The sequence below is a fragment of the Oncorhynchus keta genome, unplaced genomic scaffold (genome assembly GCF_023373465.1).
Source record: "Oncorhynchus keta strain PuntledgeMale-10-30-2019 unplaced genomic scaffold, Oket_V2 Un_scaffold_1378_pilon_pilon, whole genome shotgun sequence".
Taxonomy (NCBI): domain Eukaryota; kingdom Metazoa; phylum Chordata; class Actinopteri; order Salmoniformes; family Salmonidae; genus Oncorhynchus; species Oncorhynchus keta.
Window position 1 is genome coordinate 1,724 of NW_026290776.1, and position 101,520 is coordinate 103,243.

Below are 101,520 nucleotides of genomic sequence, written 5' to 3' on the forward strand. Positions count from 1 at the left end.
TTGTGGTTTCCGTATTTTCCAGAGGCAGGCTCTGTATTTTCCAGAGGCAGTGTTGTGGTTTCATATTTTCCAGAGGCAGTGTTGTGGCTCCGATTTTCCAGAGGCAGTGGGCTGTCAGGTTTCACTATTTTCCAGAGGCAGTGTTGTGGTTTCCATATTTTCCAGAGGCAGTGTTGTGGTTTCCATATTTTCCAGAGGCAGTGTTGTGGTTTCACATTTTCAGAGGCAGTATTGTGGTTTCTGTATTTTTCCAGAGGCAGTTTGTTTTCTGCATATTTTCCAGAGGCAGTGTTGTGGTTTCTGTATTTTCCAGAGGCAGTGTTGTGGTTTCTGTATTTTCCAGAGGCAGTGTTGTGGTTTCCGATTTTCCAGAGGCAGTGTTGTGGTTTCTGTATTTTCCAGAGGCAGTATTGGGTTTCTGTATTTTCCAGAGGCAGTGTTGTGGTTTCTGTATTTTTCCAGGATTGTGGTTTCTGTATTTTCCAGAGGGCTTTCTATATTTTCCAGAGGCAGTGTTGTGGTTTCTGTATTTCCAGAGGCAGGTTCCATATTTTCCAGAGGCAGTGTTGTGGTTTCTGTATTTTCCAGAGGCAGTGTTGTGGTTTCTGTATTTTCCAGAGGCAGTGTTGTGGTTTCCTTATTTCCAGAGGCAGTGTTGTAGTTTCCGTATTCTTCCAGGAGTGGCAGTGTTGTGGTTTCTGCATTTTCCAGAGGCAGTGTTGTGGTTTCTGTATTTTCCAGAGGCAGTGTTGTGGTTTCTGTATTTCTTCCAGAGGCAGTGTTGTGGTTTCTGTATTTTCCAGAGGCAGTGTTGTGGTTTCTGTATTTTCCAGAGGCAGTGTTGTGGTTTCTGTATTTTCCAGAGGCAGTGTTGTGGTTTCTGTATTTTCCAGAGGTAGTGTTGTGGTTTCTGTATTTTCCAGAGGCAGTGTTGTGGTTTCTGTATTTTCCAGAGGCATGTTGTCATTTCAGGTTTCTCTGTTATTTTCCAGAGGCAGTGTTGTGGTTTCCATATTTTCCAGAGGCAGTGTTGTGGTTTCTGTATTTTCCCAGAGGCAGTGTTGTGGTTTCCGTATTTTCCAGAGGCAGTGTTGTGGTTTCCGTATTTTCCAGAGGCAGTGTTGTGGTTTCCATATTTTCCAGAGGCAGTGTTGTGGTTTCTTTTCCAGAGGCAGTGTTTTCCTATTTTCCAGAGGCAGTGTTGTGGTTCTGGGCCCCAGAGGCAGTGGTGGCTTCTGTATTTTCCAGAGGCAGTGTTGTATTTCCGCGTATTTCCAGAGGCAGTGTTGTGGTTTCCGTATTTTCCAGAGGCAGTGTTGTGGTTTCCATATTTTCCAGAGGCAGTGTTGTGGTTTCTGTATTTTCCAGAGGCAGTGTTTTTCCATATTTCCAGAGGCAGTGTTGTGGTTTCTGTATTTTCCAGAGGCAGTGTTGTGGCTTCCGTATTTTCCAGAGGCAGTGTTTTCCATATTTTCCAGAGGCAGTGTTGTGGTTTCTGTATTTTCCAGAGGCAGTGTTGTGGTTTCTGTATTTTCCAGAGGCAGTGTGGTTTCTGTATTTTCCAGAGGCAGTGTTGTGGTTTCTGTATTTTCCAGAGCAGTGGTTTCCGTATTTTTCCAGAGGCAGTGTGTGGTTTCTGTATTTTCCAGAGGCAGTGTTCCGTATTTTCCAGAGGCAGTGTTGTGGTTTCTGTATTTCCAGAGGCAGTGTTGTGGTTTCTGTATTTTCCAGAGGCAGTGTTGTGGTTTCTGTATTTTCCAGAGGCAGTGTTGTGGTTTCTGTATTTTCCAGAGGCAGTGTTGTGGTTTCTGTATTTTCCAGAGGCAGTGTTGTGGTTTCTGTATTTTCCAGAGGCAGTGTTGTGGTTTCTGTATTTTCCAGAGGCAGTGTTGTGGTTTCTGTATTTTCCAGAGGCAGTGTTGTGGTTTCTGTATTTTCCAGAGGCAGTGTTGTGGTTTCCGTATTTTCCAGAGGCAGTGTTGTGGTTTCTGTATTTTCCAGAGGCAGTGTTGTGGTTTCCGTATTTTCCAGAGGCAGTGGTTTCTGTATTTTCCAGAGGCAGTGTTGTGGTTTCTGTATTTTCCAGAGGCAGTGGTTTCTGTATTTTCCAGAGGCAGTGTTTTCCGTATTTTCCAGAGGCAGTGTTTTCCGTATTTTCCAGAGGCAGTGTTTTCCGTATTTTCCAGAGGCAGTGTTTTCCGTATTTTCCAGAGGCAGTGTTTTCCGTATTTTCCAGAGGCAGTGTTGTGGTTTCCATTGTAGACTGTGTTGTATTCACACATCCAGAGAGACTGTGGATGTTTCATTATTAAACTCATTCTGCTTTAGTGGAAACCACATCACCGTCATCATGCCGACGGTGGTCCTGGTGGACACGCCTCTGTCCATGACGCGGCCGGGGTCTCTCTGGGACCAGTGTTCCGAGGAGTTGCAGAGGAAGAACCTAGCTGTGGCCGGACTCACCATGCTGTTTGAGCACATGGCTAACAACTACAGACTGGAATTCACTCTCTAGTGGCCTCTCTTCCCTGTGGGAGCTACTGGTACCTTTCACCAGGGACTACAACACCCTACAGGTACACAGGTCTGGCTAACTACCAGGGACTACAACACCCTACAGGTACACAGGTCTGGCTAACACCAGGGACTACAACACCCTACAGGTACACAGGTCTGACTAACACCAGGGACTACAACACCCTACAGGTACACAGGTCTGACTAACACCAGGGACTACAACACCCTACAGGTATTACAGGCCTGGCTAACACCAGGGACTACAACACCCTACAGGTACACAGGTCTGGCTAACACCAGGGACTACAACACCCTACAGGTACACAGGTCTGGCTAACACCAGGGATTACAACACCCTACAGGTACACAGGTCTGGCTAATACCAGGGACTACAACACCCTACAGGTACACAGGTCTGGCTAACACCAGGGACTACAACACCCTACAGGTACACAGGTCTGGCTAACACCAGGGACTACAACACCCGACAGGTACACAGGTCTGGCTAATACCAGGGACTACAACACCCTACAGGTACACAGGTCTGGCTAACACCAGGGACTACAACACCCTACAGGTACACAGGTCTGGCTAACACCAGGGACTACAACACCCTACAGGTACACAGGTCTGGCTAACACCAGGGACTACAACACCCGACAGGTACACAGGTCTGGCTAACACCAGGCACTACAACACCCTACAGGTACACAGGTCTGGCTAACACCAGGACTACAACACCCTACAGGTACACAGGTCTGGCTAACACCAGGGACTACAACACCTACAGATACACAGGTCTGGCTAACACCAGGGATTACAACACCCTACAGGTACACAGGTCTGGCTAACACCAGGGACTACATCACCCTACAGGTACACAGGTCTGGCTAACACCAGGGACTACAACACCCGACAGGTACACAGGTCTGGCTAACACCAGGGACTACAACACCCTGCAGGTCTGGCTAACACCAGGGACTACAACACCCTACAGGTACACAGGTCTGGCTAACACCAGGGACTACAACACCCTGCAGGTCTGGCTAACACCAGGGACTACAACACCCTACAGGTACACAGGTCTGACTAACACCAGGGACTACATCACCCTACAGGTACACAGGTCTGACTAACACCAGGGACTACAACACCCTACAGGTACACAGGTCTGACTAACACCAGGGACTACAACACCCTACAGGTACACAGGTCTGACTAACACCAGGGACTACAACACCCTGCAGGTACACAGGTCTGACTAACACCAGGGACTACAACACCCTACAGGTACACAGGTCTGACTAACACCAGGGACTACAACACCCTGCAGGTCTGGCTAACACCAGGGACTACAACACCCTGCAGGTACACAGGTCTGACTAACACCAGGGACTACAACACCCTGCAGGTACACAGGTCTGACTAACACCAGGGACTACAACACCCTACAGGTACACAGGTCTGACTAACACCAGGGACTACAACACCCTACAGGTACACAGGTCTGACTAACACCAGGGACTACAACACCCTGCAGGTCTGGCTAACACCAGGGACTACAACACCCTGCAGGTACACAGGTCTGACTAACACCAGGGACTACAACACCCTGCAGGTACACAGGTCTGACTAACACCAGGGACTACAACACCCTACAGGTACACAGGTCTGACTAACACCAGGGACTACAACACCCTGCAGGTACACAGGTCTGACTAACACCAGGGACTACAACACCCTACAGGTACACAGGTCTGGCTAACACCAGGGACTACAACACCCTACAGGTACACAGGTATGACTAACACCAGGGCTTGGAGGCAATATGGTAGTAGCTCTACTTGTTCTCTGATTGGCTAGATATATTTTAGACATTGGTTATGCCTGTCCAATGTTTCAGATCTGATGAAGTGTGCAGCCAGGGTAATGTTCTGTGCAGCCAGGGTAATGCAGCCAGGGTAATGCAGCCAGGGTAATGCAGACAGGGTAATGTTCTGTGCAGCCAGGGTAATGTTCTGTGCAGCCAGGGTAATGTTCTGTGCAGCCAGGGTAATGTTCTGTGCAGGCAGGGTAATGTTCTGTGCAGACAGGGTAATGTTCTGTGCAGCCAGGGTAATGCAGCCAGGGTAATGTTCTGTGCAGCCAGGGTAATGCTCTGTGCAGCCAGGGTAATGCTCTGTGCAGGCAGGGTAATGTTCTGTGCAGCCAGGGTAATGCAGCCAGAGTAATGTTCTGTGCAGCCAGGGTAATGTTCTGTGCAGACAGGGTAATGTTCTGTGCAGCCAGGGTAATGTTCTGTGCAGACAGGGTAATGTTCTGTGCAGACAGGGTAATGTTCTGTGCAGCCAGGGTAATGTTCTGTGCAGGCAGGGTAATGCAGCCAGGGTAATGTTCTGTGCAGCCAGGGTAATGTTCTGTGCAGGCAGGGTAATGTTCTGTGCAGCCAGGGTAATGTTCTGTGCAGCCAGGGTAATGTTCTGTGCAGCCAGGTAATGTTCTGTGCAGCCAGGGTAATGTTCTGTGCAGCCAGGGTAATGTTCTGTGCAGCCAGGGTAATGCAGCCAGTGTAATGTTATGTGCAGCCAGGGTAATGCAGCCAGGGTAATGTTCTGTGCAGACAGGGTAATGCAGACAGGGTAATGTTCTGTGCAGGCTGGGTAATGTTCTGTGTGGACAGGGTAATGTTCTGTGCAGACAGGGTAATGCAGCCAGGGTAATGTTCTGTGCAGACAGGGTAATGCAGACAGGGTAATGTTCTGTGCAGACAGGGTAATGTTCTGTGCAGACAGGGTAATGTTCTGTGCAGGCAGGGTAATGTTCTGTGCAGACAGGGTAATGTTCTGTGCAGCCAGGGTAATGTTCTGTGCAGGCAGGGTAATGTTCTGTGCAGCCAGGGTAATGTTCTGTGCAGACAGGGTGATGTTCTGTGCAGCCAGGGTAATGCAGCCAGGGTAATGTTCTGTGCAGCCAGGGTAATGTTCTGTGCAGCCAGGGTAATGTTCTGTGCAGCCAGGGTAATGTTCTGTGCAGACAGGGTAATGTTCTGTGCAGACAGGGTAATGTTCTGTGCAGACAGGGTAATGTTCTGTGCAGACAGGGTAATGCAGCCAGGGTAATGTTCTGTGCAGCCAGGGTAATGTTCTGTGCAGCCAGGGTAATGCCAGGGTAATGTTCTGTGCAGCCAGGGTAATGCAGACAGGGTAATGCAGCCAGGGTAATGTTCTGTGCAGCCAGGGTAATGCAGCCAGGGTAATGTTCTGTGCAGCCAGGGTAATGCAGCCAAGGTAACACTCCTCTGCTCTGCTGTGCAGGAAGCCCTGAACAACCTGGAGGACTATGACAAGACGTGTCTGGAGTCAGCTTTACATGGAGTCAGCAACGTGGTGCAGCAGGAGTGGGGCCACGCCTGTCCCACACAGGTACTATATCAAACCATGATGGTACCACACAGGTACTATATCAAACCACACCTGTCCCACACAGGTACTATAACAAACCATGCCTGTCCCACACAGGTACTATATCAAACCACGCCTGTCCCACACAGGTACTATAACAAACCACGCCTGTCCCACACAGGTACTATATCAAACCACGCCTGTCCCACACAGGTACTATATCAAACCACGCCTGTCCCACACAGGTACTATATCAAACCACGCCTGTCCCACACAGGTACTATATCAAACCATGCCTGTCCCACACAGGTACTATATCAAACCACGCCTGTCCCACACAGGTACTATATCAAACCACGCCTGTCCCACACAGGTACTATATCAAACCATGACTATGACTGGTCCACCTAGCTATCTGTAGATGAATGTTCTGACTATGACTGGTCCACCTAGCTATCTGGAGATGAATGTACTGACTATGACTGGTCCACCTAGCTATCTGGAGATTAATGTACTGACTATGACTGGTCCACCTAGCTATCTGAAGATGAATGTACTGACTATGACTGGTCCACCTAGCTATCTGGAGATGAATGTACTGACTATGACTGGTCCACCTAGCTATCTGGAGATGAATGTACTGACTATGACTGGTCCACCTAGCTATCTGAAGATGAATGTAGTGACTATGACTGGTCCACCTAGCTATCTGAAGATGAATGTACTGACTATGACTGGTCCACCTAGCTATCTGAAGATGAATGTACTGACTATGACTGGTCCACCTAGCTATCTGGAGATGAATGTACTGAATGTCCTGACTATGACTGGTCCACCTAGCTATCTGGAGATGAATGTACTGACTATGACTGGTCCACCTAGCTATCTGAAGATGAATGTACTGACTATGACTGGTCCACCTAGCTATCTGATGAATGTACTGACTATGACTGGTCCACCTAGCTATCTGGAGATGAATGTACTGACTATGACTGGTCCACCTAGCTATCTGGAGATGAATGTACTGACTATGACTGGTCCACCTAGCTATCTGGAGATGAATGTACTGACTATGACTGGTCCACCTAGCTATCTGAAGATGAATGTAGTGACTATGACTGGTCCACCTAGCTATCTGAAGATGAATGTACTGACTATGACTGGTCCACCTAGCTATCTGAAGATGAATGTACTGACTATGACTGGTCCACCTAGCTATCTGGAGATGAATGTACTGACTATGACTGGTCCACCTAGCTATCTGGAGATGAATGTACTGACTATGACTGGTCCACCTAGCTATCTGAAGATGAATGTAGTGACTATGACTGGTCCACCTAGCTATCTGAAGATGAATGTACTGACTATGACTGGTCCACCTAGCTATCTGAAGATGAATGTACTGACTATGACTGGTCCACCTAGCTATCTGGAGATGAATGTACTGAATGTCCTGACTATGACTGGTCCACCTAGCTATCTGGAGATGAATGTACTGACTATGACTGGTCCACCTAGCTATCTGGAGATTAATGTACTGACTATGACTGGTCCACCTAGCTATCTGAAGATGAATGTACTGACTATGACTGGTCCACCTAGCTATCTGATGAATGTACTGACTATGACTGGTCCACCTAGCTATCTGGAGATGAATGTACTGACTATGACTGGTCCACCTAGCTATCTGGAGATGAATGTACTGACTATGACTGGTCCACCTAGCTATCTGGAGATGAATGTACTGACTATGACTGGTCCACCTAGCTATCTGAAGATGAATGTAGTGACTATGACTGGTCCACCTAGCTATCTGAAGATGAATGTACTGACTATGACTGGTCCACCTAGCTATCTGAAGATGAATGTACTGACTATGACTGGTCCACCTAGCTATCTGGAGATGAATGTACTGAATGTCCTGACTATGACTGGTCCACCTAGCTATCTGGAGATGAATGTACTGACTATGACTGGTCCACCTAGCTATCTGGAGATTAATGTACTGACTATGACTGGTCCACCTAGCTATCTGAAGATGAATGTACTGACTATGACTGGTCCACCTAGCTATCTGATGAATGTACTGACTATGACTGGTCCACCTAGCTATCTGGAGATGAATGTACTGACTATGACTGGTCCACCTAGCTATCTGGAGATGAATGTACTGACTATGACTGGTCCACCTAGCTATCTGGAGATGAATGTACTGACTATGACTGGTCCACCTAGCTATCTGGAGATGAATGTTCTGACTATGACTGGTCCACCTAGCTATCTGGAGATGAATGTACTGACTATGACTGGTCCACCTAGCTATCTGAAGATGAATGTTCTGACTATGACTGGTCCACCTAGCTATCTGAAGATGAATGTTCTGACTATGACTGGTCCACCTAGCTATCTGAAGATGAATGTACTGACTATGACTGGTCCACCTAGCTATCTGATGAATGTACTGACTATGACTGGTCCACCTAGCTATCTGGAGATGAATGTACTGACTATGACTGGTCCACCTAGCTATCTGGAGATGAATGTACTGACTATGACTGGTCCACCTAGCTATCTGAAGATGAATGTTCTGACTATGACTGGTCCACCTAGCTATCTGAAGATGAATGTACTGACTGTGACTGGTCCACCTAGCTATCTGGAGATGAATGTACTGACTATGACTGGTCCACCTAGCTATCTGGAGATGAATGTACTGACTGTGACTGGTCCACCTAGCTATCTGGAGATGAATGTACTGACTATGACTGGTCCACCTAGCTATCTGGAGATGAATGTACTGACTGTGACTGGTCCACCTAGCTATCTGGAGATGAATGTACTGACTGTGACTGGTCCACCTAGCTATCTGGAGATGAATGTACTGACTATGACTGGTCCACCTAGCTATCTGGAGATGAATGTACTGACTATGACTGGTCCACCTAGCTATCTGGAGATGAATGTACTGACTATGACTGGTCCACCTAGCTATCTGAAGATGAATGTACTGACTATGACTGGTCCACCTAGCTATCTGGAGATGAATGTTCTGACTATGACTGGTCCACCTAGCTATCTGGAGATGAATGTACTGACTGTGACTGGTCCACCTAGCTATCTGGAGATGAATGTACTGACTATGACTGGTCCACCTAGCTATCTGAAGATGAATGTACTGACTATGACTGGTCCACCTAGCTATCTGGAGATGAATGTACTGACTATGACTGGTCCACCTAGCTATCTGAAGATGAATGTACTGACTATGACTGATCCACCTAGCTATCTGGAGATGAATGTACTGACTATGACTGGTCCACCTAGCTATCTGGAGATGAATGTACTGACTATGACTGGTCCACCTAGCTATCTGAAGATGAATGTACTGACTATGACTGGTCCACCTAGCTATCTGGAGATGAATGTACTGACTGTGACTGGTCCACCTAGCTATCTGGAGATGAATGTACTGACTGTGACTGGTCCACCTAGCTATCTGGAGATGAATGTACTGACTATGACTGGTCCACCTAGCTATCTGGAGATGAATGTACTGACTATGACTGGTCCACCTAGCTATCTGGAGATGAATGTACTGACTATGACTGGTCCACCTAGCTATCTGGAGATGAATGTACTGACTATGACTGGTCCACCTAGCTATCTGGAGATGAATGTACTGACTGTGACTGGTCCACCTAGCTATCTGGAGATGAATGTACTGACTATGACTGGTCCACCTAGCTATCTGAAGATGAATGTACTGACTATGACTGGTCCACCTAGCTATCTGGAGATGAATGTACTGACTATGACTGGTCCACCTAGCTATCTGAAGATGAATGTACTGACTATGACTGGTCCACCTAGCTATCTGGAGATGAATGTACTGACTATGACTGGTCCACCTAGCTATCTGAAGATGAATGTACTGACTGTAAGTCACTCTGGATAAGAGCGTCTGATAAATTGCTAAAATGTTCAATGCAGGTGAATGTTGGTGAATATGGCTGCAGTTTTCCTCATGGCCACCAGGTGGTGCTCTCTGAGACACTCCCTACACATTATTACATTGATTATTGATCTGGTGGCCACCAGGTGGTGCTCTCTGAGACACTCCCTACAGACTATTACATTGATTATTGATCTGGTGGCCACCAGGTGGTGCTCGTTGAGACACTCCCTACCCACTATTACATTGATTATTGATCTGGTGGCCACCAGGTGGTGCTCGTTGAGACACTCCCTACAGACTATTACATTGATTGTATATTATTGATCTGGTGGCCTACAGGTGGTGTTGGTAACAGACGGGTCTCTGGGGATCGGTAAAGGCTCTCTGAGACACTCCCTACAGACTCTGAAAGGACGACCGGAGGATAAGAAGTTCCCTTGCCCTTCCCTTTCCCTGCCAAGCTGTTCATCATGTGCATCGCTAACGCAGAGGAGGTAGGACAGCACTACTCTGAATAGCTACTGATTGTCCTTATAGACCTGATCATAGCTGGTTGTTTAATTGTAAGGTTAGTAAAGGGCAGTAGCTAGATATAGGGGCTAGTGTTGCGCCTGGTTGTTTAATTGTAAGGTTAGTTAAGGGCAGTAGCTAGATATAGGGGCCGGTGTTGCGCCTGGTTGTTTATTTGTAAGGTTAGTTAAGGGCAGTAGCTAGATATAGGGGCCGGTGTTGCACCTGTACATCTTAGACAACAAGCAGATGCACTATGAAACAACTATCTGCTACTGTGTGTTGACAAGGTGACTGATAGGGCTGCACGGTTAATTCGATTTTTATCAAAATTGAGAACTTGATATGGCCAATATCCATATCGCTGTCTGTAACGCTACTTTAGAAAATTAAAAAAATTAAAAACATTTAGGTTGATTGGTCAAGTTGAGGGAGTTCTCTCTCCATCTCTTTTGGCCAATCCCAATCCCACACACAGCAAGCCCCGCCCCCTCTCACTCAACCAGGCAGTTCCTCTAGATTCACTCTGCACCTATTGACCAATCAGCACGCAGTCAACAGATTGTTTCAAACAAGAATGACGCAGCTTTCCACATTGCATCTTAATATAAATCTATTTTTTCTATATTATTTGTGTAGTTAGTGGGTGTAGTTAGTGGGTGTAGTTAGTGGGTGTAGTTAGTGGGTGTAGTTAGTGGGTGTAGTTAGTGGGTGTAGTTGGTGGGTGTAGTTGGTGGGTGTAGTTGGTGGGTGTAGTTAGTTGGTGTTAGTGGGTGTAGTTAGTGGGTGTAGTTAGTGGGTGTAGTTAGTGGGTGTAGTTAGTAGGTGTAGTTGGTGGGTGTAGTTGGTGGGTGTAGTTGGTGGGTGTAGTTAGTTGGTGTAGTTAGTGGGTGTAGTTAGTTGGTGTAGTTAGTTGTAGTTAGTGGGTGTAGTTAGTGGGTGTAGTTAGTGGGTGTAGTTAGTTGGTCTTAGCAAGCTGCAAATGTGTCTCTAAAAAAAAAAATGGTGTTAGCCTCTAATGCTAATGCTAATGCTTGCTAGCTGATTCTACCTGATGTTCTGTTCGCTACCAGAGACCACTGGACTCTCCACTGATATCCCCTGTTGTTCTATAGTTACAGATGACAGACACGATGCATAACCTGGAGCGGCTGCTCCAGCTGAACGGAGGAGACGGACAGATCTTCACTATGGAAGGACAGCTCTGTCTGAAGAGTGTCCAGTCCATGTTCGGGTGCGTATGTCAAAACTCTGCATGTTACGTCTCAGGGTGGAAGCTAAATCTGAACTAGTGGAAACGACACAAGCGCCTGGCCCTTTCTCTGGGACCGAGCTCGGTCTTTGGTCGGGACGATTACCGTGTAACTGCGTAACCGACTGTTATAGATGAAGGTCGTCATGAAATAACAGTCCAAACAGAAAGGGTTTGTGGTAACGTACAGCTGACTGAAGACGTCTCATTCGATTGAGTCAGTTTCTGTGGTAACGTGGATTCTTAACTCGAGTCGATGTCCGTGATGGAGAGAGAGATCTATCCACCACATCCCCATTAATAATCTGTCAGGTTAAGATAGAGAGAGAGAGATCTATCCACCACATCCCCATTAATAATCTGTCAGATTAAGGTGGAGAGAGAGATCTATCCACCACATCCCCATTAATAATCTGTCAGGTTAAGATAGAGAGAGAGAGATCTATCCACCACATCCCCATTAATAATGTGTCAGGTTAAGATGGAGAGAGAGAGATCTATCCACCACATCCCCATTAATAATCTGTCAGGTTAAGATGGAGAGAGAGATCTATCCACCACATCCCCATTAATAATCTGTCAGATTAAGATGGAGAGAGAGATCTATCCACCACATCCCCATTAATAATCTGTCAGATTAAGATGGAGAGAGAGATCTATCCACCACATCCCCATTAATAATCTGTCAGATTAAGATGGAGAGAGAGATCTATCCACCACATCCCCATTAATAATCTGTCAGGTTAAGATGGAGAGAGAGATCTATCCACCACATCCCCATTAATAATCTGTCAGGTTAAGATGGAGAGAGAGATCTATCCACCACATCCCCATTAATAATCTGTCAGATTAAGATGGAGAGAGAGATCTATCCACCACATCCCCATTAATAATCTGTCAGATTAAAATGGAGAGAGAGATCTATCCACCACATCCCCATTAATAATCTGTCAGGTTAAGATGGAGAGAGAGATCTATCCACCACATCCCCATTAATAATCTGTCAGGTTAAGATGGAGAGAGAGATCTATCCACCACATCCCCATTAATAATCTGTCAGGTTAAGATGGAGAGAGAGATCTATCCACCACATCCCCATTAATAATCTGTCAGATTAAGATGGAGAGAGAGATCTATCCACCACATCCCCATTAATAATCTGTCAGATTAAGATGGAGAGAGAGATCTATCCACCACATCCCCATTAATAATCTGTCAGATTAAGATGGAGAGAGAGATCTATCCACCACATCCCCATTAATAATCTGTCAGGTTAAGATGGAGAGAGAGAGATCTATCCACCACATCCCCATTAATAATCTGTCAGGTTAAGATGGAGAGAGAGATCTATCCACCACATCCCCATTAATAATCTGTCAGGTTAAGATGGAGAGAGAGATCTATCCACCACATCCCCATTAATAATCTGTCAGGTTAAGATGGAGAGAGAGATCTATCCACCACATCCCCATTAATAATCTGTCAGGTTAAGATGGAGAGAGAGAGATCTATCCACCACATCCCCATTAATAATCTGTCAGGTTAAGATGGAGAGAGAGATCTATCCACCACGTCCCCATTAATAATCTGTCAGATTAAGATGTATATGGAGACTGTTTAGTGCCAAAAGCAAGAGGTTAAATACATGTAAGTCTGTCCTAGATCTCTGGTGTTGGACAGACGCTTCAAAAAAACTTCCTTTAGATTTTTGGGGAGGGGGACCATTGTTCCATGTAGTGAATCTGTTATTCAATGTGTTTCTATTGGCTAATAGCAGTAAGGACTCTCTGTTATTCAATGTGTTTCTATTGGCTAATAGCAGTAAGGACTCTCTGTTATTCAATGTGTTTCTATTGGCTAATAGCAGTAAGGACTCTCTGTTATTCAATGTGTTTCTATGGGCTAATAGCAGTAAGGACTGTCTGTTATTCAATGTGTTTCTATGGGCTAATAGCAGTAAGGACTATCTGTTATTCAATGTGTTTCTATTGGCTAATAGCAGTAAGGACTATCTGTTATTCAATGTGTTTCTATGGGCTAATAGCAGTAAGGACTATCTGTTATTCAATGTGTTTCTAATAGCAGTAAGGACTGTCTGTTATTCAATGTGTTTCTAATGGCTAATAGCAGTAAGGACTATCTGTTATTCAATGTGTTTCTATGGGCTAATAGCAGTAAGGACTATCTGTTATTCAATGTGTTTCTATGGGCTAATAGCAGTAAGGACTGTCTGTTATTCAATGTGTTTCTAATGGCTAATAGCAGTAAGGACTATCTGTTATTCAATGTGTTTCTATTGGCTAATAGCAGTAAGGACTATCTGTTATTCAATGTGTTTCTATTGGCTAATAGCAGTAAGGACTCTCTGTTATTCAATGTGTTTCTATTGGCTAATAGCAGTAAGGACTCTCTGTTATTCAATGTGTTTCTATTGGCTAATAGCAGTAAGGACTCTCTGTTATTCAATGTGTTTCTATGGGCTAATAGCAGTAAGGACTATCTGTTATTCAATGTGTTTCTAATGGCTAATAGCAGTAAGGACTATCTGTTATTCAATGTGTTTCTATTGGCTAATAGCAGTAAGGACTATCTGTTATTCAATGTGTTTCTATGGGCTAATAGCAGTAAGGACTATCTGTTATTCAATGTGTTTCTATGGGCTAATAGCAGTAAGGACTATCTGTTATTCAATGTGTTTCTATGGGCTAATAGCAGTAAGGACTATCTGTTATTCAATGTGTTTCTATGGGCTAATAGCAGTAAGGACTATCTGTTATTCAATGTGTTTCTATTGGCTAATAGCAGTAAGGACTATCTGTTATTCAATGTGTTTCTAATAGCAGTAAGGACTATCTGTTATTCAATGTGTTTCTATTGGCTAATAGCAGTAAGGACTATCTGTTATTCAATGTGTTTCTATTGGCTAATAGCAGTAAGGACTATCTGTTATTCAATGTGTTTCTATTGGCTAATAGCAGTAAGGACTATCTGTTATTCAATGTGTTTCTAATAGCAGTAAGGACTATCTGTTATTCAATGTGTTTCTATGGGCTAATAGCAGTAAGGGCTATCTGTTATTCAATGTGTTTCTATGGGCTAATAGCAGTAAGGACTCTCTGTTATTCAATGTGTTTCTAATAGCAGTAAGGACTATCTGTTATTCAATGTGTTTCTATGGGCTAATAGCAGTAAGGACTATCTGTTATTCAATGTGTTTCTATTGGCTAATAGCAGTAAGGACTATCTGTTATTCAATGTGTTTCTATTGGCTAATAGCAGTAAGGACTATCTGTTATTCAATGTGTTTCTATTAGCTAATAGCAGTAAGGACTATCTGTTATTCAATGTGTTTCTATTGGCTAATAGCAGTAAGGACTATCTGTTATTCAATGTGTTTCTATGGGCTAATAGCAGTAAGGACTATCTGTTATTCAATGTGTTTCTATTGGCTAATAGCAGTAAGGACTATCTGTTATTCAATGTGTTTCTAATAGCAGTAAGGACTATCTGTTATTCAATGTGTTTCTATTGGCTAATAGCAGTAAGGACTATCTGTTATTCAATGTGTTTCTATGGGCTAATAGCAGTAAGGACTATCTGTTATTCTATGTGTTTCTATGGGCTAATAGCAGTAAGGACTATCTGTTATTCAATGTGTTTCTAATGGCTAATAGCAGTAAGGACTATCTGTTATTCAATGTGTTTCTATTGGCTAATAACAGTAAGGACTATCTGTTATTCAATGTGTTTCTATGGGCTAATAGCAGTAAGGGCTATCTGTTATTCAATGTGTTTCTATTGGCTAATAGCAGTAAGGACTATCTGTTATTCAATGTGTTTCTATTGGCTAATAACAGTAAGGACTATCTGTTATTCAATGTGTTTCTATGGGCTAATAGCAGTAAGGACTATCTGTTATTCAATGTGTTTCTATGGGCTAATAGCAGTAAGGACTATCTGTTATTCAATGTGTTTCTATTGGCTAATAGCAGTAAGGACTATCTGTTATTCAATGTGTTTCCTAATAGCAGTAAGGACTATCTGTTATTCAATGTGTTTTCTAATAGCAGTAAGGACTATCTGTTATTCAATGTGTTTCTAATAGCAGTAAGGACTATCTGTTATTCAATGTGTCTCTATGAGCTAATAGCAGTAAGGACTATCTGTTATTCAATGTGTTTCTAATAGCAGTAAGGACTATCTGTTATTCAATGTGTTTCTATGAGCTAATAGCAGTAAGGACTATCTGTTATTCAATGTGGTTCTATTGGCTAATAGCAGTAAGGACTATCTGTTATTCAATGTGTTTCTATTGGCTAATAGCAGTAAGGACTATCTGTTATTCAATGTGTTTTCTAATAGCAGTAAGGACTATCTGTTATTCAATGTGTTTCTAATAGCAGTAAGGACTATCTGTTATTCAATGTGTTTCTATTGGCTAATAGCAGTAAGGACTGTCTGTTATTCAATGTGTCTCTATGAGCTAATAGCAGTAAGGACTATCTGTTATTCAATGTGTTTCTATGGGCTAATAGCAGTAAGGACTATCTGTTATTCAATGTGTTTCTATTGGCTAATAGCAGTAAGGACTATCTGTTATTCAATGTGTTTCTATGGGCTAATAGCAGTAAGGACTATCTGTTATTCTATGTGTTTCTATGGGCTAATAGCAGTAAGGACTATCTGTTATTCAATGTGTTTCTAATGGCTAATAGCAGTAAGGACTATCTGTTATTCAATGTGTTTCTATTGGCTAATAACAGTAAGGACTATCTGTTATTCAATGTGTTTCTATGGGCTAATAGCAGTAAGGGCTATCTGTTATTCAATGTGTTTCTATTGGCTAATAGCAGTAAGGACTATCTGTTATTCAATGTGTTTCTATTGGCTAATAACAGTAAGGACTATCTGTTATTCAATGTGTTTCTATGGGCTAATAGCAGTAAGGACTATCTGTTATTCAATGTGTTTCTATGGGCTAATAGCAGTAAGGACTATCTGTTATTCAATGTGTTTCTATTGGCTAATAGCAGTAAGGACTATCTGTTATTCAATGTGTTTCTATTGGCTAATAGCAGTAAGGACTATCTGTTATTCAATGTGTTTTCTAATAGCAGTAAGGACTATCTGTTATTCAATGTGTTTCTAATAGCAGTAAGGACTATCTGTTATTCAATGTGTCTCTATGAGCTAATAGCAGTAAGGACTATCTGTTATTCAATGTGTTTCTAATAGCAGTAAGGACTATCTGTTATTCAATGTGTTTCTATGAGCTAATAGCAGTAAGGACTATCTGTTATTCAATGTGGTTCTATTGGCTAATAGCAGTAAGGACTATCTGTTATTCAATGTGTTTTCTAATAGCAGTAAGGACTATCTGTTATTCAATGTGTTTCTAATAGCAGTAAGGACTATCTGTTATTCAATGTGTTTCTATTGGCTAATAGCAGTAAGGACTGTCTGTTATTCAATGTGTCTCTATGAGCTAATAGCAGTAAGGACTATCTGTTATTCAATGTGTTTCTATGGGCTAATAGCAGTAAGGACTCTCTGTTATTCAATGTGTTTCTATGAGCTAATAGCAGTAAGGACTATATGTTATTCAATGTGTTTCTATGGGCTAATAGCAGTAAGGACTCTCTGTTATTCAATGTGTTTCTAATAGCAGTAAGGACTCTCTGTTATTCAATGTGTTTCTAATAGCAGTAAGGACTCTCTGTTATTCAATGTGTTTCTATTGGCTAATAGCAGTAAGGCCTATCTGTTATTCAGTGTGTTTCTATGGGCTAATAGCAGTAAGGACTATCTGTTATTCAATGTGTTGCTATTGGCTAATAGCAGTAAGGCCTATCTGTTATTCAGTGTGTTTCTAATGGCAGTAAGGACTCTCTGTTATTCAATGTGTTTCTATGGGCTAATAGCAGTAAGGACTATCTGTTATTCAATGTGTTGCTATTGGCTAATAGCAGTAAGGACTATCTGTTATTCAATGTGTTTCTATGGGCTAATAGCAGTAAGGACTATCTGTTATTCAATGTGTTTCTATTGGCTAATAGCAGTAAGGACTATCTGTTATTCAATGTGTTTCTATTAGCTAATAGCAGTAAGGACTATCTGTTATTCAATGTGTTTCTATTGGCTAATAGCAGTAAGGACTATCTGTTATTCAATGTGTTTCTATGGGCTAATAGCAGTAAGGACTATCTGTTATTCAATGTGTTTCTATTAGCTAATAGCAGTAAGGACTATCTGTTATTCAATGTGTTTCTAATAGCAGTAAGGACTATCTGTTATTCAATGTGTTTCTATGGGCTAATAGCAGTAAGGACTATCTGTTATTCAATGTGTTTCTATGGGCTAATAGCAGTAAGGACTATCTGTTATTCAATGTGTTTCTATGGGCTAATAGCAGTAAGGACTCTCTGTTATTCAATGTGTTTCTAATAGCAGTAAGGACTCTCTGTTATTCAATGTGTTTCTATTGGCTAATAGCAGTAAGGACTCTCTGTTATTCAATGTGTTTCTAATAGCAGTAAGGACTCTCTGTTATTCAATGTGTTTCTATGGGCTAATAGCAGTAAGGACTCTCTGTTATTCAATGTGTTTCTAATAGCAGTAAGGACTCTCTGTTATTCAATGTGTTTCTATTGGCTAATAGCAGTAAGGGAATACCCCCTGTATTGGACAAAAATGAATGGCATGTCATTGGCATCGGACAAACCATATACACATTGGCCAATACCACCCAATTCGGCGTTGATTCATCCAAAGTGTATTGCAAATGCCATATGGTAATTGCCAGTTGTAACACTTTAAAAATTCAACAGGGGGCAAATGCGCTCCACCGGGGTTGTTCATATTGGATATGTAACCCAAATTAATGTCCAAAAGTAAAATTTTGAAAAAATGAAATTTTTTCAAAACTTAGCACCCCTTAAAAAGTGCTTTCTGGACCGTTTTTGAAATTCTTTCGATTTTTTGTCAATTACACATGTGTAAGAACTGTATGAATATACTTTTGTCCAATTTTATTATCATAATTTTTTAAATTTTTTTATATGCGCATAAGGAATATGTTTTGTCCAATTCCAATATGATTTCATAGGAAGTCAAAAGTCAAAAGTCAAAAATGTCAAAATTTTGTAAAAACTTCACACACCCATAAAAAGTGCTTTCTGGACCGTTTTCGAAATTCTTTCGATTTTTTTGTCAATTACACATGTGTAAGAACTGTATGAATATACTTTTGTCCAATTTTATTATCATAATTTTTTTTTTTTTTTTTTTTTTTTTTTTTACATGCGCATAAGGAATATGTTTTGTCCAATTCCAATATGATTTCATAGGAAGTCAAAAGTCAAAAGTCAAAAATGTCAAAATTTTGTAAAAACTTCACACACCCTTAAAAAGTGCTTTCTGGACCGTTTTTGAAATTCTTTCAATTTTTTGTCAATTACACATGTGTAAGAACTGTTTGAATATACTTTTGTCCAATTTTATTATCATATTTTTTATATATTTTTTTAAATTGTGCATAAGGATTTTTTTGTGGGCCAAATGACGTAAGAAATTTGACATGCTCAAAATCCTGCAGAAATGCAAAATTGACTGGCCTGATGAACTCGGGATGGCCGGGCAGTGATAGTTGTTCCTTTCCATCACTCGTTGTGTTGACTTCATCATGTCCATTTTGTGATGTTTTTTCACTATATAATCATATTGCAAGTGCACGTGCATTTGCAATATGTTTCAATGTGCATTTACCATATGAAATTTGACCTTGCTCAAAAATGCAAAATTGACTGGTCTGATGAACACAGGATGGCCGAGCAGTGATAGTTGTACATTTCCATCACTCGTTGTGTTGATTTCATCATCTCCGTTAGGTGATGTTTTTACACTATAGAATCATATTGCAAATGCACGTGCATTGTTGTGCAACTGGTAACCCAAAAATAAAAATATGGTTGTAAATGCATTTACCGGGACTCCTATTATCCATGCCCGCTATGGGAGTACCCTACTACGGCCCTCTATCTATGGGGGCAGTCCTGAGTGCTTTATGGACTGTTTAAAATATTCTGATGGATACGCATGTTGTGCAACTGGTGATTGAAAATAGGCACCTGGTAACCCAAAAATGAAAATATGGTTGTGAATGCATTTACCGGTCATTCTGATATTAATGCCCGCTATGGGAACACAGGATGGCCGAGCAGTGATAGTTGTACATTTCCATCACTCGTTGTGTTGATTTCATCATGTCCATTAGGTGATGTTTTACACTATAGAATCATATTGCAAGTGCGCGCATTTGCAATATGTTTCAATGTGCATTTACCATATGAAATTTGAAATGCTCAAAAATGCAAAATTGACTGGTCTGATGGACACAGGATGGCCGAGCAGTGATAGTTGTACATTTCCATCACTCGTTGTGTTGATTTCATCATGTCCATTAGGTGATGTTTTTTCACTATAGAATCATATTGCAAGTGCACGCGCATTTGCAATATGTTTCAATGTGCATTACCATATGAAATTTGACATGCTCAAAAATGCAAAATTGACTGGTCTGATGAACACAGGATGGCTGAGCAGTGATAGTTGTACATTTCCATCACCTGTTGTGTTGATTTCATCATGTCCATTTGTTTATGTTTTCTCACTTTTGCAAAAGTCACTGTGCATTTGCAATATGGTTCAATGGGCAGGTACCATCACGAATTTGTCATGCTATAAAAATCCTGCAGGAATGTGAAATTGACTGGTCTGATGAACACAGGATGGCCGAGCAGTGATAGTTGTACATTTCCATCACTTGTTGTGTTGATTTCATCATGTCCATTAGGTGATGTTTTTTCACTATAGAATCATATTGCAAATGCACGTGCATTGTTGTGCAACTGGTAACCCAAAAATTAAAATATGGTTGTAAATGCATTTACCGGTCATTCTGATATTAATGCTCGCTATGGGAACACAGGATGGCCGGGCAGTGATAGTTGTACATTTCCATCACTCGTTGTGTTGATTTCATCATGTCCATTAGGTGATGTTTTTACACTATAGAATCATATTGCAAGTGCGCATTTGCAATATGTTTCAATGTGCATTTACCATATGAAATTTGAAATGCTCAAAAATGCAAAATTGACTGGTCTGATGGACACAGGATGGCCGAGCAGTGATAGTTGTACATTTCCATCACTCGTTGTGTTGATTTCATCATGTCCATTTGTTTATGTTTTCTCACTTTTGCAAAGTCACTGTGCATTTGCAATATGGTTCAATGGGCAGGTACCATCACGAATTTGTCATGCTATAAAAATCCTGCAGGAATGTGAAATTGACTGGCCCGATGAACTCGGGATAGCTGGGCAGTGATTCTGGTTCATCTCCATGGCTCGTTAGGGTTGATTTCAGAATGTCACTTTTGGTGATGGTCCCTCTCCGTTTAAACATATTGCTAATGTACAAAAGTCAACTAGCAAGTCAGTGTCCATCAGTCAATTAGATGTCATTTTGACACCAAACTGATACCAATTGACACCAAACCCACTTTTTCCAACTCATTTAGAAGCCAACTATCATATATGTCAGAGCAGGCCCATAATTCACAGCGCCTTTAGTTTAAAACATAATAAAAACGTAAAACACATAGTTACGTTCTAGCTGCGGGTCCAGGTCAGACATTATGTGAAGGCCTATGTGAGGCGACCCCGAATCCCGAGAGTTTCGGCTCGATAGGTCCTTCGGTGCCCGAGTAAAACCCTAATTGGTGCTGAAAATCCACTTTTTTCCATGCCTTGCTATGGGGTCCTTGAATGAGCTATCGGACCGAAACGTTGGGGTCCGTCTCTATGGGCCGAGCCGGTTCCAATGCACCTAGTCTTGTGTCTCTGAGACTTTTCTAAATGTCGCCATTTTCGTAATGGTCAAAATGAATTGAAATCATTGCAAATGTACGAGGCTATTTCTCGGTCCGAGAACCTTCTAGAGCCACCTAACTCACCACGCACTATCGACCCGAGGTCTAGAACAGGTTTCTAAAGTTTCGGAACTCTAGGTCTGACGGTTCTTTTTAGCTCGAACAAAGCTAACTATTGGAGGCACTGTCTGTCTCTACAACCCCCAATACGTCCCTCCTTCCAAGTTGTGTGTCTGTGTGATTTAGTTTTCCTTTGAAATTTTATGGGAAAAATGACTGATTTACAGTTCATGGGGGTTGCCTAATCACACATATGAAGTTTTGGACAGATCTGACTTTTAACCCCTCGAAACAGCCCCTGAGACACCAATTAAGGCACTTCCGGTTGGCACAGGAAGCTATAAGTCAACACATATCCTCACTGGGCTATGCTTTTACAGAATCCTGTGTTTTAAGTCCTTACGTTAAGAATTGACTGATTTACACAGGGTTGAATGCACTATGTCTATCAAACTGCAGGCAGGTAATGGAAAAACACTTTTAGGGTGATTTTAACCACTTCCGGTTGGTCCAGGAAGCCTAGAATCAACACAGGTAGACCTCATACTGGCCTGATGGACTGTTATCAAAGACAGGTTCATACGGCATTCATAACCCATATAGACTTCAGGTTGAATTTAGGGGTGCAGGCAATGTATTCCTATGGGGAGAGAAATCAATGCAAACTTTTGAAGTAAACACCATCTTTTAACTATTAAGGGTTAATGCCACACTGTCAACGTTAGGCTTGCACGGATCGGAAGGACCTTAGGAACATACCTGAGGTCGAATTGTGCTTCTCACCCTAACGGTTCTCTCACTGTCACCCAAAAGCAAATGACGTTGTGGGGCAGGCTTCATTTTGGGCCTACTTTTCTAATGGTCGCTGCGCTCAGACCGAGCGAGCTACGGTCAAGCGGGATATCTCGTTGAACTCGGCACGGCCTAGAGATTATGTTTATGCCATTGCCTGCTCTCTGTGTCTTTGAGAACCGCACTTTTCACTCCATCCTTGCTGTGTGTGCGTGTGAGAGCTTTTCTTTGACATCTGTTGGGAGAAATGACTGATTTACAGTTCATGAGGGTTACCTAGTCACACATATGAAGTTTTGAAAAGATCTGACCTTTTTAACCCTTGGAAACTGCCACTGTGACATCATTAAAGGCACTTCCGGTTGGCACAGGAAGCTATAAGTAAACCCATGTCTTGATTGACATAGAAACTTACAGAATCCTGAGTTTTAAGTCCTTACGTTAAGAATTGACTGATTTACACAGGGTTGAATGCACTATGTCTATCAAACTGCAGGCAGGTAATGGAAAAACACTTTTAGGGTGATTTTAACCACTTCCGGTTGGTCCAGGAAGCTTAGAATCAACACAGGTAGACCTCATACTGGCCTGATGGACTGTTACCAAAGACAGGTTCATACGGCATTCATAACCCATATAGACTTCAGGTTGAATTTAGGGGTAAAGGCAATGTATTCCTATGGGGAGAGAAATCAATGCAAACTTTTTGAAGTAAACACCATCTTTTAACTATTAAGGGTTAATGCCACACTGTCAACGTTAGGCTTGCACGGATCGGAAGGACCTTAGGAACATACCTGAGGTCGAATTGTGCTTCTCACCCTAACGGTTCTCTCACTGTCACCCAAAAGCAAATGACGTTGTGGGGCAGGCTTCATTTTGGGCCTACTTTTCTAATGGTCGCTGCGCTCAGACCGAGCGAGCTACGGTCAAGCGGGATATCTCGTTGAACTCGGCACGGCCTAGACATTATGTTTATGCCATTGCCTGCTCTCTGTGTCTTTAAGAACCACACTTTTTCACTCCATCCTTGCTGTGTGTGCGTGTGAGAGCTTTTCTTTGACATCTGCTGGGAGAAATGACTGATTTACAGTTCACGAGGGTTACCTAGTCACACATATGAAGTTTTGAAAAGATCTGACCTTTTTTAACCCATGGAAACTGCCACTGTGACACCATTAAAGGCACTTCCGGTTGGCACAGGAAGCTATAAATAAACTCATATCATGATTGGGGTATGCCTTTACAGAATCCCGAGTTTTAAGTCTTTACGTTAAGAACTGAGTTATTTACGGAGGGTTTAGTGAGTGTGTGTTATTTCAGAAAATCATAGAAAATCACAGAAATCTCGCAGAGCTCCGCAGCACACTTTAAAAAAGATTCGTAAGAACAACCTGCAACTGGATCTGTAACCGTTGAAAAAAAAAAACACCTATCCGTGAACATCACCAAGGTGTCGTTGTACGATTTCTCTTAAATGACGATAGATAAATGGCTGGTTCTTTTTTATTGACACCGGAGGCTCCTTGACTTTGACGTGAAGTGGAAAAATAATTTCTCTATTTTCATTTTGGACCTTTAATCCCAGATAAATGGCCATAACTCAAAAACCGTTGAGGCCTAGACGCCATCTTGTTCGGGGCCAACTGCCCATTATGCCGCCCCTACGCTCACCGAGTTTCGGCTTCTAAATATTTTCAGTTTTCGAGATAAGGCCCCGTCGTGAATCGTGATGTTTTGTAGCAATAGCCATATGATTGCTTATGCCCTCTTGTGGGAATTTCCGGGACATGGGAAAAATGACATAAATCTTATTATTTTTGTAAACGGAAACCGAATGTCCGACAACGTTCATTTGATGACTTCCTGGTAGGTCCGGCCCTGCCGCTCGGCCCGACGCCGTCCGCGAATTTTACAAACGATTTCGGACGTCTAGTAAGGGACCGTACATTTGCAATATGGACTTTCTCACTAACCATACAGGTACTGCCGAATTCTTCCCTTAAGGTATGTAAGGACTGTCTGTTATTCAATGTGTTTCTATGGGTTAATAGCAGTAAGGACTGTCTGTTATTCAATGTGTTTCTATGGGCTAATAGCAGTAAGGACTGTCTGTTATTCAATGTGTTTCTATGGGTTAATAGCAGTAAGGACTATCTGTTATTCAATGTGTTTCTATTGGCTAATAGCAGTAAGGACTGTCTGTTATTCAATGTGTTTCTATGGGTTAATAGCAGTAAGGACTGTCTGTTATTCAATGTGTTTCTATGGGTTAATAGCAGTAAGGACTATCTGTTATTCAATGTGTTTCTATGGGCTAATAGCAGTAAGGACTGTCTGTTATTCAATGTGTTTCTATGGGCTAATAGCAGTAAGGACTCTCTGTTATTCAATGTGTTTCTAATAGCAGTAAGGACTCTCTGTTATTCAATGTGTTTCTATGGGCTAATAGCAGTAAGGACTCTCTGTTATTCAATGTGTTTCTAATAGCAGTAAGGACTCTCTGTTATTCAATGTGTTTCTATTGGCTAATAGCAGTAAGGACTGTCTGTTATTCAATGTGTTTCTATGGGTTAATAGCAGTAAGGACTATCTGTTATTCAATGTGTTTCTATGGGCTAATAGCAGTAAGGACTGTCTGTTATTCAATGTGTTTCTATGGGCTAATAGCAGTAAGGACTATCTGTTATTCAATGTGTTTCTATTGGCTAATAGCAGTAAGGACTATCTGTTATTCAATGTGTTTCTATGGGCTAATAGCAGTAAGGGCAAAAATATTTTTCATCAAATACTTTTTTTGATACTTCAAGTGGACCTTAAAATTCAACATCAAATAGCTAAATGATTCTTGGTTTGTCCTTAAAATAATTCAATATAGCTCAGTAGAACCCTTTCCCCAGACCGTTAATGGGTTAACAACGTGATTTCCTCTTGTTGCTCCTCGTTGAAACAAGCAAGGTGTTGTAGCAAACTAATCTTTACAGCAGCAACACAGCAGAAATAGAATGAATAGAACAGGCTTGGAACCTCGAACCCTGGGGATTTGTCATGGTTACACTCGACAATGGCTGCCTGGTATTGTGATGCAATCATTTCCATGGTAATGTAGAATGTTCACTCAAATTATGTTAATTGCTTTGTCTCATGCAAATGGAATGGTTTTTTGTTTGTATTGTCAGTTGAGTTGAATCAACAAATCACAGCACATTTTGATGGGTTCACTTCCTGCTTTACTTCCTGCTTTGCTTCTATGGGTACTTCTATAGGTGAAGAGAAAATGTGTGTAAATCAAAATATATATATTTTGCTATTCAAAAGGTTATTACGGTGACTGCAGTCAGTTGGCTGGCCAATAACTATCATCCCAAATTCCATGAACGTCACAGCCGCAGCTCGTTCTTTCTCTCAGCTTGTGGCTTGTTTCTCCTTAATGGTCAAACTGATCTGTCTGTCCAGGAGTCTGATAGATGAGGTCTACTGCCCCTTCCATGCTGCGCTGTGTGTTGTTGTTTTACACACTGTCTGTGTGTGTGTGTGTGTGTGTGTGTGTGTGTGTGTGTGTGTGTGTGTGTGTGTGTGTGATACAGACGTCTGATAGATGAGGTCTACTCCCCGTTCCCTGCTGTACTGCGTTGTGGGAACCTGGCATCCGATGTCCAGGTGTTCCCCAGACCTGAGCCTGTGTTCCTGGATGAAGAAATCGACCCTATGCCCCGACACATCCTCACAGGTACCTAACAGACTCTCTAAATCGACCCTATGCCCGACACATCCTCACAGGTACCAAACAGACTCTAAATCGACCCTATGCCCCGACACATCCTCACAGGTACCTAACAGACTCTCTAAATCGACCCTATGCCCCGACACATCCTCACAGGTACCTAACAGACTCTAAATCGACCCTATGCCCCGACACATCCTCACAGGTACCTAACAGACTCTCTAAATCGACCCTATGCCCCGACACATCCTCACAGGTACCTAACAGACTCTCTAAATCGACCCTATGCCCCGACACATCCTCACAGGTACCTAACAGACTCTCTAAACCGACCTTATGCCCCGACACTTCCTCACAGGTACCTAACAGACTCTCTAAATCGACCCTATGCCCCGACACATCCTCACAGGTACCTAACAGACTCTCTAAATCGACCCTATGCCCCGACACATCCTCACAGGTATCTAACAGACTCTCTAAATCGACCTTATGCCCCGACACATCCTCACAGGTACCTAACAGACTCTCTAAATCGACCCTATGCCCCGACACATCCTCACAGGTACCTAACAGACTCTAAATGATGGAGTAGCCCAATCAGAGCTCTGACCTCAATCCAGTCAGTGGAGTGACCCAATCAGAGCTCTGACCTCAATCCAGTCAGTGGAGTGACCCAATCAGAGCTCTGACCCCAATCCAGTCAGTGGAGTGACCCAATCAGAGCTCTGACCCCAATCCAGTCAGTGGAGTGACCCAATCAGAGCTCTGACCCCAATCCAGTCAGTGGAGTGACCCAATCAGAGCTCTGACCCCAATCCAGTCAGTGGAGTGACCCAATCAGAGCTCTGACCCCAATCCAGTCAGTGGAGTGACCCAATCAGAGCTCTGACCCCAATCCAGTCAGTGGAGTGACCCAATCAGAGCTCTGACCCCAATCCAGTCAGTGGAGTGACCCAATCAGAGCTCTGACCCCAATCCAGTCAGTGGAGTGACCCAATCAGAGCTCTCACCTCAATCCAGTCAGTGGAGTGACCCAATCAGAGCTCTGACCCCAATCCAGTCAGTGGAGTGACCCAATCAGAGCTCTGACCCCAATCCAGTCAGTGGAGTGACCCAATCAGAGCTCTGACCCCAATCCAGTCAGTGGAGTGACCCAATCAGAGCTCTGACCCCAATCCAGTCAGTGGAGTGACCCAATCAGAGCTCTGACCCCAATCCAGTCAAACATTTGTGCCATGACTTAAAGTTTGCTGTCCATCAATGCTTCCCAAGAAACTTGCCAGAGCTTTGAACAGTTTTGTAGAAAATGACGGTCAAATATAATACAAATATAATCTAGGTGTGCAAAGTTGGTAGCGACCTATCCCAGCAGGCTCACAGCTAATGGCTTCCACCAAGTGTCATCTAAGGGGAGGTTGAGAATGATCCAATTATGACATTTCAGTTTTGTGTTTTTGGTGTGTAGATTAGTGGCAAAAGTCCTTATTTAAATGCATAAAACTCTTGAGTCACTGTCACAACAAAATATAAACAGAAGTTCAAGAGGTTTGCAGACTCTAGGCGCTGTATGTTCTCTACCATCCCAGTCACCTGACTTCGTCATCTTCACTTCAACTGTGTTCAACTCTCTCTTACGGACTTTCCCACGTTCTTGATAAACTATCACAGTTCATTGATTTAGATGTGTTATTGCACGTTGTGTATACTGCCATTCCACTTCAAGCTGCCAATAACTAGGTGCCAAACTGTGTTCCAGATCTGGAGATAGTTGGTTTCATAGAGATAGGAGACATCTCCAGTCCTCCTGTCATGTCCAGACACCTGGTCCTGCCTATCGCTGTCAATAAAGGTTAGTTACCGCTTCTAACTAATACCACACATGGTGTTCTAACCTTCTAGAATATCCTTCTAAATTACTGTTGTCATGTTCTAAAATAGTTTTATATTATAAAAGACTGTTCTAATGTTCTAAATGAGTGTTCTAAAAGACTGTTCTAATGGTCTAAAAGAGTGTTCTAAAATGAGTGTTCTAATGTTCTAAAAGAGTGTTCTAAAATGAGTGTTCTAATGAGTTTTATTGTTGTGTTCTTGGTTCCAGAGGTGGATGACGTGGGTCCAGGAACCACAGAGGAGCCAGAGGAGGAGACATCAGCCAACCAGCAGGCAGGGAAGGTCCCCAACTTCTGTGTCCTACTCCATGGCAGTCTGAAGGTGGAGGGCATGGTGGCGCTGGTGCAGCTGGGGTAAGATAGTACTATGTTCTGTTATAACACATTATAGAGGTTCATAACGTGCTTATAGCAGGTTATAGAGGGCATGGTGTCTCTGGGTAAGATATTAATGTTTTACTCTTTTCTCTCTCAATTCAATTTGTTTTATTGGAGATTTACAATATTAACAATTACAATATTGATTATTATTATTTTAAACGGGACAATAGGAACAAAGATAACTCAGGATTAAAATAACCAACTCGTTGAACGATAACAATAAGCATACAGTAGAGGACATGTGCAGGTTGATTGGTCTGTCAGACACTGTCTCTCATCTTATGGCAGGCAGCAATGTAGTGCGCTGCCAACCCACAGCTCTCTGCGACCTCCCCCAACAGGACGGGTAGCCTATCCACATCAGAGAGGTCTTCAATGTAGTGCGCTGCCAACCCACAGCTCTCTGTGTCCTCCCCCAACAGGACTGGTAGCCCTATCCTCATCAGAGAGGTCTTTGATGTAGCGCGCTGCCAACCCACAGCTCTCTGCGTCCTCCCCCAACAGGACGGGTAGCCCTATCCTCATCAGAGAGGTCTTTGATGTAGTGCGCTGCCAACCCACAGCTCTCTGCGTCCTCCCCCAACAGGACTGGTAGCCCTATCCTCATCAGAGAGCTCTTTGATGTAGTGGTCTGCCAACCCACAGCTCTCTGCCAACCCACAGCTCTCTGCCAACCCACAGCTCTCTGCGTCCTCCCCCAACAGGACGGGTAGCCCTATCCTCATCAGAGAGGTCTTTGATGTAGTGCGCTGCCAACCCACAGCTCTCTGCGTCCTCCCCCAACAGGACTGGTAGCCCTATCCTCATCAGAGAGGTCTTTGATGTAGTGGTCTGCCAACCCACAGCTCTCTGCGTCCTCCCCCAACAGGACTGGTAGCCCTATCCTCATCAGAGAGGTCTTTGATGTAGTGGTCTGCCAACCCACAGCTCTCTGCGTCCTCCCCCAACAGGACTGGTAGCCCTATCCTCATCAGAGAGGTCTTTGATGTAGTGGTCTGCCAACCCACAGCTCTCTGCGTCCTCCCCAACAGGACGGGTAGCCCTATCCTCATCAGAGAGGTCTTTGATGTAGTGCGCTGCCAACCCACAGCTCTCTGCGTCCTCCCCCAACAGAACGGGTAGCCCTATCCTCATCAGAGAGGTCTTTGATGTAGTGGTCTGCCAACCCACAGCTCTCTGCGTCCTCCCCCAACAGGACGGGTAGCCCTATCCTCATCAGAGAGGTCTTTGATGTAGTGGTCTGCCAACCCACAGCTCTCTGCGTCCTCCCCCAACAGGACTGGTAGCCCTATCCTCATCAGAGAGGTCTTTGATGTAGTGCGCTGCCAACCCACAGCTCTCTGCGTCCTCCCCAACAGGACTGGTAGCCCTATCCTCATCAGAGAGGTCTTTGATGTAGTGGTCTGCCAACCCACAGCTCTCTGCGTCCTCCCCCAACAGGACTGGTAGCCCTATCCTCATCAGAGAGGTCTTTGATGTAGTGCGCTGCCAACCCACAGCTCTCTGCGTCCTCCCCAACAGAACGGGTAGCCCTATCCTCATCAGAGAGGTCTTTGATGTAGTGCGCTGCCAACCCACAGCTCTCTGCGTCCTCCCCCAACAGGACGGGTAGCCCTATCCTCATCAGAGAGGTCTTTAATGTAGTGGTCTGCCAACCCACAGCTCTCTGCGTCCTCCCCCAACAGAACGGGTAGCCCTATCCTCATCAGAGAGGTCTTTGATGTAGTGGTCTGCCAACCCACAGCTCTCTGCGTCCTCCCCCAACAGGACGGGTAGCCCTATCCTCATCAGAGAGGTCTTTGATGTAGTGGTCTGCCAACCCACAGCTCTCTGCCAACCCACAGCTCTCTGCGTCCTCCCCCAACAGGACGGGTAGCCCTATCCTCATCAGAGAGGTCTTTGAAACGTGGAATAAGGGTTTCAGATCTGGGGAAATGACACTCTGTAACTGAAATATTTGTAACATTTTCTCTCTGTAGCCCAGAGTGGTATGGTATGCTGTACTCCCAGGCAGACAGCAAGAAGAAGTCTAATCTGATGATGTCTCTGTTTGAGCCTGGACCTGAGCCTTTACCCTGGCTGGGCAAGGTGTCTCAGCTAGGACCTATATCAGGTAGCTAATCAAACGGTTAATTAACCCCCCGAACCTGTCCAGAGATCTACCAGCTGACAATGGTAGCTTGATTTTCTGACCTTTTAACCTCTCTCTCTTTCAGATGCAGCTGAGAAACGGGGAGGATGACAGTAAGAGTCCTTTCCCACTGCAGCCTAAGATCAAACGCAGCTACGCTCAGAACGTCACTGTCTGGATCAAAGCTAGCGGACTGCAGGTACAGATAACGGGCTGTAGAAATAGAAGCTAGTGGACTGCAGGTACAGATAACGGGCTGTAGAAATAGAAGCTAGCCGACTGCAGGTACAGATAACGGGCTGTAGAAATAGAAGCTAGCCGACTGCTGGTACAGATAACGGGCTGTAGAAATAGAAGCTAGCGGACTGCAGGTACAGATAACGGGCTGTAGAAATAGAAGCTAGCGGACTGCAGGTACAGATAACGGGCTGTAGAAATAGAAGCTAGCGGACTGCAGGTACAGATAACGGGCTGTAGAAATAGAAGCTAGTGGACTGCAGGTACAGATAACGGGCTGTAGAAATAGAAGCTAGCCGACTGCAGGTACAGATAACAGGCTGTAGAAATAGAAGCTAGCCGACTGCGGGTACAGATAAAGGGCTGTAGAAATAGAAGCTCGCGGACTGCAGGTACAGATAACGGGCTGTAGAATTAGAAGCTAGCCGACTGCTGGTACAGATAACGGGCTGTAGAAATAGAAGCTAGCGGACTGCAGGTACAGATAACGGGCTGTAGAAATAGAAGCTACGGACTGCGGGTACAGATAACGGGCTGTAGAAATGGAAGCTAGCGGACTGCAGGTACAGATAACGGGCTGTAGAAATAGAAGCTAGCGGACTGCAGGTACAGATAACGGGCTCCTGATAGCCGAGTGGAATTACGAAAGACCATGATTGGAGATGTGTTAAGGCCTCACTGTAAGGATTATGTTGATTGGTGCTTGACTTCCTGTGTGTCAACCAATCAACAGACTGATGTGCAGAAGATCCTGAGGAACGCCAGGAAACTGCCAGAGAAGACTCAGACATTCTACAAGGTAGTCACTGTCTGAGACATACAAACAATCACCCATAGAAGGTCATATTTGGGGCCTCCCGGGTGGTGCCGTGGTCTAGGTCACTGCATCGCAGTGCTAGCTGTGCCACCAGAGACTCTGGGTTCGAGCCCAGGCTCTGTTGCAGCCGGCCGCGACCGGGAGGTCCGTGAAAAGGGGGTAAAATTCTAAATGAAAAATAATACATAAAAATAATAAATAAGGTAATATTCAACAGTGAGAAAGTTCTGGGATGGATACCTAAGGTTTCCTGATTTAACCTGGGTCATGTTCAATGGTCGCAAACATGGAGGTAGAATCATTTTCCGTTGCAAAACGTTTTACAACGTTTTGATGTTGTGCCCTAATGAACACAATCCTGGTTCTGACTGCCTATTATTATGTTCACTCGATAATGGAGGTAAACTGATCTATTCATTCTATAATAGAGGTAAACTGATCTATTCATTCTATAATGGAGGTAAACTGATCTATTCATTCTATAATAGAGGTAAACTGATCTATTCATTCTATAATAGAGGTAAACTGATCTATTCATTCTATAATGGAGGTAAACTGATCTATTCACTCTATAATGGAGGTAAACTGATCTATTCATTCTATAATGGAGGTAAACTGATCTATTCACTCTATAATGGAGGTAAACTGATCTATTCACTCTATAATGGAGGTAAACTGATCTATTCACTCTATAATGGAGGTAAACTGATCTATTCATTCTATAATAGAGGTAAACTGATCTATTCACTCTAATGGGTGTGAACTGATCTATTCACTCGATAATAGAGGTAAACTGATCTATTCACTCTAATGGGTGTGAACTGATCTATTCACTCGATAATAGAGGTAAACTGATCTATTCATTTTATAATAGAGGTAAACTGATCTATTCATTCTATAATAGAGGTAAACTGATCTATTCACTCTATAATAGAGGTAAACTGATCTATTCATTCTATAATGGAGGTAAACTGATCTATTCACTCTATAATGGAGGTAAACTGATCTATTCATTCTATAATGGAGGTAAACTGATCTATTCATTCTATAATGGAGGTAAACTGATCTATTCACTCTATAATGGAGGTAAACTGATCTATTCATTCTATAATGGAGGTAAACTGATCTATTCACTCTATAATGGAGGTAAACTGATCTATTCATTCTATAATGGAGGTAAACTGATCTATTCACTCTATAATGGAGGTAAACTGATCTATTCATTCTATAATGGAGGTAAACTGATCTATTCACTCTATAATGTGTGTAAATTAATTCCTCTATATGTTGTCTATTGCTAGCAGCACCATTTCACATTCTGGGTCTGTAAATATACAGTTGAAGTCGGAAGTTTACATACATCTTAGCCTAAATATATTTAAACTCAGTTTTTCACTATTCCTGACATTTAATCTTAGTAAAAATTCCCTGTCTTTGGTCAGTTAGGATCACCACTTTATTTTAAGAATGTGAAATGTCAGAATAATACTAGTGTGATTTATTTCAGCTTTTATTTCTTTCTTCACATTCCCAGTGGGTCAGAAGTTTACATACACTCAATTAGTATTTGGTAGAATTGCCTTTAAATTGTTTAACTTGGGTCAAACGTTTCGAGTAGCCTTCCACAAGCTTCCCAGAATAAGTTGGGTGAATTTTGTCCCATTCCTCCTGACAGAGCTGGTGTAACTGAGTCAGGTTTGTTGGCCTCCTTGCTCGCACACGCTTTTTCAGTTCTGCCCACAAATGTTCTAGCGGATTGATGTCAGGGCTTTGTGATGGCCACTCCAATACCTTGACTTTGGAAGTGTGCTTGGGGTCATTGTCCATGTGGAAGACCCATTTGCGACCAAGCTTTAACTTCCTGACTGATGTCTTGAGATGTTGCTTTAATATATCAACATAATTGTCCATCCTCATGATGTCATCTATTTTGTGAAGTGCACCAGACCCTCCTGCAGCAAAGCACCCGCACAACATGATGTTGGGATGGTGTTCTTCGGCTTGCAAAGCATCCCCCATTTTTTATTTTTGTTTCATCAGACCAGAAGACATTTCTCCAAAAAGTACAATCTTTGTCCCCATGTGCAGTTGCAAACTGTCTTTTTTTTATGGCGGTTTTGGAGCAGTGGCTTCCACCATGCTGAGCGGCCTTTCAGGTTATGTCGATATAGGACTCATTTTACTGTGGATATAGATACTTTTGTACCTGTTTCCTCCAGCATCTTCACAAGGTCCTTTGCTGTTGCTCTGGGATTGATTTGCACTTTTCGCACCAAAGTACGTTCATCTCTAGGAGACAGAACGCGTCTCCTTCCTGAGCGTTATGACGACTGCGTGGTCCCATGGTGTTTATACATGCGTACTGTTGTTTATACATGCGTACTGTTGTTTGGACAGATGAACATGGTACCTTCAGGCGTTTGGAAATTGCTCCTGAGGTCTTGTCTGATTTCTTTTGATTTTCCCGTTATGTCAAGCAAAGAGACACTGAGTTTGAAGGTTGGTCTGGAAATACATCCACACCAACTGACGTCAATTAGCCTATCAGAAGCTTCTAAAGCCATGACATCATTTTCTGGAATTTTCCAAGCTGTTTAAAGGCACAGTAAACTTCTGACCCACTGGAATTGTGATACTGTAAATGAATCTGTCGGAAAAATGACTTAGATGTGGTTGAAAAACAAGTTTTAATGTCTCCAACTGTACTTGGTGAATAAAAGTGATGTTTATTTAGTTGCGTGTCTCCATCTGCCCACCAGGAGCTGAACCGTCTGCGGAAGGCAGCGCTGGCGTTTGGTTTCTGGGAGCTGCTGAAGGGCGTGGCAGAGCTGTTAGAGAGGGAGTGTACCCTGCTGCCAGACACGGCACACCCCGACGCAGCCTTCCAGCTATCACACGCTGCCAAGCAGCTTAAACTGGCCTCCACAGGAGACTCCCAGTACGCTGCCTTCGACCAGAACATCAACCCCATGCACACCGACTTCTCTGGGGGAGGAGCTGGCATGTAGAGGAAGGAAGACTGCTTCTGCCCGTTGTGTCCTCTCTAATGCCCAGGAAGCCGAGTCCTCTCTAATGTCCAGGAAGCCCCGAGTCCTAGTAGATGTTGGCCTGTGTCCTCTCTAATGCCCAGGAAGCTCAGATTCAAGTAGAGATGTTGGCCTGTGTCCTCTAATGCCCAGGAAGCTCCGATTCAAGTAGAGATGTTGGCCTGTGTCCTCTAATGCCCAGGAAGCTCCGATTCAAGTAGAGATGTTGGCCTGTGTCCTCTCTCACGCCCAGGAAGCTCCCAATACAGCTTTGTAAGTGTTAGTTGCTCAGTGAAACTCCATATTTGGTGAGTAACTATCTTCATTTACTCCCGTTACAGCCAGTATGTCATTTCAGAAAATATCGAAAAACCCCTTTGGCACCTCCAATGAGGCTTTTTCCCCCTCGATTCCTTGTACATTTGTATTTAGACCTAATAATGAATGAAATAATGTATTTTGACAATTTGAATCTGAGCTTCCTGGGTTGTTAGAGAGGAGCCCCGTCATGCTCAACATCTCTAAATCCTATAGGCTCTGGTCTAAAGTAGTGCACTATATAGGGAATAGGGAATAGGGCTCTGGTCTAAATTAGTGCACTATATAGGGAATAGGGTGCTGTTTCAGACTACTAGAATGGCACACCAACTGTTTAAAGTTAAGGCTTCACATGTGTTTTTGACCATATCGTTTTTATAACTTTCCTAATGAATAAATGAAAAAAAAAAAGGTTTATTTTTTTCCAACGATGAGTATTTTTTTTATTAATCTTTACACAATTTACCCAGGAAGTGGAGCTGCTCATATTGATTGACGTGACAAAAACATACATCTTATGTGACTTTCCCCTGAGGATGTTTGTTAGCAGGAAAACGTCTTACTACAACGGAAAATTCCAAGGTTCTCCTAACTGGGACTTCTGGAAATGTTGAGGAAAAATACTGGAATTTAGTCAACCTAGATGAGATGATGGGAAGCAGAGGTTGTTGGAGGTCAAATATAAAAAAAAAAAGTCAGTTAGACTTCCTCTTCTTGGTCCGGAACCTCTTCAGCCTCTGTTTGTACAGGTGGCGGAAATTGATGAGAAGCCCTGCAAACACAACAGACGAATATTGTTAAGTCATAAGTTGATGAACTCTTTATATATGAGGGTGTGGCCGATGTTACATGTACACAGCCTTTAAAGATGGACACCTCAATATTGTCACAAAGAGTAATTACCCTATAACTGCAAAGGTGGACAGTATGTATATTGATCCATTTTTTCACAACTCACCGATGACCATGAGAGGTAGGTAGATATAGAGGACACAGGAGAAGCTGGCAGAGGAGCCCAGGGCCTCAGGTAGAGGGATACTGAACAGTCTGCTCTGGTCAAACACTGAGATGGACTGGACCACTGCAACCGCTGGAGAGGGGGGAAAGAGAACTGCTGAGTAAATGGACTGGACCACTGGAGAGGTAGGGGGGGAGAGGGAACTGTTGAGTAATATGTTACCCAGGTATTCTGTCCATTCTTCAGGCTTCCCATTGCCTCTTAGTATTACTGTACACCCGTAAACTAACTCACCTTCAGCCAGCACCCCAGAGGGTACAGGACTATCCCAACGGTGTCCCTATAAACTAACGCACCCCCAGAGGGTACAGGACTATCTGACGGTGTCCCTATAAACTAACGCACCCCAGAGGGTACAGGACTATCTGACGGTGTCCCTATAAACTAACGCACCCCAGAGGGTACAGGACTATCTGACGGTGTCCCTGTAAACTAACGCACCCCCATCTGACGGTGTCCCTGTAAACTAACGCACCCCAGAGGGTACAGGACTATCTGACGGTGTCCCTGTAAACTAACGCACCCCTAGAGGATACAGGGGTAACCAGACGGTGTACCCGTAAACTCACCTTCAGCCAGCACCCCAGAGGGTACAGGGGTATCCAGACGGTGTACCTCAGCCAGGTGATCGTCTTCCACTCTGTGTCGATACAACCCAGCATGTAGAATGGATACCTGGGGGAGGAATGGATTTTCATTGGGGGAAAAATGGCATCCTGAAAACAAGAAGTAAAGCATACATTTTCTTTGCTGTTATTCATGAGCTACACACAGAGATCTGTGTCAGTGTTGTGGAATAAAAGAGGGTAACATCTACAGAGGAAACTGGACAGATAACTCTACCATTGAATCTTACGCATGGCTGAGGAAGGTTCTTGACGATCGGCCATTTTGCTTCCACAGCCATACAACACACACACAGAGAGCATGAATGACCCCTTTATGTACAGTAGGCTTATAATCCCACCTAAACATCTCTATAGCACTCCAGAGGTAGAAGACAGTATATACCACCTAAACATCTCTAAAACCACTCCAGAGGTAGAAGACAGTATATACCACCTAAACATCTCTAAAACCACTCCAGAGGTAGAAGACAGTATATACCACCTAAACATCTCTATACCCACCTAAACATCTCTATACCACCTAAACATCTCTATACCCACCTAAAGATCTCTATACCCACCTAAACATCTCTAAAACCACTCCAGAGGTAGAAGACAGTATATACCACCTAAACATCTCTATACCCACCTAAACATCTCTATACCCACCTAAACATCTCTAAAACCACTCCAGAGGTAGAAGACAGTATATACCACCTAAACATCTCTATACCCACCTAGACATCTCTATACCACCTAAACATCTCTATACCCACCTAAAGATCTCTATACCCACCTAAACATCTCTATACCCACCTAAAGATCTCTATAGCGCTCCAGAGGTAGAAGACAGTATATACCACCTAAACATCTCTATACCCACCTAAACATCTCTATACCCACCTAAACATCTCTATACCCACCTAAACATCTCTATACCACTCCAGAGGTAGAAGACAGTATATACCACCTAAACATCTCTATACCCACCTAAACATCTCTATACCCACCTAAACATCTCTATACCCACCTAAACATCTCTATACCCACCTAAACATCTCTATACCCACCTAAACATCTCTATAGCGCTCCAGAGGTAGAAGACAGTATATACCACCTAAACATCTCTATACCCACCTAAAGATCTCTATACCCACCTAAACATCTCTATACCCACCTAAACATCTCTATACCACTCCAGAGGTAGAAGACAGTATATACCACCTAAACATCTCTATACCCACCTAAACATCTCTATACCCACCTAAACATCTCTATACCCACCTAAACATCTCTATACCCACCTAAAGATCTCTATACCCACCTAAAGATCTCTATACCCACCTAAACATCTCTATACCCACCTAAACATCTCTATACCCACCTAAAGATCTCTATACCCACCTAAAGATCTCTATAGCGCCAGAGGTAGAAGACAAAGAAGACCACTGGTTTGTTGTGCATCTCCTGCAGGCTGCCGAGGATGATGAAGAGGATGAAGTTCCTACCAATCACCTGGAGATGAAGAGCACCACAGTACAGAGTCACAAACACCAGAGAGACTGATAGAAAGATGTCAACTCCACAGTACAGAGTCAAACACCAGAGAGACTGACAGAAAGATGTCAACTCCACAGTACATAGAGTCACAAACACCAGAGAGACTGATAGAAAGATGTCAACTCCACAGTACAGAGTCACAAACACCAGAGAGACTGGTGACTGACTCCACTTTGAACGTTAGAAAAATCATTAAAACCGTTAACACCTAATAACAAGTAAACTACCCGTGTTGTAGAGTATGATGAACGACCACAGTAAACTACCTGTGTTGTAGAGTGATGAACGACCACAGTAAACTACCTGTGTTGTAGAGTGATAAACGACCACAGTAAACTACCTGTGTTGTAGAGTGATGAACGACCACAGTAAACTACCTGTGTTGTAGAGTATGATGAACGACCACAGTAAACTACCTGTGTTGTAGAGTGATAAACGACCACAGTAAACTACCTGTGTTGTAGAGTGATGAACGACCACAGTAAACTACCTGTGTTGTAGAGTATGATAAACGACCACAGTAAACTACCCGTGTTGTAGAGTGATGAACGACCACAGTAAACTACCTGTGTTGTAGAGTATGATGAACGACCACAGTAAACTACCTGTGTTGTAGAGTGATAAACGACCACAGTAAACTACCTGTGTTGTAGAGTGATGAACGACCACAGTAAACTACCTGTGTTGTAGAGTGATAAACGACCACAGTAAACTACCTGTGTTGTAGAGTGATGAACGACCACAGTAAACTACCTGTGTTGTAGAGTATGATGAACGACCACAGTAAACTACCTGTGTTGTAGAGTGATGAACGACCACAGTAAACTACCTGTGTTGTAGAGTATGATGAACGACCACAGTAAACTACCCGTGTTGTAGAGTATGATGAACGACCACAGTAAACTACCTGTGTTGTAGAGTGATGAACGACCACAGTAAACTACCTGTGTTGTAGAGTATGATGAACGACCACAGTAAACTACCTGTGTTGTAGAGTATGATGAACGACCACAGTAAACTACCTGTGTTGTAGAGTATGATAAACGACCACAGTAAACTACCTGTGTTGTAGAGTGATGAACGACCACAGTAAACTGCCCGTGTTGTAGAGTATGATGAACGACCACAGTAAACTACCTGTGTTGTAGAGTGATGAACGACCACAGTAAACTACCTGTGTTGTAGAGTATGATAAACGACCACAGTAAACTACCTGTGTTGTAGAGTATGATGAACGACCACAGTAAACTACCTGTGTTGTAGAGTCTGATAAACGACCACAGTAAACTACCCCTGTGTTGTAGAGTGATGAACGACCACAGTAAACTACCCGTGTTGTAGAGTATGATAAACGACCACAGTAAACTACCTGTGTTGTAGAGTGATGAACGACCACAGTAAACTACCTGTGTTGTAGAGTATGATAAACGACCACAGTAAACTACCTGTGTTGTAGAGTATGATGAACGACCACAGTAAACTACCTGTGTTGTAGAGTCTGATAAACGACCACAGTAAACTACCCCTGTGTTGTAGAGTGATGAACGACCACAGTAAACTACCTGTGTTGTAGAGTATGATAAACGACCACAGTAAACTACCTGTGTTGTAGAGTATGATAAACGACCACAGTAAACTACCCGTGTTGTAGAGTGATGAACGACCACAGTAAACTACCTGTGTTGTAGAGTGATGAACGACCACAGTAAACTACCTGTGTTGTAGAGTATGATAAACGACCACAGTAAACTACCTGTGTTGTAGAGTATGATAAACGACCACAGTAAACTACCTGTGTTGTAGAGTATGATAAACGACCACAGTAAACTACCTGTGTTGTAGAGTCTGATAAACGACCACAGTAAACTACCCCTGTGTTGTAGAGTATGATGAACGACCACAGTAAACTACCCCTGTGTTGTAGAGTATGATGAACGACCACAGTAAACTACCCCTGTGTTGTAGAGTATGATGAACGACCACAGTAAACTACCTGTGTTGTAGAGTGATGAACGACCACAGTAAACTACCCCTGTGTTGTAGAGTATGATTGATAAACGACCACAGTAAACTACCTGTGTTGTAGAGTGATGAACGACCACAGTAAACTACCTGTGTTGTAGAGTATGATAAACGACCACAGTAAACTACCTGTGTTGTAGAGTATGATAAACGACCACAGTAAACTACCTGTGTTGTAGAGTATGATAAACGACCACAGTAAACTACCTGTGTTGTAGAGTCTGATAAACGACCACAGTAAACTACCCGTGTTGTAGAGTATGATTGATAAACGACCACAGTAAACTACCCGTGTTGTAGAGTATGATTGATAAACGACCACAGTAAACTACCCGTGTTGTAGAGTATGATGAACGACCACAGTAAACTACCTGTGTTGTAGAGTGATAAACGACCACAGTAAACTACCTGTGTTGTAGAGTGATGAACGACCACAGTAAACTACCCGTGTTGTAGAGTGATGAACGACCACAGTAAACTACCTGTGTTGTAGAGTATGATAAACGACCACAGTAAACTACCCGTGTTGTAGAGTGATAAACGACCACAGTAAACTACCTGTGTTGTAGAGTATGATAAACGACCACAGTAAACTACCTGTGTTGTAGAGTATGATAAACGACCACAGTAAACTACCTGTGTTGTAGAGTCTGATAAACGACCACAGTAAACTACCCCTGTGTTGTAGAGTGATGAACGACCACAGTAAACTACCTGTGTTGTAGAGTGATGAACGACCACAGTAAACTACCTGTGTTGTAGAGTATGATAAACGACCACAGTAAACTACCTGTGTTGTAGAGTATGATAAACGACCACAGTAAACTACCCGTGTTGTAGAGTGATGAACGACCACAGTAAACTACCTGTGTTGTAGAGTGATGAACGACCACAGTAAACTACCTGTGTTGTAGAGTATGATAAACGACCACAGTAAACTACCTGTGTTGTAGAGTATGATAAACGACCACAGTAAACTACCTGTGTTGTAGAGTCTGATAAACGACCACAGTAAACTACCCCTGTGTTGTAGAGTATGATGAACGACCACAGTAAACTACCCCTGTGTTGTAGAGTGATGAACGACCACAGTAAACTACCCCTGTGTTGTAGAGTATGATGAACGACCACAGTAAACTACCTGTGTTGTAGAGTGATGAACGACCACAGTAAACTACCCCTGTGTTGTAGAGTATGATAAACGACCACAGTAAACTACCTGTGTTGTAGAGTGATGAACGACCACAGTAAACTACCTGTGTTGTAGAGTATGATTGATAAACGACCACAGTAAACTACCTGTGTTGTAGAGTGATGAACGACCACAGTAAACTACCTGTGTTGTAGAGTATGATGAACGACCACAGTAAACTACCTGTGTTGTAGAGTATGATAAACGACCACAGTAAACTACCTGTGTTGTAGAGTATGATGAACGACCACAGTAAACTACCTGTGTTGTAGAGTATGATAAACGACCACAGTAAACTACCTGTGTTGTAGAGTCTGATAAACGACCACAGTAAACTACCCGTGTTGTAGAGTATGATTGATAAACGACCACAGTAAACTACCCGTGTTGTAGAGTATGATAAACGACCACAGTAAACTACCCGTGTTGTAGAGTATGATGAACGACCACAGTAAACTACCTGTGTTGTAGAGTATGATGAACGACCACAGTAAACTACCTGTGTTGTAGAGTATGATAAACGACCACAGTAAACTACCTGTGTTGTAGAGTATGATAAACGACCACAGTAAACTACCTGTGTTGTAGAGTATGATAAACGACCACAGTAAACTACCTGTGTTGTAGAGTATGATGAACGACCACAGTAAACTACCTGTGTTGTAGAGTATGATAAACGACCACAGTAAACTACCTGTGTTGTAGAGTCTGATAAACGACCACAGTAAACTACCCGTGTTGTAGAGTATGATTGATAAACGACCACAGTAAACTACCCGTGTTGTAGAGTATGATTGATAAACGACCACAGTAAACTACCTGTGTTGTAGAGTATGATAAACGACCACAGTAAACTACCCGTGTTGTAGAGTATGATGAACGACCACAGTAAACTACCCGTGTTGTAGAGTATGATGAACGACCACAGTAAACTACCCCTGTGTTGTAGAGTATGATGAACGACCACAGTAAACTACCCGTGTTGTAGAGTATGATGAACGACCACAGTAAACTACCCCTGTGTTGTAGAGTATGATGAACGACCACAGTAAACTACCTGTGTTGTAGAGTATGATAAACGACCACAGTAAACTACCCGTGTTGTAGAGTATGATTGATAAACGACCACAGTAAACTACCCGTGTTGTAGAGTATGATGAACGACCACAGTAAACTACCCGTGTTGTAGAGTCTGATGAACGACCACAGTAAACTACCTGTGTTGTAGAGTGATGAACGACCACAGTAAACTACCCGTGTTGTAGAGTATGATGAACGACCACAGTAAACTACCCGTGTTGTAGAGTCTGATGAACGACCACAGTAAACTACCCGTGTTGTAGAGTCTGATGAACGACCACAGTAAACTACCCGTGTTGTAGAGTGATGAACGACCACAGTAAACTACCTGTGTTGTAGAGTCTGATAAACGACCACAGTAAACTACCTGTGTTGTAGAGTGATGAGCGACCACAGTAAACTACCTGTGTTGTAGAGTATGATGAACGACCACAGTAAACTACCTGTGTTGTAGAGTATGATGAACGACCACAGTAAACTACCTGTGTTGTAGAGTATGATAAACGACCACAGTAAACTACCTGTGTTGTAGAGTATGATGAACGACCACAGTAAACTACCTGTGTTGTAGAGTATGATAAACGACCACAGTAAACTACCTGTGTTGTAGAGTATGATAAACGACCACAGTAAACTACCTGTGTTGTAGAGTATGATAAACGACCACAGTAAACTACCCCTGTGTTGTAGAGTATGATAAACGACCACAGTAAACTACCTGTGTTGTAGAGTATGATAAACGACCACAGTAAACTACCTGTGTTGTAGAGTATGATAAACGACCACAGTAAACTACCTGTGTTGTAGAGTATGATAAACGACCACAGTAAACTACCTGTGTTGTAGAGTATGATAAACGACCACAGTAAACTACCTGTGTTGTAGAGTGATGAACGACCACAGTAAACTACCCGTGTTGTAGAGTATGATAAACGACCACAGTAAACTACCTGTGTTGTAGAGTATGATGAACGACCACAGTAAACTACCTGTGTTGTAGAGTATGATGAACGACCACAGTAAACTACCTGTGTTGTAGAGTATGATGAACGACCACAGTAAACTACCTGTGTTGTAGAGTATGATGAACGACCACAGTAAACTACCTGTGTTGTAGAGTGATGAACGACCACAGTAAACTACCTGTGTTGTAGAGTATGATGAACGACCACAGTAAACTACCTGTGTTGTAGAGTATGATAAACGACCACAGTAAACTACCTGTGTTGTAGAGTATGATAAACGACCACAGTAAACTACCTGTGTTGTAGAGTCTGATAAACGACCACAGTAAACTACCTGTGTTGTAGAGTCTGATAAACGACCACAGTAAACTACCTGTGTTGTAGAGTATGATAAACGACCACAGTAAACTACCCCTGTGTTGTAGAGTCTGATAAACGACCACAGTAAACTACCTGTGTTGTAGAGTATGATAAACGACCACAGTAAACTACCTGTGTTGTAGAGTATGATAAACGACCACAGTAAACTACCTGTGTTGTAGAGTCTGATAAACGACCACAGTAAACTACCTGTGTTGTAGAGTATGATAAACGACCACAGTAAACTACCCCTGTGTTGTAGAGTATGATGAACGACCACAGTAAACTACCTGTGTTGTAGAGTATGATAAACGACCACAGTAAACTACCCGTGTTGTAGAGTATGATAAACGACCACAGTAAACTACCTGTGTTGTAGAGTATGATAAACGACCACAGTAAACTACCTGTGTTGTAGAGTATGATAAACGACCACAGTAAACTACCTGTGTTGTAGAGTGATGAACGACCACAGTAAACTACCCGTGTTGTAGAGTGATGAACGACCACAGTAAACTACCTGTGTTGTAGAGTGATGAACGACCACAGTAAACTACCCGTGTTGTAGAGTATGATAAACGACCACAGTAAACTACCTGTGTTGTAGAGTATGATGAAGCGACCACAGTAAACTACCTGTGTTGTAGAGTGATGAACGACCACAGTAAACTACCTGTGTTGTAGAGTATGATAAACGACCACAGTAAACTACCTGTGTTGTAGAGTATGATAAACGACCACAGTAAACTACCCGTGTTGTAGAGTGATGAACGACCACAGTAAACTACCCGTGTTGTAGAGTATGATAAACGACCACAGTAAACTACCTGTGTTGTAGAGTGATAAACGACCACAGTAAACTACCTGTGTTGTAGAGTGATAAACGACCACAGTAAACTACCTGTGTTGTAGAGTGATGAACGACCACAGTAAACTACCTGTGTTGTAGAGTATGATGAACGACCACAGTAAACTACCTGTGTTGTAGAGTATGATGAACGACCACAGTAAACTACCTGTGTTGTAGAGTCTGATGAACGACCACAGTAAACTACCCGTGTTGTAGAGTATGATGAACGACCACAGTAAACTACCCGTGTTGTAGAGTATGATGAACGACCACAGTAAACTACCCGTGTTGTAGAGTATGATAAACGACCACAGTAAACTACCCGTGTTGTAGAGTATGATAAACGACCACAGTAAACTACCCGTGTTGTAGAGTATGATAAACGACCACAGTAAACTACCCGTGTTGTAGAGTATGATAAACGACCACAGTAAACTACCCGTGTTGTAGAGTATGATAAACGACCACAGTAAACTACCCGTGTTGTAGAGTATGATAAACGACCACAGTAAACTACCCGTGTTGTAGAGTATGATAAACGACCACAGTAAACTACCCGTGTTGTAGAGTATGATAAACGACCACAGTAAACTACCCGTGTTGTAGAGTATGATAAACGACCACAGTAAACTACCCGTGTTGTAGAGTATGATGAACGACCACAGTAAACTACCCGTGTTGTAGAGTATGATAAACGACCACAGTAAACTACCCGTGTTGTAGAGTATGATAAACGACCACAGTAAACTACCCGTGTTGTAGAGTATGATAAACGACCACAGTAAACTACCCGTGTTGTAGAGTATGATGGACGACCACAGTAAACTACCCGTGTTGTAGAGTATGATAAACGACCACAGTAAACTACCCGTGTTGTAGAGTATGATAAACGACCACAGTAAACTACCCCTGTGTTGTAGAGTATGATAAACGACCACAGTAAACTACCCCTGTGTTGTAGAGTATGATAAACGACCACAGTAAACTACCCTGTGTTGTAGAGTATGATAAACGACCACAGTAAACTACCCGTGTTGTAGAGTATGATAAACGACCACAGTAAACTACCCCTGTGTTGTAGAGTATGATAAACGACCACAGTAAACTACCCCTGTGTTGTAGAGTATGATGAACGACCACAGTAAACTACCTGTGTTGTAGAGTATGATGAACGACCACAGTAAACTACCTGTGTTGTAGAGTATGATGAACGACCACAGTAAACTACCTGTGTTGTAGAGTATGATAAACGACCACAGTAAACTACCCCTGTGTTGTAGAGTATGATAAACGACCACAGTAAACTACCCCTGTTGTAGAGTATGATGAACGACCACAGTAAACTACCCCTGTGTTGTAGAGTATGATGAACGACCACAGTAAACTACCCGTGTTGTAGAGTATGATAAACGACCACAGTAAACTACCCGTGTTGTAGAGTCCCAATTTGTAAGTCGCTCTGGATAAGAGCGTCTGCTAAATGACTTAAATGTAATGTAAATGTAATGATAAACGACCACAGTAAACTACCCGTGTTGTAGAGTATGATGAACGACCACAGTAAACTACCCGTGTTGTAGAGTATGATGAACGACCACAGTAAACTACCCGTGTTGTAGAGTATGATAAACGACCACAGTAAACTACCCCTGTGTTGTAGAGTATGATAAACGACCACAGTAAACTACCCCTGTGTTGTAGAGTATGATAAACGACCACAGTAAACTACCCCTGTGTTGTAGAGTATGATAAACGACCACAGTAAACTACCCGTGTTGTAGAGTATGATAAACGACCACAGTAAACTACCCGTGTTGTAGAGTATGATAAACGACCACAGTAAACTACCCGTGTTGTAGAGTATGATAAACGACCACAGTAAACTACCCGTGTTGTAGAGTATGATAAACGACCACAGTAAACTACCCGTGTTGTAGAGTATGATAAACGACCACAGTAAACTACCCGTGTTGTAGAGTGTGATAAACGACCACAGTAAACTACCTGTGTTGTAGAGTGATGAACGACCACAGTAAACTACCCCTGTGTTGTAGAGTATGATGAACGACCACAGTAAACTACCCGTGTTGTAGAGTATGATGAACGACCACAGTAAACTACCCGTGTTGTAGAGTGTGATAAACGACCACAGTAAACTACCCGTGTTGTAGAGTATGATAAACGACCACAGTAAACTACCCGTGTTGTCGAGTCTGATGAACGACCACAGTAAACTACCCGTGTTGTAGAGTATGATAAACGACCACAGTAAACTACCCGTGTTGTAGAGTATGATAAACGACCACAGTAAACTACCCGTGTTGTAGAGTATGATAAACGACCACAGTAAACTACCCGTGTTGTAGAGTATGATAAACGACCACAGTAAACTACCCGTGTTGTAGAGTATGATGAACGACCACAGTAAACTACCTGTGTTGTAGAGTATGATGAACGACCACAGTAAACTACCCCTGTGTTGTAGAGTATGATAAACGACCACAGTAAACTACCCCTGTGTTGTAGAGTATGATAAACGACCACAGTAAACTACCCCTGTGTTGTAGAGTATGATGAACGACCACAGTAAACTACCCGTGTTGTAGAGTATGATGAACGACCACAGTAAACTACCCGTGTTGTAGAGTATGATAAACGACCACAGTAAACTACCTGTGTTGTAGAGTATGATAAACGACCACAGTAAACTACCCGTGTTGTAGAGTATGATAAACGACCACAGTAAACTACCCGTGTTGTAGAGTATGATGAACGACCACAGTAAACTACCCGTGTTGTAGAGTATGATAAACGACCACAGTAAACTACCCCTGTGTTGTAGAGTATGATAAACGACCACAGTAAACTACCCGTGTTGTAGAGTATGATAAACGACCACAGTAAACTACCCGTGTTGTAGAGTATGATAAACGACCACAGTAAACTACCCGTGTTGTAGAGTATGATAAACGACCACAGTAAACTACCCGTGTTGTAGAGTATGATAAACGACCACAGTAAACTACCCGTGTTGTAGAGTATGATAAACGACCACAGTAAACTACCCGTGTTGTAGAGTATGATAAACGACCACAGTAAACTACCCGAGTTGTAGAGTGTGATGAACGACCACAGTAAACTACCCGTGTTGTAGAGTATGATAAACGACCACAGTAAACTACCCCTGTGTTCCCTGATGCTGTCCGTGTTGAAGTGGCGTTTGTGCCAACAGCGAATGCTCAGATTGAAAGTAGAGTACCTGAAAACAAAGACAGTACCATACCTGTATAAAGGCAGGAACCACCGCAGCCTTGACCACTCCAAACATAGCATTGAGGACTTCTACACTGGCTAATATTTGGCAGAAAAACATCACGTCGGAGATGGTGTAGAATGTGTCATAGAGAGAATCTGAAAGGGGGGGGGGGGACAGTTGAAAATATATGGTCATGCCATGTCCTTCACTGCCAGAGTTGACCATTTACACTGTTTTCTGAACAAATGCAAACTCAGCCAGACTGGCTCAAACAAGCTCATGTCTAACTGAAGTGATTCACCTTGTCTAACTGAAGTGATTCACCTTGTCATGTCTAACTGAAGTGATTCACCTTGTCATGTCTCACTGAAGTGATTCACCTTGTCATGTCTCACTGAAGTGATTCACCTTGTCATGTCTCACTGAAGTGATTCACCTTGTCATGTCTCACTGAAGTGATTCACCTTGTCATGTCTAACGGAAGTGATTCACCTTGTCATGTCTAACTGAAGTGATTCACCTTGTCCCAGTATAAAGAGTCGGATGGTCATTTCTAACTGAAGTGATTCACCTTGTCATGTCTAACTGAAGTGATTCACCTTGTCATGTCTAACTGAAGTGATTCACCTTGTCCCAGTATAAAGAGTCATATGGTCATGTCTAACTGAAGTGATTCACCTTGTCCCAGTATAAAGAGCCGGATGGTCATGTTGACGAAGATCCAGGAGAAGCCCAAGAACTGAACCAGGTTGTAGGTGAACAGAAAAGCTTTCTTCAGAGTGATGTATGCTGGGAAGAAATTCACAATATAGGTCACATGTCACATTCTCTGCCTGTATTTCTTACACATAAAAATACAGTGTGTTATACTCACAGTCCTCCGACAGCCTTGACTCCATGTTCAGTCGATTCTTTTTCTCCTCCTGGAAAGTTACAACAGACGAACGCAACGAATATATATACAGTAAGTGTTCTATATTATTATATTGTTATGAATCAATTATAGCATATAAATATGAAGTAGTCACTGTCACAATGTGCTGATGATGCTCTTCCCTCACCGCAGAGACAGACAGACAGACACACAGACAGACAGACAGGCAGGCAGGCAGGCAGGCAGACAGACAGGCAGACAGGCAGGCAGACAGACAGACACAGGCAGGCAGGCAGGCAGACACAGACAGACAGACAGACAGACACACAGACAGACAGACAGACACACAGACAGGCAGACAGACACACTGACAGGCAGACAGACAGACAGGCAGACACAGGCAGGCAGGCAGGCAGACACTCTCATTAATGAGCCTTATCTGCTGTAACACCAAATGTATCCTGACATCCTGAATTAGCATTACAGGACGTTACCTTCTCCCGTAGCTCCATCTCAGCGTCAGACTCGTCCATCCAGCGGTCGAAGTCAGGAGCCAGGAACAGAGGTTTCTTCTCCTGTAGGGTGAGTCTGTGCCACCAGCCACTCAGCTGCTTACGCACTGTGATGTTAACCTGGCGTTGTGTCGACCTGTGGCTCATCTGGAGAACACATGATATCTATTAGATTAGAATAACCAACCAACCACACACACACACACACACACACACACACAATCTAGTAAAAACAGTCTATTATTCAGAATAGTCTAGTTAACAGTATATTATTATTCAGAATAGTCTAGTTAACAGTATATTATTATTCAGAATAGTCTAGTAAAAACAGTCTATTATTCAGAATAGTCTAGTTAACAGTATATTATTATTCAGAATAGTCTAGTTAACAGTATTATTATTCAGAATAGTCTAGTTAACAGTATATTATTATTCAGAATAGTCTAGTAAACACAGTATATTATTATTCAGAATAGTCTAGTAAACACAGTATATTATTATTCAGAATAGTCTAGTTAACAGTATATTATTATTCAGAATAGTCTAGAAAACACAGTATATTATTATTCAGAATAGTCTAGTAAACACAGTATATTATTATTCAGAATAGTCTAGTAAACACAGTATATTATTATTCAGAATAGTCTAGTTAACAGTATATTATTATTCAGAATAGTCTAGTAAACACAGTATATTATTATTCAGAATAGTCTAGTTAACAGTATATTATTATTCAGAATAGTCTAGTTAACAGTATATTATTATTCAGAATAGTCTAGTAAACACAGTATATTATTATTCAGAATAGTCTAGTTAACAGTATATTATTATTCAGAATAGTCTAGTAAACACAGTATATTATTATTCAGAATAGTCTAGTAAACAGTATATTATTATTCAGAATAGTCTAGTTAACAGTATGTTATTATTCAGAATAGTCTAGTTAACAGTATATTATTATTCAGAATAGTCTAGTTAACAGTATATTATTATTCAGAATAGTCTAGTAAACAGTATGTTATTATTCAGAATAGTCTAGTTAACACAGTATATTATTATTCAGAATAGTCTAGTAAAAAGTATATTATTATTCAGAATAGTCTAGTTAACAGTATATTATTCAGAATAGTCTAGTTAACAGTATATTATTATTCAGAATAGTCTAGTCAACAGTATATTATTATTCAGAATAGTCTAGTTAACACAGTATATTATTATTCAGAATAGTCTAGTTAACACAGTATATTATTATTCAGAATAGTCTAGTTAACACAGTATATTATTATTCAGAATAGTCTAGTTAACACAGTATATTATTCAGAATAGTCTAGTTAACAGTATAGTATTATTCAGAATAGTCTAGAAAACACAGTATATTATTATTCAGAATAGTCTAGTTAACAGTATATTATTATTCAGAATAGTCTAGTTAACAGTATATTATTATTCAGAATAGTCTAGTAAACAGTATATTATTATTCAGAATAGTCTAGTTAACAGTATATTATTATTCAGAATAGTCTAGTTAACACAGTATATTATTATTCAGAATAGTCTAGTAAACACAGTATATTATTATTCAGAATAGTCTAGTTAACAGTATATTATTATTCAGAATAGTCTAGTTAACACAGTATATTATTCAGAATAGTCTAGTTAACACAGTATATTATTCAGAATAGTCTAGTTAACACAGTATATTATTCAGAATAGTCTAGTTAACAGTATATTATTATTCAGAATAGTCTAGTTAACAGTATATTATTATTCAGAATAGTCTAGTTAACAGTATATTATTATTCAGAATAGTCTAGTTAACAGTATATTATTATTCAGAATAGTCTAGTAAACACAGTATATTATTATTCAGAATAGTCTAGTTAACAGTATATTATTATTCAGAATAGTCTAGTTAACAGTATATTATTATTCAGAATATTCCATCTAGTTAACAGTACCTCTGTCTTCACAGCATTAAGAAACGGCAGACTAAACTCATAATCATTCTGTCCTCTTGCTCCATGGCCCTGGGCTGGAAACAAAGAAACAAAATGATCATTTGTTTCTTCAAAGCCATGCTCTAATGGTAGGTGAATGAGTCTTCAAAGCCATGCTCTAATGGTAGGTGAATGAGTCTTCAAAGCCATGCTCTAATGGTAGGTGAATGAGTCTTCAAAGCCATGCTCTCATGGTAGGTAGGTGAATGAGTCTTCAAAGCCATGCTCTCATGGTAGGTGAATGAGTCTTCAAAACCATGCTCTCATGGTAGGTGTCTTCTAGTTGATAATACTGTAATAAAGAATACGTACCCCTGAATTGGAGGACATTATCATGCACGCTGATGTCAATATTCTGCAAGAGAAGAGAAGACAGTACAGACTACATTATGAGTTGCTCCTCTTTAGACTCTACCAAAGAGGATACAGACTACATCATGAGTTAAAGTTGCTCCTCTTTAGACTCTACCAACGAGGATACAGACTACATCATGAGTTAAAGTTGCTCCTCTTTAGACTCTACCAATGAGGATACAGACTACATCATGAGTTAAAGTTGCTCCTCTTTAGACTCTACCAACGAGGATACAGACTACATCATGAGTTAAAGTTGCTCCTCTTTAGACTCTACCAAAGAGGATACAGACAACTGGTTTGTGTTGTCGATGCAAATGAAAGCAGTCAGGACTCGTTATCAGCGAAGAGGAAGTCTCGCTGTGTCAAAACACTATCTTCAAACACCATCTCCATGCACTTAACATGTAGACCACACTGATGTTATTATGGACACATCACAGTGACTCAGTTATTATGGACACATCACAGTGACTCAGTTATTATGGACACATCACAGTGACTCAGTTATTATGGACACATCACAGTGACTCAGTTATTATGGACACATCAGTGACTCAGTTATTATGGACACATCACAGTGACTCAGTTATTATGGACACATCACAGTGACTCAGTTATTATGGACACATCACAGTGACTCAGTTATTATGGACACATCACAGTGACTCAGTTATTATGGACACATCACAGTGACTCAGTTATTATGGACACATCACAGTGACTCAGTTATTATGGACACATCACAGTGACTCAGTTATTATGGACACATCACAGTGACTCAGTTATTATGGACACATCACAGTGACTCAGTTATTATGGACACATCACAGTGACTCAGTTATTATGGACACATCATTCTCAGAAACACAAGCATACAATTGTATTTATATTCTATTCTGGGGCGGTAGGGTAGCCTAGTGGTTAGAGCGTTGGGTCAGTAACCAGCAGGTAGCCTAGTGGTTAGAGCGTTGGGCCAGTAACCAGCAGGTAGCCTAGTGGTTAGAGCGTTGGGCCAGTAACCAGCAGGTAGCCTAGTGGTTAGAGCGTTGGGTCAGCAAACCAGCAGGTAGCCTAGTGGTTAGAGCGTTGGGCCAGTAACCAGCAGGTAGCCTAGTGGTTAGAGCGTTGGGTCAGTGACCAGCAGGTAGCCTAGTGGTTAGAGCGTTGGGTCAGTAACCAGCAGGTAGCCTAGTGGTTAGAGCGTTGGGCCAGTAACCAGCAGGTAGCCTAGTGGTTAGAGCGTTGGGCCAGGAACCAGCAGGTAGCCTAGTGGTTAGAGTGTTGGGCCAGTAACCAGCAGGTAGCCTAGTGGTTAGAGCGTTGGACTAGTAACCAGCAGGTAGCCTAGTGGTTAGAGCGTTGGGCCAATAACCAGCAGGTAGCCTAGTGGTTAGAGCGTTGGGCCAGTGACCAGCAGGTAGCCTAGTGGTTAGAGCGTTGGGCCAGTAACCAGCAGGTAGCCTAGTGGTTAGAGCGTTGGGCCAGTAACCAGCAGGTAGCCTAGTGGTTAGAGTGTTGGGCCAGTAACCAGCAGGTAGCCTAGTGGTTAGAGCGTTGGACTAGTAACCAGCAGGTAGCCTAGTGGTTAGAGCGTTGGGCCAGTAACCAGCAGGTAGACTAGTGGTTAGAGCGTTGGGCCAGTAACCAGCAGGTAGCCTAGTGGTTAGAGCGTTGGACTAGTAACCAGCAGGTAGCCTAGTGGTTAGAGCGTTGGGCCAGTAACCAGCAGGTAGCCTAGTGGTTAGTGTTGGGCCAGTAACCAGCAGGTAGCCTAGTGGTTAGAGCATTGGACCAGTAAACAGCAGGTAGCCTAGTGGTTAGAGTGTTGGGCCAGTAACCAGCAGGTAGCCTAGTGGTTAGAGCGTTGGGCCAGTAACCAGCAGGTAGCTTAGTGGTTAGTGTTGGGCCAGTAACCAGCAGGTAGCCTAGTGGTTAGTGTTGGGCCAGTAACCAGCAGGTAGCCTAGTGGTTAGAGCGTTGGACTAGTAACCAGCAGGTAGCCTAGTGGTTAGAGCGTTGGGCCAGTAACCAGCAGGTAGCCTAGTGGTTAGAGCGTTGGGCCAGTAACCAGCAGGTAGCCTAGTGGTTAGAGCGTTGGGCCAGTAACCAGCAGGTAGCCTAGTGGTTAGAGCGTTGGGCCAGTAACCAGCAGGTAGACTAGTGGTTAGAGCGTTGGGCCAGTAACCAGCAGGTAGCCTAGTGGTTAGAGCGTTGGACTAGTAACCAGCAGGTAGCCTAGTGGTTAGAGCGTTGGGCCAGTAACCAGCAGGTAGCCTAGTGGTTAGAGTGTTGGGCCAGTAACCAGCAGGTAGCCTAGTGGTTAGAGCATTGGACCAGTAAACAGCAGGTAGCCTAGTGGTTAGAGTGTTGGGCCAGTAACCAGCAGGTAGCCTAGTGGTTAGAGCGTTGGGCCAGTAACCAGCAGGTAGCTTAGTGGTTAGTGTTGGGCCAGTAACCAGCAGGTAGCCTAGTGGTTAGTGTTGGGCCAGTAACCAGCAGGTAGCCTAGTGGTTAGAGTGTTGGGCCAGTAACCAGCAGGTAGCCTAGTGGTTAGAGCGTTGGGCTAGTAACCAGCAGGTAGCCTAGTGGTTAGAGCGTTGGGCCAGTAACCAGCAGGTAGCCTAGTGGTTAGAGTGTTGGGTCAGTGACCAGCAGGTAGCCTAGTGGTTAGAGCGTTGGGTCAGTAACCAGCAGGTAGCCTAGTGGTTAGAGCGTTGGGTCAGTAACCAGCAGGTAGCCTAGTGGTTAGAGCGTTGGGTCAGTAACCAGCAGGTAGCCTAGTGGTTAGAGCGTTGGGTCAGTAACCAGCAGGTAGCCTAATGGTTAGAGCGTTGGGCCAGTAACCAGCAGGTAGCCAAGTGGTTAGAGCGTTGGGCCGGTAACCAGCAGGTAGCCTAGTGGTTAGAGCGTTGGGCCGGTAACCAGCAGGTAGCCTAGTGGTTAGAGCGTTGGACTAGTAACCGAAAGGTTGCAAGATCAAATCCCTGAGCTGACAAGGTACAAATCTGTCGTTCTGCCCCTGAACAGGCAGTTAACCCACTGTTCCTAGGCCGTCATTGAAAATAAGAATTTGTTCTTAACTGACTTGCCTAGTTAAATAAATCAAAATGATTTTCTATAATGCAATGATAGCCTACTCAGTCACATTAGGGCTACATCCTCATGCTAAGGGTCGATTCTCAACCCAATGTGAACTTCGGAGTACAGTGTTTGTGAGCGGTGTATTTATTGCCTCTGGGTGACAGGTCATCTCTCTACTCACCTGCGCGTCAATCAGCTCCACTCGCAGGTAGATGTCCTCATGCCGCTGAGCCCAGTAGACGTGAGGAGTCAGCGTCTGCTGCATCGCACCTGTTGAGAATATCAGCGCAATTCACGAAAGCATAAAAAAAAAACTAAAATAACATGCCGGACGATGTGTCTCTCTTGCGGAAGCCGTCGAGGAGCCAGAATATTCTATGGACCTAGCGTGCACGCTCACGAAAGGTCGTTGCGATACGTGCTCGTTCACCAGTCACTGTTGGTCACGTGGTGTCAATGTTTACGGAAGCTGCATCATGCGAAGTTTATAGAGGCTAAAAGTTGGCGATATTTTGCGTATTCTTGGCAATCAGCATGCTCCTAATAACGTGTTGAAGTTTTTTTTTTTTTTGTAGTGATCGTTTTCCAGCTAACATGCAGGCGGAATCACCCGTAACGTCTCCGACATTTGATTTGTTAGACTCGTGTGGTAAATTTCGTGTGCTGGTTGGGGTCACGGGTAGTGTGGCAGCGCTCAAAGTGCCTCTGTTGGTCTCCCAACTTCTAGAGTTGCCCGGGGTAAGTAGATAGGCATCTAACTGGGATGTATTTCCTGCTAGCTATATTTGGATTCATTTTTTTAAATAATTTTTTACAATTAACTATTAATTATATATATAGTTATGTATATATATATTTGTATTTATTTTGATTTATTTATTAGAGAAAGAAGAAACAAATGCAATATATATATAACCCACTGTTATATATATATAAAAATGCTATATTTTTTATATATATAATAAATAATATTGCATATTTTTATATAATATATTTGGATTCATGAGTCAGCGTTACTCAAACAGGTCAACCGTTGCTCTCTGTGACCTGCACATTATACCGCTGGAGGACGATGTGCACCTTGTATCAAACCAAATCTATCGCTGTATTGTCAAGAGGGGTTATTGTGCCATTTAATGGAAACTGACGGGGAAATTCCATACGCAAATAATGATTTACATATCCTAGAGGCGCAGTCACGACGTTACACTTGTAATATCAGGTAATATCAGCATTAACGTAACAGGTTAATGCTACCACATCCGGTTTTCAGCAGAAAAGGAAGCTAGGTTGAATTAGCTCTATCCCCGAAAATCTGTTATGTAGATAGGCCTAGATAATCAACACTTCTAATAGCAGGTCATATTGAGGCCGAGCTAAATTATCAAACCCCTTTACCGGCCCAATAAACTTATCAACTTCAGTTTACCTTGAAGAATATCAGAATGTCAAATTATGGACGTTTGTAGAGGCACAAACAGAGGTAAATCATAGATAAGGTTCGGACATCAGCCACAAAAAAAAATAATCCTCATATCTGGACTGTAAACACTGCAATATAATTCATAATTCATCTATTTGTTCATGCTTTCATGTGATGGTTCTATTTTGGGGAGTGCCACTGTATAAGACAATATAAAACATGTATTCCCCTACCTGAGAATAGTAAACCCCCCTTTACTGGCTCAAATAGCTGACCAATCAGCCTGTTACCAACCCTTAGTAAACTTTTGAAAAAAAATGGTGTTTGACCAGAAACAATGCTATTTCACAGTAAACAAATTGACAACAGACTTTCAGCTTATAGGGAAGAACACTCAACAAGCACAGCACTTACACAGATGACTGATGATTGGCTGAGAGAAATTGATGATCAAATGATTGTGGGGGCTGTTTTGTTAGACTTCAGTACAGCTGTTTACATTATTGATCATAGTCTACTGCTGGAAAAAACGTCTGTGCTATGGCTTTACACCCCCTGCTATAATGTTGTTAAAGAGATACCTACCAAGGAATAAGTCGAAACTAAAAGCATTGTATTTGGGACAAATCAAACACTAAATCCTAAACCTCAACTCAATTGTGTAATGAATAATGTGGAAATTGAGCAAGTTGAGGTGACAACTGCTAGGAGGAACCCTGGATTGTAAACTGTCATGGTCAGAACGTAGCTACAACAGTAGCTAAGATGGGGAGAAGTCTGTCCATAATAAAGCGCTGCTCTGCCTTATCAACACTATCAACAAGGAAGGTCCTACAGGCCCTAGTTTCTACCTTCTTAACAGCACTATCAACAAGGCAGGTCCTACAGTCCCTAGTTTCTACCTTCTTAACAACACTATCAACAAGGAAGGTCCTACAGGCCCTAGTTTCTACCTTCTTAACAGCACTATCAACAAGGCAGGTCCTACAGGCCCTAGTTTCTACCTTCTTAACAACACTATCAACAAGGCAGGTCCTACAGGCCCTAGTTTCTACCTTCTTAACAACACTATCAACAAGGCAGGTCCTACAGGCCCTAGTTTCTACCTTCTTAACAACACTATCAACAAGGCAGGTCCTACAGGCCCTAGGTTCTACCTTCTTAACAACACTATCAACAAGGCAGGTCCTACAGGCCCTAGTTTCTACCTTCTTAACAACACTATCAACAAGGCAGGTCCTATAGGCCCTAGTTTCTACCTTCTTAACAACACTATCAACAAGGCAGGTCCTACAGGCCCTAGTTTCTACCTTCTTAACAACACTATCAACAAGGCAGGTCCTATAGGCCCTAGTTTCTACCTTCTTAACAACACTATCAACAAGGCAGGTCCTACAGGCCCTAGTTTCTACCTTCTTAACAACACTATCAACAAGGCAGGTCCTACAGGCCCTAGTTTCTACCTTCTTAACAACACTATCAACAAGGCAGGTCCTATAGGCCCTAGTTTCTACCTTCTTAACAACACTATCAACAAGGCAGGTCCTACAGGCCCTAGTTTCTACCTTCTTAACAACACTATCAACAAGGCAGGTCCTACAGGCCCTAGTTTCTACCTTCTTAACAACACTATCAACAAGGCAGGTCCTACAGGCCCTAGTTTCTACCTTCTTAACAGCACTATCAACAAGGCAGGTCCTACAGGCCCTAGTTTCTACCTTCTTAACAGCACTATCAACAAGGCAGGTCCGACAGGCCCTAGTTTCTACCTTCTTAACAACAGTATCAACAAGGCAGGTCCTACAGGCCCTAGTTTCTACCTTCTTAACAACACTATCAACAAGGCAGGTCCAACAGGCCCTAGTTTTGTGTCACCTGGACTACTGTTCAGTCGTGTGGTCAGGTGCCACAAAGAGGGACTTAGGAAAATTGCAATTGGCTCAGAACAGGGCAGCATGGCTGGCCCTTGGATGTACACAGAGAGCTAATATGAATAATATGCATGTCAATCTCTCCTGGCTGAAAGTGGAGGAGAGATTGACTTCATCACTACTTTATTTATGAGAGGTATTGACATGTTGAATACACCGTAACTGATGCAGCAGTAGAATCAGATTATTTTTTAATAGATAAAAATACACCTTATGGAACAGTGGGGACTGTGAAGAGACACACACAGGCACAGACACATGCACACACAAACACGATAACACACACACACACATAGGCACAGACACATGCACACACACACACGATAACACACACACACACAGGCACAGACACATGCACACACAAACACGATAACACACACACACACAGGCACAGACACATGCACACACACACACGATAACACACACACACATAGGCACAGACACATGCACACACAAACACGATAACACACACACACATAGGCACAGACACATGCACACACAAACACGATAACACACACACTATACGTACAGATACACATACACATGACAAGACACGCACTACACACACATACATGTTGTATTGTAGATATGTGGTAGTAGAGTAGTGGTCTGAGGGAACACACTTAATGTATTGTAGAGTAGTGGTCTGAGGGAACACACTTAATGTATTGTAGAGTAGTGGTCTGAGGGAACACACTTAATGTATTGTAGAGTAGTGGTCTGAGGGAACACACTTAATGTATTGTAGAGTAGTGGTCTGAGGGAACACACTTAATGTATTGTAGAGTAGTGGTCTGAGGGAACACACTTAATGTATTGTAGAGTAGTGGTCTGAGGGAACACACTTAATGTATTGTAGAGTAGTGGTCTGAGGGAACACACTTAATGTATTGTAGAGTAGTGATCACACCCTTATTTAGAAAGGTAGGGTATAGGGGCTAGGGGTTGATCCTAGGGTATAGGGGTGAGGGGTTGATTCTAGGGTATAGGGGCAAGGGGTTGATCCTAGGGTATAGGGGCTAGGGGTTGATCCTAGGGTATAGGGGCTAGGGGTTGATCCTAGGGTATAGGGGCGAGGGGTTGATTCTAGGGTATAGGGGCAAGGGGTTGATCCTAGGGTATAGGGGCTAGGGGTTGATCCTAGGGTATAGGGGCAAGGGGTTGATCCTAGGGTATAGGGGCTAGGGGTTGATCCTAGGGTATAGGGGCTAGGGGTTGATCCTAGGGTATAGGGGCTAGGGGTTGATCCTAGGGTATAGGGGCTAGGGGTTGATCCCAGGGGAGAGGTGGTAGGGATTAGGGGTTGATCCTAGGGGAGAGGTGGTAGGGATTAGGGGTTGATCCCAGGGGAGAGGTGGTTGGGATTAGGGGTTGATCCCAGGGGAGAGGTGGTAGGGATTAGGGGTTGATCCTAGGGGAGAGGTGGTTGGGATTAGGGGTTGATCCCAGGGGAGAGGTGGTTGGGATTAGGGGTTGATCCCAGGGGAGAGGTGGTAGGGATTAGGGGTTGATCCTAGGGGAGAGGTGGTAGGGATTAGGGGTTGATCCCAGGGGAGAGGTGGTTGGGATTAGGGTTTGATCCCAGGGGAGAGGTGGTAGGGATTAGGGGTTGATCCTAGGGGAGAGGTGGTTGGGATTAGGGGTTGATCCCAGGGGAGAGGTGGTAGGGATTAGGGGTTGATCCTAGGGGAGAGGTGGTTGGGATTAGGGGTCGATCCCAGGGAGAGGTGGTAGGGATTAGGGGTTGATCCTAGGGGAGAGGTGGTAGGGATTAGGGGTTGATCCCAGGGGAGAGGTGGTAGGGATTAGGGGTTGATCCTAGGGAGAGGTGGTTGGGATTAGGGGTCGATCCCAGGGGAGAGGTGGTAGGGATTAGGGGTTGATCCTAGGGGAGAGGTGGTAGGGATTAGGGGTTGATCCCAGGGGAGAGGTGGTTGGGATTAGGGTTTGATCCCAGGGAGAGGTGGTTGGGATTAGGGTTTGATCCCAGGGGAGAGGTGGTTGGGATTAGGGGTTGATCCTAGGGGAGAGGTGGTAGGGATTAGGGGTTGATCCCAGGGGAGAGGTGGTTGGGATTAGGGTTTGATCCCAGGGGAGAGGTGGTAGGGATTAGGGGTTGATCCTAGGGGAGAGGTGGTTGGGATTAGGGGTTGGTTTGTGTTTCAAAGTTGGAATAACACCCTTATTGTGTGTGTCTTCCCGTTTGCAGGTGGATGTGCGTGTTGTCACTACAGAACACGCCAAGCACTTCTACAACCCTGCTGATGTGGCTGTCAGAGTCTACAGTGACACACATGAGTGGGAGGTTGGTTATCAAACAGAGGTCCTGTCTAGATAAGATGGAGTTTAGGTCAAATTGACATCCCAAAGTTTTTTGTTGTTGTTGCATTTTTAGCTAATCCTAACCCTTATCCTAACCCTTTTCCTAATTATCCTAATCTGCTGCGAAAATTCTCAGAACCTGCTATGAAAAGTCCATTCTGACATAAGCAGTATACCATCTAGTGAAAACCTCAGACACAGGGTTTAGTCGTGAAGAGTTATAATTGATTTGTAGTTGACTGGCCGGCAGGTAGCCTAGCGGTTATTGGGGCCGGTAGCTTAGGGGTTATTGGGGCAGGTAGCCTAGGGGTTATTGGGGCAGGTAGCCTAGGGGTTATTGGGGCAGGTAGCCTAGGGGTTATTGGGGCAGGTAGCCTAGGGGTTATTGGGGCAGGTAGCCTTGGGGTTATTGGGGCAGGTAGCTTAGGGGTTATTGGGGCAGGTAGCTTAGGGGTTATTGGGGCAGGTAGCCTAGGGGTTATTGGGGGGTAGCCTTGGGGGCAGGTAGCCTAGGGGTTATTGGGGCAGGTAGCCTAGGGGTTATTGGGGCAGGTAGCTTAGGGGTTATTGGGGCAGGTAGCCTTAGGGGGGGCAGGTAGCCTAGGGGTTATTGGGGCAGGTAGCCTTAGGGGTTATTGGGGCAGGTAGCCTAGGGGTTATTGGGGCAGGTAGCCTAGGGGGTTATTGGGGCAGGTAGCCTAGGGGTTATTGGGGCAGGTAGCCTAGGGGTTATTGGGGCAGGTAGCCTAGCCTAGGGGTTATTGGGGCAGGTAGCCTAGGGGTTATTGGGGCAGGTAGCCTAGGGGTTATTGGGGCAGGTAGCCTAGGGGTTATTGGGGCAGGTAGCCTAGGGGTTATTGGGGGGTAGCCTATTGGGGCAGGTAGCCTAGGGGTTATTGGGGCAGGTAGCCTAGGGGTTATTGGGGCAGGTAGCCTAGGGGTTATTGGGGCAGGTAGCCTAGGGGTTATTGGGGCAGGTAGCCTAGGGGTTATTGGGGCAGGTAGCCTAGGGGTTATTGGGGCAGGTAGCCTAGGGGTTATTGGGGCAGGTAGCCTAGGGGTTATTGGGGCAGGTAGCCTAGGGGTTATTGGGGCAGGTAGCCTAGGGGTTATTGGGGCAGGTAGCCTTGGGGTTATTGGGGCAGGTAGCCTAGGGGTTATTGGGGCAGGTAGCCTTGGGGTTATTGGGGCAGGTAGCCTAGGGGTTATTGGGGCAGGTAGCCTAGGGGTTATTGGGGCAGGTAGCCTAGGGGTTATTGGGGCAGGTAGCCTAGGGGTTATTGGGGCAGGTAGCCTGGGGTTATTGGGGCAGGTAGCCTTGGGGTTATTGGGGCAGGTAGCCTAGGGGTTATTAGGGGGCAGGTAGCCTAGGGGTTATTGGGGCAGGTAGCCTAGGGGTTATTGGGGCAGGTAGCCTAGGGGTTATTGGGGCAGGTAGCCTAGGGGTTATTGGGGCAGGTAGCCTAGGGGTTATTGGGGCAGGTAGCTTAGGGTTATTGGGGCAGGTAGCTAGGGGTTATTGGGGCAGGTAGCCTAGGGGTTATTGGGGCAGGTAGCCTAGGGGTTATTGGGGCAGGTAGCCTAGGGGTTATTGGGGCAGGTAGCCTAGGGGTTATTGGGGCAGGTAGCCTAGGGGTTATTGGGGCAGGTAGCCTAGGGTTATTGGGGCAGGTAGCATAGGGGTTATTGGGGCAGGTAGCCTAGCGGTTATTGGGGCAGGTAGCCTAGGGGTTATTGGGGCAGGTAGCCTAGGGGTTATTGGGGCAGGTAGCATAGCGGTTATTGGGGCAGGTAGCATAGGGTTATTAGGGCGGTTATTGGGGCAGGTAGCATAGCGGTTATTGGGGCAGGTAGCATAGCGGTTATTGGGGCAGGTAGCATAGCGGTTATTGGGGCAGGTAGCCTAGGGGTTATTGGGGCAGGTAGCATAGCGGTTATTGGGGCAGGTAGCATAGCGGTTATTGGGGCAGGTAGCCTAGGTGTTATTGGGGCAGGTAGCCTAGGGGTTATTGGGGCAGGTAGCATAGCGGTTATTGGGGCAGGTAGCATAGCGGTTATTGGGGCAGGTAGCCTAGGGGTTATTAGGGGGGCAGGTAGCATAGCGGTTATTGGGTTATTAGGGGCAGGTAGCATAGCGGTTATTGGGGCAGGTAGCATAGCGGTTATTGGGGCAGGTAGCATAGCGGTTATTGGGGCAGGTAGCATAGCGGTTATTGGGGCAGGTAGCATAGCGGTTATGGGGCAGGTAGCATAGCGGTTATTGGGGCAGGTAGCATAGCGGTTATTGGGGCAGGTAGCATAGCGGTTATTGGGGCAGGTAGCATAGCGGTTATTGGGGCAGGTAGCATAGCGGTTATTGGGGCAGGTAGCATAGCGGTTATTGGGGCAGGTAGCAGGTAGCATAGCGGTTATTGGGGCAGGTAGCATAGCGGTTATTGGGGCAGGTAGCATAGCGGTTATTGGGGCAGGTAGCCTAGGGGTTATTGGGGCAGGTAGCCTAGGGGTTATTGGGGCAGGTAGCTTAGGGGTTATTGGGGCAGGTAGCATAGCGGTTATTGGGGCAGGTAGCATAGCGGTTATTGGGGCAGGTAGCCTAGGGGTTATTGGGGCAGGTAGCCTAGGGGTTATTGGGGCAGGTAGCATAGCGGTTATTGGGGCAGGTAGCCTAGGGGTTATTGGGGCAGGTAGCCTAGGGGTTATTGGGGCAGGTAGCCTAGGGGTTATTGGGGCAGGTAGCATAGCGGTTATTGGGGCAGGTAGCCTAGGGGTTATTGGGGCAGGTAGCCTAGGGGTTATTGGGGCAGGTAGCCTAGGGGTTATTGGGGCAGGTAGCATAGCGGTTATTGGGGCAGGTAGCCTAGGGGTTATTGGGGCAGGTAGCTTAGGGGTTATTGGGGCAGGTAGCCTAGGGGTTATTGGGGCAGGTAGCCTAGGGGTTATTGGGGCAGGTAGCCTTGGGGTTAAAGCGTTAACCGAAAGGTCGCTGGTTCGAATACTTTAGCCGACAAGGTGAAAAATCTGTCAATGTGCCCTTGAGCAAGACACTCAATCCAAATTGCTCCAGTTGCGACGTACTACTATGGCTGACCCTGTAAAACAACACATGTACCTATCCGGTAACGGTATATGTGACAATTAAATATATATATATATATATGTATATGTATATATATATAGTATTATTTACTGGTCTGATATTTCCATATCTAATTGCGGTTAAAACACAGTTTGGAAATCAAATGTCTTCTCAGACGAATCTGTCTGTAGTTGTGGCTACCAAAATATTTTCTCAACTCTTCATATTGAGCGACTAGAGGAGCACATCTGCCATCCCGGTAAGAGATGTGTATTTATCCTCTTTCAGATGTCAGACAGCCATGGTTCCAGTCTCACACCAAGGTAAAGTGTTTGGTAAATGTTGACTGGACTCTATTGGACCCCTGTAGGTTTGGCAGGTAGGAATCTGAGCTTGGCAGGTAGGAATCTGGGTTTGGCAGGTAGGAATCTGGGTTTGGCAGGTAGGAATCTGGGTTTGGCAGGTAGGAATCTGGGTTTGGCAGGTAGGAATCTGGGTTTGGCAGGTAGGAATCTAGGAAGACTGTCTCATCTGTCTGACTGAGTCTCCAATCATGTACATTATTACATCATTATATATATATATATATATATATATATATTATTATCATTATACATTATGTCGTGTTGCATTGCCGTGCCTTTATAACAAGGACGCATTCATCATTCACCGAAGGATCCAGAAATGATCTTCACCACGTGTGTAAATCCTAGAAAACACCTGTAGACCTCGAGGTGATAACTGGTCTGAATACTACTCATCTGTCTCAACTGTGGACCTAGAGGTGATAATGTATCTGATAATGTCTTGATAATGTTCCCATTGTCCCATAGCTGTGGAGCCAGCGTTCTGACCCTGTCCTGCACATAGAGCTGAGACGCTGGGCTGACCTCCTCGTTATAGCCCCTCTGGACGCTAACACACTGGGGAAGATCGCCAGCGGCATCTGTGACAACTTACTGGTGAGATCTTGTACTGGTAGACTGACAGGACGTGGTTAGGATCCTCTAACTAGACAGACAGGACATGGTTAGGATCCTCTAACTAGACTGACAGGACATGGTTAGGATCCTCTAACTAGACAGACAGGACATGGTTAGGATCCTCTAACTAGACTGACAGGACATGGTTAGGATCCTCTAACTAGACAGACTGCCTGTCAACAGGACGTGGTTAGGATCCTCTAACTAGACTGACAGGACATGGTTAGGATCCTCTAACTAGACTGACAGGACATGGTTAGGATCCTCTAACTAGACTGACAGGACGTGGTTAGGATCCTCTAACTAGACTGACAGGACATGGTTAGGATCCTCTAACTAGACTGACAGGACGTGGTTAGGATCCTCTAACTAGACAGACTGCCTGTCAACAGGACATGGTTAGGATCCTCTAACTAGACTGACAGGACATGGTTAGGATCCTCTAACTAGACAGACTGCCTGTCAACAGGACATGGTTAGGATCCTCTAACTAGACAGACTGCCTGCCTGTCAACAGGACATGGTTAGGATCCTCTAACTAGACAGACTGCCTGCCTGTCAACAGGACATGGTTAGGATCCTCTAACTAGACAGACTGCCTGTCAACAGGACATGGTTAGGATCCTCTAACTAGACAGACTGCCTGTCAACAGGACATGGTTAGGATCCTCTAACTAGACTGACAGGACATGGTTAGGATCCTCTAACTAGACAGACTGCCTGCCTGTCAACAGGACATGGTTAGGATCCTCTAACTAGACAGACTGCCTGTCAACAGGACATGGTTAGGATCCTCTAACTAGACAGACTGCCTGTCAACAGGACATGGTTAGGATCCTCTAACTAGACAGACTGCCTGTCAACAGGACATGGTTAGGATCCTCTAACTAGACTGACAGGACATGGTTAGGATCCTCTAACTAGACAGACTGCCTGCCTGTCAACAGGACGTGGTTAGGATCCTCTAACTAGACAGACTGCCTGTCAACAGGACATGGTTAGGATCCTCTAACTAGACAGACTGCCTGTCAACAGGACATGGTTAGGATCCTCTAACTAGACAGACTGCCTGTCAACAGGACATGGTTAGGATCCTCTAACTAGACAGACTGCCTGTCAACAGGACATGGTTAGGATCCTCTAACTAGACTGACAGGACATGGTTAGGATCCTCTAACTAGACAGACTGCCTGTCAACAGGACGTGGTTAGGATCCTCTAACTAGACAGACTGCCTGTCAACAGGACGTGGTTAGGATCCTCTAACTAGACAGACTGCCTGTCAACAGGACATGGTTAGGATCCTCTAACTAGACAGACTGCCTGTCAACAGGACATGGTTAGGATCCTCTAACTAGACAGACTGCCTGTCAACAGGACATGGTTAGGATCCTCTAACTAGACAGACTGCCTGTCAACAGGACATGGTTAGGATCCTCTAACTAGACAGACTGCCTGCCTGTCAACAGGACATGGTTAGGATCCTCTAACTAGACTGACAGGACGTGGTTAGGATCCTCTAACGAGACAGACTGCCTGTCAACAGGACATGGTTAGGATCCTCTAACTAGACAGACTGCCTGTCAACAGGACGTGGTTAGGATCCTCTAACGAGACAGACTGCCTGTCAACAGGACGTGGTTAGGATCCTCTAACTAGACAGACTGCCTGCCTGTCAACAGGACATGGTTAGGATCCTCTAACTAGACAGACTGCCTGTCAACAGGACATGGTTAGGATCCTCTAACTAGACAGACTGCCTGTTAACAGGACATGGTTAGGATCCCTAACTAGACAGACTGCCTGTCAACAGGACATGGTTAGGATCCTCTAACTAGACTGCCTGCCTGTCAACAGGACATGGTTAGGATCCTCTAACGAGACAGACTGCCTGTCAACAGGACGTGGTTAGGATCCTCTAACTAGACTGACAGGACATGGTTAGGATCCTCTAACTAGACTGACAGGACATGGTTAGGATCCTCTAACTAGACTGACAGGACGTGGTTAGGATCCTCTAACTAGACTGACAGGACGTGGTTAGGATCCTCTAACTAGACTGACAGGACGTGGTTAGGATCCTCTAACTAGACAGACTGCCTGTCAACAGGACATGGTTAGGATCCTCTAACTAGACTGACAGGACGTGGTTAGGATCCTCTAACTAGACAGACTGCCTGTCAACAGGACATGGTTAGGATCCTCTAACTAGACTGACAGGACGTGGTTAGGATCCTCTAACTAGACAGACTGCCTGTCAACAGGACATGGTTAGGATCCTCTAACTAGACAGACTGCCTGTCAACAGGACATGGTTAGGATCCTCTAACTAAACAGACTGCCTGTCTACAGGACATGGTTAGGATCCTCTAACTAAACAGACTGCCTGTCTACAGGACGTGGTTAGGATCCTCTAACTAAACAGACTGCCTGTCAACAGGACGTGGTTAGGATCCTCTAACTAGACTGACAGGACATGGTTAGGATCCTCTAACGAGACAGACTGCCTGTCAACAGGACATGGTTAGGATCCTCTAACTAGACTGACAGGACATGGTTAGGATCCTCTAACTAGACAGACAGGACATGGTTAGGATCCTCTAACTAGACAGACTGCCTGTCAACAGGACATGGTTAGGATCCTCTAACTAAACAGACTGCCTGTCAACAGGACATGGTTAGGATCCTCTAACTAGACAGACAGGACATGGTTAGGATCCTCTAACTAGACAGACAGGACATGGTTAGGATCCTCTAACTAGACTGACTGACTGTCAACAGGACATGGTTAGGATCCTCTAACTAGACAGACTGCCTGCCTGTCAACAGGACATGGTTAGGATCCTCTAACTAGACAGACTGCCTGTTAACAGGACGTGGTTAGGATCCTCTAACTAGACTGACAGGACGTGGTTAGGATCCTCTAACTAGACAGACTGCCTGTTAACAGGACATGGTTAGGATCCTCTAACTAGACAGACTGCCTGTCAACAGGACATGGTTAGGATCCTCTAACTAGACAGACTGCCTGTCAACAGGACGTGGTTAGGATCCTCTAACGAGACAGACTGCCTGTCAACAGGACATGGTTAGGATCCTCTAACTAGACTGCCTGCCTGTCAACAGGACATGGTTAGGATCCTCTAACTAGACAGACTGCCTGTCAACAGGACATGGTTAGGATCCTCTAACTAGACAGACTGCCTGTCAACAGGACGTGGTTAGGATCCTCTAACTAGACAGACTGCCTGCCTGTCAACAGGACATGGTTAGGATCCTCTAACTAGACAGACTGCCTGTCAACAGGACGTGGTTAGGATCCTCTAACTAGACAGACTGCCTGTCAACAGGACATGGTTAGGATCCTCTAACTAGACAGACTGCCTGTCAACAGGACGTGGTTAGGATCCTCTAACTAGACAGACTGCCTGTCAACAGGACATGGTTAGGATCCTCTAACTAGACTGACAGGACATGGTTAGGATCCTCTAACTAGACAGACTGCCTGTCAACAGGACATGGTTAGGATCCTCTAACTAGACAGACTGCCTGTCAACAGGACATGGTTAGGATCCTCTAACTAGACAGACTGCCTGCCTGTCAACAGGACATGGTTAGGATCCTCTAACTAGACAGACTGCCTGTCAACAGGACATGGTTAGGATCCTCTAACTAGACTGACAGGACATGGTTAGGATCCTCTAACTAGACAGACAGGACATGGTTAGGATCCTCTAACTAGACAGACTGCCTGTCAACAGGACATGGTTAGGATCCTCTAACTAGACAGACTGCCTGTCAACAGGACATGGTTAGGATCCTCTAACTAGACAGACTGCCTGCCTGTCAACAGGACGTGGTTAGGATCCTCTAACTAGACAGACTGCCTGCCTGTCAACAGGACATGGTTAGGATCCTCTAACTAGACAGACTGCCTGTCAACAGGACATGGTTAGGATCCTCTAACTAGACAGACTGCCTGTCAACAGGACGTGGTTAGGATCCTCTAACTAGACTGCCTGCCTGTTAACAGGACATGGTTAGGATCCTCTAACTAGACTGACAGGACATGGTTAGGATCCTCTAACTAGACAGACTGCCTGTCAACAGGACATGGTTAGGATCCTCTAACTAGACAGACTGCCTGTCAACAGGACATGGTTAGGATCCTCTAACTAGACAGACTGCCTGTCAACAGGACATGGTTAGGATCCTCTAACTAGACAGACTGCCTGTCAACAGGACGTGGTTAGGATCCTCTAACTAGACAGACTGCCTGTCAACAGGACATGGTTAGGATCCTCTAACTAGACAGACTGCCTGTCAACAGGACATGGTTAGGATCCTCTAACTAGACAGACTGCCTGTCAACAGGACATGGTTAGGATCCTCTAACTAGACAGACTGCCTGTTAACAGGACATGGTTAGGATCCTCTAACTAGACTGACAGGACATGGTTAGGATCCTCTAACTAGACAGACTGCCTGTCAACAGGACATGGTTAGGATCCTCTAACTAGACTGACAGGACATGGTTAGGATCCTCTAACGAGACAGACTGCCTGTCAACAGGACATGGTTAGGATCCTCTAACTAGACAGACTGCCTGTCAACAGGACATGGTTAGGATCCTCTAACTAGACAGACTGCCTGTCAACAGGACATGGTTAGGATCCTCTAACTAGACAGACTGCCTGTCAACAGGACATGGTTAGGATCCTCTAACTAGACTGACAGGACATGGTTAGGATCCTCTAACTAGACAGACTGCCTGCCTGTCAACAGGACATGGTTAGGATCCTCTAACTAGACAGACTGCCTGTCAACAGGACATGGTTAGGATCCTCTAACTAGACAGACTGCCTGTCAACAGGACATGGTTAGGATCCTCTAACTAGACTGACAGGACATGGTTAGGATCCTCTAACTAGACAGACTGCCTGTCAACAGGACGTGGTTAGGATCCTCTAACTAGACAGACTGCCTGTCAACAGGACGTGGTTAGGATCCTCTAACTAGACAGACTGCCTGTCAACAGGACATGGTTAGGATCCTCTAACTAGACAGACTGCCTGTCAACAGGACATGGTTAGGATCCTCTAACTAGACAGACTGCCTGTCAACAGGACATGGTTAGGATCCTCTAACTAGACAGACTGCCTGTCAACAGGACATGGTTAGGATCCTCTAACTAAACAGACTGCCTGTTAACAGGACATGGTTAGGATCCTCTAACTAGACTGACAGGACGTGGTTAGGATCCTCTAACGAGACAGACTGCCTGTTAACAGGACATGGTTAGGATCCTCTAACTAGACAGACTGCCTGTCAACAGGACGTGGTTAGGATCCTCTAACTAGACAGACTGCCTGTCAACAGGACGTGGTTAGGATCCTCTAACTAGACAGACTGCCTGCCTGTCAACAGGACATGGTTAGGATCCTCTAACTAGACAGACTGCCTGTCAACAGGACATGGTTAGGATCCTCTAACTAGACAGACTGCCTGTTAACAGGACATGGTTAGGATCCTCTAACTAGACAGACTGCCTGTCAACAGGACATGGTTAGGATCCTCTAACTAGACTGCCTGCCTGTCAACAGGACATGGTTAGGATCCTCTAACTAGACAGACTGCCTGTCAACAGGACGTGGTTAGGATCCTCTAACTAGACTGACAGGACATGGTTAGGATCCTCTAACTAGACTGACAGGACATGGTTAGGATCCTCTAACGAGACTGACAGGACATGGTTAGGATCCTCTAACTAGACTGACAGGACATGGTTAGGATCCTCTAACTAGACTGACAGGACGTGGTTAGGATCCTCTAACGAGACAGACTGCCTGTCAACAGGACATGGTTAGGATCCTCTAACTAGACTGACAGGACGTGGTTAGGATCCTCTAACTAGACAGACTGCCTGTCAACAGGACATGGTTAGGATCCTCTAACTAGACTGACAGGACGTGGTTAGGATCCTCTAACTAGACAGACTGCCTGTCAACAGGACATGGTTAGGATCCTCTAACTAGACAGACTGCCTGTCAACAGGACATGGTTAGGATCCTCTAACTAGACAGACTGCCTGTCAACAGGACGTGGTTAGGATCCTCTAACTAGACTGACAGGACGTGGTTAGGATCCTCTAACTAAACAGACTGCCTGTCAACAGGACATGGTTAGGATCCTCTAACTAGACTGACAGGACGTGGTTAGGATCCTCTAACGAGACAGACTGCCTGTCAACAGGACATGGTTAGGATCCTCTAACTAGACTGACAGGACGTGGTTAGGATCCTCTAACTAGACAGACTGCCTGTCAACAGGACATGGTTAGGATCCTCTAACTAGACAGACTGCCTGTCAACAGGACATGGTTAGGATCCTCTAACTAGACAGACTGCCTGTCAACAGGACATGGTTAGGATCCTCTAACTAGACTGACAGGACGTGGTTAGGATCCTCTAACGAGACAGACAGGACATGGTTAGGATCCTCTAACTAGACAGACTGACTGTCAACAGGACATGGTTAGGATCCTCTAACTAGACAGACTGCCTGCCTGTCAACAGGACATGGTTAGGATCCTCTAACTAGACAGACTGCCTGTTAACAGGACGTGGTTAGGATCCTCTAACTAGACTGACAGGACGTGGTTAGGATCCTCTAACTAGACAGACTGCCTGTCAACAGGACATGGTTAGGATCCTCTAACTAGACAGACTGCCTGTCAACAGGACATGGTTAGGATCCTCTAACTAGACAGACTGCCTGTCAACAGGACGTGGTTAGGATCCTCTAACTAGACAGACTGCCTGTCAACAGGACGTGGTTAGGATCCTCTAACTAGACAGACTGCCTGCCTGTCAACAGGACATGGTTAGGATCCTCTAACTAGACAGACTGCCTGTCAACAGGACATGGTTAGGATCCTCTAACTAGACAGACTGCCTGTCAACAGGACGTGGTTAGGATCCTCTAACTAGACAGACTGCCTGCCTGTCAACAGGACATGGTTAGGATCCTCTAACTAGACAGACTGCCTGTCAACAGGACGTGGTTAGGATCCTCTAACTAGACAGACTGCCTGTCAACAGGACATGGTTAGGATCCTCTAACTAGACAGACTGCCTGTCAACAGGACGTGGTTAGGATCCTCTAACTAGACAGACTGCCTGTCAACAGGACATGGTTAGGATCCTCTAACTAGACTGACAGGACATGGTTAGGATCCTCTAACTAGACAGACTGCCTGTTAACAGGACGTGGTTAGGATCCTCTAACTAGACAGACTGCCTGTCAACAGGACGTGGTTAGGATCCTCTAACTAGACAGACTGCCTGCCTGTCAACAGGACATGGTTAGGATCCTCTAACTAAACAGACTGCCTGTCAACAGGACATGGTTAGGATCCTCTAACTAGACAGACAGGACATGGTTAGGATCCTCTAACTAGACAGACAGGACATGGTTAGGATCCTCTAACTAGACAGACTGCCTGTCAACAGGACATGGTTAGGATCCTCTAACTAAACAGACTGCCTGTCAACAGGACATGGTTAGGATCCTCTAACTAGACAGACAGGACATGGTTAGGATCCTCTAACTAGACAGACAGGACATGGTTAGGATCCTCTAACGAGACAGACTGCCTGTCAACAGGACATGGTTAGGATCCTCTAACTAGACAGACTGCCTGTTAACAGGACGTGGTTAGGATCCTCTAACTAGACAGACTGCCTGCCTGTCAACAGGACATGGTTAGGATCCTCTAACTAGACTGACAGGACATGGTTAGGATCCTCTAACGAGACAGACTGCCTGTCAACAGGACATGGTTAGGATCCTCTAACTAGACAGACTGCCTGCCTGTCAACAGGACATGGTTAGGATCCTCTAACTAGACAGACTGCCTGTCAACAGGACATGGTTAGGATCCTCTAACTAGACAGACTGCCTGTCAACAGGACATGGTTAGGATCCTCTAACTAGACAGACTGCCTGTCAACAGGACATGGTTAGGATCCTCTAACTAGACAGACTGCCTGTCAACAGGACATGGTTAGGATCCTCTAACTAGACAGACTGCCTGTCAACAGGACATGGTTAGGATCCTCTAACGAGACAGACTGCCTGTTAACAGGACATGGTTAGGATCCTCTAACTAGACTGACAGGACATGGTTAGGATCCTCTAACTAGACAGACTGCCTGTCAACAGGACATGGTTAGGATCCTCTAACTAGACTGACAGGACATGGTTAGGATCCTCTAACTAGACAGACTGCCTGTCAACAGGACATGGTTAGGATCCTCTAACTAGACAGACTGCCTGTCAACAGGACATGGTTAGGATCCTCTAACTAGACAGACTGCCTGTCAACAGGACGTGGTTAGGATCCTCTAACTAGACTGACTGCCTGTCAACAGGACGTGGTTAGGATCCTCTAACTAGACTGACAGGACATGGTTAGGATCCTCTAACTAGACTGACAGGACATGGTTAGGATCCTCTAACTAGACTGACAGGACGTGGTTAGGATCCTCTAACTAGACAGACTGCCTGTCAACAGGACATGGTTAGGATCCTCTAACTAGACAGACTGCCTGTCAACAGGACATGGTTAGGATCCTCTAACTAAACAGACTGCCTGTCAACAGGACATGGTTAGGATCCTCTAACTAGACAGACTGCCTGCCTGTCAACAGGACATGGTTAGGATCCTCTAACGAGACAGACTGCCTGTTAACAGGACATGGTTAGGATCCTCTAACTAGACTGACAGGACATGGTTAGGATCCTCTAACTAGACAGACTGCCTGTCAACAGGACGTGGTTAGGATCCTCTAACTAGACAGACTGCCTGTCAACAGGACGTGGTTAGGATCCTCTAACTAGACTGACAGGACATGGTTAGGATCCTCTAACTAGACTGACAGGACATGGTTAGGATCCTCTAACGAGACTGACAGGACATGGTTAGGATCCTCTAACTAGACTGACAGGACATGGTTAGGATCCTCTAACTAGACAGACTGCCTGTTAACAGGACATGGTTAGGATCCTCTAACTAGACAGACTGCCTGCCTGTCAACAGGACATGGTTAGGATCCTCTAACTAGACAGACAGGACATGGTTAGGATCCTCTAACGAGACAGACTGCCTGTCAACAGGACATGGTTAGGATCCTCTAACTAGACTGCCTGCCTGTCAACAGGACATGGTTAGGATCCTCTAACGAGACAGACTGCCTGTCAACAGGACATGGTTAGGATCCTCTAACTAGACAGACTGCCTGTCAACAGGACATGGTTAGGATCCTCTAACTAGACAGACTGCCTGTCAACAGGACGTGGTTAGGATCCTCTAACTAGACAGACTGCCTGTCAACAGGACGTGGTTAGGATCCTCTAACTAGACAGACTGCCTGCCTGTCAACAGGACATGGTTAGGATCCTCTAACGAGACAGACTGCCTGTCAACAGGACATGGTTAGGATCCTCTAACTAGACAGACTGCCTGTCAACAGGACGTGGTTAGGATCCTCTAACTAGACAGACTGCCTGCCTGTTAACAGGACATGGTTAGGATCCTCTAACTAGACTGACAGGACGTGGTTAGGATCCTCTAACTAGACAGACTGCCTGTCAACAGGACATGGTTAGGATCCTCTAACGAGACAGACTGCCTGTCAACAGGACATGGTTAGTATCCTCTAACTAGACAGACTGCCTGCCTGTCAACAGGACATGGTTAGGATCCTCTAACGAGACAGACTGCCTGTCAACAGGACATGGTTAGGATCCTCTAACGAGACAGACTGCCTGTCAACAGGACATGGTTAGGATCCTCTAACTAGACAGACTGCCTGTCAACAGGACATGGTTAGGATCCTCTAACTAGACAGACTGCCTGTCAACAGGACATGGTTAGGATCCTCTAACTAGACTGACAGGACATGGTTAGGATCCTCTAACTAGACTGACAGGACATGGTTAGGATCCTCTAACTAGACTGACAGGACATGGTTAGGATCCTCTAACTAGACAGACTGCCTGTCAACAGGACGTGGTTAGGATCCTCTAACTAGACAGACTGCCTGTCAACAGGACATGGTTAGGATCCTCTAACTAGACAGACTGCCTGTCAACAGGACATGGTTAGGATCCTCTAACTAGACAGACTGCCTGTCAACAGGACATGGTTAGGATCCTCTAACTAGACAGACTGCCTGTCAACAGGACATGGTTAGGATCCTCTAACTAGACAGACTGCCTGTCAACAGGACATGGTTAGGATCCTCTAACTAGACTGACAGGACATGGTTAGGATCCTCTAACTAGACTGACAGGACATGGTTAGGATCCTCTAACTAGACTGACAGGACATGGTTAGGATCCTCTAACTAGACAGACTGCCTGTCAACAGGACATGGTTAGGATCCTCTAACTAGACTGACAGGACATGGTTAGGATCCTCTAACGAGACAGACTGCCTGTCAACAGGACATGGTTAGGATCCTCTAACTAGACAGACTGCCTGTCAACAGGACATGGTTAGGATCCTCTAACGAGACAGACTGCCTGTCAACAGGACGTGGTTAGGATCCTCTAACTAGACAGACTGCCTGCCTGTCAACAGGACATGGTTAGGATCCTCTAACGAGACAGACTGCCTGTCAACAGGACATGGTTAGGATCCTCTAACGAGACAGACTGCCTGTCAACAGGACATGGTTAGGATCCTCTAACTAGACTGACAGGACGTGGTTAGGATCCTCTAACGAGACAGACTGCCTGCCTGTCAACAGGACATGGTTAGGATCCTCTAACGAGACAGACTGCCTGTCAACAGGACATGGTTAGGATCCTCTAACTAGACAGACTGCCTGCCTGTCAACAGGACATGGTTAGGATCCTCTAACGAGACAGTCTGCCTGTCAACAGGACATGGTTAGGATCCTCTAACTAGACAGACTGCCTGCCTGTCAACAGGACATGGTTAGGATCCTCTAACTAGACAGACTGCCTGTTAACAGGACATGGTTAGGATCCTCTAACTAGACAGACTGCCTGTCAACAGGACGTGGTTAGGATCCTCTAACTAGACAGACTGCCTGTCAACAGGACATGGTTAGGATCCTCTAACTAGACTGACAGGACATGGTTAGGATCCTGTAACTAGACAGACAGGACGTGGTTAGGATCCTCTAACTAGACAGACTGCCTGTCAACAGGACATGGTTAGGATCCTCTAACTAGACAGACTGCCTGTTAACAGGACATGGTTAGGATCCTCTAACTAGACAGACTGCCTGCCTGTCAACAGGACATGGTTAGGATCCTCTAACTAGACAGACTGCCTGTCAACAGGACATGGTTAGGATCCTCTAACTAGACAGACTGCCTGTCAACAGGACATGGTTAGGATCCTCTAACTAGACAGACTGCCTGTCAACAGGACATGGTTAGGATCCTCTAACTAGACAGACTGCCTGTCAACAGGACATGGTTAGGATCCTCTAACTAGACAGACTGCCTGTCAACAGGACATGGTTAGGATCCTCTAACTAGACAGACTGCCTGTCAACAGGACATGGTTAGGATCCTCTAACTAGACAGACTGCCTGCCTGTCAACAGGACATGGTTAGGATCCTCTAACGAGACAGACTGCCTGTTAACAGGACATGGTTAGGATCCTCTAACTAGACTGACAGGACATGGTTAGGATCCTCTAACTAGACAGACAGGACATGGTTAGGATCCTCTAACTAGACAGACTGCCTGTCAACAGGACATGGTTAGGATCCTCTAACTAAACAGACTGCCTGTCAACAGGACATGGTTAGGATCCTCTAACTAGACAGACTGCCTGCCTGTCAACAGGACGTGGTTAGGATCCTCTAACTAGACAGACTGCCTGCCTGTCAACAGGACATGGTTAGGATCCTCTAACGAGACAGACTGCCTGTCAACAGGACATGGTTAGGATCCTCTAACTAGACAGACTGCCTGTCAACAGGACGTGGTTAGGATCCTCTAACTAGACAGACTGCCTGCCTGTTAACAGGACATGGTTAGGATCCTCTAACTAGACTGACAGGACGTGGTTAGGATCCTCTAACTAGACAGACTGCCTGTCAACAGGACATGGTTAGGATCCTCTAACTAGACAGACTGCCTGCCTGTCAACAGGACATGGTTAGGATCCTCTAACTAGACAGACTGCCTGTCAACAGGACATGGTTAGGATCCTCTAACTAGACAGACTGCCTGTCAACAGGACGTGGTTAGGATCCTCTAACTAGACAGACTGCCTGTCAACAGGACATGGTTAGGATCCTCTAACTAGACAGACTGCCTGTCAACAGGACATGGTTAGGATCCTCTAACTAGACTGACAGGACATGGTTAGGATCCTCTAACTAGACTGACAGGACGTGGTTAGGATCCTCTAACTAGACTGACAGGACGTGGTTAGGATCCTCTAACTAGACAGACTGCCTGTCAACAGGACATGGTTAGGATCCTCTAACTAGACAGACTGCCTGTCAACAGGACATGGTTAGGATCCTCTAACTAGACAGACTGCCTGCCTGTCAACAGGACATGGTTAGGATCCTCTAACTAGACAGACTGCCTGTCAACAGGACATGGTTAGGATCCTCTAACTAGACAGACTGCCTGTCAACAGGACATGGTTAGGATCCTCTAACTAGACAGACTGCCTGTCAACAGGACATGGTTAGGATCCTCTAACTAGACAGACTGCCTGTCAACAGGACATGGTTAGGATCCTCTAACTAGACAGACTGCCTGTCAACAGGACATGGTTAGGATCCTCTAACTAGACAGACTGCCTGTCAACAGGACATGGTTAGGATCCTCTAACTAGACAGACTGCCTGTCAACAGGACATGGTTAGGATCCTCTAACTAGACAGACTGCCTGTCAACAGGACATGGTTAGGATCCTCTAACTAGACTGACAGGACATGGTTAGGATCCTCTAACTAGACAGACTGCCTGTCAACAGGACATGGTTAGGATCCTCTAACGAGACAGACTGCCTGTCAACAGGACATGGTTAGGATCCTCTAACTAGACAGACTGCCTGTCAACAGGACATGGTTAGGATCCTCTAACTAAACAGACTGCCTGTCAACAGGACATGGTTAGGATCCTCTAACTAGACTGACAGGACATGGTTAGGATCCTCTAACTAGACTGACAGGACATGGTTAGGATCCTCTAACTAGACAGACTGCCTGTCAACAGGACATGGTTAGGATCCTCTAACTAGACTGACAGGACATGGTTAGGATCCTCTAACTAGACAGACTGCCTGCCTGTCAACAGGACATGGTTAGGATCCTCTAACTAGACAGACTGCCTGCCTGTCAACAGGACATGGTTAGGATCCTCTAACTAGACAGACTGCCTGCCTGTCAACAGGACATGGTTAGGATCCTCTAACTAGACAGACTGCCTGTTAACAGGACGTGGTTAGGATCCTCTAACTAGACAGACTGCCTGCCTGTCAACAGGACATGGTTAGGATCCTCTAACTAGACTGACAGGACATGGTTAGGATCCTCTAACTAGACAGACTGCCTGTCAACAGGACATGGTTAGGATCCTCTAACTAGACAGACTGCCTGCCTGTCAACAGGACATGGTTAGGATCCTCTAACTAGACAGACTGCCTGTCAACAGGACATGGTTAGGATCCTCTAACTAGACAGACTGCCTGTCAACAGGACGTGGTTAGGATCCTCTAACTAGACTGACTGCCTGTCAACAGGACGTGGTTAGGATCCTCTAACTAGACAGACTGCCTGTCAACAGGACATGGTTAGGATCCTCTAACTAGACTGACAGGACATGGTTAGGATCCTCTAACGAGACTGACAGGACATGGTTAGGATCCTCTAACTAGACTGACAGGACGTGGTTAGGATCCTCTAACTAGACAGACTGCCTGTTAACAGGACATGGTTAGGATCCTCTAACTAGACAGACTGCCTGTCAACAGGACATGGTTAGGATCCTCTAACTAGACAGACTGCCTGCCTGTCAACAGGACATGGTTAGGATCCTCTAACTAGACAGACTGCCTGTCAACAGGACATGGTTAGGATCCTCTAACTAGACAGACTGCCTGTCAACAGGACATGGTTAGGATCCTCTAACTAGACAGACTGCCTGTCAACAGGACATGGTTAGGATCCTCTAACTAGACAGACTGCCTGTCAACAGGACATGGTTAGGATCCTCTAACTAGACAGACTGCCTGTCAACAGGACATGGTTAGGATCCTCTAACTAGACAGACTGCCTGTCAACAGGACATGGTTAGGATCCTCTAACTAGACAGACTGCCTGTCAACAGGACATGGTTAGGATCCTCTAACTAGACAGACTGCCTGTCAACAGGACATGGTTAGGATCCTCTAACTAGACTGACAGGACATGGTTAGGATCCTCTAACTAGACAGACTGCCTGTCAACAGGACATGGTTAGGATCCTCTAACTAGACAGACTGCCTGTCAACAGGACATGGTTAGGATCCTCTAACTAGACTGACTGCCTGTCAACAGGACATGGTTAGGATCCTCTAACTAGACAGACTGCCTGTCAACAGGACATGGTTAGGATCCTCTAACTAGACAGACTGCCTGTCAACAGGACATGGTTAGGATCCTCTAACTAGACAGACTGCCTGTCAACAGGACATGGTTAGGATCCTCTAACTAGACAGACTGACTGTCAACAGGACATGGTTAGGATCCTCTAACTAGACAGACTGCCTGTCAACAGGACATGGTTAGGATCCTCTAACTAGACAGACTGCCTGTCAACAGGACATGGTTAGGATCCTCTAACTAGACTGACTGCCTGTCAACAGGACGTGGTTAGGATCCTCTAACTAGACAGACTGCCTGTCAACAGGACGTGGTTAGGATCCTCTAACTAGACAGACTGCCTGTCAACAGGACATGGTTAGGATCCTCTAACTAGACTGACAGGACATGGTTAGGATCCTCTAACTAAACAGACTGCCTGTCAACAGGACGTGGTTAGGATCCTCTAACTAGACAGACTGCCTGTCAACAGGACATGGTTAGGATCCTCTAACTAAACAGACTGACCATGAACACTACTATGACCATGAACACTACTATGAGCACTACTATGACCATGAACACTACTATGACCATGAACACTACTATGAACACTACTATGACCATGAACACTACTATGACCATGAACACTACTATGACCATGAACACTACTATGAACACTACTATGACCATGAACACTACTATGACCATGAACACTACTATGACCATGAACACTACTATGAACACTACTATGACCATGAACACTACTATGACCATGAACACTACCATGAACACTACTATGACCATGAACACTACTATGAACATTATCATGAACACTACTATGACCATGAACGCTACTATGACCATGAACACTACTATGACCATGAACACTACTATGACCATGAACACTACTATGACCATGAACACTACTATGACCATGAACACTACTATGACCATGAACACTACTATGACCATGAACACTACTATGAACACTACTATGACCATGAACACTACTATGACCATGAACACTACTATGACCATGAACACTACTATGAACACTACTATGACCATGAACACTACTATGACCATGAACACTACTATGAACACTACTATGACCATGAACACTACTATGACCATGAACACTACCATGAACACTACTATGACCATGAACACTACTATGATCATGAACACTACTATGACCATGAACACTACTATGACCATGAACACTACTATGAACACTACTATGACCATGAACACTACTATGAACACTACTATGACCATGAACACTACTATGAACACTACTATGACCATGAACACTACTATGACCATGAACACTACTATGATCACTACTATGACCATGAACACTACTATGACCATGAACACTACTATGACCATGAACACTACTATGACCATGAACACTACTATGAACATGAACACTACTATGGACACTACTATGACCATGAACACTACTATGAACATGAACACTACTATGACCATGAACACTACTATGAACACTACTATGACCATGAACACTACTATGACCATGAACACTACTATGACCATGAACACTACTATGAACACTACTATTATCATGAACACTACTATGACCATGAACACTACTATGACCATGAACACTACTATGAACACTGCTATGACCATGAACACTACTATGACCATGAACACTACTATGACCATGAACACTACCATGAACACTACTATGACCATGAACACTACTATGAACATTATCATGAACACTACTATGACCATGAACGCTACTATGACCATGAACACTACTATGAACACTACTATGAACACTACTATGAACACTACTATGACCATGAACACTACTATGACCATGAACACTACTATGACCATGAACACTACCATGAACACTACTATGAACACTACTATGAACACTACCATGAACACTACTATGACCATGAACACTACCATGAACACTACTATGAACACTACTATGAACACTACCATGAACACTACAATGACCATGAACACTACTATGACCATGAACACTACTATGACCATGAACACTACCATGAACACTACTATGAACACTACTATGAACACTACTATGAACATGAACACTACTATGACCATGAACACTACTATGACCATGAACACTACTATGACCATGAACACTACTATGACCATGAACACTACTATGACCATGAACACTACTATGAACACTACTATGACCATGAACACTACTATGACCATGAACACTGTAATGTACTACTATGTACTATATTCTACTGTGCTGTACTATACTGTACTCTACTATACTGTAATGTGCTCTACTATGCTGTGCTGTACTATACTGTACTCTACTATACTGTAATGTACTGTGCTCTACTATACTGTAAAGTGCTGTACCCTACTATACTGTAATGTACTATACTGTACTCCACTATACAGTAATGTACTCTGCTATACTCTATTGTACTCTACTATACTGTAATGTGCTCTACTATACTGTGATGTACTCTACTATACTGTAATGTACTCTGCTATACTCTATTGTACTCCACTATACTGTAATATCCTCTGCTGTACTCTATTGTACTCCACTATACTGTAATGTACTCTGCTATACTGTAATGTACTCTATTATACTATATTGTACTCCACTATACTGTAATATCCTCTGCTATACTCTATTGTACTCTACTATACTGTAATGTACTCTACTATACTGTGATGTACTCCACTATACTGTAATATCCTCTGCTATACTCTATTGTACTCTACTATACTGTAATGTACTCTACTATACTGTGATGTACTCCACTATACTGTAATATCCTCTGCTATACTCTATTGTACTATACTGTAATGTACTCTACTATACTGTGATGTACTCCACTATACTGTAATATCCTCTGCTATACTCTATTGTACTCTACTATACTGTAATGTTATCTACTATACTGTGATGTACTCTACTATACTGTGATGTACTATACTGTAATGTACTCTACTATACTGTAATGTACTCTACTATACTGTGATGTACTCTACTATACTGTAATGTACTATACTGTGATGTATTCTACAATACTGTGATGTACTCTACTATACTCTATTGTACTCCACTATACTGTAATATCCTCTGCTATACTCTATTGTACTCTACTATACTGTGATGTACTCTACTATACTGTGATGTACTCTACTATACTGTGATGTACTCTACTATACTGTGATGTACTCTACTATACTGTAATGTGCTCTACTATACTCTATTGTACTCCACTATACTGTAATATCCTCTGCTATACTCTATTGTACTCTACTATACTGTGATGTACTCTACTATACTGTAATGTACTCTACTATACTGTGATGTATTCTACTATACTGTGATGTACTCTACTATACTGTGATGTACTCTACTATACTGTAATGTGCTCTACTATACTCTATTGTACTCCACTATACTGTAATATCCTCTGCTATACTCTATTGTACTCTACTATACTGTGATGTACTCTACTATACTGTAATGTACTCTACTATACTGTGATGTACTCTACTATACTCTATTGTACTCTACTATACTGTGATGTACTCTACTATACTGTAATGTGCTCTATTATACTCTATTGTACTCCACTATACTGTAATATCCTCTGCTATACTGTGATGTACTCTACTATACTGTGATGTACTCTACTATACTGTAATGTGCTCTACTATACTGTGATGTACTCTACTATACTGTGATGTACTCTACTATACTGTAATGTACTCTACTATACTGTAATGTCCTCTACTATACTGTGATGTACTCTACTATACTGTGATGTATTCTACTTATTTTCAGACGTGTGTGGTACGGGCCTGGGATACCAGTCGTCCTCTACTCTTCTGTCCAGCGATGAACACTGCTATGTGGCATCACCCCATCACCTCTCGCCAGGTGGACAGCCTTAAAGAGTTTGGCTACGTTGAGATCCCCTGCATCGCCAAGAAACTGGTCTGTGGAGACCAAGGTGTGTGCTGATAGTTCATAACGTGTGGAATGTTTAGATTGATGAATGGAAGCTTGTGTTAGTCGTTCCTCACTGCTAAATGAAACATACTATTGTATTCTGTCTGGACTATGTACATCTTTCACCGTTGTATCTCTTACCTGTTTATATTGTGGCTTATACATTGTTGAGTAACTTGTGAGTGTCACTTTACAGGTAAAGGGGCCATGGCAGAGGTGTCAACGATCGTAGATGTTGTGAACCAATTCATCCAGAAAGCTGCCGAGTCTCCTCAGGAAGGAGCAGGCCAGGTGCTGTGAGGAAGGAGCAGGCCAGGTGCTGTGAGGAAGGAGCAGGCCTGTGAATATTAATGAACTGCAGATAGTAAAACCCAGATGGACTCCTAGAGCCTATGCACTTGTGGAGATCTGAGAGGATTTTGATTGGAATAGGTAATATGCTGAAACTTCCATCTAGCCTATCAGAGGGCAAGGTGGAACTATTACCATAATGACTGCGCCCGTCAAATCTTCTCAGATCTGCTTAAATCAATCCCTAGGTCCTAGGGGTCCAGTGGGATTGGGCCAGAGGTCCGTTTGGGATTGGGCCAGGGTCTAGGGGTCCGTTTGGGATTGGGCCAGGGTCTAGGGGTCCGTTTGGGATTGGGCCAGGGGTCCGTTTGGGATTGGGCCAGGGGTCCGTTTGGGATTGGGCCAGGGTCTAGGGGTCCGTTTGGGATTGGGCCAGGGGTCCGTTTGGAATTGGGCCATTGACACGAAGATGAGGCATTCGGATGAAGATTGCTGCAGTTGTGATGTAATCATTTGAATGTAATGAACCGATTTTATTGAAGCCAAATGTTAAAGAGACAAGAGTTTGCAATAAATGTTTGTAATTTAGTTATTGAGGAATTTGTGTCGGATATTCTTGCTGACTTGTATTAGCAGCAACTGCTGCTATGTGAGTGTTATGTCATGCTTTGTTATGTCATCCTTCTTAGTAAGGACCCATGGTGACTCTTGCCATAGGTTATCGCTGGCCACTCCAGAACAGTCCAGTGTTTATTCTTGAATCATTACTGGGCGCTTCTGGATGTGTGTTTGGGGTCATTATCCTGCTGGAAGACCCACAACCTTCAACGGAGACCCAGTTTCCGGACACTGGGTTGATGTTAGAGGAATTACATTTGTTTATGTTTTAATTAACCAATTCAATTAAACACTCTGCCCACTCCTAAGAATTTGTAAGACACTTATTTGCATAAAATGGACGGAGACCAGTCTCAAAATCAATCTGTAGCGTTTATTCTCGAGAGGACTGACCACGATACAATTTACAACAGGTTATAAACTGAAAATGACGTCATTAGGTTTCAAACTGTCCCGTCCCTCCTCCACTCCGGTACAATGGCAGTATAGTTCTCAAGCCTTCCTACATCGACCCCCATCAGTATAGATAATTTATGACCAGGCCAAGGTCTTCCTGTGTAGATAAGCATTCTAGCCAGTCTGACGATAAGTTCATTTGTTTCTACCAAGGAACAGACAGTCATTGTTCTAATTCTTGATTATAATTCCACACATTATATTCAGTACTAGGATTAAAAGAACATTCATACATCTATACAGTAACATAATAGTATTCTGATTAGTCAGTCCTGATTGACATGTATACATAATTAGTCATTATTGATGAAAAATAGTGGGGTGTAGTGTATAGTAGTGGGGTGGTAGATGTATAGTCTCCTTCACGGCTCTAATCTGATAGTGGTAGAATTCTAATCTCCTTTGTGGCTCTAATCTGATAGTGGTAGTGGGGTTGTAGATGTCTAGTTGCCCTTATGGCTCTAATCTGATAGTGGAATTGTAGATGTCTCGACTCTCTTATGGCTCTAATATGGTAGATGTCTAGACTCTCTTATGGCTCTAATATGGTAGTGGTAGATGTCTAGACTCTCTTATGGCTCTAATATGGTAGTGGTAGATGTCTAGACTCTCTTATGGCTCTAATATGGTAGTGGTAGATGTCTAGTCTTCCTTATGGGTCAAATCTGGTAGTGGTAGTGGGTTTGAAGATGTCTAGTCTCCCTTCTCTTATGGCTCTAATTTGGTAGTGGAAGATGATTTATCTCCCCTAATCTGATAATGGTATAGGGGTGGTAGATGTTTACTCTCTCTTATGACTCTAATCTGGCAGTCGTAGAAGCCTAGTCTCCTTTATGGCTCTAATCTGATAGTGGTAGTGGGGTGATAGATATCTAGTATCCCTTATGGCTCTAATCTGATAGTGTTAGATGTCTGAACTCCCTTGTGGCTCTAATCTGATAGTGGTAGTGGGGTGATAGATATCTAGTATCCCTTATGGCTCTAATCTGATAGTGTTAGATGTCTGAACTCCCTTGTGGCTCTAATCTAATAGTGGTAGTGGGGTGATAGATGTCTAGTCTCCCTTATGGCTCTAATCTGGTAGTGGTAGATGTCTAGATTCCCTTGTGGCTCTAATCTGATAGTGGTAGATGTCTAGACTCCCTTATGACTCAAATCTGATAGTGCTAGTGGGGTGGTAGATCTCTAGTCTCCTTTACGGCTCTAATCTGACAGTGGTAGCGGGGTGGAAGATGTGTAATCTCCCTTATGGCTCTAATCTGATAGTGGTAGATTTCTCGTCTCCTTTATGGCTCTAATCTGATAATGGTAGTGGGGATCTAGATGTCTAGTCTCCTTTATGGCTCTAATCTGATAGTGGTAGCGGGGTAGTAGATGTCTAGACTCCCTTATGGATCTAATCTGGTGGTGCTAGATATCTAGTCTCCCTTATGAATCTAATCTGATAATGGTATAGGGGTGGTAGATGTCTAGTCTCCTTTACGGCTCTAATCGGATAGTGGTACATGTCTATTCTCCTTTATGGCTCTAATCTGATTGTGGTTGTGGGGTGGTAGATGTCTCGTCTCCCTTGTGGCTATAATCTGATAGTGGATGTGGGGTTGTAGATGTTTGGTATCCCTTATGGCTCTGATCTGATAGTGGTAGATGTTTGGTATCCCTTATGGCTCTGATCTGATAGTGGTCGAGGGGTGGTAGATGTCTAGTCTCCTTTACGGCTCTAATCTGATAGTGGTATATGTCTCGTCTCCTTTATGGCTCCAATCTGATAGTGGTAGTGGGGTGGAAGATGTCTAGACTCCCTTATGGCTCTAATCTGACAGTGGTAGTGGGGTTGTAGATGTCTAGTCTCCTTTATGGTTCTAATCTGATAATGGTAGTCAGGTGGTAGATGTCTAGACTCCCTTATGGCTCTAATCTGAGAGTGGTATTCGGGTGGTAGATGTCTAGTGTCCCTAATGGCACTAGTCAGATAGTGGTAGATGTCTAGTCTCCTTTACGGCTCTAATCTGATAGTGGTATATGTCTATTCTCCTTTATGGCTCTAATCTGATTGTGGTTGTGGGGTTATTGATGTCTAGTCTCCTTTATGGCTCTAATTTGATAATGGTAGTTGGGTGGTAGATGTCTAGTCTCCTTTACGGCTCCAATCTGATAGTGGTATATGTCTATTCTCCTTTATGGCTCTAATCTGATTGTGGTTGTGGGGTTATTGATGTCTAGTCTCCTTTATGGCTCTAATTTGATAATGGTAGTTGGGTGGTAGATGTCTATACTCCCTTATGCCCCTAATATGATAGTGGTAGATGTCTAGTCTCCCTTATGGCTCTAATCTGGTAGTGGTAGATGTCTAGTCTCCCTTATGGCTCTAATCTGGTAGTGGTAGATGTATACCCTCCCCTATGGCTCTAATCTGATAGTGGGAGTGGGGTGGTAGATGTCTAGTCTCCTTTACGGCTCTAATCTGATAGTGGTATATGTCTATTCTCCTTTATGGCTCTAATCTGATAGTGCTAGTGGGGTGGTAGATGTCTAGTCTCCCTTATGGCTCTAATCTGAGAGTGGTAGTGGGGTGGTAGATGTCTAGGCTCCCTTTTGGCTCTAATCTGACATTGGTAGTTGGGTTGTAGATGTCTAGACTCCCTTATGGCTCTAATCTGGTAGTGGTAGATGCATACCCTCCCCTATGGCTCTAATCTGATAGTGGTAGTGGGGTGGTAGATGTCTAGTCTCCCTTATGGCTCTAATCTGGTAGTGGTAGATGTATACCCTCCCCTATGGCTCTAATCTGATAGTGCTAGTGGAGTGGTAGATGTCTAGTCTCCCTTATGGCTCTAATCTGAGAGTGGTAGTGGGGTGGTAGATGTCTAGGCTCCCTTTTGGCTCTAATCTGACATTGGTAGTTGGGTTGTAGATGTCTAGACTCCCTTATGGCTCTAATCTGGTAGTGGTAGATGCATACCCTCCCCTATGGCTCTAATCTGATAGTGGTAGTGGGGTGGTAGATGTCTAGTCTCCCTTATGGCTCTAATCTGGTAGTGGTAGATGTATACCCTCCCATATGGCTCTAATCTGATAGTGCTAGTGGAGTGGTAGATGTCTAGTCTCCTTTACGGCTCTAATCTGATAGTGGTAGATGTCTAGTCTCCCTTATGGCTCTAATCTGATAGTGGTAGATGTCTAGACTCCCTTATGGCTCTAATCTGATAATGGTATAGGGGTGGTAGATGTCTAGTCTCCTTTACGGCTCTAATCGGATAGTGGTACATGTCTATTCTCCTTTATGGCTCTAATCTGATTGTGGTTGTGGGGTGGTAGATGTCTCGTCTCCCTTGTGGCTATAATCTGATAGTGGATGTGGGGTTGTAGATGTTTGGTATCCCTTATGGCTCTGATCTGATAGTGGTAGATGTTTGGTATCCCTTATGGCTCTGATCTGATAGTGGTCGAGGGGTGGTAGATGTCTAGTCTCCTTTACGGCTCTAATCTGATAGTGGTATATGTCTCGTCTCCTTTATGGCTCCAATCTGATAGTGGTAGTGGGGTGGAAGATGTCTAGACTCCCTTATGGCTCTAATCTGACAGTGGTAGTGGGGTTGTAGATGTCTAGTCTCCTTTATGGTTCTAATCTGATAATGGTAGTCAGGTGGTAGATGTCTAGACTCCCTTATGGCTCTAATCTGAGAGTGGTATTCGGGTGGTAGATGTCTAGTGTCCCTAATGGCACTAGTCAGATAGTGGTAGATGTCTAGTCTCCTTTACGGCTCTAATCTGATAGTGGTATATGTCTATTCTCCTTTATGGCTCTAATCTGATTGTGGTTGTGGGGTTATTGATGTCTAGTCTCCTTTATGGCTCTAATTTGATAATGGTAGTTGGGTGGTAGATGTCTAGTCTCCTTTACGGCTCCAATCTGATAGTGGTATATGTCTATTCTCCTTTATGGCTCTAATCTGATTGTGGTTGTGGGGTTATTGATGTCTAGTCTCCTTTATGGCTCTAATTTGATAATGGTAGTTGGGTGGTAGATGTCTATACTCCCTTATGCCCCTAATATGATAGTGGTAGATGTCTAGTCTCCCTTATGGCTCTAATCTGGTAGTGGTAGATGTCTAGTCTCCCTTATGGCTCTAATCTGGTAGTGGTAGATGTATACCCTCCCCTATGGCTCTAATCTGATAGTGGGAGTGGGGTGGTAGATGTCTAGTCTCCTTTACGGCTCTAATCTGATAGTGTTATATGTCTATTCTCCTTTATGGCTCTAATCTGATAGTGCTAGTGGGGTGGTAGATGTCTAGTCTCCCTTATGGCTCTAATCTGAGAGTGGTAGTGGGGTGGTAGATGTCTAGGCTCCCTTTTGGCTCTAATCTGACATTGGTAGTTGGGTTGTAGATGTCTAGACTCCCTTATGGCTCTAATCTGGTAGTGGTAGATGCATACCCTCCCCTATGGCTCTAATCTGATAGTGGTAGTGGGGTGGTAGATGTCTAGTCTCCTTATGGCTCTAATCTGGTAGTGGTAGATGTATACCCTCCCCTATGGCTCTAATCTGATAGTGCTAGTGGAGTGGTAGATGTCTAGTCTCCTTATGGCTCTAATCTGAGAGTGGTAGTGGGGTGGTAGATGTCTAGGCTCCCTTTTGGCTCTAATCTGACATTGGTAGTTGGGTTGTAGATGTCTAGACTCCCTTATGGCTCTAATCTGGTAGTGGTAGATGCATACCCTCCCCTATGGCTCTAATCTGATAGTGGTAGTGGGGTGGTAGATGTCTAGTCTCCTTTATGGCTCTAATCTGGTAGTGGTAGATGTATACCCTCCCCTATGGCTCTAATCTGATAGTGCTAGTGGAGTGGTAGATGTCTAGTCTCCTTTACGGCTCTAATCTGATAGTGGTAGATGTCTAGTCTCCCTTATGGCTCTAATCTGATAGTGGTAGATGTCTAGACTCCCTTATGGCTCTAATCTGATAGTGGGAGTGGGGTGGTAGATGTCTAGTCTCCTTTACGGCTCTAATCTGATAGTGGTATATGTCTTTTCCCCTTTATGGCTCTAATCTGATAGTGCTAGTGGGGTGGTAGATGTCGAGTCTCCCTTATGGCTCTAATCTGAGAGTGGTAGTGGGGTGGTAGATGTCTAGGCTCCCTTTTGGCTCTAATCTGACATTGGTAGTTGGGTTGTAGATGTCTAGACTCCCTAATGGCTCTAATGTGGTAGTGGTAGATGTCTGATCTCCCTTATGGCTCTAATCTGATAGTGGTAGTGGGGTGGTAGATGTCTAGGCTCCCTTATGGCTCTAATCTGATATTGGTAGTGGGTTGGAAGATGTCTAGTCTCCCTATGGCTGTAATCTGATAGTGGTATTCGGGTGGTAGATGTCTAGTGTCCCTAATGGCACTAATCAGATAGTGGTAGATGTCTAGTCTCCTTTACGGCTCTAATCTGGTAGTGGTAGTGGGGTGGTAGATGTCTAGTCTCCTTTACGGCTCTAATCTTATAGGTGTAGAATTCTAATCTCCTTTATGGCTCTAATCTGATAGTGGTAGTGGGGTGGTAGATGCCTAGGCTCCCTTTTGGCTATAATCTGGTAGTGGAAGATGTCTAGTCTCCCTATTGGCTCTAATCTGATAGTGGTATTGGGGTGGTAGATGTCTAGTATCCCTTTTGGCTATAATCTGGTAGTGGAAGATGTCTAGTCTCCCTATTGGCTCTAATCTGATAGTGGTATTCGGGTGGTAGATGTCTAGTATCCCTTATGGTACTAATATATATATATATATATATATATATATATATGCCATTTAGCAGACGCTTTTATCCAAAGCGACTTACAGTCATGTGTGCATACATTCTACGTATGGGTGGTCCCGGGAATCGAACCCACTACCCTGGCGTTACAAGCGCCATGCTCTACCAACTGAGCTACAGAAGGACCACGATAGTGATAGTGGGGTGGTAGATGCCTAGGCTCCCTTTTTGCTCTAATCTGATAGTGATAGTGGGGTGATAGATGTCTAGTCTCCTTTACAGCTCTAATCTTATACTTGTAGAATTCTAATCTCCTTTATGGCTCTAATCTGATAGTGGTAGTTGGGTTGTAGATGTCTAGAATCCCTTATGGCGCTAATATGGTAGTGGTAGATGCCTAGGCTCCCTTTTGGCTCTAATCTGACAGTGGTAGTTGGGTTGTAGATGTCTAGACTCCCTTATGGCGCTAATATGGTAGTGGTAGATGTCTAGTCTTCCTTATGGCTCTAATCTGATAGTGGTAGTGGGTTGGAAGATGTCTAGTCTCCCTTATGGCTCTAATCTGAGAGTGGTAGTTGGGTTGTAGATGTCTAGACTCCCTTATGGCTCTAATGTGGTAGTGGTAGATGTCTAGACTCCCTTATGGCGCGAATATGGTAGTGGTAGATGTCTAGTCTTCCTTATGGCTCTAATCTGAGAGTGGTAGTGGGGTGGTAGATGTCTAGTGTCCACTATGGCTCTAATCTGATAGTGGTAATGGTGTGTTAGATGCCTAGGCTCCCTTTTGGCTATAATCTGACAGTGGTAGTTGGGTTGTAGATGTCTAGACTCCCTTATGGCGCTAATATGGTAGTGGTAGATGTCTAGTCTTCCTTATGGCTCTAATCTGACAGTGGTAGTGGGTTGTAAATGGTCTAGTTTCCCTTGTAGCTCTAATCTGATAGTGGTAGAATTCTAATCTCCTTTACGGCTCTAATCTGATAGTGGTAGTGGGGTGGTAGATGTGTAGTCTCCTTTACGGCTCTAATCTGATAGTGGTAGTGGGTTGGAAGATGTCTAGTCTCCTTATGGCTGTAATCTGTTAGTGGTATTCGGGTGGTAGATGTCTAGTATCCCTTATGGTACTAATCTGATCGTGGTAGTGGGGTGATAGATGTCTAGTCTCCTTTACGGCTCTAATCTTATAGGTGTAGAATTCTAATCTCCTTTATGGCTCTAATCTGATAGTGGTAGTGGGGTGGTAGATGTCTAGTCTCCTTTACGGCTCTGATCTTATAGTTGTAGAATTCTAATCTCCTTTATGGCTCTAATCTGATAGTGGTAGTGGGGTGGTAGATGTCTAGTGTCCACTATGGCTCTAATCTGATAGTGGTAATGGTGTGTTAGATGCCTAGGCTCCCTTTTGGCTATAATCTGACAGTGGTAGTTGGGTTGTAGATGTCTAGACTCCCTTATGACGCTAATATGGTAGTGGTAGATGTCTAGTCTTCCTTATGGCTCTAATCTGACAGTGGTAGTGGGTTGTAAATGGTCTAGTCTCCCTTGTAGCTCTAATCTGATAGTGGTAGTGGGGTGGAAGATGTCTAGTCTCCCTTGTAGCTCTAATCTGATAGTGGTAGAATTCTAATCTCCTTTATGGCTCTAATCTGATAGTGGTCGTGGGGTGGTAGATGTGTAGTCTCCTTTACGGCTCTAATCTGATAGTGGTTGCTGTTTAGTGTCCACTATGGCTCTAATCTGATAGTGGTATTGGGTGGTATGTGTCTAGTATCCCTTTTGGCTCTAATCTGACAGTGGTAGTTGGGTTGTAGATGTCTAGACTCCCTTATGGCGCTAATATGGTAGTGGTAGATGTCTAGTCTTCCTTATAGCTCTAATCTGATAGTGGTAGTGGGTTGGAAGATGTCTAGTCTCCCTATGGCTGTAATCTGATAGTGGTATTCGGGTGGTGGATGTCTAGTATCCCTTATGGTACTAATCAGATAGTGATAGTGGGGTGGTAGATGCCTAGGCTCCCTTTTTGCTCTAATCTGATAGTGGGAGTGGGGTGGTAGATGTCTAGTCTCCTTTACGGCTCTAATCTGATCGTGGTATTCGGGTGGTAGATGTCTAGTACCCCTTATGGTACTAATCTGATAGTGGTAGTGGGGTGGTAGATCTCTAGTCTCCTTTATGGCTCTAATCTGGTAGTGGTAGATATCTAGTCTTCCTTATGGCTCTCATATGGTAGTGGTAGATGTCTAGACTCCCTTATTGCTCTAATCTGATAGTGGTAGTGGGTTGGAAGATGTCTAGTCTTCCTTATAGCTCTAATCTGATAGTGGTAGTGGGTTGGAAGATGTCTAGTCTCCCTTATGGCTCTAATCTGAGAGTGGTAGTGGAGTGGTATGTGTCTAGTATCCTTTATGGCTATAATCTGATAGTGGTAGTGGGTTGGAAGATGTCTAGGCTCCCTTTTGGCTCTAATCTGACAGTGGTAGTTGGGTTGTAGATGTCTAGTCTCCCTTTTGGCTCTAATCTGAGAGTGGTAATGGTGTGGTAGATGCCTAAACTCCCCTTTGGCTCTAATCTGACATTGGTAGTTGGGTTGTAGATGTCCAGACTCCCTTATGGCTCTAATGTGGTAGTGGTAGATGTCTGATCTCCCTTATGGCTCTAATCTGATAGTGTTAGTGGGGTGGTAGATGTCTCGTCTCCCAAATGGTAATAATCTGATAGTGGTAGTGGGGTTGTAGATGTCTAGTCTCCTTTATGGCTCTAATCTGGTAGTGGTAGATATCTAGTCTTCCTTATGGCTCTCATCTGGTAGTGGTAGATGTCTAGACTCCCTTATTGCACTAATCTGTAAGTGGTAGTGGGGTTGTAGATGTCTAGTCTCTTTTATGGATCTAATCTGATAGTGGTAGTGGGGTGGTATGTGTCTAGTATCCCTTATGGCTCTAATCTGATAGTGGTAGTGGGTTGGAAGATGTCTAGTCTCCCTATGGCTGTAATCTGATAGTGGTAGATGTCTAGGATCCCTTATGGTACTAATCAGATAGTGATAGTGGGGTGGTAGATGCCTAGGCTCCCTTTTTGCTCTAATCTGATAGTGGGAGTGGGGTGGTAGATGTCTAGTCTCCTTTACGGCTCTAATCTGATCGTGGTAGTGGGGTGGTAGATGTCTAGTCTCCTTCACGGCTCTAATCTGATAGGTGTAGAATTCTAATCTCCTTTATGGCTCTAATCTGATAGTGGTCGTGGGTTGGAAGATGTCTAGTCTCCCTTATGGCTCTAATCTGAGAGTGGTAGTGGGGTGGTATGTGTCTAGTATCCCTTATGGCTCTAATCTGATAGTGGTAGTGGGTTGGAAGATGTCTAGTCTCCCTTATGGCTCTAATCTGAGAGTGGTAGTGGGGTGGTATGTGTCTAGTATCCCTTGTGGCTCTAATCTGATAGTGGTAGTGGGTTGGAAATTGTCTCGTCTCCCTATTGGCTCTAATCTGATAGTGGTATTCGGGTGGTAGATGTCTAGTACCCCTTATGGTACTAATCTGATAGTGGTAGTGGGGTGGTAGATCTCTAGTCTCCTTTACGGCTCTAATCAGATAGTGGTAGTGGGGTGGTAGATGTCTAGTCTCCCTTATGGCTCTAATCTGAGAGTGGTAGTGGGTTGGAAGATGTCTAGTCTCCCTTATGGCTCTAATCTGATAGTGGTAGTGGGGTGGTATGTGTCTAGTATCCCTTATGGCTCTAATCTGATAGTGGTAGTGGGTTGGAAGATGTCTAGTCTCCCTATGGCTGTAATCTGATAGTGGTATTCGGGTGGTAGATGTCTAGTATCCCTTATGGTACTAATCTTATAGTGGTAGTGGGGTGGTAGATCTCTAGTCTCCTTTACGGCTCTAATCTGATAGTGCTAGTGGGGTGGTAGATGTATAGTCTCCTTCACGGCTCTAATCTGATAGTGGTAGTGGGGTTGTAGATGTCTAGTTGCCCTTATGGCTCTAATCTGGTAGTGGTAGTGGGTTTGAAGATGTCTAGTCTCCCTTCCCTTATGGCTCTAATTTGGTAGTGGTAGCTGTCTAGTCTAATTTATGCCTCTAATCTGGTGGTGGTAGATGATTTATCTCCCTTATGGCTCTAATCTGTTAGTGGTAGATGTATAGTCTCCCTTATGGCTCTAATCTGATATTGGTTGTGGGATGGTACATGTCTGGAGTCCCTTATGGCTCTAATCTGGTAGTGGTAGATGTCGAGTCTCCCCTATGGCTCTAATCTAATAGTAGTAGATGTCTAGTCTCCCTTGTGGCTCTAATCAGATAGTGGTAGTGGGGTGGTAGATGTCTAGTATCCCTTATGGTACTAATCAGATAGTGATAATGGGGTGGTAGATGCCAAGGCTCCCTTTTTGCTCTAATCTGATAGTGGTAATGGGGTGGTAGATGTCTAGTCTCCTTTACGGCTCTAATCTGATCGTGGTAGTGGGGTGGTAGATGTCTAGTTGCCCTTATGGCTCTAATCTGGTAGTGGTAGTGGGTTTGAAGATGTCTAGTCTCCCTTCCCTTATGGCTCTAATTTGGTAGTGGTAGCTGTCTAGTCTAATTTATGCCTCTAATCTGGTGGTGGTAGATGATTTATCTCCCTTATGGCTCTAATCTGGTAGTGGTAGATGTCTAGTCTCCCTTATGGCTCTAATCTGATAATGGTATAGGGGTGGTAGATGTTTACTCTCCCTTATGACTCTAATCTGGTAGTCGTAGAAGCCTAGTCTCCTTTATGTCTCTAATCTGATAGTGGTAGTGGGATGGTAGGTGTCTAGTATCCCTTATGGCTCTAATCTGATAGTGGTAGTGGGGTGATAGATGTCTCGTCTCCCTTATGGCTCGAATCTGATAGTGGTAGATGTCTAGACTCCCTTGTGGCTCTAATCAGATAGTGGTAGTGGGGTGGTAGATGTCTAGTATCCCTTATGGTACTAATCAGATAGTGATAATGGGGTGGTAGATGCCAAGGCTCCCTTTTTGCTCTAATCTGATAGTGGTAATGGGGTGGTAGATGTCTAGTCTCCTTTACGGCTCTAATCTGATCGTGGTAGTGGGGTGGTAGATGTCTAGTCTCCTTTACGGCTCTAATCTGATCGTGGTAGTGGGGTGGTAGATGTCTAGTCTCCTTCACGGCTCTAATCTGATAGGTGTAGAATTCTAATCTCCTTTATGGCTCTAATCTGATAGTGGTAGTGGGGTTGTAGATGTCTAGACTCCCTTTTGGCTCTAATCTGATAGGTGTAGAATTCTAATCTCCTTTATGGCTCTAATCTGATAGTGGTAGTTGGGTTGTAGATGTCTAGACTCCCTTATAGCGCTAATATGGTAGTGGTGGATGTCTAGTCTTCCTTATAGCTCTAATCTGATAGTGGTAGTGGGTTGGAAGATGTCTAGTCTCCCTATGGCTGTAATCTGATAGTGGTAATGGGGTGGTAGATGTCTAGTCTCCTTTACGGCTCTAATCTGATCGTGGTAGTGGGTTGGAAGATGTCTAGTCTCCCTATGGCTGTAATCTGATAGTGGTAATGGGGTGGTAGATGTCTAGTCAACTTTACGGCTCTAATCTGATCGTGGTAGTGGGGTGGTAGATGTCTAGTCTCCTTCACGGCTCTAATCTGATAGGTGTAGAATTCTAATCTCCTTTATGGCTCTAATCTGATAATGGTAGTGGGGTTGTAGATGTCTAGACTCCCTTATTGCTCTAATATGGTAGTGGTAGATGTCTAGTCTTCCTTATGGCTCTAATCTTATAGTGGTAGTGGGTTGGAAGATGTCTAGTCTCCCTTATGGCTCTAATCTGAGAGTGGTAGTGGGGTGGTATGTGTCTAGTATCCCTTGTGGCTCTAATCTGATAGTGGTAGTGGGTTGGAAATTGTATAGTCTCCCTATTGGCTCTAATCTGATAGTGGTATTCGGGTGGTAGATGTCTAGTATCCCTTATGGTACTAATCTGATAGTGGTATTGGGTTGGAAGATGTCTAGTCTCCCTATGGCTGTAATCTGATAGTGGTAATGGGGTAGTAGATGTCTAGTCTCCTTTACGGCTCTAATCTGATCGTGGTAGTGGGTTGGAAGATGTCTAGTCTCCTTTATGGCTCTAATCTGAGAGTGGTAGTGGGGTGGTATGTGTCTAGTATCCCTTGTGGCTCTAATCTGATAGTGGTAGTGGTTTGGAAATTGTGTAGTCTCCCTATTGGCTCTAATCTGATAGTGGTATTCGGGTGGTAGATGTCTAGTATCCCTTATGGTACTAATCTGATAGTGGTAGTGGGGTGGTAGATCTCTAGTCTCCTTTACGGCTCTAATCTGATCGTGGTAGTGGGGTGGTAGATGTATAGTCTCCTTTACGGCTCTAATCTGATAGTGGTAGTGGGGTGGTAGATGTATAGTCTCCTTCACGGCTCTAATCTGATAGTGGTAAAATTCTAATCTCCTTTATGGCTCTAATCTGATAGTGGTAGTGGGGTTGTAGATGTCTAGTTGCCTTCATGGCGCTAATCTGGTAGTGGTAGTGGGTTTGAAGATGTCTAGTCTCCCTTCCCTTATGGCTCTAATTTGGTAGTGGTAGCTCTCTAGTCTAATTTATGCCTCTAATCTGGTGGTGGTAGATGATTTATCTCCTTTATGGCTCTAATCTGGTAGTGGTAGATGTCTAGTCTCCTTTATGGCTCTAATCTGATAATGGTATAGGGGTGGTAGATGTTTACTCTCCCTTATGACTCTAATCTGGTAGTCGTAGAAGCCTAGTCTCCTTTATGTCTCTAATCTGATAGTGGTAGTGGGATGGTAGGTGTCTAGTATCCCTTATGGCTCTAATCTGATAGTGGTAGTGGGTTGGAAGATGTCTAGTCTCCCTTATGGCTGTAATCTGATAGTGGTAGTGGGGTGGTAGATGTCTAGTCTCCTTCACGGCTCTAATCTGATAGTGGTAGAATTCTAATCTCATTTATGGCTCTAATATGATAGTGGTAGTGGGGTGGTAGATGACTAGTCGCCCTTATGGCTCTAATCTGATAGTGGTAGTGGAGTTGTAGATGTCTAGACTCCCTTATGGCTCTAATCTGGTAGTCGTAGTGGGGTGGTAGATATCTGGTTTCCCTTATGGCTCTAATCTGGTAGTGGTAGATGATTTATCTCCCTTATGGCTCTATTCTGATAGTGTCTCTAATCTGATAGTGGTAGTGGGGTGGTAGGTGTATAGTATCCCTTATGGTTCTAATCTGATAGTGGTAGTGGGTTGGAAGATGTCTAGTCTCCCTTATGGCTCTAATCTGATAGTGGAAGTTGCGTACTAGATGTCTTGTCTCCTTTATGGCTGTAATCTGAAAGTGGTATTGGGGTAGTAGATATTTATTCACCCTTATGGCTCAAATCTGATAGTGGTAGTGGGTTTGAAGATGTCTAGTCTCCCTTCCCTTATGGCTCAAATTTGTTAGTGGTAGCTGTCTAGTATAATTTATGGCTCTAATCTGGTGGTGGTAGATGATATATCTCCCTTATGGCTCTAATCTGATAGTGTCTCTAATCTGATAGTGGTAGTGGGGTGGTATGTGTCTAGTATCCCTTATGGTTCTAATCTGATAGTGGTAGTGGGTTGGAAGATGTCTAGTCTCCCTTACGGCTCTATTCTGATAGTGGAAGTGGGGTACGAGATGTCTAGTCTCTCTTACGGCTCTATTCTGATAGTGGTAGTGGGGTGGTAGCTGTCTAGTCTTCCTTTTGGCTCAAATCTGGTAGTGGTAGTGGGTTTGAAGATGTCTTGTCTCCCTTCCCTTATGGCTCTAATTTGGTAGTGGTAGCTGTCTAGTCTAATTTATGGCTCTAATCTAATTATTATAATGCTCCTCCCCCATATTAAAGGTGTGTTATTATAATGCTCCTCCTCCCCCCTAGTAAAGGTGTGTTATAATGCTCCTCCCCCAATAAAGGTGGGTTATTATAATGCTCCTCCCCCTAGTAAAGGTGTGTTATTATAATGCTCCCCCTCAGTAAAGGTGTGTTATTATAATGCTCCTCCCCCTAGTAAAGGTGTGTTATTATAATGCTCCTCCCCCTAGTAAAGGTGTGTTATAATGCTCCTCCCCCTAGTAAAGGTGTGTTATAATGCTCCTCCTCAGTAAAGGTGTGTTATTATAATGCTCCTCCCCCTAGTAAAGGTGTGTTATTATAATGCTCCTCCCCCTAGTAAAGGTGTGTTATAATGCTCCCCCTCAGTAAAGGTGTGTTATTATAATGCTCCTCCCCCTAGTAAAGGTGTGTTATTATAATGCTCCCCCTCAGTAAAGGTGTGTTATTATAATGCTCCTCCCCCTAGTAAAGGTGTGTTATAATGCTCCTCCCCTAGTAAAGGTGTTATAATGCTCCTTCCCCTAGTAAAGGTGTGTTATAATGCTCCTCCCCCTAGTAAAGGTGTGTTATAATGCTCCTCCCCCCTAGTAAAGGTGTGTTATAATGCTCCTCCCCCTAGTAAAGGTGTGTTATTATAATGCTCCCCCTCAGTAAAGGTGTGATATAATGCTCCTCCTCCCCCTAGTAAAGGTGTGTTATAATGCTCCTCCTCCCCCCTAGTAAAGGTGTGTTATTATAATGCTCCTCCCCCTAGTAAAGGTGTGTTATTGTAATGCTCCTCCCCCTAGTAAAGGTGTGTTATAATGCTCCTCCCCCTAGTAAAGGTGTGTTATAATGCTCCTCCTCCCCCCTAGTAAAGGTGTGTTATAATGCTCCTCCTCCCCCTAGTAAAGGTGTGTTATTATAATGCTCCCCCTCAGTAAAGGTGTGTTATTATAATGCTCCTCCCCCTAGTAAAGGTGTGTTATAATGCTCCTCCCCCTAGTAAAGGTGTGTTATAATGCTCCTCCTCAGTAAAGGTGTGTTATTATAATGCTCCTCCCCCTAGTAAAGGTGTGTTATAATGCCCCTCCTCCCCCCATGTAAAGGTGTGTTATTATAATGCTCCTCCTCAGTAAAGGTGTGTTATTATAATGCTCCTCCCCCTAGTAAAGGTGTGTTATAATGCTCCTCCCCCTAGTAAAGGTGTGTTATTATAATGCTCCCCCTCAGTAAAGGTGTGTTATTATAATGCTCCTCCCCCTAGTAAAGGTGTGTTATTATAATGCTCCTCCTCAGTAAAGGTGTGTTATTATAATGCTCCTCCCCCTAGTAAAGGTGTGTTATAATGCTCCTCCCCCTAGTAAAGGTGTGTTATTATAATGCTCCCCCTCTGTAAAGGTGTGTTATTATAATGCTCCTCCCCCTAGTAAAGGTGTTATAATGCTCCTCCCCTAGTAAAGGTGTGTTATAATGCTCCTCCCCTAGTAAAGGTGTGTTATAATGCTCCTCCCCCTAGTAAAGGTGTGTTATAATGCTCCTCCCCCTAGTAAAGGTGTGTTATTATAATGCTCCCCCTCAGTAAAGGTGTGTTATTATAATGCTCCTCCCCCTAGTAAAGGTGTGTTATAATGCTCCTCCCCCTAGTAAAGGTGTGTTATAATGCTCCTCCTCAGTAAAGGTGTGTTATTATAATGCTCCTCCCCCTAGTAAAGGTGTGTTATTATAATGCTCCCCCTCTGTAAAGGTGTGTTATTATAATGCTCCTCCCCCTAGTAAAGGTGTTATAATGCTCCTCCCCTAGTAAAGGTGTGTTATAATGCTCCTCCCCCTAGTAAAGGTGTGTTATAATGCTCCTCCCCCCTAGTAAAGGTGTGTTATAATGCTCCTCCCCCTAGTAAAGGTGTGTTATTATAATGCTCCCCCTCAGTAAAGGTGTGATATAATGCTCCTCCTCCCCCTAGTAAAGGTGTGTTATTATAATGCTCCTCCCCCTAGTAAAGGTGTGTTATTATAATGCTCCTCCCTAGTAAAGGTGTGTTATAATGCTCCTCCCCCTAGTAAAGGTGTGTTATAATGCTCCTCCTCCCCCCTAGTAAAGGTGTTATAATGCTCCTCCTCCCCCCTAGTAAAGGTGTGTTATTATAATGCTCCCCCTCAGTAAAGGTGTGTTATTATAATGCTCCTCCCCCTAGTAAAGGTGTGTTATTATAATGCTCCTCCCCTAGTAAAGGTGTGTTATAATGCTCCTCCCCCTAGTAAAGGTGTGTTATAATGCTCCTCCTCAGTAAAGGTGTGTTATTATAATGCTCCTCCCCCTAGTAAAGGTGTTATAATGCTCCTCCCCTAGTAAAGGTTTGTTATAATGCTCCTCCCCCTAGTAAAGGTGTGTTATTATAATGCTCCTCCCCCTAGTAAAGGTGTGTTATTATAATGCTCCTCCCCCTAGTAAAGGTGTGTTATAATGCTCCTCCCCCTAGTAAAGGTGTGTTATAATGCTCCCCCTCAGTAAAGGTGTGTTATTATAATGCTCCTCCCCCTAGTAAAGGTGTGTTATAATGCTCCTCCCCCTAGTAAAGGTGTGTTATAATGCTCCTCCCCCTAGTAAAGGTGTGTTATAATGCTCCTCCCCCTAGTAAAGGTGTGTTATTATAATGCTCCCCCTCAGTAAAGGTGTGTTATTATAATGCTCCCCCTCAGTAAAGGTGTGATATAATGCTCCTCCTCCCCCTAGTAAAGGTGTGTTATTATAATGCTCCTCCCCCTAGTAAAGGTGTGTTATTATAATGCTCCTCCCCCTAGTAAAGGTGTGTTATAATGCTCCTCCCCCTAGTAAAGGTGTGTTATAATGCTCCTCCTCCCCCCTAGTAAAGGTGTTATAATGCCCCTCCTCCCCCCTAGTAAAGGTGTGTTATTATAATGCTCCCCCTCAGTAAAGGTGTGTTATTATAATGCTCCTCCCCCTAGTAAAGGTGTGTTATAATGCTCCTCCCCCTAGTAAAGGTGTGTTATAATGCTCCTCCTCCCCCCTAGTAAAGGTGTTATAATGCCCCTCCTCCCCCCTAGTAAAGGTGTGTTATTATAATGCTCCCCTCAGTAAAGGTGTGTTATTATAATGCTCCTCCCCCTAGTAAAGGTGTGTTATTATAATGCTCCTCCCCCTAGTAAAGGTGTGTTATAATGCTCCTCCCCTAGTAAAGGTGTGTTATAATGCTCCTCCTCCCCCCTAGTAAAGGTGTTATAATGCCCCTCCTCCCCCCTAGTAAAGGTGTGTTATTATAATGCTCCCCCTCAGTAAAGGTGTGTTATTATAATGCTCCTCCCCCTAGTAAAGGTGTTATAATGCTCCTCCCCCTAGTAAAGGTGTGTTATAATGCTCCTCCCCCTAGTAAAGGTGTGTTATAATGCCCCTCCCCTAGTAAAGGTGTGTTATAATGCTCCTCCCCCTAGTAAAGGTGTGTTATAATGCTCCTCCCCCTAGTAAAGGTGTGTTATTATAATGCTCCCCCTCAGT

The 101,520-nt window shown here is 44.0% G+C and overlaps 3 protein-coding genes, 4 long non-coding RNA genes and 1 pseudogene across 17 annotated transcripts; 6 read left to right on the forward strand and 2 right to left on the reverse strand.

The window, feature by feature from the left end:
- The first annotated feature begins 2,329 nt into the window (after nucleotides 1–2,329).
- On the forward strand, nucleotides 2,330–35,333 carry LOC127927383 (integrator complex subunit 14-like; annotated as a pseudogene).
- On the forward strand, nucleotides 2,648–4,182 carry LOC127927387 (uncharacterized). Its single transcript, XR_008127268.1, has 3 exons — nucleotides 2,648–2,749; nucleotides 3,886–3,971; nucleotides 4,093–4,182. It is a non-coding gene; the product is annotated as an uncharacterized LOC127927387 (long non-coding RNA).
- LOC127927384 (uncharacterized) lies at nucleotides 28,403–30,357 on the forward strand. Of its 4 annotated transcripts, XR_008127257.1 has the most exons (4): nucleotides 28,403–29,390; nucleotides 29,472–29,717; nucleotides 29,799–29,880; nucleotides 30,126–30,357. It is a non-coding gene; the product is annotated as an uncharacterized LOC127927384 (long non-coding RNA). The 4 variants fall into 4 exon arrangements; XR_008127256.1 differs by having other exon boundaries at nucleotides 29,472–29,880; XR_008127258.1 differs by lacking the exon at nucleotides 29,799–29,880.
- Nucleotides 32,099–33,954, forward strand: LOC127927385 (uncharacterized). Of its 6 annotated transcripts, none has more exons than XR_008127261.1 (3): nucleotides 32,099–32,237; nucleotides 32,328–32,385; nucleotides 32,534–33,954. It is a non-coding gene; the product is annotated as an uncharacterized LOC127927385 (long non-coding RNA). The 6 variants fall into 6 exon arrangements; XR_008127263.1 differs by having other exon boundaries at nucleotides 32,594–33,954; XR_008127265.1 differs by having other exon boundaries at nucleotides 32,624–33,954.
- Nucleotides 35,334–35,354: 21 nt separating the features above from the next.
- LOC127927380 (very-long-chain (3R)-3-hydroxyacyl-CoA dehydratase-like) lies at nucleotides 35,355–36,849 on the reverse strand. The gene is made up of 4 exons (XM_052513692.1): nucleotides 36,816–36,849; nucleotides 36,529–36,675; nucleotides 35,900–36,031; nucleotides 35,355–35,713 (listed from the first exon to the last, which is right to left on the reverse strand). Exons 1-4 carry the CDS (start codon nucleotides 36,847–36,849, stop codon nucleotides 35,637–35,639), a joined length of 390 nt encoding a protein of 129 aa, XP_052369652.1. The 3' UTR covers nucleotides 35,355–35,636.
- Nucleotides 36,850–47,010: 10,161 nt separating this feature from the next.
- LOC127927382 (very-long-chain (3R)-3-hydroxyacyl-CoA dehydratase-like) lies at nucleotides 47,011–55,076 on the reverse strand. Its single transcript, XM_052513693.1, has 8 exons — nucleotides 54,855–55,076; nucleotides 51,548–51,590; nucleotides 51,197–51,270; nucleotides 49,221–49,385; nucleotides 48,727–48,775; nucleotides 48,531–48,641; nucleotides 47,779–48,007; nucleotides 47,011–47,029 (listed from the first exon to the last, which is right to left on the reverse strand). The coding sequence occupies exons 1-8, from the start codon at nucleotides 54,936–54,938 to the stop codon at nucleotides 47,026–47,028; spliced, it is 759 nt and encodes a 252-aa protein (XP_052369653.1). The 5' UTR covers nucleotides 54,939–55,076; the 3' UTR covers nucleotides 47,011–47,025.
- Nucleotides 55,077–55,101: 25 nt separating this feature from the next.
- On the forward strand, nucleotides 55,102–83,928 carry ppcdc (phosphopantothenoylcysteine decarboxylase). Of its 2 annotated transcripts, XM_052513694.1 has the most exons (5): nucleotides 55,117–55,411; nucleotides 60,237–60,332; nucleotides 64,259–64,387; nucleotides 82,876–83,044; nucleotides 83,240–83,928. In XM_052513694.1, exons 1-5 carry the CDS (start codon nucleotides 55,268–55,270, stop codon nucleotides 83,341–83,343), a joined length of 642 nt encoding a protein of 213 aa, XP_052369654.1. In that variant the 5' UTR covers nucleotides 55,117–55,267; the 3' UTR covers nucleotides 83,344–83,928. The 2 variants fall into 2 exon arrangements, with proteins under 2 accessions (XP_052369656.1, XP_052369654.1); XM_052513696.1 differs by lacking the exon at nucleotides 60,237–60,332 and having other exon boundaries at nucleotides 55,102–55,411.
- On the forward strand, nucleotides 62,162–62,815 carry LOC127927386 (uncharacterized). 2 transcript variants are annotated; one of them, XR_008127267.1, is made up of 3 exons: nucleotides 62,162–62,223; nucleotides 62,476–62,571; nucleotides 62,746–62,815. It is a non-coding gene; the product is annotated as an uncharacterized LOC127927386 (long non-coding RNA). The 2 variants fall into 2 exon arrangements; XR_008127266.1 differs by lacking the exon at nucleotides 62,746–62,815 and adding an exon at nucleotides 62,595–62,730 and having other exon boundaries at nucleotides 62,162–62,247; nucleotides 62,476–62,547.
- Nucleotides 83,929–101,520: the final 17,592 nt, after the last annotated feature.

Bases quoted from the DNA above. Each gene is read 5' to 3' on its own strand.
- LOC127927382 (XM_052513693.1), bottom strand. From the start codon at position 54,938: ATGCAGCAGACGCTGACTCCTCACGTCTACTGGGCTCAGCGGCATGAG. The intron at 49,386-51,196 runs GTACTGTTAACT...TGTGTTCTCCAG, and splicing joins TTAATGCTGTGAAGACAGAG to ATGAGCCACAGGTCGACACA. The intron at 48,642-48,726 runs GTGAGTATAACA...ATTTCTTCCCAG, and splicing joins GTCAAGGCTGTCGGAGGACT to CATACATCACTCTGAAGAAA.
- LOC127927380 (XM_052513692.1), bottom strand. From the start codon at position 36,849: ATGGCCGATCGTCAAGAACCTTCCTCAGCCATGC. The intron at 36,676-36,815 runs GTAAGATTCAAT...TCTTGTTTTCAG, and splicing joins AGAACCTTCCTCAGCCATGC to GATGCCATTTTTCCCCCAAT. The intron at 35,714-35,899 runs GTGAGTTGTGAA...TTGTGTTTGCAG, and splicing joins CCTACCTCTCATGGTCATCG to GGCTTCTCATCAATTTCCGC.
- ppcdc (XM_052513694.1), top strand. From the start codon at position 55,268: ATGCAGGCGGAATCACCCGTAACGTCTCCGACATTTGATTTGTTAGAC. The intron at 55,412-60,236 runs GTAAGTAGATAG...TCCCGTTTGCAG, and splicing joins AACTTCTAGAGTTGCCCGGG to GTGGATGTGCGTGTTGTCAC. The intron at 60,333-64,258 runs GTTGGTTATCAA...ATTGTCCCATAG, and splicing joins GTGACACACATGAGTGGGAG to CTGTGGAGCCAGCGTTCTGA.